At 35.2% G+C, this 137,158-nt stretch overlaps 13 protein-coding genes and 2 long non-coding RNA genes across 38 annotated transcripts; 8 read left to right on the top strand and 7 right to left on the bottom strand.

Annotated features, from left to right (window-relative positions):
• Nucleotides 1-5,695: 5,695 nt before the first annotated feature.
• On the top strand, nucleotides 5,696-10,846 carry LOC109008967 (adenosine kinase 2-like). The gene is made up of 12 exons (XM_018989282.2): nucleotides 5,696-5,899; nucleotides 6,976-7,029; nucleotides 7,432-7,478; nucleotides 7,629-7,660; nucleotides 7,758-7,859; nucleotides 7,944-8,011; nucleotides 9,257-9,333; nucleotides 9,424-9,521; nucleotides 9,600-9,670; nucleotides 9,744-9,810; nucleotides 9,904-10,087; nucleotides 10,424-10,846. Exons 1-12 carry the CDS (start codon nucleotides 5,817-5,819, stop codon nucleotides 10,564-10,566), a joined length of 1,026 nt encoding a protein of 341 aa, XP_018844827.1. The 5' UTR covers nucleotides 5,696-5,816; the 3' UTR covers nucleotides 10,567-10,846.
• Nucleotides 10,847-12,407: 1,561 nt separating this feature from the next.
• Nucleotides 12,408-17,703, bottom strand: LOC109008966 (ATPase GET3B-like). Of its 6 annotated transcripts, none has more exons than XM_018989279.2 (12): nucleotides 17,343-17,703; nucleotides 15,716-15,927; nucleotides 15,548-15,610; nucleotides 15,301-15,411; nucleotides 14,729-14,803; nucleotides 14,568-14,636; nucleotides 14,432-14,497; nucleotides 13,847-13,921; nucleotides 13,665-13,763; nucleotides 13,346-13,480; nucleotides 12,834-12,988; nucleotides 12,408-12,717 (listed from the first exon to the last, which is right to left on the bottom strand). In XM_018989279.2, the coding sequence occupies exons 1-11, from the start codon at nucleotides 17,530-17,532 to the stop codon at nucleotides 12,851-12,853; spliced, it is 1,233 nt and encodes a 410-aa protein (XP_018844824.2). In that variant the 5' UTR covers nucleotides 17,533-17,703; the 3' UTR covers nucleotides 12,408-12,717; nucleotides 12,834-12,850. The 6 variants fall into 6 exon arrangements, with proteins under 6 accessions (XP_018844824.2, XP_035539125.1, XP_035539124.1 ...); XM_035683232.1 differs by having other exon boundaries at nucleotides 12,408-12,749; nucleotides 15,548-15,637; nucleotides 17,343-17,685; XM_035683231.1 differs by having other exon boundaries at nucleotides 15,548-15,637; nucleotides 17,343-17,685.
• Nucleotides 17,704-18,630: 927 nt separating this feature from the next.
• Nucleotides 18,631-21,829, top strand: LOC109008965 (serine/threonine-protein kinase PCRK1-like). 6 transcript variants are annotated; one of them, XM_035683130.1, is made up of 6 exons: nucleotides 18,631-18,971; nucleotides 19,151-19,284; nucleotides 19,632-20,052; nucleotides 20,402-20,662; nucleotides 20,807-20,929; nucleotides 21,056-21,829. In XM_035683130.1, exons 3-6 carry the CDS (start codon nucleotides 19,672-19,674, stop codon nucleotides 21,581-21,583), a joined length of 1,293 nt encoding a protein of 430 aa, XP_035539023.1. In that variant the 5' UTR covers nucleotides 18,631-18,971; nucleotides 19,151-19,284; nucleotides 19,632-19,671; the 3' UTR covers nucleotides 21,584-21,829. The 6 variants fall into 6 exon arrangements, with proteins under 6 accessions (XP_035539023.1, XP_018844820.1, XP_035539022.1 ...); XM_018989275.2 differs by having other exon boundaries at nucleotides 19,127-19,284; XM_035683129.1 differs by adding an exon at nucleotides 19,407-19,477 and having other exon boundaries at nucleotides 18,631-19,284.
• Nucleotides 21,830-25,258: 3,429 nt separating this feature from the next.
• On the top strand, nucleotides 25,259-32,574 carry LOC109015250 (OVARIAN TUMOR DOMAIN-containing deubiquitinating enzyme 9-like). 4 transcript variants are annotated; one of them, XM_035683835.1, is made up of 11 exons: nucleotides 25,259-25,422; nucleotides 26,068-26,412; nucleotides 26,505-26,770; nucleotides 27,646-27,719; nucleotides 28,060-28,114; nucleotides 29,124-29,198; nucleotides 29,289-29,362; nucleotides 29,464-29,512; nucleotides 30,074-30,158; nucleotides 31,176-31,232; nucleotides 32,140-32,574. In XM_035683835.1, the coding sequence occupies exons 2-11, from the start codon at nucleotides 26,091-26,093 to the stop codon at nucleotides 32,205-32,207; spliced, it is 1,125 nt and encodes a 374-aa protein (XP_035539728.1). In that variant the 5' UTR covers nucleotides 25,259-25,422; nucleotides 26,068-26,090; the 3' UTR covers nucleotides 32,208-32,574. The 4 variants fall into 4 exon arrangements, with proteins under 4 accessions (XP_035539728.1, XP_035539729.1, XP_035539731.1 ...); XM_035683836.1 differs by having other exon boundaries at nucleotides 26,064-26,412; XM_035683838.1 differs by lacking the exon at nucleotides 30,074-30,158.
• A 33,998-nt stretch (nucleotides 32,575-66,572) lies between these two features.
• Nucleotides 66,573-73,403, top strand: LOC109013846 (ras-related protein RABF1-like). The gene is made up of 8 exons (XM_018996061.2): nucleotides 66,573-66,710; nucleotides 66,985-67,061; nucleotides 67,906-67,989; nucleotides 68,138-68,232; nucleotides 68,422-68,527; nucleotides 72,443-72,532; nucleotides 72,624-72,710; nucleotides 72,985-73,403. The coding sequence occupies exons 1-8, from the start codon at nucleotides 66,686-66,688 to the stop codon at nucleotides 73,021-73,023; spliced, it is 603 nt and encodes a 200-aa protein (XP_018851606.1). The 5' UTR covers nucleotides 66,573-66,685; the 3' UTR covers nucleotides 73,024-73,403.
• A 786-nt stretch (nucleotides 73,404-74,189) lies between these two features.
• Nucleotides 74,190-78,116, top strand: LOC109013847 (U-box domain-containing protein 14-like). Its single transcript, XM_018996063.2, has 4 exons — nucleotides 74,190-75,056; nucleotides 75,292-75,408; nucleotides 76,024-76,437; nucleotides 76,541-78,116. Exons 1-4 carry the CDS (start codon nucleotides 74,736-74,738, stop codon nucleotides 77,612-77,614), a joined length of 1,926 nt encoding a protein of 641 aa, XP_018851608.2. The 5' UTR covers nucleotides 74,190-74,735; the 3' UTR covers nucleotides 77,615-78,116.
• A 4,078-nt stretch (nucleotides 78,117-82,194) lies between these two features.
• LOC118344060 lies at nucleotides 82,195-84,049 on the bottom strand. Its single transcript, XR_004797821.1, has 3 exons — nucleotides 83,965-84,049; nucleotides 83,210-83,823; nucleotides 82,195-82,917 (listed from the first exon to the last, which is right to left on the bottom strand). It is a non-coding gene; the product is annotated as an uncharacterized LOC118344060 (long non-coding RNA).
• Nucleotides 84,050-84,244: 195 nt separating this feature from the next.
• On the bottom strand, nucleotides 84,245-85,085 carry LOC118344059. Its single transcript, XR_004797820.1, has 2 exons — nucleotides 84,692-85,085; nucleotides 84,245-84,598 (listed from the first exon to the last, which is right to left on the bottom strand). It is a non-coding gene; the product is annotated as an uncharacterized LOC118344059 (long non-coding RNA).
• A 1,993-nt stretch (nucleotides 85,086-87,078) lies between these two features.
• Nucleotides 87,079-92,906, top strand: LOC109013849 (glycerol-3-phosphate dehydrogenase SDP6, mitochondrial). Of its 2 annotated transcripts, XR_001999641.2 has the most exons (8): nucleotides 87,090-87,620; nucleotides 88,360-88,833; nucleotides 89,405-89,736; nucleotides 90,169-90,329; nucleotides 90,607-90,865; nucleotides 91,373-91,671; nucleotides 91,756-91,912; nucleotides 92,612-92,906. XR_001999641.2 is itself a non-coding variant. In XM_018996069.2 (7 exons), coding segments are annotated over exons 1-7 (1,893 nt in total). In that variant the 5' UTR covers nucleotides 87,079-87,253; the 3' UTR covers nucleotides 91,757-92,060. The 2 variants fall into 2 exon arrangements, 1 of the variants encoding a protein (XP_018851614.1); XM_018996069.2 differs by lacking the exon at nucleotides 92,612-92,906 and having other exon boundaries at nucleotides 87,079-87,620; nucleotides 91,756-92,060.
• LOC109013848 (exocyst complex component SEC8-like) lies at nucleotides 92,854-108,978 on the bottom strand. 4 transcript variants are annotated; one of them, XM_018996065.2, is made up of 28 exons: nucleotides 108,844-108,978; nucleotides 108,605-108,667; nucleotides 108,090-108,279; nucleotides 107,433-107,645; nucleotides 106,606-106,779; nucleotides 106,119-106,223; nucleotides 105,472-105,581; nucleotides 102,374-102,547; nucleotides 102,011-102,179; nucleotides 101,821-101,927; nucleotides 100,494-100,801; nucleotides 100,262-100,419; nucleotides 99,990-100,105; nucleotides 99,657-99,727; nucleotides 99,396-99,505; nucleotides 99,267-99,316; nucleotides 98,762-98,862; nucleotides 97,613-97,725; nucleotides 97,321-97,428; nucleotides 96,098-96,295; nucleotides 95,811-95,896; nucleotides 95,444-95,630; nucleotides 95,236-95,313; nucleotides 94,502-94,603; nucleotides 94,293-94,367; nucleotides 93,553-93,648; nucleotides 93,416-93,465; nucleotides 92,854-93,331 (listed from the first exon to the last, which is right to left on the bottom strand). In XM_018996065.2, the coding sequence occupies exons 3-28, from the start codon at nucleotides 108,129-108,131 to the stop codon at nucleotides 93,244-93,246; spliced, it is 3,189 nt and encodes a 1,062-aa protein (XP_018851610.2). In that variant the 5' UTR covers nucleotides 108,132-108,279; nucleotides 108,605-108,667; nucleotides 108,844-108,978; the 3' UTR covers nucleotides 92,854-93,243. The 4 variants fall into 4 exon arrangements, with proteins under 4 accessions (XP_018851610.2, XP_018851609.2, XP_018851612.2 ...); XM_018996064.2 differs by having other exon boundaries at nucleotides 93,217-93,331; nucleotides 108,090-108,158; XM_018996067.2 differs by having other exon boundaries at nucleotides 93,217-93,331; nucleotides 99,396-99,502; nucleotides 108,090-108,158.
• A 177-nt stretch (nucleotides 108,979-109,155) lies between these two features.
• On the top strand, nucleotides 109,156-115,229 carry LOC109013852 (protein FLOWERING LOCUS D-like). Of its 4 annotated transcripts, XM_018996072.2 has the most exons (6): nucleotides 109,160-111,118; nucleotides 111,520-112,284; nucleotides 112,409-112,454; nucleotides 112,559-112,701; nucleotides 113,696-113,744; nucleotides 114,758-115,229. In XM_018996072.2, exons 1-5 carry the CDS (start codon nucleotides 109,336-109,338, stop codon nucleotides 113,725-113,727), a joined length of 2,769 nt encoding a protein of 922 aa, XP_018851617.1. In that variant the 5' UTR covers nucleotides 109,160-109,335; the 3' UTR covers nucleotides 113,728-113,744; nucleotides 114,758-115,229. The 4 variants fall into 4 exon arrangements, with proteins under 4 accessions (XP_035539344.1, XP_035539343.1, XP_018851617.1 ...); XM_018996071.2 differs by having other exon boundaries at nucleotides 109,161-111,118; nucleotides 113,696-115,229; XM_035683451.1 differs by lacking the exons at nucleotides 113,696-113,744; nucleotides 114,758-115,229 and having other exon boundaries at nucleotides 109,156-111,118; nucleotides 112,375-112,454.
• Nucleotides 115,230-117,088: 1,859 nt separating this feature from the next.
• Nucleotides 117,089-119,585, bottom strand: LOC109013853. 2 transcript variants are annotated; one of them, XM_018996076.2, is made up of 2 exons: nucleotides 119,291-119,585; nucleotides 117,089-118,367 (listed from the first exon to the last, which is right to left on the bottom strand). In XM_018996076.2, exon 2 carries the CDS (start codon nucleotides 118,365-118,367, stop codon nucleotides 117,555-117,557), a length of 813 nt encoding a protein of 270 aa, XP_018851621.1. In that variant the 5' UTR covers nucleotides 119,291-119,585; the 3' UTR covers nucleotides 117,089-117,554. The 2 variants fall into 2 exon arrangements, with proteins under 2 accessions (XP_018851621.1, XP_018851620.1); XM_018996075.2 differs by having other exon boundaries at nucleotides 117,303-118,395.
• A 2,196-nt stretch (nucleotides 119,586-121,781) lies between these two features.
• LOC109013854 lies at nucleotides 121,782-125,996 on the bottom strand. Its single transcript, XM_018996078.2, has 8 exons — nucleotides 125,701-125,996; nucleotides 124,849-124,922; nucleotides 124,458-124,499; nucleotides 124,158-124,199; nucleotides 123,406-123,489; nucleotides 122,764-122,851; nucleotides 122,151-122,248; nucleotides 121,782-122,069 (listed from the first exon to the last, which is right to left on the bottom strand). The coding sequence occupies exons 1-8, from the start codon at nucleotides 125,888-125,890 to the stop codon at nucleotides 122,043-122,045; spliced, it is 645 nt and encodes a 214-aa protein (XP_018851623.1). The 5' UTR covers nucleotides 125,891-125,996; the 3' UTR covers nucleotides 121,782-122,042.
• Nucleotides 125,997-126,804: 808 nt separating this feature from the next.
• Nucleotides 126,805-129,462, bottom strand: LOC109013855 (vacuolar protein sorting-associated protein 24 homolog 1-like). 2 transcript variants are annotated; one of them, XM_035683273.1, is made up of 6 exons: nucleotides 129,193-129,462; nucleotides 129,002-129,078; nucleotides 128,105-128,207; nucleotides 127,825-127,946; nucleotides 127,235-127,429; nucleotides 126,805-127,140 (listed from the first exon to the last, which is right to left on the bottom strand). In XM_035683273.1, the coding sequence occupies exons 1-6, from the start codon at nucleotides 129,302-129,304 to the stop codon at nucleotides 127,060-127,062; spliced, it is 690 nt and encodes a 229-aa protein (XP_035539166.1). In that variant the 5' UTR covers nucleotides 129,305-129,462; the 3' UTR covers nucleotides 126,805-127,059. The 2 variants fall into 2 exon arrangements, with proteins under 2 accessions (XP_035539166.1, XP_035539168.1); XM_035683275.1 differs by having other exon boundaries at nucleotides 126,814-127,140; nucleotides 129,002-129,070; nucleotides 129,193-129,295.
• Nucleotides 129,463-130,600: 1,138 nt separating this feature from the next.
• Nucleotides 130,601-136,874, top strand: LOC108984032 (glycine-rich RNA-binding protein RZ1B-like). 2 transcript variants are annotated; one of them, XM_035683394.1, is made up of 5 exons: nucleotides 130,616-130,735; nucleotides 130,874-131,006; nucleotides 132,439-134,324; nucleotides 135,559-136,040; nucleotides 136,427-136,874. In XM_035683394.1, the coding sequence occupies exons 4-5, from the start codon at nucleotides 135,562-135,564 to the stop codon at nucleotides 136,671-136,673; spliced, it is 726 nt and encodes a 241-aa protein (XP_035539287.1). In that variant the 5' UTR covers nucleotides 130,616-130,735; nucleotides 130,874-131,006; nucleotides 132,439-134,324; nucleotides 135,559-135,561; the 3' UTR covers nucleotides 136,674-136,874. The 2 variants fall into 2 exon arrangements, with proteins under 2 accessions (XP_018811403.2, XP_035539287.1); XM_018955858.2 differs by lacking the exon at nucleotides 132,439-134,324 and having other exon boundaries at nucleotides 130,601-130,735.
• Nucleotides 136,875-137,158: the final 284 nt, after the last annotated feature.

Raw genomic sequence — 137,158 nt, 5'->3', positions numbered from 1 at the left:
CCCAAATTTCATCTTGTTTCACCCCTTCCTGTTACTTATCAAAATAATAATGTGTTAGAAATTGTAAATATAAATTGAGGACACTAACTGTTTGTAAAAATGTCAGACATAATTTTTTGAAGAGTATTAATTTGGTCTAATAAATAAATTGAAAGGAATAGAAAAGCATAGCTATCGTTTACTCTATAATTAAATATTCTATGAATTCTCCGTAACTTTCTCATTACAATGTCAAGGGTATTTATACACATATTTTGTACAATATTTCAAGAATCAATTCAGTTACATTAACTTGAGACAAAAAACAGACTATACAATCCCTACAGTGCCTTTGCAATAGCTATTGTTGATGTATCAAGGTCTTCTATATTAATATGCCCCCTCGAGTCCAAAGATGTGTCAGCAACATTGAGACTCGTCTTCAACTTAGAAAATCTGTAAACTACAAAAGGTTTGGTAAATATGTCAACTAGTTGCTCTATGGAGCTAATGAAGGAGATGTTTTAGTGTTTTTGCAGCAATGCGGTCTCTAACAAAATGGAAATCAATATCTATGTGTTTTGTCTTTGAGTGATAGACAGGATTGACAGCTAAGTAAGTGGCTCTAATGTTGTCATACCATAATATTGGAGCTTGACTAAGTGGTAAACCAAGCTCATAAATAAAAGTCTGGAGCCATATGAGTTCAGCAGCTGCTGAGGCTACAGATTTGTACTCAGCTTCAGTAATTGACCTTGCAACTGTGTTTTGCTTCTTAGAGCTCCAAGAAATGAGATGTTTACCCAAGAAAGTACAAAAATCACCTATAGATTTTCTATCATCAGGACATCTAGCTCAATCCGCATCTGAATAAGCTTGTAATTTAAAGAAAGATTGAGAGGAGAAAAACATACCCTGGTTGATTGTTGCTTTCAAGTAACGCAGTATGCATTTTATTGCAACCCAATGTGGCACTTTTGGTGTATGCATAAATTGACACACCTTATTGATCGCATAAGATATATCAGGTCTGGTGAGAGACAAGTATTGTAACCCTCCAATAATACTTCTAAACAGAGTAACATTATCAAAACTAAGTGAGCCGAATTTTGACAATTTAAGGTTTACTGCCATGGGTGAGGTAACGGGCTTTGCATATAACATTTTACTCAAAACTATTTGCAAACTATTCGCAAACTTCGAAATGTGGCCATAGCTTTTATATCGTCAACTTCAAATACACCAACCTCCTTATGACACATGGTAAATAATGCCTCTCATTTATAATCACCGAAAGTCCCACGTGTTTGGAAGATTGAAACAATCGCATGATCAAAATTAATTAATACAAATCTAGAGCCTTTTGAAAACATTCAAAAATAAGAGTGGGGCTATTATGCCGCCCCACTCTTACCGCTGGCCGGATAATCATTTTTTATTTTTTATTTTATTTATTTTATATTTTTTTAATACATGTAAATAATTTTAAAAAATAAAAAAATATCAATATATTTAAAATCATTTTTTTAATTATTAAATAATAAAAAAAATTATGTAAGTGGTCAACTAGAACGGTAAGAATGGAATGAAAGTCTATCTTTACTCAAAAAATAAAGACTCGTTTGGCACGTTGAATAGAGTTTTGCCTTGACAGCCTCGCTTAGTTACTTTTAATTTTATAGCATATTTCCGTAACATTTACCACGTTGAATAAAATGTATAAAAAATTGAATAGCTCTAAACACCCATTTAGGCAGGTTTGTTTTCAGGAACAATACTTAAAATTTTGTAAAATTTTTAATTAATTTTATCTCATTACTATAATTTTATTAAAAGTAATGATACACCTACAACATATTTTACAACATATTATATAACAATGTGTTAAATGAGGAGCATTATTGTAAAAATATCTTATTTTTATAAGATAATTTATAATAATATCTTCTATTTAACACATTGTTATACAATATATTATAAAATGTGTTGTAAGTAAATCATTTTCCATAAACGAGATTTTAAAGTAGGGAAAGCGGTCATTATTGTTGATGGGAATCGTGGCAATATCAACATTTACCAACCCACCAAACTCTGCGTGTGTGGTCCCCGAGGCTCCACTGTCTCCATCGGGAGCAGAAAAAATTGAATAGTTGCACAAGTAGTTGGTGACACAGTTTCTTCACCTCAAACTGCTGCCCATAGCATCTGCTTTGAATAAAGAGAATATCTCAAACAAAATATGAATAATAATAAAATATAATAAATAATAACTATTAATAATAAAATAATTTTAAAATATATAAAAACAGTTGTATTTATAAACAAATAAATTTTAAAGGTTTTATAAATTTCAAGTATGAAAAACATACCAAGCTCCCCTATTTTTCCGGCCCTCTACATGATTGGTTACACTAGATTGGGATTTTACAGGAATTGATTGGGATTTTACAGGAATTGACGAGAATTGACTGTCAAAACTGATAAAGAACTAATCGGCTAGCTGTAGTAAATACAAAAAATCGACGTGGAACTGGTTTTATATTGAGTAAAACGACATCATTTCACTTAAGTGATTTAAACGGCATCGTTTTAGACACAAGATTTTGAAAAAAGATATATAAAACGGCATAATTTAGTTTAATACACCAAATGACGCCATTTTGGATTAGGAATGAAGCCCTAACCCCCCAAGCCCCTTTCCCCTAAGCGTGCCGTTCTCCCTTTCTTTTAGATTCTCTCTCTCTCTGTGTCTCTCTCATGTCATCGATCCATTTAATATTTGTTGATGAGATTCTTCTTCCGATGTGGCACCTCTCTCCCTTTATCCATTTGTGTTGTTTCAAACTTTCAAACTTTTGGCTCTCTCTCAAATTCTTTCATCTTCTATTCATTTGAAGTTTATTGATAGGATTCTTAGAATAATTTTATTGTGAGATTTGTTGATAGGATTCTTTTAATTTTTATTGTTTTTGTAATGATTTTGTTGTGAAAATGTTTGATGGGTTTCTAAAGTGTAAACCAACGAGATCACCGATGAACCAATGGTAACCGGCTGAAACTACGCCCGCCAATTTTATCCCTTTCATCAGTCGATTTCGGTTGATATCACCTCCTGAAAAAAAAATTAGTACGGTTTTGGTGAGGGTCGGTTTTCAACCCTAGACTAGACCATACCAAGCTTCACTTTATTTTTCAGCAAAATTTATCAAATTTTTTTCTGTACTTAAAATTTAGAGTGGCGCTATTCCGATTTAAGGTTTGGTACTGAATGTGTATCGAACAGTGATTTTTTTTTTCTTCAAATATTTTTTAAATCACTTTAAACATTTAGAATAAAATAAAATTTACAAACTTATTAAAAAAATACTTCTTTAACTATTAAGTAAAATAAACTAAAAAATTAAAAAAATTGATATAAAATATGTGTACAAAAATTCGGTAGTTCTATCAATTCTCTAAAATTTAATACGACAGAGATGGAAATATAAATTCAATTTTACGGTATTTATTGATATTCATTTAAATCCCTTGGACAGTAATTTGCTGTTATTACCGAAACTGATTTGATTGGAAGGACAAAGTTAAGACAAAATTAGTCTTGCTTTAGAAAAAAAAAAGGGCCAGGTACAATAAACCACTAATACAGTGACCCATCATCTGATTTTAATAAAGCTTAATAAATTATAAACTTTTCGAGATGATCTGCGTTCTGTAAAGACAAAATAACTAGTAAATAAAATATGTATTGAGATATGGGTCTCTTGGTTATTAAGACCTCGTTTATTTTCGTATAAGAGATGAGATACGTTGAAATTAAAATTAAAAATTAAATAAAATATTATTAAAATATATATTTTTATATTATTTTTATTTTAAAATTTAAAAAAAATTAAATTTTTTATTTTATTTTATATAAAATTTTAAAAAATTATAATAATTATATGAGATGAATTGAGAAATTTATTAAAAGCAAACGAGGCCACTATTTACCTCAGTACTACCATCACAAGTTTATTTTAGGTGAAAATTACTAATTAATTTAATATTACTTATTGTTAAATAATCATTCTATTTCATTAATTTATTTACAAAAAATACTGTTATTCATTATAAGTTTGTTATTTTAAATCATATTAATTGATGCATTAATTTTTAAATAATTAACTTGTAAAGTTATTTAAAATATGTTACATCAATTACAGTGTATAAAAATACTGTTCATTTATTTTTAAACTCTTAACAAAAGTCTAAAGATATGAAAAATCAATCTTTGGACTATCCCTCTCGAATTCTTTATTTCATATATCTATTAAAATCACACTAAATCTGTCTTTTAATTAGTAGACACGTTAGACTAAAATAAATGATGGAATTAGCAAAGATATACTCTCAATCAGTTTAATTAGTCTATAAATATAACTAATCCTCTGCTACTTTCCTAATCCCTACGCTGAAGAAGGCTTGTGTTATTTACCTATTAATAAGTTCAATGAAAGATCTCTCAAGTCCATCGCCCACTTTATGAATTATCTTATATATTTTATTTATTTATTTATTTGCTGAAGTTACATTTTCTATTATTTTTTTTCAATTATTATATATGAAGGTTATTAATTAATATCTTGTCACTACATTGACATAGGAGTGAAGAAGTGAATGAGAACATGGTATGTAATAATTTTATTGTTTTATATATATATATATTTATTTTCATATGGCAAAAGTGATAGATTCGAGTTTCGATATTAATTTCACTTGAAAAATAATCAAACGTTGAAGAAAACTTTATTAAATGATGCAGGTTTACGCGGAGATTTCCGTAATTTAATATAATACGTCTAATTTATTTTATTAAAAAAGTTATAAAATTTAATAAATACTCTAAGGCGATTTATAGACACGAGATGAGATAAAGAATTTTCAAAATTCTCTAAACTTATCATAATTTCAATTTCAAACATCACTTAAATACAAAATATATTTCAATTTTAAATCTTCAATGTTTTAATCTAATAATTACTTAATTATTATCTAAATATAAAAACCAATACAACTTTTATAAATTTAAAAATAAAACATAAAAATCAATCCAACTTTTACAAACTTTAAAATAAAAATATTTTTTAAATAATTTTTAATTTTATAATATTTTATCCAACTTTCTCTTTTTCATTTTCAAAATTTAATAAAATATTTTATCTCAAATAATTTCACAACTATTTACAAAATTTTAATATATTTTGAGTGTCTAAAGAAGGCCAATTACTTAAGTTTATAAATCACTTAAGTTTATAAATTTTTTAATAATGAAATTTTTCAAAGGCCAATTATTTTTTAAAAAAATAATTCTATTTAAATATCTTTATATCACACCCCATTTATATAGATAATGACATAATTTATAAGAAGAATTATATTAAAATTTAAATCTTTATTATGTTGATTGAATGATATGTGGTATAAACCATTTTAGTTGTCTGCTAGACTTGGGCAGAGAAGTTATCTGGATAATCTGTAAATAATAATAAAAATGATAAATAAAAATAAAATATTAAATAATATTGTATATAGTAATTAAATATAAGTAAAAAATAATAATAATAAAATATGAAGTAATAGCGGAGTGATTACCAAACACAGCCTTAATACTTGCTGCAACGTTCAGAGCGGGGGTGGGACCGTGGGGTTGGTGACAAGGTTGGTGATAATAGAGCCATCTCACCCTACGAATTCCTCAAGTAAGGTTACTATAAATACCTACTCAAAACCTAACTCAGCTCCCCTCTCTCTCTCTCGCTCTCACGCTCGCTCTCTGAAAACAATCAAAGTCTGGTTCGATGGCGCACGAGGGAATTCTACTGGGAATGGGAAATCCCCTTCTTGACATTTCAGCTGTCGTGGACGAGAGTTTCCTGGAAAAGTAAGTCCCATCTCTCTCAATTCTACCAAATCTAGTTCTCAACACTCCGTTTGGTTTCCCGTAATATGTAGGAAAAGCGAAACGCATATTTCACAACACAGAATATAAAAATATAACGTGAAATGTGAGATCCTAAGAAATGACACGTTTGTTTTAATCGAAGAAAGAGCGATTTGTATGATGCCCCCGGTTTCTTACTGATCTCATTAAAAAAGCGGTTCTTATGGTACTCTGGTCGTATATTATGTGATTCTCGTCCTAGAATGTTGAATGATACTTGCCTGAATAGGGCAGAACGGCTTAGATCTGATTGCTTTGATTCTGGATTTGGTTATAGTGACATCTGTTTCTTTGTTTCCTCTATGTTCAATGCGGTTTTGCCACGTTTGTGTGCTGAGAAAGATGGACAAAAACAATGAAATCATGGTAGTTCATTCCGGCGCTGTGATTCTCGTCCCCAAGCGTTCTTTGATATTGGCTTGAATAGGGCAGAACGGTGTAGATCTGATTGCTTTAATTATGGATTTGGTTGTAGTGGCATCTCTGTTGGTTTTTTCCCTAATATCCAATGCCGTCTCCCCACGTTTGTATGCTTAAAAAAACGAAGGAAAAACAAATAAATCATGGTATTTCATATCTCCATTTCATTTGTTTCCCGAAAATGAGAAAGCAAATAAAACATAATACGTATCAGAATTTTTTCTTCATTTATTTTCATTCCCGGAATTCGGAAACCAAGTTTGAGTTCAAACTGTTTCCCTATAATAAAGTTACCAAGCAAGGATCTGTATTGACGGAAAGTGCATTTCAAAACAATTCAAGATATTGCTCCGTATTTTGCAGGTCACTTTAGTTGAAGATTGCTTTTATGCTTGCATTTGTTTAGAGTTTAAAAATATCTACAAGAACACACACTCCCTGATATTATTTGAAGCTGCAAGAATTATGCAGTTGATATTTTGTGTTGGCATGCTTACTTTACATTTTTGTTTCTTCAATATTTTGCTCATTTATGATAGTATATTGTAGTTGTATTTTGGTATTTGTAACTAATTGGTTATTTGTTTTTTTAACAGGTATGACATCAAGTTGAACAATGCTATTCTTGCTGAGGACAAGCACTTGTCCATGTAAGTTTCTTTTGTATTCTGTTTCATTCATTGATACACACACACAAACAAGTGTGTATATACATGAAAATAAAAATGTATATGCGCTTGTGCATGCGTGTCTGTTTCTAGGTTCTTCTTTATTTTATTTTATTCATTTTATAAACACTACAATTTCCTCTGCCCTGAATGGCCCCCAATATATTCATACTAACCTTTTTTTTACCTCCCAAAAAATAATATGATAGGCTATGGATTTGTCCAATATGGGGAATGATATTTTGTTTCCTGTATTATGTGCAACATTGTCTAACATTCTTTGTGATGTCACATCCAACTGTAGGATGATTATCTGTTACTGCCTTTGCTAACAGTTGAAATGCCACATAAACTGAACCAATTTTTTTTCGTAAATATTTGAAGGTACGAAGAAATGGCTTCCAAGTATAATGTGGAGTATATTGCCGGGGGTAATTTGATTAATTTATGATTTGAATCTCTGATGGTGTCATCTTTGATATTGCTGAATGAAATTACCATATAATGATCCCTTTATCTATCTTTTTTTTCACGATTGGTTCTCTAATGAGTAATGAGCTTTACATATTGTGCCACCTTAGGTGCTACACAAAATTCAATCAGAGTTGCCCAGGTCTGTCTCCATTCTATAAGATAGGATATTTTACTTTTTTAACTAAATTTTATTATATGAAACTTCTTGCTTTTCCCCCTTTTTCTGTGTCTTCCAGTGGATGCTTCAAATTCCTGGTGCAACCAGTTACATCGGTTCCATTGGAAAGGACAAGTTCGGAGAGCAGATGAAAAGTAACTCAAAACTAGCTGGTGTTAATGTGAGTTCTCTACATCTTTGACCTCCCCCTCTCTCTGCTGGATTTTCACATTCTTGTCTCAAGGAGGCCGATTAATGTAATCAGGTAAATTATTATGAGGATGAATCAACACCAACAGGAACATGTGCTGTTTGTGTAGTCGGTGGTGAGAGGTCAGTTCTAAGTCCTGCCCACTCTTAATTCCTTTCATGCTTGATTTTGCAGGATGCTCTAATTTTCCACTTGTTTACTTTTATGCATCTTTAATTCCCTGTTCCATTTTTGCATATAAGTTGGTTCTTCTGCTCGTCAACCAATTGTACAATGATCTTTTAGGAACCATTAGCCACAGTAACAATGGACATTTGCATATTGTCTGTTTGCTTGGTTTTGGTTGTTTGTGCTGGATGCCTTGTCATGGAATCTAACAATCTTTCAAGAACCTTGTTTATAATTTTTTTTTATAAGTTAGAACCTTGTTTATAATTTTCGTTTCCCATTGAAACTTGAAATATATATTTAGCCTATGGTAAAAAATTCTTCTCAGGCTCAAGTGGTAAGAGCCTTGGTCTTGGTCGTATGCTCCTTGTAGAGGTCTAACCCTTGGGTGCAAATAATTTCTTGGGGCTAGTAGACTCGGGGAATTTCCTCTTGAATCACCCGAGGTGCACTTCCGGAAAACTCTCTGCCGAGGGCATGTGCACCCACGGGATTAGTTGGGGCTTTATTCTAGACACCTGGTGCGGATAAAAAAAAAAAATTCTTCTCAGTGATGATTGTATAGTTGTTTTTCAGCATGATTGTATTCCTTTCATTCTTCTGTTTCATTTGTAAATGACATGGATCTTTTGAATATGTTATATTATTAATATCCAGATATAGTAATGTAATTGACTGGTTATTCAAGTCCAAGCAGATGCTTCTCTGCTGCCAGATAATTCCTAAAACTTTTTAGGGATCATGCTCATCTTTTTGTAGTCGGTCTTCAGTTATCATTATGTCAGTGCTTGGCATGTCACTGCAATTCCTTGTGGGGCGGCAGCTGTTCTGGAAGAGTTTGTTAGGTCATGTTTCCGGGAGAGCCTATTGTGGTGTTTCTGCTTGCATTAATCAAATACTAGATAATTTATTGTCCTCCAAATAATCTACAATCTGCATGCAGGGCTATCCTCATTGATATTTTTGTCATCTTCTAGCCTATATGATTGGGCCATGTCCTGCATTTTCGTTCCAAACTCATGAATACCATCAAGCTTAAATTGGCTGTAGTATGTTGTAATACAGGCACCAGCTTTTCATCTGTTTGATTTCTGCTCATTTTGTTGTAGGTTGAATTTTACTGGATTGAATGTATTGTGATGCAGGTCTATTAATATTAATAAATTTTTTACGTATAAAAAAAATGTCTTGTGATCCAGGTCACTTATTGCTAACTTGTCAGCCGCAAATTGTTACAAATCTGACCACTTGAAGCAACCAGAAATTTGGTCACTTGGTACTTCTTCCCTGCTATCTCCTTCCTTCACCTCTTTGCATAGTGTCTAGCCATCTCAAACTCACCTTTTATAATCCCTCATTTGAACAGTGGAGAAAGCAAAATACATCTATATTGCTGGCTTTTTCCTTACCGTGTCCCCTGAGTCCATTCAACTAGTTGGCAAACATGCAACTGCCACCAACAAGGTACCGCTAATGTATTTAGATTTTTATTTTCTAAGTATTATTTTGCAGTTGCTCCAGTTAACCTCTTAATGTTTGCAGGTGTTCCTGATGAACCTTTCAGCCCCATTCATCTGTGAGTTTTTCAAGGATGTGCAACTGCAAGCTTTGCCGTGAGTTTCACACTGCCCTTTCCCCCATTCATGATGTTGTTATGGTTGAGACTGACATGCTTTTTGGGTACAGTTATGTAGATTATGTTTTTGGAAACGAGACAGAAGCAAGAACCTTCTCAAAGGTTCATGGCTGGGAGGTAATCATCATTGGGTGTTTGGCTGCAAAGCTGTGAACTTTTCTTATATTATCCCCCAACAAGTTACCTCATTCTTGTATTTTTTATAATCAGACTGATAATGTCGAGGAGATTGCTATAAAGATTTCCCAGTTACAAAAGGCATCAGGAACACACAAGAGGATTACTGTTATCACTCAAGGTGCTGATCCTGTTGTAGTTGCTGAGGATGGGAAGGTGAAATTATTTCCTGTGATCAGGCTACCCAAGGAGAAGCTGGTTGATACCAATGGAGCAGGTATTCGCTCTATTTGAGCTTGGTTGTTTAATCTGACAAATTGGTGATTTTTGTCCATAGAAATTCTTAATAGATGATGTTAGTTGGCATCATGCTCTTCTGCCTTATTATTTTCTTTTTTGTGAAACTCTGAAGGTGGAACTTTGAGAAGACCATAAAATAAAAAATAAAAAAAAATTAGTACTGTAGGTTTGAGTTCTTTAATTACATAGATATTATAATTTAAATTTCTGAATGTGGTAAGGGATACTGGTCTGGGACTCATATGGGGGGAAAACCTGTTGAGTTTTTAACATCTTCATGGCTTTACATACATAATTTCTCTTTCTGTGGCAGGGGATGCATTTGTTGGGGGATTTTTGTCGCAGCTGGTACTGGAGAAGCCAATTGAAGAATGTGTTAGAGCTGGTTGCTATGCAGCGAATGTTATAATCCAAAGGTCAGGCTGCACTTATCCGGAAAAGCCTGATTTCAGCTAATAAGCTCATTTATAGCAGCAGCATGCGGCACCTTATCCTTTGCATTTTGCGGTTGAGTCAAATTTCTTAAGTAATTAATTACACTTCCAAAGGTTATTATGACAGGATGCATTTATAGCCTCCTGAAGTAGTCTGGTTTTGTTTTAAACGTTAAATTTGTTTGTGGTTATTATTCACAATTAAGTACCGAGTTATTTGTGGGATTTTTCCATCACGCTACTAAATTCTGCTGAGTTTGATACTTTTCTATATAAATCTGGCCCTGTTCCGCTACTTTGCACTTATGCTGTTCTTTGGTCCTTAATACATACATACTGGGGTCAATTTCGTCGGGATATTTTACCCAGAAATTTAGGTTTGATGTTTGGAATTCTGCCCTTTTTCTTTTTTATACTAAAGGAGGATGGAAGCTGCAAATTAAATCTTGCAAAGTTAGCAGTTATGTTATGTGCTCGTCAGCGGAAGGTTCGATGTCACCAATATTCCCAAAATAATAATAAAAATAATAGGACCACAAGTACTTGATTAATGGGCAAGCTCTCCTCAGGCAAAGAGTATTATTCCCTATATCATGACACCTTTATTTAGAAAACACTCGAAACATCCATCCCTTGTCTCCACCACATGAATCCGTATTTTGCTCCAAACCATTTCTATTTTTGGCCATGGGTATTAACCGAATACTCTTCATATAGAACCCAAAAAATACTACAAATTTATTTCTACCCCTCTCCCATTCTATTTTTCTTTTGAGCGAAAAAAAGAAAGAAAGGAAGATAACAGGTAAGGTAAGATGGCCACAAAGAAAACCCTGGCCGTGCTCCTCATCTCGATGCTGGTTGTAATGGCGTGTGTAAGTGTGAGTGATGCGCTATCGGAATGCGCCAAGGAGTGCATGCCTGTATGCATGAGGGAAAAAGGCGCAACCCTTGATGCATGTGGAAAAGCCTGTGAAGATTATTGCAAACAAGTTTCAGGAACTGGTGGGGGCTTTGGTTGGCGTAGTGTAAAAACTCTTTAACCAAATTATTTCTCGCCCAACTAACAGCATGTTCTGCTGAAGCCTTGATTAATAAGAGACGTATGTCAAGAATCCTTTAGAATCCCCGCATGTAAATCAGTTTTACATTATCTAATAAATAAAATCTAAGGAATGTTGGCATGTCAAATTCTTATATTTCATCTGTTAAACATAGAAAAAATTAATCAGAACTTGATTATCATCATCATTATTGTTATTATTTTCTGGTAGCTTTATTGCGATGTACATATGTTTTTTTTTTTTTTTAAATAACAAAAAAAGTGACTATACCCCCATTGTGATGTACAAATGTTGTTTAGAAGATTGCTATATAATATACTTTTATTTCATTCCAATCTTGCTGTGATTATATGGGATTAAGCACAATCTGGGACGAAAATGTTGGATAACATCTTATTTTTGTCGAGAAAGGAAACACAATTATCTTTTAATTTGTTGTTGCTTATTAATGGGTAAGAAACAAGCTCTGCAAATTCGTTAACATGTTCCTTGATCCCCATTTCAAGTATTCCATGTTTTAGAGAGAGAAACCTAACATTCAAAAATCTGTCGTGATCTCCAATTAAGCACAAAATAACAAAAACTCCAAAGAGTTGGAAGGGACGTCAAATAGCGTTGGTAGAGAGAGCGCCAAACACGTTACCAACATGGTATAATGGGCAAGGAAGGTCCCCCCGACGGCTATGTCTGGTGGGAATTTTCACCGTATATTCAATTTCCGGCATGTTCGAGATTAATAATGCATTTCGTATAACAGATTTTAGTCCCCTTTATAGTAAGTAAATAAATCAGTTTGGTGTGTGTACGAGTTTTGAGGAGGATATGTGCAAGCATTACCAACCTCAAAAGATTTTGATTAAAATTAAAAAAACAGAGACGTGTATATCAAAGGCTATAAGAAAATAAAAATTTAACAAAGATTTGGGGCCCAAGAAGAATTGTGGGACCCACCCAAAACTATACTCGGGGCAGCGAAGCACCTATTTTCAAGCATCTCAAAATTTGGGGCATTACACTGAGCTTAGATACTTGACCCATGAACTTACCAAGTGACCGTGCTTGGCATTGCAGCTGGCCATAACTATCCCCCCAGTGGTTCAGTTTCCCTGCTGGGGGAAGAAGCATCCCAAGTTTCAGTTCACTGAAATGTGGTTCTCCCCAATCGAAAAGGATAAGTTGGTTCTCAGATATGAAAAGCTACCAAAAAGATCAGAGAAAAGGTTACCTAAATTATTTATATGGTCACTTCCAAATAATATCTCCCAAAAATCTGAGAGCTGGAACACCTCTAATCTCCATATCAACCAGAGGTGCCTGGATCAAAGTCAAGTGGGAGAGTTCTGGATCACCTTGAATTATATCAAGAGCACGCATCTGATCCTGAAATATTTGAAAAGGAACATCTATAATTTTTCTTTCCATTCCCACCTCGACTAATGCTAGATATAGTCTTAAAGTGTACAAGCCTCGCGCGCACACTTTGAAAAAAAGTAGGGTCTACCATTAAAAAAATAAATTTTTAATGTGGATTCCAGATTTACCCATTTTTTTCAAAGGGAGTGAAGGAGCTTGCACACCTAGGCCTGCAAATATTGTAATACTAATAACAAATGTTCACAGTTTGGACAGTTCTCACATTAAACAGGTTACCACACACATTATATAACAGTTACGCTCAGCTCATCCTGAACTGAAAGAATATAAGCGCAACCAATGGGACAGGGTACTGATGACTACCTTTCTTTTCATAGCACAGAATTTGCAGTCTGAGGTAGACGGAGGAAGAATCTGATTAACAATAAGCCTCTTTACAGGAACATTCTCCTTCTTCAAAGAGGCATGCAACCTAGATGACTCACTAACCGCCATCACCTATGGAAAAAAAATTAGAATAAAATAGACAGCCAACCAGCTATCAGCCTATCCTACAATTATGTAAACCAACATTACTTGAGTTTCGCTTGAGCAAAACTCAAACCAAATGGAAGTACAAATACAAAACGAAGCAAATATTCCATTTAGATGACATAACAAACTAGCATGAAAGTAATTTTACCGTGGGGATTGTTACGATGACAAACTCAGTTGAATCTGTGTCACGAAAAAGCTCCCGCACTTTTATCATCCTCTCCCGCAGATGCTCTAATTTGTCAGCCTGTATTTTAAAGTCAAATTAGAATATTTTGTAATATCTATCAAAAGAGAGAATAACACCAATTCCTAGTAAATCAGGCTTACTGCATCCTGCTGGGTTTCTTCTTGCCCAAAAACAGATTTGATGGCTGAGGTGGCTGATGCTATTTTCTGTTTAAGCTGCCAAAGCCAGTGTGAATAATTAAAAAAAAAAACAGTTAAAATGGGAAACACCTATACAAACACTGTGTAGTTCGTTTTAATTTAAAGTGATGCAAGAACATTATTGTTTAAAGTGTGGCCTGCCTACCAGTAAAAAAATGCATGTGGAAATAATACATAGCAATCGCTTTGTTTAAAAATATCTTATCAAAAGCTATAAGATCTGAAGACAAGTCGTTTAGTCGCTTTGCGTTCGCAGCAAGAGCCAGAAACCATCCTTGGTCAAGTGATACAGTTGAATTATCGAAATTTTTAAGACAGGTCAAAATTGCCACAAAAGAATACTGGAATTATGTACCAAAACATTGTGGACATCATTTGTTCTGCTAGAAGCCTAAGACACAGCAAGTTTACATTCCTTGCCCATTGTGATAATTCTGACTTTTATAGTCATGTCATGTATTAAATTTTCCATGGAAAAAAAAAAAAATTCTGTTTATTTTCCTTACACTTCATTCACGTTCCTACCTTCAATATCTTGCCTATAGATGCATCCAGGAAGTCTGGCAAGGACAAAAGTCGCAAAGTGTGACCCTGAGAAAGATATCAAGTTCAATGGATAATCTAAAAAAGTAAGTGACAAAGAATATAGCTATGTGCTCACCGTGGGTGCAGTATCAAATACTATACGAGTAAACATGCGATATTCTTGTGATTCCAGAAATTGCATCACCTGGCAGATTTGTAGTTAGCAAGTAAGCAAGGAACCAAAAAGATGTAATGAGCAAACAGCCAAGCAAAATAAGAATAGCATATAATACGCACCTTGGATATTGCAATAGCTTCATCCAAACCAGGAGGTGGTGTGTCTAGTAGCTCTCCTAGTTTTAACTCTCCTAACTTCATCAGTTAAAAAATACCTCAATCAAAGAGACTAAGGCTGGGTTAACACAGAAATAAATACACTCAGATTTACAAACTTTCCGCTTTCTTTATTTTTCTCTTTCCTTTTCCTTATATATATATATATATATATATTCATCTTAAGGATGGATACATCCAAAACTGATTGAAAGAAATTTATGAAGGAAAAAATTACTTTTCCAACTTCCTCATGGCTCTAGACCCAATCTCTTTTTGCACCATAAGTGAACATGTATATTTGTGTGCATGTGCATGCAACAGACCACTTGGTCAGTTAACCAAATAGAGAGAAATAAAACCAAGGAACAACCACTAAATTCAATTCTGGTTAAATGAAATTCTCATGTTATTTCTAGCTGTGATAAAGGCTCAACTATAGAGAACATCCATGGTGTATTGTTTTACTAGTTCTATCAGGGGAAGATAACTACTGATGTAAGTTAAAATCTCAAGAACTCTAGATAGAGCTTCACCTGTTCTGCAAGCATTCCAAGGCCCATACTATCCATGAAATCTTTTACCCCAGTTCCACCATTTCTCTGAGCTGCACTACGGAACTCTTCCCTAGCATTTTCAGGGTTTATCTGTAATTAAACCTATTAATTTAACTAAGTACACGTGACAACAAAACCATCAGCACAAATACTAGCAAAAGTCAGTTTTATAATAAACAAGGGGGGTGAGAGAGGGAAGATACACATACAGGAAGCTTCAGTATACCTCAAGAGCAAACAATGGGGCATCGGGACCTTCAACTGGTACCAATGTTCCACCAGCCAAGTCCTGGGTAAAATAATAGATGCATGCTAACTAAATGCAATTAGTTCAGTGATTACTTGGCTAGCAGATACTTAAATGCATAACAAGAAAAAAAAAAATCTTTTCAACCTGCGCAAAGGAATCACTCAAGGAATGTGCAGGATCAGTGGAAACCACAAGAGTGGGGTGCCCACTGTTAGCAAATTTTACTGCAAGTGAGGCAGCACAACTTGTCTTCCCTACACCTCCCTTGCCACCTAGCATGTAATACTTTCTCTCAGTCCCAGAAACCATGTCATCGAAGACAGCAACACCTTCTGCAGGAGTAGCCACCGATCTCACTGCCAAAAAGTGGTACACAGTAAACATTCATATCTGACACTCATATCCTCAGAAGTCGCACTAATTTTTTTGGTAAGTACTAAATAAGAGTAATTTCGAGTCTTCATACATAAGCTTGTTCATCTCGTATTTGTCGACCATTTGTCGGCATCCCCACGCCTTTTTATCAACATGTAACGACACATCAGAAGTTGCATAAATAACACCAAATTATTTTATCTTCAGATCATTATTTTTCCAAACGGCTAAGTCTCGGAAGATGAAGCAAAACTCCATCACATCTATAGCACCCTAAATAAAAATGGCATTAACATTCAGCAAGGAAAGGGAAATTTTCATTTGCTTCATTTTGTCCTTGTACAGAGGCCAAAAGTATACTTTCTTTCAGTTTTTACAGAACCATGAACTTAAATCATGGCTTAACAAATTAAAATTGGGTAATAGGCCAGTGATTAATCTAGGTAAAATAGGCAACAGCTTTCATCTTGGTTTAAGAGAAAAAGAAGAGGGGATTAAATCAAGTTTTATGTTTCTCTTATTATATCTTTCAAAATAATAATTGGGCTCCTTGAGTCCTTTCAATGAAAATTGTACCAAAAAATATTCAATTTTACTTTACTTTTCCTTTTCCCATATTTTTAATAACAGACTGAACGAACCCAAACCTGTAGAAAAAAATTGACATCCGACTCGCATTCCATAATAACGCTGTTTTAGAATAATGCATAGACCAGTGTGGTGGCACCCCAAAAAAAAGACCTCAAAGAATCTAAAAACAAAAAGAAATTCCAGTGTTGGCCCATTGGGGCTAACATATATTACGTTCTGATTGATTTCTTTCACCTAAAGCCAACGAAGCCTTACTGTTTGTGTTCCAACATTTTCTTATGCCTCGCTGAATAAAAACATCTAGAATACTTTATTTTCACCCCTTCACCTCAATAATTATCTTCGGGTATCACTCTTCAAGATCCAAGATTCAACACATGGGTGTAAACAATCATTTAGGACCACACACTCACACCTCCCGGTGAAAAGCCAGCTATTTAACCACTTCCGTATAGAAAAAATTTCGAAGGTGTTGTGCACGGGACCGGAGTTTACTGGGTGGATCCGAGCGCTGCCTTGGAGAGGTTCCGACATAAAAAAAAATTTAAAAAAAAGAAAAAATTCTATTATCCTGTATTTCAGTCTTTGTTTTTCTATCACCATTAGCTCCGGCATTCTTTTTTCTGTCTCCCATGAGCTTAGTGAATCTTAATCCCAGAAAAACTCACATGTGACTAAAATCCAGCGAAAGTTCAGTCTTGGTATTAATTTGCGTACATACATATCATTCTACAGAGATGAAAATGAAAATAAAACAAGCCCACGAAATAAGACATAATTAGAAAGTAGCATTGAAAAAGATTACCCTTTAGTGATTTTGCGAGAGGTTTTCTCGAGGCGGAAAGTGCGACGTCGCTGAAACTTCTGGTAATGGAGAGTGGCTCGGGGCGGGTCTTGGGTGAGCAAGAGAACCAACCCAGAGATGCGATGGAAATTCTGGCGGCGAAGCTGTGAAGAGGAGGTGACAAAGCGGAGGCAACACAACGACTCGCCATAGATTCTGCTACAAAACAAATCCTTCTTTTCACTTTGGGATTTGATAAATATAGGCTATAGCTGGGTGGGAGTGTACTAGTATGAACTATGAACTAAGCGAAGCTCTAAATAACTACAATTCTTTCTTTCTAACTATGAAGACCCGGCCAGTACGCCCGTTACCAAATCCTTCCTCAAGAAATGATATTTACGACCATAAGATAAAAGAAAATATATTTATAATCGTAAATTATATATAAATAAAATTTAAAATTTATATAAAAAAATTTAATTTTTTAATAATAAATATTATTATTTTTTAAATAATTACGTGATATTTATAAACTTTATAATTATATATAAAATTATTTTAAAATATAAAAACGTCGTGTATTTTATAAAATAAATAATTTTTAATAATAATTTTTTTTAAAATAAACGTCCACGCTTACATAATCGTTACTGTATGTAGATTATTCATACTAAACAGCACAACAAATGCTGTCGTTCTAGTCAAACAATTCAATGAACGTCACTGTGGATAGTTTTCTTGTACATCGGACGACAGTCGTTTAATTCATATCACAAGCTCCGAGACCTTCCACGTGCAAACAACACTTGTCATGGACCCATGTGGCAGAGTCCGTTGACAAGTGTCATCTTCACAAAGCGGCATGAAGCGCTGAAAGTTCAGCCGTCACCAACCTGCATTGAATCTAAAGTGAAATGACAAAAACAACCTTTACAATTTTTCTACGAACTTCTAACAAAATAATATTTAATTTAATTTTAAAATATTTGATGTGTTTAAAATTTTAAAAAATATTATTTTATTAATAAGTTGTAAATAAGTTGCCCTGAATCTAAACTTGAGTTCATCCTTGTGAAAAAAATAATATTTGATAAGGTCCTATTTTAAGAATAAGGTTAGGATTTTAGAGCTCGCATAATTTTTTTTATAAAAAGGTAAAGTTAATTATGAAAAAATTGGTTTTTGTACAAATGAAGCACACACGGACACATGTTTCTATGGTTCTTAAATGAAGGTAAAGATAAAGAGACGCACCTTTTAAGAAGCCCGGGGTGGGGCTTAGACTGACTACGGACGGTATATACTATATAGAGATCAGTCGCTTCTGTAAGCATCCTTGACGCCATGGTGAAATACTGAGCAAGTTCGCATATCAAGAGACGCAACATACAGTGCGTAATTAGCACTGGCTTTGTGAGTGTAGAGGAAATTACATCCTCGTTCTTCTCTAAAACATAGATTTTCGAGTTGTTATCGTCTTTTTTTATTAGTTTAGGTTGTCATCAACTACCGAGTACCAACTACCGACTACATTTCACAAATCATCCATGAAGAATTCTTAAAATATTTGAAATACTTTAGACTTGGAAGATAGACTCGTCTCCGTGACATACCTCCTCGGTGCCTTTCTCCAGAAGAAAGCGATCGGTCTTCTCTTCTCCCTCGGTTTTCGCTTTGACTAAATCTGTTTCACACACCTCTACTTTCCGAGTCCACGCCCTCTCACTTTCTTCTTTTTCTTTTTTGCTGTTTACTAATTCTTTTTATCTAATGGGCCTTTTGGTTGGTGAGCTAAATTTCAGCGGCGTAGTATTTACTTCCCGCAGGTCGTGGAGTGCTCGTTATGCCCTTGGATAAACTCATACTACGTTCTTGGTTTCTCTTGAAAGCTCTTAAATTTAAGTTTTGTGAATGTTACAGAAGTTCTTCTTCATTTCTATCGATTGGACTTATATGAGAGGTAAGTCGTCTTCTTCTGCTCATCATATCAAGTGTATCTTTTATCTTTTCTGTGTTTAAGCATGCTAAGTTTCCGAAATTGACTTTTGATATTATTGATTTTCCCGGATTATGAGTATTCAGGCGAGTCACAATGGAAATGGAATTCTAGGTTTTCAAAAACTTGATTGTCCCCAAAGACTTCCTTCTTACCTGTACGGGTTCTAGCACCTTTATCTTGCTTTGGAATATAGCAAGGGGATTAAGCATAATTGATCAATTTTGGAACATGGGTTCCGGAAAAACAATGCTGAAAGAAAGTACTAGAGTATAGGAATGAAGTTGAAGTTGTTTTCCACCATGACACAGGTGTTGGATTTGCAGTGAAGCAATTGGTTTTGAGGGGGCTATGAAGTGTTTTCTTTTCTCCAACAAAGGGAAACATGATGAACCAACGACTACAAAGTCCATTTCCATTAGGTCCACTTCCACATCCATTTTGGCCGACCAGGATAAGGGGAGATCTGGTTCCGAATTCAATTCTCAGAATGTCTCAGAATTGAGCACAGCATCCTCAGTCAAGACATTTGCAATCATGTCTCAAAGACAACGTAGTCTTAGAGAATTCACATTCTCGGAGTTGAAGACAGCCACAAAGAATTTCAGCCGCTCCGTCATGCTTGGAGAGGGTGGGTTTGGTGGTGTATATAGGGGTGTGATCAGGAGCACAGAGGATCCTCATAAAAAGATCGATGTTGCCGTTAAACAACTAAGTAGAAGAGGATTGCAGGCAAGTTTTCTTCTTCCTGCTCTTCTTCCGTATTGAGTTAAAAATATGCTTCTACTGCACCTGATTTTGCAATAATCCTTAGTATGATGTTCTATGCTGGAAATTTTGAAAATTTTCAGACATATTTGTATGTTTGTCATGTTAATGGAATAAACTTTTAATACAAACATATCAGCACCGAAGGCAATACAGATCTGCTTCTGTCATATATTGTCTCACTTGTTGGTGAAGTTTAAAATGAAAAACTTCAGGGATTTTTCTTTTTTTAAACTAATGTTTTCGTATTCCATGTCTGTGTTTGTAGCATTTCAAAATATCTACTGTTTTTAAGATGTATCTTGTTTGACAGGGCCATAAAGAGTGGGTGAATGAAGTAAACGTTTTAGGGGTTGTCCAACATCCAAACCTTGTTAAATTATTGGGTTACTGTGCTGAGGATGATGAAAGAGGGATCCAGAGGCTGCTGGTATACGAATACATGCCCAACAGAAGTGTACAGGATCATTTATCGAACCGATTTCAGTCACCTCTTTCATGGGCCACAAGAATGAGAATAGCCCAAGATGCTGCTCGTGGTTTAACATACCTCCATGAAGGAATGGATTTTCAGGTCGCCTGCATTCTTTTGAGTCGAAAATGAGATTTGCTGAACTATAGTAAAAGCTATTTCTTTTTCACTTTTAAGATGAGCTATTATTCATTAATAGCTCGTCTTTATTTTTTGCTCTTTTGTAAAATTTTGTTATGGGTGCAGATTATCTTTAGAGATTTTAAGTCTTCAAACATACTTTTGGATGAAGATTGGAATGCAAAGTTGTCAGATTTCGGATTGGCCAGGCTGGGCCCTTCAGATGGATTAAGTCATGTCTCAACTGCGGTATGTCTAAACTATTAATGCATGTTTTATTCTTGTTGTTGCAGAGACCATTATGGACTCATGCACTCTCTGTATGAAGGCTAGTTCATAGAAACAGAGGAACCAATTTTCCAAAACTTTGGTTAGGTTGTAGGAACAATTGGATATGCGGCTCCTGAATACATTCAAACCGGACATCTTACATCAAAAATTGATGTCTGGGGTTATGGTGTTTTCCTCTATGAACTCATTACCGGCAGGCGCCCTTTTGACGGAAACCGCCCCAAGAATGAGCGGAAAATGTTGGATTGGGTGAAGTCACACCTCTCTAATATAAGAAAGTTTGAGTTGATTTTGGACCCAAGACTCCAAGGAAAATACTCCCTCAAGTGCGCTCAAAAGTTGGCTACCGTAGCCAACCGGTGCTTGGTTGGGCAACCTAAATCACGCCCCAAAATGAGTGAAATCCTGAAGATGGTTAGTGGAATTATGGAGACAACAGATATTGGAAGCCCCCAACTCCCCATCAAGAGCTTGGCTGCAGAAGATGATGATTTACTTGAATCCAAAAGACAACGTTTGAAGAGGTGGTTTTTGGATCCGCTGATCAGAGGAAAAGGTATTTTGAGGCGTGGTACATCGAGGCCCAAGGTTGTCAAGACAATGGGGGGATGAAAATGAGGACCTGAGAAATACTCTTCTTCTTCTTGTTGTGGGGGAGTGGGGCTGGCCCACCCAGCTCCTTCCCCTCCTAGGGAGGTAGGCTGGATATCAAAGCCTTTTTTTCTTGTGTTAGAATGTGAAAATTACTCAGTTCTCTCTTTACTGTGCAGCACGTGTAAATCCCATCAACATAGATGAGTGGATGTATGTTGGAAATTCTTAACTCGGCATGTATGGCAACCGAGAAAGTTCTTTTTTTTTTTTTTGTTAAAAAAATAATGTGTTAAAAATACAAGTTTTTATTTTCACTTAAAACATCTTTAATCATTTGTTAGATTTCAGTGAAAGACTTATCAAAAAAAAGATTTCAGTGAAAAATAAAAAACATAAATACCAAAACAATTTTTTACAAAAAAATGTTGCTACTCATCATCCTATATATTATACACCACACTTAGAGCTCATTTGGATAATGAGATGAAATTATATGGTTTTAGATAAGTTAAATAAAATATTGTTAGAATATTATTTTTTAATATTATTATTGTTTTGAAAATTGAAAAAATTAAATTATTTATTATATTTTGTGTGATACTTTTGAAAAGTTGTAATGATGAGATGAGATAAATTGAGATTATTTTCTATCCAAATAAGCCCATAATTTTTTTTTTTATTCCTGCTAAACTAATTGAATTTTTTTACTCATCATCCATACATTACATACTTATTGAGAAAAAAAATAAGAAGATAAAAAATTATATATAATGTGTGGTGTAGGGATGATAAATAAAATTTTTCCTTACAAAAACTCCAAAAAATAATCTTTTAAATTGATATTCAAATAATTTTTTTAGATTTACTTATCAGCTTTTCATTGACTCCAATAAGAATCATATCTTAACAATTTTATGCATACAGCTCTCAAATATTTTACTAAAGTCAATAAAAAAAATACATTTCAAAACTTTTCTAATGCATTCTTTATAGATTTTCTATGTTCAAAAGAGCTTGAGAGAGATATTTATGTAAATTTTTATTTTGTAAATTATAAAATTAATAATTGCTAAACATCAACTATAGAGGCCTAATAATAGAGGTTATAGCATTACGATTAACATCTTTTTCTAATTTCTTAATTGAATTGCAAGGCCCAATTTGAAAGAGATAATAAATAATATTATTCACAAATTTTTCATCTCATCTCTACATTCAAATGTGATCTAAAATGTTTACGTAGATAACATAGTTTCAACTACCATGGGTTTTTTGTTTTCTAAAAATTTAGGAGGAGGTCCTTAGCCTCGGTGATTATATGATAGTTGATGTAAAATATGTCTACAGGGTGTGCAAACAGCTTGCAGGAGGGCTTGCAAGTACGGGGGGTTGCAAGTCAACGTTGTGAAACATACACACATCCACACACAATGAAAACGAAGCAGGTAGCGAAATAAATGCAGGAATACAAGAATCAAGCACATACATGACACATAGTATTTAACTTAGTTCGGTAATGTACCTACATCCACAAAGTTATTTTAGAGGAGATCACAATTATACAAATGAGTTACAATAATTTTATTCTACTCACACATCTCATCTCTCTCTTGCTCAAAAGTTTGTTCTCTTTCACGAGATGTTCTACACTGTTTTTTGCCTCTTTCTATTCAATATGATACACCATGAACGTAAACATAACATATATATAGTAAATGGCATTGAAAATCATAATCTAGCTAGGCAAGGTTTATCACTCGAGTGGGTATCAAGTGCATTGCAAGCGAACAACCAATCCAATATTGGCTCGAGCAGACTATGGAGCAAGCCTTGAGCGCATCTCTCTGTCCAAAATTCAGTCGGGCCAATTGTCGAGCAACAATCAAGCGAATAATTTGTCTGTGCCTTTTCCAGCTCACAAAACCAATTAGACTCCATAATCCAAGAGTTAGGATGTTTTGTTCTCTCCAACATCCATTTTGTATTCTCGCTCCTTTGATTATTCTAAATCAATTCATACAGCTTAGCTTTGTGTTGTTTGGGCTCAAAATAGTAAGTTTAGTTATTTTACCCAATTTGATTTTGGGTTTTAATATTCGTATCCTCTAATGTGTTTTGATGTAACTATGAGTTTATTCCGCCGGGTGTGAATAAAATCACAGGGCATTGTCATTGTTCTTAAAAAAATTATAAATAATTATTAAGGACATATTTCATTGTTATGCACTCTCGATCTCCTGCAACTAAAGAGTAAGATGACTGGGGGTTGAAAGGGACATCTCCGATGCCTAAGTCAGTCACGATATCAATCTTCTAAGTGCCAATTATTCCCGATGTTTCATTAGCAGACTTAGATCCTTTAAATAGAGAATTTGCCTTTTTAATATCACATGGACTAACTGCCTTGCCTATTATTTGAAACTTGAACCTCGAGACCTTCGAACTATCCACTTGTTTTGAATGAGTGAATATCCTAACGGTTCTAAGATAAGCGGGCAGGTGTTTATCTTTCTAACAAACTGATCTAAGCTCTATTGGGCCAGAGGAGTTTGAGTCTTGAGTGACTTATCAGGCCCCATGACCCAAGCTCAGGGTGGCACCCTGCGAGCCCTTATGATAGTATTAAAGCACTTCCAATAATATTATTTTAAAATATTAAATGATTTGATGTGTGTATGTATATATATCTAATTGTTTTGAATAAAGAATGAGAAATGATATTTGATTTTAGCGTATGCAAGTCACGTGCATTATATTTAAAAAAACGATTGAATCTGGGATTCACATGAAAAAATTATTTTATATTTGTAGAACACACTATTTTACAAATAGAGTGCGCATAACTTTCATACTATTAACTGTATCTAACATTACTCATAAATAATATATCTCTAATTTGTTTTTAAATAATACATATCTATAATAAAACTATGAAAAATAGTATTTGCAGTCTTTGAATGTGCAGTACGCACGTAGTCACTTCGAAAAAAGTATGAAAATTTGAGACCCATATAAAAAATAATTTTTGTAATAATGGCTTCCACCTTTTTTCAAAGGGAGTACGGGAGATTGCACACTCATTATCCTAAAACCATACAATTCATTGGTGACTACGAGATGAATGACGTAATAAATTGGTTTTAAAGAATAGCGATGCTAGATACAATTTTAAGATGTGCAAGTTAGTCTCACGCACTCTCTTTAAAAAAATAGTATCTGTCATTAAAAAATTATATTGATTTCATATTTATCAACTTAAAAAAATTATACTAATCATCTTTACACCACACATAATTTTTGAATTTTTATTTTTTTTCTTATCAAATGTGTAGTATATGGGTAATAAATAGAAGAATTCAATTAGTTTAGAAATAATAAAATAAAAAATAAAAAAATAAGTATGATGTGTGGTGTGTGGAGATGAAGAGGAATAAAATTAAAAAAAATGATATTTACAGTTGTGAAGTATGCAAGCGCCACGTCGCGTAATTTAAAAAAAATAAATAAATACAAGATATATATAAAAAAAATTAATAATAAACTTAACTTTTTTTCGAAAAAATTAGACGAGCACTTCACCAATTTATACAGCAACACTAAAAAAAATGCCAAAAACTTGCAAGAACACAAATATCATTTTATTTAATGAAAAGTAAAGTAAACAGCGCCTCTATATTGTTTCGGTTACCGGCTTTGGCCATATATTCTCTCTGTTACGATTCAGTGATACATAACTGCTCCTCGATATTTAACCCCAGGCGCGTGCATTCCACACCTCGTCTTCATTGTCCTCCTTTCTCAAGATTCTATGCATCGCTCTCTTCCACAAACAATCATTCTTTGGGTTCTCGGAGGAGGTACGTTTCCTTGCTTTTCATCTGGCAATGCATAACTCTCTCTCTCTCTCTCTCCGTGGTTCAGGTCTAGGGTTTTACGGTTCTTGGCATTATAAAGGGTGAAATTTGAGTTTTCCAAAAGTTCTACGTTGGAATGATTTTGTAATTTGTTATCCTCGTATTTTTATTTATTTGATTTGGTCTAGAGATCACAAGGCTGCTTGCAGTTTGTATGGGGTTCAGAATATATCGAACTATCCCCACCATGATTTGAGTTATTTTTCTTTTTAATTGCTGTGGGTACCGCATAAAATTGATTAAAAACTCTAGAAATAAAATGAATGGATTAGCTACATTTCTCATATCTTGGCCTTTTTCCAACCCTCGGTGGGGTCTGATTATGACTAATCTAATTAATTCTCTCACCCGGTTCTCAAAATCTTTTGGGGCATAGAGAGATGAGATGAGCAATGATACTCGAACAATACATTTCACAATACATGTTTTAAAATAAGTATATTTTGGTAAAATAAAGTTACTTTTACAAGTTAGTTTATAAAAATAACCTTTTTTAACACATTGTTCTGTAAAATGTTGTGAAAAATTATTTATCATTTTTCGAGATATGATACTCACACAATACTCACACATAATTGGAGTAGACAGCTTCTTTTGGGCGGAATGAGTAAATGGACACGTACGAGCTAGATCCTGATGTTACTCGGTGGGGCCTCCATCTGCTTGATGTTTGCACCCTTAAAAATACTGGTTGTTGTAGTACCATTACTCGGTATGACCAAGATTTAAGTCAAGTTGAGTATGTCAGAGAAGGTTTTTCTGAGAATGCTAATGTGGAGAATGATGAGGTTGTAGCACGTGCTCTTCAAGAAGAATTTTCGCGAATCTATTCTCTAGAAGCTTCTGGATTATCTAATGTTGGGGAAGCACATTTGCAAGCGTCTGTTCTGGCACAAGATTGGCTTGGTCCTTCAGAAAGACGATACAGTTCTGGTGAGGAAAGCTTAGCTGCTGCTATTCTGATTGTTGTTCATTTTTGGTATTCCGTGTTTTACTTACTGTGATGGATTTCCAACAACATGTAGGGCATGAAAATGATAAGAAAGCAGGACATAATCCTGGCAGAAAGATGGAGGATGCAGATCCCAGCAAAAGCGTAATACTGAAGGCTGATGATCACAGAAAAATCGGAAATGATCTAGTGGCTGAACTTGAAATTTTCAATTCATGTTCTTGTCCATGGGAAAGATTATCCAATGCAGAAGACTGTTTGCGTACATTGGATATTACAGACGAGTCTGCTCTTGATGATGAAGTAGGCAAAAGATTTAATCAGATGATTCCTGTTCCTGTAAGTCTTTTCTTTTAAGGGAGAAAATTATAGTATCTGAACTCCTCTTGCTGGTTCCAACACCTCATCATGTGTAGTGGTGTATGTCAAAACTGGTGACATTTGATGTAGATTCCACAAATGAAGTAGGAGAATCTTTATATTTGAACATCAGGAGATTGGCAGCACTCCTTTTAGTGGAGCAGCAGCATTTTCTACTTTTTTGGAATTCTCTACTTTTTTCAGGGGTGCTGTTTGGAATAGAATGTCATAAACTTATTAAATATCCTACGAAGCAAATGATCTCACTAGTACCATAAGTGTGAATCCATTTTCAATATATTTTGAGAGAGAGAGGATGCATTTTCTCTTTAGTTTTCAATTTTGTGTAAATGATACAGATTCTTGATTGTTAGAATGCTTGAACTTCGATTATGGTATGATGATCCAACAATTTTTAAAAACAAATACTTCCTGTATACTTGGGTTTTGCCTATTTGATCAAATAAAATCTTATCTTATCTATCAAAATGAGAGAGAGAGAGAGAGAGGAATGCATGGGATTTTGAGGGGTGTAAATTATCCTTGGCAAAGTTGAAGTTTTGATTCTTGCATTCTTTCTGACTGGACCGCGGTCACTAGTTATTAGTGGAGTTTATTTATCTTTTAATTCATAGATGTTAGTTTTTCCCTTCTGGGTGCTTCCCTTTTTCTTGATAAGTCCTTCTGGGTGCTTCTCTTGTATACTTTCTGTGGACTAAGGTTCTGTCCCTACTTGGACATTTTCCGGGAAAAAAAAAAAAATCTTAAGATGGATAGCTTACATTTGAGCAGATATATTTGCTTTTCTAATTTTGTTTTAAGGATGTGGTGGCTATTAAAATTTGGTTTTGCAGCATGTCCCCAAAACAAATGAGAAAATACCCTCTGTGGATGAAGAAATATCAGATCACCAAAGGCTGCTAGAAAGGTATTCTGTCATCTTCTCACTGTATATTGCTATCCTTAGTACATTTGATTATTGGGAGCTCTAGATTGTTATATATCTATTATGGTTTTTTCAAACATAAATTACTGAAAATATCAAATATACTGAAACAGCCATAACTTGGTAATATATATATATACATGTCTGCGTAATATATATTCCTTTCCCACATTAGTATATATAAAGTTATCAAAACTTTATATATGTAATATTTATAAAGTTTTAAAGCTTTTTTATCTTTGCTTTCTTTTGGGGTCCTTTCTGTATGTAGAAACTGTTCAAATTATTGCGTATCTGGTGTTAAGATATTTGGTCTTTTCAGACTGCAGTTATATGATCTGGTTGAGCTTAAGGTTCTAGGGGATGGTAACTGTCAGGTTTGTTATCTTTCCCGCTTACCTTTCTGCATAAGTAGTAAATCTTGGAAATGCAAGTGATAGGTTTTGTGTTATTGTTATCAGCGATTAAACAAAAAGGCTGGTTTATTGCATACTTTAGAAAAAAAAAAGAAGCAGCTTATTTGGGGATTGGAGGTTGAAGATAAAGAAGTTTAATTTATAATTATTTTTTTGTTTAATCCTTATTGAGATATTATAAGCATCACTTTACAGTGCATTTTTTCTAAAATGCTAGTGCTGATTATATCTTTATTATCCTCTTGGGTCAGAGACCTAAAAAAGCAGTATATTGCATAAGGAAAGCATCCTTATTATTACTTTTTTTTAAAAAAAGAACGTTGTTTGACTAAATTTCTTCCATTTTAAAGGGAAAAAGGGATCTCAAGTAGCTTTAAACATTTATCTGGTGAATCATGTCCATAAGATCTTGTGAGTTGTTGTTTGCGAATATTTTGCGGCTGATAAGCATATGATGAAGGCAACAAACATTTATTTGGATTTTCTTCTATAATTGGAGAAACTGTAGTACTTCTCTGTAAATGTCTATTCTGAATATATGATAGCTTCAGGACCAAGAAAGTAAAAAAGACTGTATGATAGATAGGGGTGGTTTCTTTTGCCAGCTACAGTTGGAGTCCAAATCACTTGCAAATATAAAGAATATGACTCTGATTTTTTTAACTGCTATTAACTATAGGTACTAACACTTGGTCTTTTGCTTCTTAATTTTTGTGTAAATTCCTCCTTTGAGTTGCAAATGAAGTTGTTCAGTAATGATGATTACTGTTTCTGCTATTTCTCTGACTTTAATTATTTGATAATAACCTTAGATTTAAGAGTATTTATTTCTCTTCAAGTCCTTGTGTAATACTTATAAAAAATCCTTGGGTAAATTTTATCGCTCATTGCACCGCATCATTACTTGTGATAATATATATTTTTCAATATTATGGATGTAAGAGATTCTTAATAGTCCATATTTTTCCAGTTTCGTGCTTTATCCGATCAACTGTATCATTCTCCTGGGCACCATGGTTTTATTAGAGAACAGATTATTCGACAGGTTGGTGGCATTCAAATGCATTCTTTTTTTGTGATGCCAGTACTCCAACATTATAGACATGTGACAACCATGATGTGTTGATATCATCAGCTCAAGTCTCACCCAGCAATGTACAAGGGTTACGTCCCAATGGCCTACGATGATTATCTGAAGAAAATGAGCAAGTATTGTACTATTCCTCGCTTTCACCGTACTTCATTCAAAGAAAGCTTTATTAAAATATCTATCATGCTTATATGCATCCTTTTTTGGGTTCATGAAATAGGAATGGCGAATGGGGTGATCATGTGACATTGCAAGCTGCTGCAGACTGGGTATAAGGAATTATAGGAATTTTTTTTTTAATTCCTCCCTTTAATTTCTGCTAGATTTGTCTTGGCGGTATTAAAAACAATAAGAAGAATTTAAATATTTTTTATTTTTGAAAGAGCTTGAATATGAATATCTTCTGCAAGTGAATATAAATGGAAGGTATTGTTGAATGCAGAAAGAACTTTGTGGTGCACATATGGGGAAATTATGTGTTGCATTTTTAACTTAAAAAAAGAAATACTTTTGATTAAATATCTGGTAAGACTTTCCAGAATTGAAATCTCATTGTGTAGCATACGTATTGACTGGTTTAAAGATGATCAAGTATTCCTAATCAAGGGTTTTTTTTTTTTTTAAATATGAAAATATGTTTCTTTGCAAAATTAGGCACAGGTGCTGCTCCTCCTGGTCTCCCCCTTTCCCCAGTTCATGTAATATATACTGCATGAATATTGTGGTGCTTTTTGTTTCACATATTTGTTGACATCTACATGAATCTACATATTTTCGTGTGATGACCTACTCTGTAGAAAAATTATGCATGTTTTATCATTTGTTTGCAGTATGGTGTCAAGATATTTGTTCTAACTTCATTTAAGAACACATGTTACATTGAGATCCTTCCACATATCCAGAAGTCCAACCGAGGTAAGTACTGAACTTTTCATTGTCATCATGAAACTTGATGTTTTATAACCCAAGGAGATCACGCTTGTGGTTGTTCTGACTACTAGATATTGAGATGCCAAAACTTTTCAAAAAGAAAAAGAAAAAGAAAAAGAAAAAGAAAAAGAAAAAGAAAAAGAAAGTTGAGATGCAAAAATGGAATAATCTATTTTTATTATGCCAGCCTCAAATTTACTTATAAAAAAAATTATGCCAGTCTCAAATTTAAGATGTCAGTGTGTTCATGCATGCCGGTTACATTCTCTGAAATTTTAAGGGAGCTTGGAGTATTTTTATATAAATTTATTGGACACCAAAGGCAACTTTTATTTTGCGGGCAAAACCCACTGTTTTTTAATATACAAAACATTCTGTCATAATATAAAAGGAGTATTAATAAATTTGAACCTCATCATCTGATCCACCACACTCTGGGTTGTGTAGGGTAGGTTTTTCATATATATTTAAATCCCTTCAAATCTTTACAGAGCTTGTGATGGCTTGCTTGACTTTGTATTTGTTCCATAACCGATGACTCCATTATGTTTCTTTTAGTATCTTTTTTTGGCTTGACCACTGGACCGCTTTGAACAACTTTGTGGAGTTGTAAGCTTGGTACCAAACTTGGTAAATTACACTAATTAAATTTATCGGTAAGATAGAAAACATTTTTTACTAGCCATTATCATCTGAGTGGATAAACTTTCATGCCCCTTTCATTGTCCTTTTCATATTTTGATTTGTTTGGGAAGAGTTTTAGTTCTACGGGAAGCAAGGGGTCAGGGTCGGGCTTGGTGTATTTTGGGTTGTTTTTCACGGGCTTTTTGGGTTATTAGGGGTTTTATATTATGGGCAAGTTGTTCTCTTGTATATATTTAGTGTACTTGGTTACTCCTTTTGATATATATAATTGTTTTACTTAGAAAAAAAAAATATTTTGATTTGTTTGGTAAGATGGTGAGCATAAGACACTGATTTTTTTTCTTGGGGCTTGTGTAGTTATTTTTATGAGCTTTTGGGCTGAGGTGCATTACAATTCAATTTATCCAGAGGGAGGTAAACATTTAATTCTTCACAATATACATTTTGTCCAATTTAATAAAATTAAAAATTTGACCCTTGAAGTACCTACAATGACATTGCGACTAATTTTTATTATAAACTGGAAACCTAATTTTGTTTCTTGCTTCTTACTGTTCTTTATCACGTTTCGCCATTCATTATAAAGCTTTCACCTTGTAAGGGTTAGGACAAATTTATCAAAAGAAAAAAGTGTTAGGATTCATTGTCATTTGTCCTTCACTTGCTAAGCTTTGGAAGGAAGAAATGAGCAAAGAAAAAATTACCAGAAGAACAAGTTAGGTCTCTCTACCTACCGGCGGATAAAAAAAACCCCTATTTAACTAGTCCATCTCCTGACTCCACTCACTCTCATGGCAAGACATACTGCATGTTTAGCTTTGGAATCCAAGGCATTTTGAGATACCCTTTAGTGAGGCATGTAAATGAAATATTGGAAGCATTCTTTTTGGAATGGAGTGTGAGCTCATATCAAGCCCCTTCTATACATTATGAAAACTCATTTTAAGGAGCAATGAACAGTTAATCCCACTATCTATATGTTGTCTTCATTCAGCTAGTCCTTTTGTTGTGGGTTGTATTTCTAAGTCTCAAGTATTGAAGATGTTAACAACCCATTGCCTAGTCATGTACACTCATCCTTTAAATACATTGGATAAGGCATCTTTAAATACAATTCCACCAATTGGTTATTATCCTTTGTGCTTCTTTTAAATTTCTATTTATCCAAGGAGCTATTGAAAAGGGTTGCAGATGGATGATACGACAAGCTCAGTTAAACTATTGTTGGCATAAAAAAAGAACAAAATCTAGCTATATTAATTACAAACGTTCGTTAAGTTTTTATGATTTCTCATTTAATTTACTGTTGTTTCATCTCAAGATCTGCCTGCACCCAATGTAAAGAGAAAGAAGAAGTGGTGGGATTTTGGAAGCCTGATTGGCTCATGATGGTTGCAAAACATAACAATCAACTCTTTTGCCGGTTGAGAAGCTTTAGAATTATCATCCCAGTGTAAAGCTCTTCAACCTGTTGCTCCCTGCTAAGTACAGAGGGATGTATATATTTTTTCTATTTGTCCAAAAAGAAAGGAAAAGGAGATTGTCCATGGTTTTGCGATGTGGTGGACACTGACAGAGATTCAGAATGATGCATATGGTTCCTTTTTTGGTGCTGCTGATGAGTGATGCTGCGCTGCCGATTCTTTTGTATATATTACATACATTATATTCTTTTGGTTTCAAAGTCCTCTTAGCTCCATCACTGTATATATACCCATCCTTTTTGTTTTGATAATATATACTAGGATTTTCCCTTCCTTCAGTTAATTTAATTAAGAATTTGAAGATCGTCTCTATTATTGGCGAGGAAAACCTTCCCCTTTGTTCATATGTTTGATGACGCCATTTCACCTTCTGTTCTGTGGCCCAAGTCCAATGGGGGCCCAGAATAGAAGAGTGGCGTCCCCTAAATTGAAATCCAAGCCCATATTAGAATCTAAGTACAAATGAACGAAGTCCAACATATGATCCGGTTTCTATTTAGCACCCTCGCCGGAGCCCAAGCCGTGACCCCCGGACAACGTTTTTTACCCGGTTTCCCTACTCGTTCAGGCCCATTTCAAGTCGTTTTAAAGCCGAAACGAAGGTAATTTGAGGACTCGACATACTTATCATCTTACATTTCATTCTAATATACAATACTTACTACTTTCACGAGTCATTGCAGTATATTAAATTCGACCAAAAATAAGAGCCCCTGAAGTTTAGGCCCCTTGCTGAAGCGTAGGCCCTTGAAGGAAAAATGTATCAACAATCCTACTTTTGTGGAAGAAGATTATTGAATCGAAAGGCTAAGCTCGAACTGAAGAAAAATTGGAATTTGGAAAAGATAGGCATGAATTGTTCTCAACACATGTAGAGATGATCGGTACCCCATCATCTACTGATCTTCCAACTTTATGATTTTTCTTAACTCAAATCCATCAGAACGTTTTCATAATTTCTGCAGTATTAGATTCAGCGATAAAGAAAAATAGGCAAGAATTCTGATCTCGATCGCCTTGCCTGAGCAACATGAATTGGAACAGATCACAAAAAGATCGATCTATATGATGCGTGCGGGTGGGCCATCGATCCGGCCCCTTTTCAACAAGATTATTGTGGTGTACCATGATGTTTAATTGCATATATATATATATATATATATATATATATATAAATATAATTCCCTTGTCTTGGGAACACACATTATGTGATCACTTCGTTAACAAATTGTGGGTAGAAATTAAGTGATAATGACAACTGATTTGCTTGTCCTACTGCATGCATATGTTTATTAAATTAGAAGAAGAAGAAGAAGAAGAAGAAGAAGAAGAAGAAAGCTGCAGGAAGCGTAGAAGAAGGGAATAAGGACAAAAAAGCCTTGTTGTGTGTCATGAACAAGTTCTCGGACTCCAGTACCTGTGTTTTGAAGGAAACCTAAGCATGTAGTAGTTAGTAGTACTAGTACTCGACGGAAAGAGGACTCAAATAGCAAGAGGAATCGATTAAGAAAAAAAAACTATTTCCGGTGCGGCAAGAATATATGCATGTACCATTAATGTCTTGAAAAAGGGCAGCAACAGTAGTACGGCCGAAGCTAAATCAAATACAAAAACCATAAGTACGGAAGATCATATGAGTCTATGACTCTCCAAAGACGACATATGGCTAGAAACAGAAAACTGTGCTTGGAATCTCCTCTCCCATTTGATAAATTAAACATCCTCGATCGCAGAAATATCACAAACTCTTCATGATTAACTTTTCCTTCAGACGTTACAACTAGCCATATGTTTTGGTTGGTGGACAATTAGCCATCGTGGCCAAGCAATGGGGACCATGGATTTTTTGGTTGAGCACAACCATAGCCATGGTCCAAATTGTACTAGGTACATAATTTAGTGGTCATGGAGAAAACAAGGTACTATTATATGTAAGAAATCGGTACAAGTTTACCCATGTGGCTTTTCTGTACAGCATTAACCCACAAGTTATGTTGGTACAAATATTTGCATGCATATTGGGGGACCATGATTCTGATCATCTTTCTTTATGACGAGAAAAGTTTATGAAAATGACAAGAAAAGGATAAAGCTATGAATTACAAATCGAGGAAGATTTTTCGGGATCATGTGCTGCTTGATCAATTATGTGCATCTGTGTAATAATGCCTGGCGCCTGTAGGTTGCAGTACGTCTTGTAAATGTATTTGACACGAAAATGAAGTTCGGTATGCGTTTTTACGTGGGTGTACGTTATTATTGCGTTTTTTCAAGTGTCGGCTTATATATATTTCGACAATGACAAGCTGGATCGGAGGAGATTGATCATGAAGACTAGATGAAATAACTCATCTTTTGATCTCGAAATAATACAGATTCTGATCTATATATGATATGGAAATGGAATTTGGAAGTCTACTAGCTAGGAAGTGGAGAAGCTGCAGTGGAGTAAGACACAAAGTGGGTTTAAGTTGCATTTTATTCTAGGAAGAGTTATTATTTAAATAGAGTAAGAAGAGTTATTATGACTATCAGTTATTTTATTGTTTTAATTAAACTAGTTCATGTTAGTAGTTGTATATGATTGTTATTTTTATTAGAATAGGAATAGGTTTCGTATATGGTCAGGAGTGCATGCATGGCTATAAATACAAGTGTCTATAGTTTATTTAGACTAATTAGAAAGAATATAAAACTTGTGGTTTGTTCCAGCCTTGAGTGGATCACAATTTATCACTTTTCATTGTAGTAAGATCCTGGTTCCATTAGTGATATCATAGCATGGCTACAACTAAGGAACATCTTGAAAGATTGGAATACAGTCTGGTCTGTATGAGGTACGGGAAGGTGCCAAAGACACCAGTTCAAGGCTTCAAAGTTCAAGCAATGGAAGAAAGTTTGAAGGCAATCAAAAGAATTTTTGGAGGCATCATAGGAGCAACCCTTCCGTCGTCCAGACGAAGACTTTTCAAAGTCAGAAGAAATAGGGTCACACTTGCGGATTCCATACAAAGGAAATGGAGGACACCAACAATTTCATCCATGTCAGTTTAAAATGGACTTTCCACGTTACTCTGGCGATGATCCAACGATGTGAGTAAATCAAGCGGTACAGTTCTTTGAATTTCAAGGTATTGTTGAGAATCATAAGGTGCGATTAGCCTCCTTCCAATAGAAGGTGAGGTGAATGTATGGTGGCAATTAGTTCAACGAGTCTACAAGGAGGAAGAAAAGCTCATCACTTGAGATGACTTTGTGCGGGAGATGTTTGTGCGGTTTGGACAAACTGAATACTAGGACTTTGATGAAGCACTATCTCGGATTTGTCAAACTGGGTCTCTCCGAGATTATCAGCGTGAGTTTGAACGCCTAGCAACCATAATGGTTGGTTGGCCTCAAAAGGCACTGATAGGCACATTTTTTGGAGGATTGAAGGATAAAATCGCTACAGACGTTCAGAAGTTCAAGTCAAGAATACTGCGTGAGACCATTGAATTGGCAAGAATAAGGGACGATCAGTTAAATAAACAAAGAGAAAGTACACATCCAGAATGGAGTCGAATACATGTTCAAGCAACAGAGGTCTTTCAAGCGATCACTAAACCTTTTACAACATGTAACAACAACAATCTTGAGTTTAAAAGACTAAGTTGGAAGGAGATGTAGCAGAAGCAAGAGAAAGGGAAATGTTTCAATTGTGATAAAAGGTTCACATGCCGGGACACAAGTGGCAGACGCCTCAAGTCTTCCTCTTTGAAACAATGGAAGATGCAAAGTGGGAAGAAACAAAACAGTTAAATGGACAGTTTCTATGGTTGCATCTTGAGGACAATGTTGTTGTGGAAGATGGAAGGAATGATGGAAATAGAACTTGGAAGTCTACTACAAAGTTGAGAAGCCGCAGTGGAGTAGGACACGAACTTGGAAGTCTACTACAAAGTTGATTAAATTAAGGGAAGGATCACCTAATTGAATGATTGTTAATTTCGATGTGATTCGTCTAATTAAAGGATTGAGATATCACGGTTATATTAGATAGAGATGGAATGAAGTACTTCATGTTTTCGACTAGCTCATGATGTCTAATAATTTCCTCTTCCTAGCCTCTGATAGATCATTAATATAGGAGATCAAGACATAGAAATTGCTTATCTAAAGAGAAGCAGACAAGTAATTGTAGTCTCAATTGGGGCATACCTACGCGCCCATGGTCGTACACAACCTCATCTCTGTGAGAGACAGATTAGGGCATGTTTGGTAAATAAATATGAAAATTTTCAAAATTTTATTTCTAAACATCATTAAAATACAAACCATTTTTTTAATTTTTAGTTTTTAATTTCATCTAATCATTACTCATATTATCAATAATAAATATAACTTTTAAAAATTTCAAAATAAAGCATAAAAATTAATACAATTTTTACAAACTGTAAAACAAAAATATTTTTAAAAAAAATCTATTCAAATAATTTTTTTTAACTTTATCTATTCAGTTTAATAAACTCCAACACAACACTTATTTTATAATATGTTTTTATTCAAATATTTGACTCTCATTTTTCAAAACTTAATAAAATTTTTTTATTAAAATTTTTTTATTACTATTCATATATAAAATTTAATAACACTTATTATATATGAGTAATCATGGATGGTATCACATGCACGAGCACCACCGGCCAGCTGATCATGATGGTAATTTCTGAGTACATTTGTCTGTGCCGGTATGTACTCCTTTGTCTCCTCCTTCCGGCCGGCCTGTAATCAGCCTGGCTGGCTAGCTGCCAATGCCATTCATCATCTGCGTGTCTCTGACTCAACTATCATCTCTTTTGCGCAACCTTTTTCGGCAAAAGCCTGAGGCTCTTGGTACAAGTCTTTACAACTGTCCAGAGTTTGTCTCTTTTCATTCATGGCATTGGATCCGCAACAAAAACCTGTACTACGTACGTAACTACGTATAAGTTACTAGTGCGGGATATAATTCTAACCTTTACAAGCTCTACGTTTCTTCTATTGTTTTTTTTTTTTAAGAATGAATTATCACAAAAATAGAAATAAAAAACTTTTCATTGCATAAAATATGATATATGATGCGCAGATATAATATGCAGTAAAAACTTAAATCATAATCGATTATGCTACATATAGTCAATTACGTATATTACTTTCGTACTCCATTGGATACAGTCAATCATATAGCTTGTGTGCAAAAAAGTATATAAAATTGACTGGATATACAATTTTTCTTTTTATACTTGCATGCATCCATGTTAGTGCTGTACAAAAACTGATGCAACCGGCCGCCACCAACACGAACCGACCAGCCACGTTAGGCACCGACCGGAACCGGTGGAGAACCAGCTGGGTGCGTTGAAAATTTGAAGAAATCGACGTTCAACGGTTCGGTCCCGTTTTGAAGCTGGAACGGACCGCTGAACTGACCGATATAATAAAACTTATTTTTTTAAATATACCCTAATTAAAATGACGCCAATCTGTCTGAAAGGACGCATTTCCACTTAAACTTAAGTTAAACGGCATCGTTTCCGTATGGGGTCTTTTTCTTCCCCAGCCTTCTTCCAATTCCTGATCTCCTCTGCAACTCTCTCTCTCTCTCAGTAGAATCTCGCCGCTAGAGGAACCGACGCCGACTGAGAACCGCCTGGATTGGTTTCCTCCTCTCCATCGACCGATTATAGTCAGTTGCTCCCCTAGTTTTCCAGACATCGGTCGGCGTTTGTTTTGCCCAAAAACCGCGTCGAAGAAGTCGATTTTCACCCTTAATCCATGTTAATAATTTTCACACGTACAGTTCATGAGTGCAATGTGCATGACTGTTTTGATAGGACTGATCCATCAAATATATATCAACTAAAGCTACTGTGCGTCAGGCCAGTGGTATGGTCACTAACCTATTTACCTTGTGATGATCAAGAATACAAGATTACTATCCTCACGTTTGTCATTAGTACTTACAACCCAATACCCTTTTTTTTTTCACAAGCATGCCTAATATATTATAATATTTTAAAAAATATAGAAATATATGAGTAAGGGATACGAGGATTTCAACAAATACAATTCTTAACTAATGTAACACAATATAAAAAGATAAAGAAATAGGTCCTAGAAACAAATAAATGTTTCCTGTCCTTCCCTCCAAGGAGGGAGCTGCACAAAGTGATAATTTTTATACAATCCGAGAGTGGGATTGTAGTTCCATGACCGTAGGTCATGGTGATTGTAGTGACTGCATTTTATCTTGAAATGGTTGTTGGGGAAGTCCATTGGCTCGTCTTTACAATCCTGTGGCCAAAAATGACAACTCTTATAATAAAAAACCAGTTAAAAAATCCAAACTCCTTCGCATTATACGTCATTGCAAAATTTCACACTCTCCCAAAGGAGTACATGTGAATCTCGAGCCGGAGCAAAAGTAAAAAAAGTAGGGCTCGTGGGTTGTGGTGGAGAGAGATCGCCAAGGGACCAAAGAGGAAGTGGTAATCACCGGAGTGCCAACGGTTCGAATATTTTACTAAACTCTTTACATATAAAAGTATCCTGGTAAAATTTGAGAAAAAAAAAACAAATAAAAGCAGTAAGATATAGGCAAAATTGGACGTATTATAGTTTGGACCAACTTAGGTAGACTTCAAAATCTGTGATGGCGCGTGGTGCCCACATGCCTGTCTCTTTGCAGCCACAGTAGTTCGATCTAAAGGATTTGATGGCTGCAAGTCCGTTGGTTCGGCATGTGTGGTGAGAAAAGCTCCTGGAATGAGTGGCGTGTGAAACCCACGCGCAGCGATTTTCGCTAAATTGCCACTTCTCTTTGAACGATTTGCGATTTGAGAGCCTTTTCGTGCCGCACGTGTCTCTCGGATGTTGCCCAAAAACTGTAGATCTGACTTTTTTCAGCCTTGGAGGAAACAAAACAACTAGGAAAATAAAAACTAACTTTTATAAACAAAGTGGGTAGATAGAGAAAGAATAGAAGGAGACAGAGGAGGAAGCCGAGGCCTCCCCCTCCTCTCTGGCGAAAAAACAAGATTTAGGTTTGGAGGTTTTTTTTTTTTTTGAGAGAGAGAGAGAGAGATTTTAACTCAATATATACCGTCTTATTTTTGAAGTCTTGAGTCAAAAGATATAATTTTTCACAATTTATTTGTAGGGTTTTTATGTGTGAAGTTAGATTGTGTTTGTGGCCAGCCCAATTTGATGATCTAATTCGATAAGAGTGATGCTAGTGTGTTGCTCAACTTTGAACGCTGGTCGTGCCCACTAGTATAAATTCTATATTTTATTTTTTTGTTATTTTTCTTTTCATATTTTTTAAGCATCTTTAAATATTTTTTAAAAAGTAAAAAAATATATATATACTAATACACTAAAAGTCACTTCTTTAACTACTAAGTAAAAAAAGAATTAAAAAAGAATTAAATATATGAGTAGTCAAAATAAGAAAGTAAAACTAAGCAACATATCAGCATTTTCCATTCGATAAAGTTCCATTTCAATTTAGGCTCGGGCCAATATCTATTTTGGCTCTTTATTTGTCCTCACCTATTTGATTATCAATCGCTCTATAGATTAGGCACATTGTCAAACAACCTAAATCTTGTTTTACTTTTTTCTTGTTGATCACATCATTTTGTCCTATATATATATGACCACTAAAGCGAAACGCAGTTTAAAGGATTGATCTAATAATTAATGAAATCATTCAATTCTTTGAAGATCGAGGTTTCCGGATATATTTGCCCAAAATAACTAGATATATAGGGGGGAAAAAAACTCTCAAGTTAATTAATATTACTTATTTATTGCTGTTAAAAATATTTATATATAAGGACAACAATAAAGTATACCGTCGGACCTCTTTATAATCTTTTTTTTTTTTCTCTAATTTCTTACTTAAAATTCCTAAATTCGATTAAGAATTTGAGGAGAAATGGATCCGTGAATAAATATGCTTTCACTTTCAAGAAATTCAGACAACTAATAAAAGTACGTAGAGTCAACGGATCGATGAACAAATACGGATCGATCTCTTTCCCGGCCCTAAGATTTTCGGAAATCCACCCTTTCTGATCATCAAACCCCGTCAAAATCATTATGCAGCATACGATCCAGAAGAACCTGAGACATCACGTGCACCCATATATATCACAATTAGTACTTCACGTACAAGAAAAAAAATTGTAAACTAAAGAGAGAGAAACATAGGCAGTTTACGTAATAACTAACATACTCTCGCCAACATGTTTTATACTGCCATAGATGATCTATCACAAACCCCCGTTGATCCATTAATGAAATTTAGGAATACCCGAAAAAGATTTCTCTCTTTCTATTTATCATTTGTTTCAAATTTTGCTTACATGAAGGGATTAATGTGAAAATTCAACCATGGAATTATTACCTTATAAAATCTAACTACGACTCTTTGCGTTTTTTTACCAAGCTAGGAAGATCATAACACACGATAGATCGACACAGGTCATTGCTCGCGTGTTTTATATATATAGTTGTTCGATAATATAATCTCTAAAGTCTACATTTTTGGTTTTCGAACGATCTAAATTGTAGATGGATTGGAGTACTTGAGAATATATATGCAACATTCAGAACTATATATATATATATATATATATATATGAATCTTTTCGAGTTTTGTGGCTCTGATTGCTGGTGTATATATCCATGCAAGTACCGATGAATGACTTTACATTGCCAATATATATCATCCATTAATGCAATCTACTACTCCTTGGATCATCATCACATATGTATGAACGTTTATGGAATAACTCAGTAGTACTACTCCTAGCTAGCTGGTTCTGATCCGGCCCAGAGCTAGTGGTAGTTGTGGATATGAGTAAGGACATCAATCAAGAGACCAAGACGCATGAGCGCCATCATTACATGCATTATCTCCATATGCATACAAATGTTCGTAGTATAATTGATTTGCTGTGATCTCATTGTACTCGCTACTATTGTTTTTTTCTCACTAAACGTACTGCTGGGGGACCTTCGGAGGAGAGAATGATTCATCGCTCTTTTATCTCTTGTCAAACAGCTTTTGTCACTGACTGGGAGCCCACATGGCATGGCTCAAGATTCTTCTTCAGTTCCATGGCTAATTATACAGATCAAGAGTCTTGAAATTCATATCACTGGTTCTTCAATTTCGGCAATGGCTTTATGTTAGGGTTCGTCAGATTTAGCAACCAGTTCTACCTGCTGCTGCAACTAACTAAATACAACTTCAAGGTCGAAAATCCCAAGTACTACTGTAAGTTCCTCTGGTTTCTACAAACCAATCTTTCTTACTGCAAGGATGCTGCCTGCAGGTTTCTAAATTTTTCTGCTTGGGCTTTGAAAAATCTCCCTAAACTTATAATAATACAATTCTGTCTTGAAATTACTAGCTGTCTTTAATATTATATATAGCCCATGCATCAGGTACTTCACCTTAAAACTTGAGGTTTACTTATTATAACAGAAATGTCCGGACCCCTAATATCAACACTGGAAACACTGCTTGTAGTCGCCTAGCTTCCTTAAATTTGATCTGCTAAATCTAGGTTAGTAGTTCTAATATCATGGCAAAAAAAATCTCTTTTTTCGCGCTAGTCATGTTGCTTTTCATTTTTCAAGAGACCATTTGAACAATTTCCCAAAGTACGATCTTTTATTTCTCTGAGATCATGCATGCAACTAAAACATAGTTGTTTTGTTAAACTACTCATGTACGTTTTTTCAAGTGGGACATGCAATTTTCTACAACGTATATATATAAACCAGTAAGGGACATTTAATTTATGCAATATTGTTAATGTTTCCTATCCTCGATACATATCTTAAAACACCTCAGTTCCTAATACATACCTCTACACTCAAAATAAACATGAGAAGCCTAGCTAACCTCTAATAAAAGCCACTGCAATGAAAATGACCTATGATCCGTAAATATTGATGTGTGCGCAAAGATATGCAAAGTGCATGGATCGAATATGTAAAGGAAGAAAATTACAGCTGTCTATAATGGCCCAATACCCCTCATGAAAGGTCTAGTCCACCAGCAGTCTCGTTTATTTTCATAATTTCTCACAATTTATCTCATATCATCTAATTATTACAATTTTTATAAATTTTCGTATAAAATAAAATAAACAATTTAAATTTTTCAAATTTTAAAATAAAAAAAATATTAAAAAAATACACTCTAATAATATTTTATTAAATTTTTAACTTTAATATCCATTCTTCTCGTATGCGAAAATAAACAAGCCCTGAGCAAATGTTGGAAAGTCCAATCATCTACGTTTCTTTGTCAGTTGATTGGTTCACAACAGCAATAATAAATATGGGTGATCTGGGGACAAAACCAAAGAAAGAATAACGAAAGGACAACAATGAAACAGGACATAATGAGGAGCAGCTCTCAAAGATTCGCCAACTTTTTACAGGAAAAGAGAAGAAGGCCGACATATTATCTATATTTGAATATCCCAACAGTAGCTAAGCCACACAAGCTATGTTTAATACCTTTAATAGATGGCTTGGCTTGAAAGCGCAAGATTCTTTCTAAAAACTTCTTGGATGGTATCTAGCTACCAGAGAGCTAGAGATCTGATCATGTTTGACATGATCCGCTAAAAAATATACACAAAATCTGATCTTTATGCAGGTTGTTCCGTCGAGCTTGAAAACTGCTAACAGGGTGTGTTCGTGCGTGTGTGTGCTTTGGCTCAATGAATGGTTTCAAGAGTTTTAAGAAACCCATCCGATCGATGACTGGAAGTGCTAAGTACATGTTCCAAAAAAATTATATTAATAGTCATGTTTTAAAATAAAAAAATAAAAATTATATAAAAGTTTGGCTCCTAGATTTTTATAAAAGCCAAAGCATATATTTTTATTCAAAAAAGAACTACAGCTCATAACATTATGAACATGCATGTAACATTTTACGGTTCTAACTTGAGTTATTTTTAAGTTTTGCCTTATTCTAGTGTTCTACTTCTTTTTTCTATCCATGTCTTTTTTCTCTGATCTCTTGAGTTTGATCTTATAAAATGTTTCTTTACTTTCATTTATTTTGTTTCTCCATATCCATAACGACTCAGAAGGAATATAACAAATGTAATGAGTTTTCAGTTACCTATAATTTTTTATCTTTGACGATGATAAACAATATGGATCATACATATAATATATTCTGTAACTGATATTTTCATTATCATAATATTAATTAATCCGACCCTCCATAGATAAATTCCTGATTCCACATGACTGATATATATATATATATATTTATATATATTTCCTGGAAAAAAAGAAAAGAAAAAGAGAACTATGCATGATATCAACAAAAAAAATTCTTCTTCAGGGTTAACAAAACCCTAAACCTGAATTTGTATCAACAAGCCACTATCAAACACGTGGCACACAATGGAAAATTATATGCATATTTCATATGCTATGAAAATAGCAGAGATCTCATGACAGCTTGACAGTTCCCCACTCTTTCTTAATTCTTGCACTTTAATAGTCTCTCCCTTTCAATTTCTCCCTCGATTCATTAATTAAAATGATCAACCATACATAATGAAAAAACAGTCAAGTCTTTGAGGAAAAATGGCAAGGAAAAGGGCGGGGGGATAAAGTCCAGTACAGCATGTCCAATTAATAGCCACGAAATTAAGTGGAAAAAAGAAAAACATGATATGGAAAAGAAAAGTCAGCGAGTTCAAAAGAGTTCACCTCATTCTGATGCAAGAGCTCACCACATGTCATCTGCTATTTTCGTAGTCATTCATCCGCCGATGCAGCATCATCAAGATTCTCAAATACCACAGTTGGAAGAGATTCTCCGGGCATTGATGGCATGTGAATCTTAATAATGCTGCGCCCGCAAACAACGACTGTGGAAGCGTTAACGGTGAAATAGCGGAATAATGCTCCAAAATCCAATTATAATTATATGAAAGAAATCGAATCTTAAGTCAAAGAAGAGGAAAACAGAAAGATTATTGTCAACAGAAGAAACTCGGACGAGGTTATATCACACCTGGGTTTTTCTCAAACACTCTCCATGGGTTGACACACGTGGCTGTTAAGATTTGGGTGGGAAGGTAGCAGAATGACCCGAAGGAACCCTAATAGGAAAATATGATTCTTAAAGAAACTGCGCTGAAAGGAAGAACTGAAGGTAAAGTTTTTTTAGTACTTTTTAGATTAAATAATCTAATACGCACGACAAATTAAATAGTTTGCAAAGAAAAAAAAAATCAAACTACTATTCTTTTTGCAGTAAATCATGGAGTTTTGAACTCTTGGGTCGGATTTCCCTGGGGCATCCAGAGCCAAAAACCACCACCGAAATGATATGGCCATAATAAAAGAATATATACGGGTGAATGAGACGGATCAAGAAGACCAGAAATTAACGAAACATGAGTTAGAAGAAGATCAAGAGGATCTAAAAATTCAAAAGTGCAAAACGAAAACTGCTACTCAAGTAATGGTATTATCAGGACCAGAACTAGATGAAGCCGAAGAATACAACTCAAGATCTAGTAGCGTTTGAAACGAAGAAGTGGGAATAGTAGGTGAGGAAGGACTTCATCGAGAGGTGCTCTGCATATATACACACAAAGATGTCCTTTGTGTGGGGGCGCTATGAAATATAGAAAACGACGTCATTTTGTGCCATTCTTACTTGACTGCTAGGTGTATGGAACTTATGTGCTATTTTACCGTAAAGATCATATATTAAAGGGGTCTGGTCATTCGTACGACAATTTGTTATAACATGGATTTACTAAATTATGTTGCATTGCTTTCAAATTTAATGGAATAGATTTTGTAAATCAATAATTTATAATCATGATTTTAATTTCAAATATTTATAATAAATTTGAATTTCGAAATGATAAGTACTGTTAATTTGAAAAAAAAAAAATCATACCATTGATTTCTTTTACCTATAATTAGAAGCAATACTTGGGATTTGATGAAATCCACCTATATTGATCTATTATCCCAAAGATTTTAGAAGATCTTACTATCTTATGATGGACGGGCATGCATCGTATAATAATATTGTTAAATCATTTAATTGCATGATGTGGAAACTCTTCATATTAATTACTTGATATTAATGCTTATAGGAAAAAAAAATAGGAGCATATTTGTCATGCATCCACATGAATAGTGATGATAGTAATTATAGTAATAATAATTAACAAATAATACTTATAATAAGGATTTTCTATAGGTTTTGATATTAATAATAGTAGTAATAATAATACCAATAATAACATTATGATCATGTTAATAATGCATACATCTATAAGCATAAAGGCTAAAACCGAATTGGAAAAAATGGAGTTACTTGATTATATAATTTATCCACGCAGCTCTCTTCCAATATAATTTTCTGCAGCTTGCCTAGCTCCCCTCATTATTTTCGCCTTCTCCCTCTACCAGCTTCTTCATCTTAGGATGTTTAGCTTTTGGTTTTTTAGGAGGTGGGGGATCCGGAGGGTCAATAGTATTATGTTAACGTGGAAGACCGACAGAAGTCATGAACCCTCTCCCGCCTGCCCAATGAGCTAGCTGATCGTTCGTGAACTGTGAAGCCTAGCTAGCTAAAAGATACCTATTTCTACAGAATTTGGTTGTTTAAATATAACCCATCAATTCTGCGTCACGGCCTGTCTCCCTTTTACAGCTCTGACCTAACTTGAATAATGTGAATATTAGATTAAAATTAATAGATCACTTGGTGGAAGTAGAAGTAGTAGTAGTAGTAGTAGTAGTTAAGAAATTAACAGTTCCCAAGTCGACATGAATTTACAGGTTGGGGATGAGAGCTGGCAAACTTCAGGCATCGATCACTGCAGTCTACGTACGGTTTGCATTTACAAAGAAACAATTAAGCAGTTCATGAATATATATGATATGCATATATACGACTTTGATATTCATGCAGTGGAAAGAAGCCGAGTTTTACACCAACTAGTATTACTGTACGTATTAGCTAGCTTCGTGTTGATCTAACGTCGACGTCCCTGGTAAATAATAGTCAGATGCTTATAAAAGACTAGGACATGATCGAGTACTATTGAAGCACATAAAAAACTTGAAAAAAAAAAAAAAAAACACTATGATTGGATTGCCAAACATATTTTTATTTTTCCATACTTTGAACAAATGCCATTGTCTTGTTTCTCCATTTTATACGGCCATAATGTATAGTTTCAAGACCTTTCGATACTTTGACGAAGACTTCGAAAATCACGTCCAAAAGATTAAAAGAAGCACTAGTACAGATATTTATGATCAGCGGGAAAATGAACATAGTAATTTATTGATATTGTATCAGTACTACGTACGGGATCCACCGGCCGGAGTGGGCTAATAATTGTTATTTATTCCCCATCTGTAATTAGTATTAAAATCCTCACGAAGAATATATATGATCAGTACGTAGTACTTTTGCAGAAAGCTGCATGCTAAGGTTAGCTGTGTGCTTAGTCCTCATCTACTTTAAAATTTTTTGGGCCCTAACATGATATCTATCACATAGATTGTAATGATCTTATCTTAATTAGTTATCATTCGAAATGATGCAGATCCATTAAGTACTGTTGTTTACAATATATTATATATATCTTCCTGTATGAAAGAATCCCTTTCTCGAGAATTAAAGCTGGTTATGGTTAAAATTTTCACCTGATTTTCCTGCACTGTTCATCATCATCCATCAGGTCCTCTCACAGTATTGTGGCCAAATGAAATAAAAAGGTCTGTCAGTACCTTTGCAGGTTGATGCAGCATTTTCTTGTCATTTCCCTCGCAGTTCCACTTTGTCTCTTATCTTGCTTACATGTCACATGCATGAATATTAATTTTATTACAGCAATTGATGAGATTGTGAATCGATCTAAAGCATGCACTAATAATGATCGATCGGAATGCCATTTGAGAGAAAATCAATCACCCTTCATCATTATTTTCATTATCCCTGCCGCCAAACCACTAGGCTGCATCGACATGTCATGGTCAATATCATCACCATATATAAATATATATATATACATATAAGATTTTTATCTTGTCATTATCTTCAAACATATCCTTAATTCTAATCGTACCTTTTATTGTAATTAACTGACATTAATTAATTAATCTGTAGAAATTATCATGAGTTACCTCAAACATCCTATATCTCGACGAACCTGCATGCTAGTGCATGGGCATCGGATTCACGAGCTTTGGGAGTATGCAGGCAGAGATTTCAGGACAAAAAGACACATAAATTAAAGCAACTGTTCCGGTATATATATTTTCCATTATTTTCGATGATAGATCGATCTCCCTCGTTTTGAAACTTTCTCATTGGTCCCAAACAACAGTTTGCGGTCACTGTCCAAAAACTAGTAGCAGGTTATATTACCTTCAAATTGAATATAGTCGATCCTTTCTCTTCTTTAATTTTATTGTTTGGTCGATATCCTTAGCAGCTTCGAATCTCGAATTGGGCTTTAGCTCATCTCCAGAATCGAGAACTTCTGCTTATTTGTCCTTTTGTTTGTGTTAACGACACAATGCGTCATTGTAGCAGAGAGCTGATCATGATGATCAATATATATGCGCCAAGTGACAGATTCCAGCTTACCATAAAGCAAACACCTGAAAAAATAATGCAATGCAATGATCCGCATATAAAATCTGATGTACGTGGGTGCGCTCCACACCACTCCCACCTTCTCTCTTTCTTCCTTTTGGATAAGTGAGTGAATAAATTCTATAAATTAAGAATCAATATATATATATATATATATAGTTGCACAAAGATTAAAATAATACCAAATCTAAATTAATATTAATAACTCGAATATTGTTCATGCAAATTAAAGATTGTAATATTAAAAATCTCCCCGCATCAACTACCAATTTTTATAGACAAGAAGTATTATGCTTAATTTGTTCTCGTACGTACAAGATTAAAAAAAAAAGGCAGGAACTCGATCCGAACCAGACTCTTAAAAAAATGTCAGTAACAATAATCTTAAGAGTGAAGATCAGTGATTAATTATACCTATGCTAGCATCTCTAGGGTTGTGTTTCTTTTTTTCTTCTTTTTTTTGAAGAAAAAATAAAAATGAAAAGAAAATATTGCAATAATGCTAGAGGTCAATGGTACAAGAAATGCGTGGGAGGAAGATAACTTAGACCAAGGATCTTCTCTCCTTTTGGAACCCTCTCTCTTACTCTAAAAAAAAAAAAAAGGAATAAAAAAAAACCTCTAGATTTGATTTTCACAGGAGGAGAAGGTCTCGGCTTCCCCTTCTCCTCCCTTTCCTTCCCTCATTTCTCCTTTCTCTCCGTCCTTCTCCCTTCTTTCTCTCATTTCTTAGTTTATTTTCTTTCTTCAATGCCAAAAAAGTTAGATCTACAGTTTTCCGATAACTCTCGAAAAACATGCGCAACACAAGAAGACTTTCAAGCCACAAATTGTTTGGAGGATAATGGCGGTTTTGCAGAAATCACCTCGCGTGGTCCTCAAGTGCTGCTCACAACTATGCGTGCTCCTCGCGCGCCACTCCTTCCGGCAACTCTTCTAACCACACGCGCTAGATCATCGGAATCGTCATTTCCAAATCTTTTATATATGACTTTTGTGACTGAAAAGAGACAAATTTGTTGCCTTCACGCGCCGTTAAAGTCTATCGAAATTGGTCCAAACTGTAATCCATAATTTTATATTCTTGCTTTCCTTATTGTACAATAAAAATAAAAAAGGAGTTCGTCTCTTGGACGATTGTGTCCGTAGAGGTTGAATCCTCCATTTTTATAAAGGGTTTGGTTGAGTCTCTGTTTAGACAGATTGCTATCTTTTGGACGTTTGTCTGTAAAGAGTATTAATGACAGTGAAATCTAGATCAGTCCAGTATTGTACTGGTGGAGTTCCAAATGGTTGATATGGAGATATCTCCACATATACCAGGTCATGGATGTAAGTTTCTCTTGATGAATGAATAAATAATAAGATTTTCCTTAAAAAAAATGTGTGGGAGGGTAGAGATCGAGTAGATGCAAAAAAAGATAAATATTCCTAATGATGGAGTCAGGTCATCATCTATATATATATATATATATATAAGACTGAATCTAACTGATTGACCATATATATATGCATGAGGGCAGCAAAATGAGTTTTTCCTAAACTCCTTTACAATTTTGAAATTAATTAGTTCTCTTCAATAAAAATAAAAATAAAATTGGCATTTAATTTTTGTAATTTTTTTTGTCAAAGAAACGGTGAAGATAATTCCAAAGATAGTGTGAGAGCTGAGAGATCAGCATGAGATGATCAGATGGTGACATCCAATATGGTACGCCGACGTTACAAACTAATTATTTAATTAAGTGCCATTCTAATTAAGGCCATAAATATTGAGACCTAATTAACTGTCTTGTTTGTTTTTATAGATCAGATGAATTGAGATAAAAGTTGAAAGTTGAATAAATAAAATATTTTTAGAATAATTTTTTTAATATTATTTTTATTTTAAGATTTGAAAAAATTAAATTATTTATTTTATTTTATATAGAAATTTGATAAAATTATAATAATTAAATGAAATAAAATAAATTGAATTTTTTTTTAAAAACAAACGAGAAAACCAAAGGCTCGAGGATCTGAGATATTTTTTAGCCAGATGAATATATAATCACGCGGTTTAAAATATTCTCGTAATTAATCAAGTTTCAGCCTGCAGACAAATCCAACGCCGTTGATGTTTATCAATTATTTGGTAATTTTATTTGGTAAAAGAATATAGATCAATATGTAGTAGTACTTCTAATGAAAAGACGATATTGACACGACATATATATATAATATATTAATTAGTTGAGTCTCATCTATTTTCATATATACGTGAAGCATTCGTACATTATATGCAGTTCGAAACTATTAATTTTCAGTTAGTTATAGTTCGAATCAATCATGTACTCATGATCATCATTAATATCATGACTGTATAAGATTTTTTTTCTCTCTTAACTCTTTCATGACAAAGAACTCCTCAGTAATGACGTCTCAACCTCTTAACTAGTACAAGCTGCATGGGTCATTGGCAAACCAACCCCCAACCGATCGATCGAGGTATATAATATCAATTTTCTTTTGTGGAGAGTCCAACGTACGACGTACGTACGCAGTACCAAGATCTCCCAATGGAAAGTCCGGTGTTGCTCCTAGCCAGCCGCTATACACGTCTGATCTTTTGTGACAAGTTATTACAAGTCATGAACAAAATAATTAATTAGTGCGGACTCATAAATAAATTTATCCACGGATATATGAAGGGAGCTAGCTAGCTAGCTAGCTTAACATTAATAGGAGTTAGCTAGAGCTAGCATGCAATATTGATTATGAGTTTGTAATTTACCCATATTAATCTTTATTTTTTCTTTTTAGACTTCTTTAATTAATTAGCGCCTTGTTTTAATTATCATATGGCACCCATGCATTAATTATTCTATATATGTATAAATAATGGGCATGCAATGCATGTTATAAATTCCATACAAACTCTTTAAAAAGAAATGAAACCTATTACACAAGTAAGATTTCTTAGACGAGTGCTATTTTGTTTTTTGTTTTCAAAAAAAAAAATCAAGACAGAAATAAAAGCTCAGGCGATGGAGTTGATGATCACGTACGTACGTTCATCTTGGCAACGCGCGCCGGACATGAATTATTATGAAGTGGTATCAGTTTTCCTAGACTGACTCCTAGTCCAACGCCGGAAATGAAGACTTTTGGCGGGGGTTGAGGGGCCCATCCTCTGAGGCTGAGATGGCTATAATTAATAATTAATAACCTCGTGTGGCCAGCTAACATCGGTATCTTAAATTTTGGCAGGTCATCTTTTTAAAACAAACAATACTTCATGTCCAACTTATGGCCAACAACCTAGTACTACTTTAGATTTCTTCATCCATTGCCTCCATAATTTTAACCCCTATCTTTCTCTAAAGCATTAATTTGTCAGATCCCATCGTAAATGCGAAGATCGGTGGGTTTAAATAAATAAAAAAGCAATAGCTTATAGCATGCAATACTATTAATCATTTTAAATTTTGTTTCTATTCAATAAAATAATTGATAATTGTGCATTTTAAACTATTGTAAGTTTCAATTACTTAAATGATAATCATTTAAAATATATCGTACAATATTTTTTTGTAATAAAATATAACATAAAAATAGCAAATAGATTTCAAACTAAATTAAAAAAAAAATTACTTACTTTTTTTTTTTTTCATTTTTACTATGATCGCGACAACAAAATCGGATGGTGATGATTTTATCATGTGATCGCCGATTCTTTGTCGGTCATGATTTAACCCATCGTTACTAATTTATCGTTTTGTTAATCTGATTAATTTTTTGATTAGATCGCTCTACTTTAAAATACGTTTGTGTTTTTCGTAACAATCCAAAAAGGATTGATTAACTTTTGAATATGCTTGCTATTGAATAAACGGTGATAATTAATTTGATGGACATCGACAATACATATGGGATTTGGATGCTAATGCAATAGGGATCGATCCATTTTATTTATCCCTAGGAAAGTATGTTGATGCGTACTAAATTTCAAAGTAATTATAAGTTTGTAAGAGAAAACACTTTTGTTGGTTAATTAATGCAAACTAAAACCATTTCGAAATTAGTGACTTAATGATCGACCCTATTGATAAGGTGGTATGTTTTGTGTTATTGTGGTTTTGCTTCAAAACAGTGGGCTGTTTCATACTTTACATATATATATATATATATTTTCTCTAATCAGTGCTTAAAAATCTATTTTCGAGCCCACGTGCATGTTATATTTATATATATTGTTGGGGTGCCTCGTTGGATTGTCTAAAATTGCCACTCTGGCACCTCGATGGAAAACATGATCACTGAGCCTTACTTTTAAAAAAAATTTACATGGATTTTGCTTCCTATAAGAAGATCAAAGCAGTCACTCAAGTTATAGATTTTAATGATACGTAATAAATGTTCAATTTGACCTAACCCTTTTTTTAAACTGTTTTGGGACAGGTGAAGTTTGATGCTTTACTTATTTACTTATTTATTGAGAATTTTTATTTATAGTGCATAGGGGTCATGTGCAAGGCACACCTATTTCTTTTAAAAAAATTATAAATAAATTTGAGATCTGTAGAAAAAAAAAAAAAAAAATTTAACGGCAAATTCTATTTTTCTCAAACAGAGCACGTTGGATTTACACACAGAGCGTTAGCATTGGTTTCCCTATTATATGTATATGTAAAATTATATTTTTTGAAGATTAATTTTGTATATCAAGAAAAACTCTTACATTGTATTATGCATCTTTGAGTCAAATAATAATAATTTTTTTTTTATAAAATTGTTTTTTTTCGGATTTCTTTCTATTGGTATTGAGAGAGAGAGCAAGGAGAAAGAAATATTTTGAGAGAATGTTTGTTTTTGTTGGTGGAGACTGAGAGAGAGAGAGAGGAAAAAAATAGTAAAATAAGATTTGGGGTGTGAATATTGTATCTTCAAATTTGTAAATATACTATTCATAACTATGTAAATTTTTAGATATGCATAATCTAATACAGTCTAATTTAAGATCATATTATACAAATATGTAGATACATGATATACAGATGCATAATTCAATACTAATACTCATGACTATATATAACATTATTTTTATTTATTTTATTTATTTATTTTTCATGGTCATTGACATGTGAACTGCTAACTTGATTCCCACCAACCTTTTTTTCAAGCATAATATATACAAAGCATACTAAAAGAGAACAAAACAATTCCATTCATTCCATTTTTTTTTATAAAACTAATTATGTGAAATATAACATATCTCTCACTTATATAAATAGTCAGAACCCAATCCCATTCCTCCTCCTTAATGATTAAACGTGGCTTGTCTCTTCCAAAGTTGTTAACTTTAGCATGGTATGGGGCTGTTTAATTAAAAAACTCAATGATTGTACTTGGTCGTTCGTAGCTAATTAATATATATCTAATATTTATTCTCATGCATGCATTTGTTCGGTGTAAGACGAAAGAGTCTAGCTAGCTAGCTAGCTAGCTACTACCCATATATATATATATAAACGGGAGTTATAATACACGTCGGGGTTTTGTAATTGGTGCGTGCGTGTGAATGCAGGGTTAATTAAGTACCAGACTAATTAATATTAATATTTTAGATTCTGATTAATCTAATTGCTTAGCGTAAAATAAATGGATAATATTTCTTAATTCTTTAGGGATGTTGTGATAACATAAACAATTTGTGGATATTCGACAATGGATGCCGAATGGCCGTACAACTATAGTGGATCCATGTTCTTCGATCGTCTTGTGTTCATCGTTAGTTTATATCTTTTTTTAAAAAAATAAATAAATAAATAAAAGGATTTATTTGGCTTAGGTACAACGTACATGATCTGTAATGACACATTTGTTTGGCTTCATTAGATCTTTTTCAACTTTATGTTATTTGACTTTTATCGACGACAAACCCGATGTCGTTGGAATTCGCTACGTCCGTTGCAATATTTATTTCTCTTTATCTTTTTTTTTTAAAAATTAATTATATTCTAAATCTTAAGTTTGTTATCTAAAATTATATTGATTGACGTGTCATATTTTAAATGATTATGATGGGAAATTATCAAATTGAATCTAAAGGATAACATTTTTGTTTTTCTTCCTGCTATTTTTACATACTTCATATTGAATTGTAAAATCACGCACATTGCACGCAGAGCAAAGTAGTAAGAAAAATAGTATTTGCAGTTATAAAGTATCATAAATCAATAATTCTATAGACAACCGGGGTGCGTCCCCGCTGCGGCCCCGCGTCTGACATGGCATGGGCCACGTCAGATGCCTTATTTTAATAAAATAAAATCAAAAATCAAACACGAAAACGACGAAATCAGAGCGGGAAATCAAAACGCAAAACCTCAGCTTCGACCGTCTCTCTCCTCTGGGTTTCGTTTTCGAGTTGCAGACTCCCGATTCTCTCCCTCGTCTTCTCGCCCCACGTTTTCGCACGCAGATCGTCTTGAGTTTGGTTCATCGATAACGAAAACCAATTTCTGTCTAGTACGAAAATATAGTTAAAACTCTGCTGCTATGGTGATTAGATATATGGTCGTGCTAAGAGTTGTTAACAGCTGATGGTACTTGGTTACAAGGATTATTACTTGACTGAGATTTTTTTCAGCAGGGCATGCTAAAAGTGGTGGGATAATGTACTTATAACTTGTATATGGAGTGTTAAGTTTCTGGGGACATTCACTGCACGCTGGAGAGGAAGTTAGCGAAGTCTTATTTCATTGCATCAATGGTGTTCCATTCTTTTGATTCTGCTCAGGCAAACCAACCTGAGCATGCAGAGATCCTTTTATGTCTGTTTGTTCATGTCCTTTGAATTTCATCAGCCATTTTCATGTTTTCTACAGTCTTTTATTTTGTGTTTCTGACATATGTTGTTAGTGGAAAGAATAAAGATTAGCCATGTTCTGGTCACTTGCATCTTTCTCATAATTCGTTGTTGTTTGCCATGTTAGACAGTATTGCAACAGCTTGGTAGCTGCTACGCATTATAAAGATCATCAATGCTTATATTCTTAAAACTTCGGGGGATTTTGGATTGTTAATATTTAACAGTGTTGTAACTTGTCAAAAAAAAAACCTTGTAATATTTTATTTTAGAATTTTTTTTAACTGTTTCTATTTGGCATCACGTCCATGAATCATTTTAATATTGCAAATATAGCATCACAAAGAGGAAAGCACTCGTGTAGCTTTGTAAACTCTTCAGGGTTTCTCTGGTTGGGTCTTTTAGGTGAATAGGTCTACATGAATAAAGTTTGTGTAAGAGAACTCTTACATGTAAAAATCATTGCCCTTAAGAGTTTTGTCTACTACTTTTCTGTGTTTTTGTATAGGAGTAGGTTGATTTAACTGAACAATATTTAGATTAATGCTAACATGGAAATATGCAGTGGAAGAATCATTGACATTTTCCTTTTACAGCTTTTTTCGAATTGGTTCAGTTATTCTTGCCCTGCATGATGCTAGTGATATATTCATGGAAGCTGCTAAAGTTTTTAAATATTCTGAGAAGGAACTTGCTGCAAGTGTCTTTTTTGGATTCTTTGCCGTTTCATGGCTCCTTCTACGGCTAGTATTCTTTCCTCTTTGGGCTATAAAAGCATCAAGGTTTGCCCTCGGGAGGGGTGACAAAAACTCAACGATGAAGCTCAAGAGGGGTGGAGAAAACTCGAAGATGAAGCTCGGGAGGAAGAAGAAAATGGGCTTTGATCTCTGAAACCCAGAGGAGAGAGACAGACGAAGCAATCTTTGAAACTCAAAGGAGAGAGACGGTTGAAGTTGCGTTTTGCGTTTTGATTTCATCATTTTCGTGTTTGATTTTTTTTTAATTAAAATAAGGCATTTGACGTGGCATGGGTCACGTCAGACGTGGGGCCGCGGCGGGGACGCACCCCGGTTGTCTATAGAATTATTGATCATAAATATGGCCTATTAATTTTAAAAAAAAATATTTAACTTACATAAAAAAATTAATAATTTAATAATAAATCTTTTTTTTTTTTTTTTTTAAAAAGTGTGCAACCTATAATTTTATATAACGTTACTCAATTCGTAATACTTCGCGGTTGGCAAACTGTCAAAATAATAGGCCCGGCCAGGAAAAGAGGGGTAACGAGCTGGACTATGGAACATCAATGTCCAAGTGGGCCAGACAAGATCGGACCATTGTTGGTTTTGGTATCTAGAATAGAATCAAGGCCCAATAATTCCATCAAAACGGCCCCGTTCAACAAACAATAAAAAAAGCTAGGTTCAAGTGCCCATTGGGCCCTGCATTTTAGATAGAACGTTTGGTTCAGATCTGTCAAGGTCATTTTTTTTTTTTTTTTTGGTGAATTTCTTTAAATCTCAATGCCACTTATTATCTATTTAATCATTTTTAATTACATGATTTCGCGTGTCAACGATTTAAATAAAAAATTATTTAAAATGGGAATAAATAACAACATTTCTGATAATAAAGTATGCGATAAAGATCATGTCGCATAGGTATTTATCAATTTCACATTTAAATATCTATAACGATTCTATAAAATCATTAATTTTCATGTTTAAGACTATCAAACTGAGCTTGAATCATTAAGGTGTTAGCCTAGTTGGTACGAGTTGATATTTCATGGCTCAAGGTCAAAAGTTCGAGTCATGACATAAGTTGAAACCATTTGTGATAATAAAGTTTGACCTTTGAATCATGTGGATGAGTTTTGGACCAGTTGGATACTTTGAGAGTGTTGTGGTGACAAGCTTGCCCTTGAGACAATAGTTATAACTCAAACCGAACATTCCACAACGAGAAATAACTCTTATGATTACGCCCAAAGAAGATTGCTACGCTAATTGTCCCCGTCTCTCCTTTTGTTGAGAGAAAAATCAAATCAAATTTGAAAGTATAAAATGTTGGTGTGGTTATATCTTTATTATTGAATATAAAATTTTTGACCGAATTAAAAATATCCAGCTATAATAATATCTCAAGAAACTCAAGATTGACAATCTGGTTGTTACAACAAATTGTAAAATGAAAATAATTTCTAATAAAAGTTGAAGAGAATTATTGTATTATTTTTTTAAAAAAATAAGAATTATTATATTATTATACGTTGTAAATATACCATGAATTAATATGACGGTACTATCAATAATCAATATTAATCGTCGACAGATCAAAATTGATGTGACATGCCATGTCAATAAAAAAAAAAGCCCTTCTAATTGATACTTATATATTTTATTTGACCAAAGGCAACAAGAACTCACATTAGAGTTACTGTTCAGTGTACAATATATAATAGAATGAAGAGTATTTTTTTTTATATATATATTTTTCATGTGCATTCATCAGTTTCCATAGCATTTTCAAAGATGAAAACCTTTCTCAGGCTAATCATAAGATTAAGATCCGTTTGGATTGAAAGTTGAGATGAAATAAAATAAAATATTATTTTTTAATATTTGTTTTAAAATTTAAAAAAGTTAAATTATTTATTATATTTTATATCAAAATTTAAAATAATTATATTGATAAGATGAAATAAAATGAATTGAAATCATTTTTCAATCAAAGTTCGTTGACCAAAGATATGATTGAATTAAGAAAGAAGGACACGTGTTGCTTTATCGTGCTTTTCATCACAGATCAACTGCGGTCGTTGAGATCCGCTGGCTTGGCCTGTAAAGTTTTTCGTAGATCTTGTTGTTGAAAATCACACGTGGCAGTTTTTAAGCCAACACTAACAGGTGATGAAGATGATCCGAAAAGAGTCGCGATAAGTTGAATAAACAGTTAAGCTACTACTTCCACTTGGCCAAATCAAACATTTGCACGTGTAACAGTAAAGTTGAAGGGGATTGAGTTGACTTTGCCAGATAAGAAGTACCATTTTCCATTGGCTTTAGAATGGCAAACTCACGATGCCAAAAAATTATTCACCATAATAAGAGTATTAATTTAAGGAAAATTGATCTTCTTATAAGTAATTTTGCACATCAAATCGTACATTAATATTGACATATAAGATATCAATTTAATAAAATAGTGTGAATTGAAAATAGAAATTATTTTTACGAGACATATAACATTTTATTTTCTCAAATTTTTAATTTTTTTTAATAAAAAAATCATGTCAATATCGATACGCAATTTAATACATCAAACCGCTTGTACCTATCAAGACTCTTAATTTAATCATACAAGAATAATATATTTTTTAAAATTATTTTTATAACTCTATTTTAAATAGAGAGTATATACGTGAAAATAAAATTTTTTATTCATGACCTTGAACTTGTTATCTGTTTTAAAAATATATCCCATATATTTACACAAAATTCTTTCACATAAATTAAAGGAACAAAAAACGCTGATTATGATAAAGCAAAAAATCTCCTTAATAACCTCTATTGGGTACTTGAGGTTATTTTTCGTAAATATTCATTGAAAATAGGGAATAATATTTTACGTAATTACATCATAATGGAAGAAGAAAAAAAAACTGATGATGGTGTTATATATATATATATATGAAAAATTATTCTCATCAATTACTATTTATTATCTACACCTCATATTCTATAAAAAATATCAAACACTTTATAAAAAAAAAATGTTAAGTGTAGAGGGTGTGAAGGTGAATAGTGACTTGTGTATAACATTTATATATATATATATATATATATATATATATTAAATTGCAAAAACACCGAGGAATTGGCAAAGTAATTTATAAACTTTGGCGATAGATTGAGTAATGACATGCACGAGCATCCTGATCACTTGCATCGTCAAAAAAGTGAAGTACCCAGCTCACCGCACAAGTGCTAACTTGGACCAGCTGCAAGAATGCTTTACTTTGCTAGCTATGGAGCAGTAGTAGTACTGTTGGTCATGATATCTAACATCCTCAACTCCCCATGAGCCTATTTAAAGCCTGCAATTGCATTCGCCTCTTCTTCCACCTTGAAAATAAATACCAGTACCTTTCGATTCTACGTTTTACCAGGCCAAGTACTATTATATTTCCAAAATGTATACCACTCTCTTAATGACTCTGCTCCACCTCCTCCTCCTCCTCCTCCTGAATCCTCCACTATTGTTGATCCTCGTGATTGGGTCAGACTCCACTAATTGTGTTGCTGCTGCGACGAGGCCATTGGAATATTCATATGATCCTCCAAACTATGTGTCGTTGAAGCCCAAAAGAATTCGTGAGGGTGGATTTCGAAACCCCGATACTGTTAGCAGTTGCTTGCCGAAAGGATTTCGACGTTCATCTGCACCTAGCCGATACGTGAATTATCACACTCTTGGCTCCACAATGTGTTCTCCGGGCAAGCGCATGGCTGGACGACCATGAAGCCGACATGATAAAACTTATGATCAATCACTGCTAATTATTTTGTTATTATTCGTAGGTATTAAGTTGTTTGGTCGGTATGTAAGTACGTATTCTGTTTTACAACGTCTATATGTTCTGGAATGATAAGAATGGCCGGACATGTAAGTCTTCCGTCATGATCCATATATAGATAATGTTCAATTTGTAAGCACATGTAGTACTTCAATTATATATAGTTGGACACTAGCTTGAAATATTTAATATTTAGATACTCCATCTGAACATTTTTCTTTTATTTCTTACAGTTTTTTTAATTTGTTTGAAAACTCAGTACTTGGGATTGAAACTGAAATGAAGCAAGTAAAAACCAAGAAAGAGACGACCCCTAAGGAATTCCGAAGGGATTTCCTGATCTGCAATCAGGTCAATGATCAGAGACTGAGATCGAGGAGTCCCCTAACTTGATTGAGAGAGCTCAAGGAGTTTTCAATATTATGAGTACCGACGTCCTTATATATATGCAGGGGGTGCTGCAAAGTGCAATGTCATCAACATCTAATTAATGATCCAAATTTTATGAATGGTTGATTTCATTTGCCCCCAAAATTCAAAAGCTGTAGGTTCTGCATGTAGAAATTATGCCAGTACTTGTACACTTGTACAGGCGCACGAGACTAGCACCCGCGATCGCACATATATATATATATATATATATATCCTTATATTTAAAAGTATTTATCGCTCAATAAACAGTATTCTTATTTTATATTTTTCTTCTTGGTCTCTCTCTACATCCTCAAACCAATATTATTCACAAAATATCAGAAAATTATCACAACAAAACACAAAATCACAACAGATCACACAATCACCACAAAAATTATTACAAAATCACCACAACATATTACAAAATCACCACACAAAATATCACAAAATCACAGCAAACACAAATCAAACTCACCGAAATAATCTTAAAATCACTGTAGGACTCATCGTAAATCATCTTAATTCTACAAAATCACAAAATGTACAAATTTACAAAATCACAAAATGAGAGAGGTAGAGGGCTAGCATGGAGGAGTAGAGGAGGTGCCGTGGAAGGCTGGTGGTGGCGTGGGCTTGGCTAACGGCAGTGCTACAGGGAGAAACTCGTGAGTGTAAAGGCGCTGCGTGGTGGGGCTAAGGAGGAGCTACGGGTGATGAGTTCCATGGAAGTGATCCACAGTGCGAGGGGAACTCGGTGGTGGTGCTTGGTGGAGTAGAGAATGAACCGTGGTGGCGCAAGGGTGGAGAATCGGTGTGTTGAGACCCATTTCGGGTTGCTCGCATGCGGCTAATGGAGGAACTGCCAAGGGGATTCGACGGTGGTTTGGTCGTCGGTGTGAGGGGAAGCCGGTGACACTGCACGGTGGTGCACGGCTGCTTGAGGGAGGAGATCGGGTGAGAGAGAGGGAAGACGTGGCTAAGAGAGAGAGAGAGAGAGAGAGAGTAAGGGAAAGTGAGGGGAAAATGAAAGTTTTTTAGATTTAAATCCAACTCTTCATCATAAGTTTCCAAATTTTATCTAATGGTGAAAATTTAAATACTAATTTAAATTAATTTAAAATAGATAATCAACATATAAATATCATATCATAAATAAATTTTCAAATTTAATTTATAAAATACTAATCTTTATTATTAAATAAATGATGAAATTTTGTTAAATATTTTTAAAAAAGTAAAATTATATAAATAATTAGAGTTTTAACATAATTTAAATATGATAATATTCTTAATTAACTAAATTAGGCAAACGTCCCTTGGACGTTACCTACTACTAGTATATATATATATATGGAGTCTAATTTTGTTACCTTAATTTGTCTAATTAATATCTATATCATAGGTGCATATATGTTTGTTAATATTGGCACATGTTTTACTTCCTTTCTTTTTTTAACCACTTGTTATTTGCTTGGTAATATATATATATATATATATATATAACTATTATAGATACAAAAAAATTATATAAAATAAACTTATAAATTGATGTGCATAGTTTTATGGAATCTATTAGATCTATTTTACAATAAAAATAATTTTACAATTTGACGTATAACATCAAACCATATCAGTATGTAAATTTACTTTTATATAATCTCTTTGTGTCTAAAATATTTTCCATATATACACACATATATCCTCAGATCACCTACTCGATCAGTCCTAATTAAATTTTATAGGAAGCGGGATCATTAATGCTAGCTTGTAGTTAAGGCAAGATTAAGAGAAAAGATATTTGCAACCGTGAATTGTGCAATCGTGGTGTAATCGTTTTGAAAAAAGTGAATAAAATATGAGATCCACATGAAAAAAATAATTTTTTAATAGTGAACCCCACTCTTTTTCAAAGTGATTATGCGGCGTTTACGTACTTCACGATTGTATGTATAATTACTCCAAGATTAATTACTTACAGATTAACAAGTCGTAACGGTCTCATATATGTCTTAGACGATGATGTAAGATTTTTTCATTGGTTAACGCGTGGTCTTGATCTGCCATCCACCCAAATTATACAAGTTGGCTGTATTATATAAATTAAGAAAAATGATAGTTACAGTTATGAGTGTGTAAATACTGCACAATCATTTTAAAAAAAATGAATAAATATGGAACCCATATGAAAGAGAAATTAATTTTGTAATAGTTGATCTCACTTTTTTTAAAAATGACTGTACGATATTTACGTACTCTACAATTATATATACCATTACTCATAAATTAAACTAGTGATAACAAAATGATGATGTATTTTTAGAAAGTTATAATTTTGGGTATGAAAAAAATTATAAACTTCTTGTTGGGGCATTTTGTACGTACGGGCTGATCATCTGGTTAATGGTCAAATGTAACTATTTATCATCATTACTTAAGTGGCAAATACTTGTTAGAAATATGTTGATATAGCATGCATATGTCACGCCAAAATTGATCGGGTGATGTGGCACTCCCACACTTGCCCGATGTATGGCCCCCGTGTCCCTAACAGGGCTCTTGTAAATGTGGAAATGGAACTAATTAATTACTTGGTGGATAATAAAGAAGGGCTAGCTTTCTTGGATGAGTTGGGTATGTAATTTGCACGCTCGGCGGGCTTGGATTGGCCTAGTTCTCTACACGCTGGCCGCTAGAAAATCCAAGTAATGGAGCCACCATGTTTCCTCGAACTTCTTTTACAGGACACAAGTTGAATTGAATTATGGCGTAGTGCATGCATAGCACATCACTCCACTCCACGAGTTTTGAGATATTTCTGCCAAAACAAAAGGCCTGCACTACCGATCGCGACAATGGTCAAAAGTTTATGTCGACCACTACTACATGTGTGAGGTGAGGATTCGTCTTTGTAAAAAAATATTTTTTTAAGAGTGAACCACATTTTTTTAAAAAAGAAATGCATATATAAAATTTATGCATTTTAAAATTGCATCTAGTATTATTATTTATTTATTTTATTCTGACTTCATAAAACTTTGTTCTGATTCGAATGCTGAGGTAAACTCAATATATATTTCGGTTTTCAATTTCAAACTCCAGATAAAGTGGCGGATATAAGGGGGCGTCGGGGCTACCGTCCCCAAAATTTTGGCAATACACACACATATATATCCAAGGGTTCCTTCCTGACTTGCCTTTGTCGGCAATTGAGACAAAATTGGGAAATATTAATATACGAGATAATGATAGGTTTATTATTTTTTATCATTTATTTATTATTTTATTTTATTTTTTACTTAATATTTAAGAAAGTAATTATTAGTAAAGTTGTATATTTTTTTAATAATAAAAGCTGATATTAAAAAAATACTTAAAATAAAATAATAAAAAATTCAAATACAATATAAATTAGTAAAAGGTAGTTATAAGTATATTATTATCCTATTATACGACTTTGCCCCTGAAAAATTCAATTTTCACAATAATTTTTAGTGATCATAGAAGCAACAATTTTTTTTTATAATTTCCATCACCCACGTTTCTAAATTTATAGTGCAGGCCAGGGCAGCATGACTTACCAAATTACCTTATGCTCTTATAAAAAACGCTAACATTACGATATATTAAAAGGGATAAAATCGTATTTTCAAGATACATCGGGCATATAAATTATTATCACGTACTATGCCCTTGACCATTAATTAACCCAACTTATATAAAAGCCACATATTTATATATATATATATATATATATATAAATATTCCCCAGTACTCCCAAGTCCCATCCAGTACCAAAACTATATACCAGTACCATATATACCTCTCCATCTCCATGTTCTTCATCAATTTTCCTGTTTGAAGTAAAGAACTCATTCAAGCTGCTTGGTAGCGTCTTCAACACAAAAAACAAGATCAAAGTGCGCGATCGATCGAGGTAGCTAGCAGACCATATTAGTGATGAATCGAGAAGACGCAGGCTTCTGTAGCAAGCACCTGCGAAACCCATGTCGGGCGTTTGGCCGGAGATGCAGTATGCTGGTAAAGGAGCAAAGAGCAAGATTCTACATACTACGGAGATGCATCACCATGCTTGTTTGCTGGCAGGAGTGTGGCGACCCTTGATATATTTTTAAATGTATATATTTTTTAGGATACATATCGAATATATTATATCCAAGGAAACTTTAAAAATCCTCATGATCTCAGAGAAACTTTTTGTATCCCATTTTCACACAGTTCCATATATTATAAACCATGAGTTTTGTTTCCTATGTCTTAGTTAGTTCTTCCTTTAGAGAATTTTTCTTCCTAATATATAATATATATTGTAATGTACATATAATATAGTTGAAAATTCAATTAAACAGCTCGAGTTTTCATTGGTTTTTTCCCTTATTTTTTTCCCATTTTTGTTAATTTGTTTTTATGGTGGATCATGTTTGGTGACCATGTCTGAATGTCAAAATAATAGAAGTATGGGCGAATTAATTGGTTTGTTTTATTTTATCCAGAAACATGACGTGTTTAATTAATTTGATATTTATTTATGCTATTTCCCAGCTATTATATGGTTTGTGGCAATAAATATTTTATGATCGGATGGCTAGCTGGATATATATGTTACATAGACCATGCATTAATATATAGTATGGAGAGGAAGATTCAAAAATTCAAATCAGTGAATATATATTCCGCTAATGCAATATATATCCATGCATGAAATATTTATATTGATCTCCAATTGAATACTTATATTCTAATTTTATCACGGCCTAATAATTAATAAAATCAATAAATTTGAACTTGAAGTTATTCCTGTTGGAATTAAATAAAAAAAATAAGTCTTAATCATTTTACAGAAGGATTTAATAGGTAGAAGTCCAACAAATAATTTTTCATGCACCGAATTTCAGCAATATATGGTCGAATTAAAGTTTAAAAGGCCGCTTAATAGATCATTTGCCCTTAGACATGACATCTTTCTACCTACTTGATATGATCTGCATCCTCTCTCTCTCTCTCTCTCTCTCTCTCTCTCTCTCTCTCTCTCTCACACACACACACACACATATATATAATTAAAGTGCGTAATAGCTGGTCATGAAATCATAACCAAAAACTCCAGCACATCGAGTTAGGTAAAATTCCCATTCGATCCAGATCGATCATGGCAAGGCATCGGAACAAATGATTGTACGTACTCATCTAATTTGTGACAACGTTTGACCATCCATATTAATTTATCATCATTAGAAAATCTTAGATTTTGTGGGAGTTTTAATTAGTAATTTCCGCTTAAAAATATCACTAAAGGAGGTTAATTTGAAACAAACCATCATGGTGAAAGGCTTATATATATATATTTCTCAATATACCTGTTACGTTTCTCATAGATCATGGGCGGAAGATCATAATTAAATTAGTGACAAATACTTCTAATATTGCAAAGCTAGTAGTTATATATATATATATCCACAAATTTTTTCAGCTTTTTAATTGGTCTTTGTTTGTTGAGAAGTAGAGCAATACTCATTACTACAAAAAGAAATTAATTAAGGAAACCATTTATTGGAGGAAAAGGGATTTAAGTCAAACATACATACATGCAAGAGGGAATTGAAAAGATTGGGATATCATGTCATCAAGTTTACAAAAAGTGAGAGACAAAGTTCCAGAAAATTGGTTTGAATTACTTAATGGCAGTGCACAAACTGGACCCCAATCACCTGCAAACTTCAGATGGGGATGTTCCCTGCAGGTAAGTTGGTCAGTCTAATCAAGAGCTCCAAAGTATCACCCAAACATGGGGTACATTCACTTCACCTTCTATTTTGTGTAGATTTTTTTTATATTAATTTGTGATTTATGTTTTTTATTATCTTATTTAAATATATATTATATATTAATATTTAAATTACATATTAATATGTAGTGTAGAGATAATAAATATCATTTTATTATATATTTACACAGCTCAAATTTCAATGCTCATGATAAGTTATTTTCTGTATATATATGACGTCACGGTCTAGTCATCATATATTATTGAGAAAATAAAAGTAAAAAATGAAGTTCATAGGATTATAGAAAATGAAAATATTAGTATGCCTATGAGTTTATCCTCTTATTTTGATCGTTTATATATTTAATTTTTTTTTAAATATATTTTTTATTTAGTAATTAAGGAATTGATTTTTAATATATTGATGTATTTTTTTATTTTTTAAAAATATTTAAAAAATATATTAAAAATAAAATAAAATGTAAAATTTGTACTATTATGCACAGTGGACAAGGTTGGCCGGCACACTAACACCACTCTTATAGAAAGTATCACTTTATACAAAATAATTTTCGAATAAAACGAAATATATAAAAATATGTACCAAAAGGCTCAGCATTTACCTAACTTTCCTACATTTTACTTTGTTTTCCCCATGGGCTCAGCTTGAGGCCCCAACGAGTTCTGATATTCACACAAGGCTCGGGCTTTCTGTCATAATATGTTTGAATGGGCCTCTTAGATGATTGTAACTTTTGGTCCCTTGAAAGGCTGGGCCAGTCTGGTAAACGTGGCATATAAGAGGTATAAGAAAATATGGGCTCGATATATTATATATAAATATATATATATTTTTTAAAATTTTTTTCAAGTAATAGTTTTCTATTTTTTTTTTGAGTAAACGTAGTCGGTAGTAGCATAAAGAGGTAGATGGGCTCCACAGAGTGTCAAGTTCACCGGCCATTAACGACCTTGATTCCACCCATAAGCCATTTTTGCTTTCTTTCGCTCTCTCCTCTGAACCATACTTACTGTCTCTGCTCGCCATGGGTTGCTCTTCCTCTATCCCAGGTAAACCTCGCAGGCATTTGATTGATTTTGTTGTCCTTCGTTCTAGGGTTTGCAGCGGTTCAGATTGATTGAGCCGGAATTTCTCTTCTAATTTTAATTTTGTTTAACCCAAGGCTAAATACAGATACCCTTATATGGGTTTCCGGAGTTTTTTAAATCAAGGTGCTGGAAATGGGTTTTCAGTAGGGCGATTGTCATTACGTGGTTCTGGTTGTGTGCAACTCTATGGGGGATTTTGGTTGAATTGATTGATTGGAGGTTTTTATGTTTGCAGATAGGAATTCTGGGCGGTTGTCCGGCCCGAATTTGGAGAATGGCGGACTGGCCGACCCAAAAAATCTTCGCGTAAAGGTACCTTTTTTCTAGAGGCAAAATATTCGAATGGCTGTTTCGCTCACCTCCTAGGTTGAGATGATAGAAAGTTGGATATATGCTTTTTGTTTTGTTTTTTCTCGAAAATTTGCACTTGTTGTGGTTGAGGAAGTAAACGAAATGGGAGACATCTTGTAAGATTTTATTTTGGTTCTTTTGTAACTTTATTTGACAATTCATTGTGGACATAAATCTATGCCTTATATTGTGGACAGTAGCTGATGCTAATTTCTTGTTAATGATAGTGGATTAATTTACTTGACAACTCATTGGAGCCATTCAAGTTATATTGGCTATGCCTAGGCTCCAATTAGCTGAAAAGTTATACATGGCATTGATCCCAATTAGTGGGGATGAATGATTTGAGCTGAGTATAAAAAGGGATCTTAATAAAATAGTGTTGCATAAATTCTATAAAACTTCGGCTACGGGCCTATTGGCTTTATATTTCAGCTTCATATTTTCTACCTTCTAGTGGATTTACTAGACAAAAGGATAATTGCGAAGGAAGAGGCTTTTTCTTTAATCTTCAACGGTTCATTGCTGGGATAAAGGGAGACTGGGTTAGATGGAATCTTCAAGCCTTGGTGAAATTATTGGTTTGGGGAGTGAGATGAGAATTTTTAGTTTTAGATGAAAGTTTAAAATATTATTTTTTAATATTATTATTGTTTTGAGATTTTAAAAAGTTGAATTGTTTATTATATTTTATGCAAGAATTTAAAAAATTTGTAATGAGGAGATGAGATGAGAATTTTGTGTTTTGTCTTTGCCCCCAAACCTGCGATGAAAGAATGGAACTGGCTGATTTGGTTTTGTGCAGCTGGTGTTGTTAGGTGACTCTGGAGTTGGCAAAAGCTGTATTGTTCTTCGCTTTGTTCGTGGTCAGTTTGACCCAACATCCAAGGTAAGGAATATGTTACTGTTACACACAACACATTGTTTTACGTTATTTTGGTCATTGATGTTCTTTAGTGAATATGGGCACCTACTCTTCCTCTTAGCCTACATTTAGGTTATAATAAACTTACATTTGTTGGTTTAAATAATTTCAGGTTACTGTTGGAGCTTCATTCTTATCACAGACAATAGCATTGCAAGATTCCACAACAGTTAAGTTTGAAATATGGGACACTGCAGGACAGGAGAGGTATTTTTCGTCAACATGCTTCAATGTATGAAGTATTTTGCTTAAATGTATGAACTAACTTACGTTCTGAATAGCAAAATCTCATGCTATAATGTCCTTGTTTCTATTGATATTCTACTCCATCTCTCCCTTGCCCATGCATACTACTTTCTGCAGGATAACATTAATGATCAATTGTGTCGTGTTCAGATATGCAGCATTGGCACCACTTTACTATCGAGGTGCTGCAGTTGCAGTTGTTGTGTATGATATAACAAGCCCAGAATCATTTGCCAAAGCACAATATTGGGTTAAGGTAAGACATTTCAGGGATTGCTTATTATTCATTATGATGTTTTGTTTTGTTTATCTCATTGTAAGATATCCTTGTTTTACTAATAAAAATAAAATAAAATTTCAGTTCAAAGTATTAGGGGATGCTTAAGGAATGAGATGGGATGAAAATTTTGTAAATAGTAGTAAGATGGTTTGTGAATAGTAGTGAGATAGTTTGGCCCAATTTGGATGGTGAAAATGTTTTATCTCATCTCATTTCATCATTACAACTTTCCTAAATTCCCACACAAAATATAATTTTTTTTTATAAGTATAAAACGAGGGGTGCAACACGAGCCAGACAAAATATAATAAATAATTCAATTTTTTCAAATCCCAAAACAATAATAATATTAAAAAATAATATTTTAACAATATTTTATTCAATTTTCAACTTTCATCTAAAACTATCTCATTTCATCTCACTATCCAAACAGCACCTTAATATTTTATGGGGTTTTGAAAAAGGATAGAGAAAAAATTGAATAAAAAATATTATAAAGTTAAAAAACTGTTAGAATATAATTTATTAATATAATTTTTATTTTAGGATTTGAAGAAGTTTGAATTGTTTTTTGTTTAAAAGTTTGGGAAAGTTGTAATGATTAGTTTGAAAGTGTTTGTGTTTGAGTGATATTTGGGAAAGAAATGAGATGGGATGAGATGAGATGAGTTGTGATGATACCAAAACTATTTCCAAACATCTCCTTATAGTGCAAAGGGTTTGGGGGAAAGGACCAAACTTTATGATAACCTTTTCACTAGTGTGGGCAAGTGACCTTCATGATGGGGCTTTACATTAAGGTTAAGCACCTATTCTAGAATTGAACTCAGTCATAATTTATTCACATTGAAGGTAAAAACTTTTTAAAAATTTGATACTAAAATTTAAAAGTTATAAAAAATTGATCTTAATAGTTTAAGGTGGCTAAATATCAGAAAAAAAAATTCCAAGTTTATTCATCTCCCTCCCCAGCCTTCTCTAGGAAACATTAAAGGCACCAAGGAGTCAAGGAAGATTGTAAGTGTTTTGTTGCAACACACTTTGTTTACAATCTAATATTCTTTATTGCCCATATTGTAGAACAAAATGATCTGGTTGATGTAATCATACCTAGTGACCTCTTGTGAGATTACATGTTATTAAGACTGTTCATCCGGGTTCCAGACCGAGTACTCAGGAATACCCGGTCCAGGCCGGGTTCTCGCCCCGGTTAGCTTGGGTTATGACCTAGTCCAAAACCCAGATGAATCCAGGTTCCGGTCTGAACTCGGTGCTTTTTTTTTCTTTTTACAAAATCTTTATGTTATCAATTTTTTGTCAAAAAAAAAAAGTAATGTTGAAAGCAATAAAGCATTTGTTTTTTAATCTAAAAGCCTATATTTCAAGAAATCATGTTAAAAAGAATAATACTAATACATTGAAGATGGTCCATAATAATAAAAATATATTAAAATAGAAAACGAAATTTTATGTAAAAAATAACTAAAGTTAGAAACTAATTACCATTTTAACTAAATGCATGCAAAAGAAAATTTTATACAATATTCATCATGTAAAATGCATGCAACTCAAAATCCAATTCACTACATGTTACATTATTTTGTATTTATACATTACATTATAAAACACAAAAATGACAAAATGACAATATATGAATTATGCAATCAGTAGCATGGTCTTTATACGCCATGTGAGCCAATTATATCCCAGCTGTGCCAACATTCCTCTTTCCTGGCCAAAATTAAGCAAAAAGTACAAGAAAAAGATAAAGAAGAAAAATGAACCTTCACAGATTTAACCAAAAGACTGGTCATTACAATACGGAAAAAATCTGACATTAGTAAAACAAGAATAAAAAATGCTCCTTAACATCCTGCAACATTGAAGAACATCATCTAAGCAAAAATGCTATAACTTTGTATTACTGCAGTTCTTAAAATTTTATGGTATAAGATGACTTACAATCTATTCATGTTTGTCATGCTTCAGCCAAAATATTTTGAGATAGATGGATTCCTCTCTTTGGAAATGCATTTGCGGATACTTGAAGGATTATGGTAGCTGGAGATAGGAAGAATTCGAGTTGTTTAGCTGTGTATCTCTCTTTACTGATGTGCCTTTTGCGATTTGTTGTTAGAGGACTAGCTGAGTTTTGAGATTAGCTAGCATGATGACTTAAATCATGTAAAATGAGTCAACCCACACCTGCTCAGCTGCCTCACTCTGTCTCTGATCTGGTCCCTCTAACCTCAACAACCAAAGTCTCCATGTGAGATTGGAAGGTCAAGTAGGTGAAACTTGGTTTTGCTTTTTGGTTTTGTCTTTCTATTTTAGAAGGGGGAGTAGACATATCACACATGGGACTTTGTGGTTTTGACGACGTTAACAGAGATGGTTTGAATTAGAGCACAAAAAAGGACAGGCAAGCCCCACATTGGGGTTAGGATTACTTGAAAACAGAACCCCATTCCACCTTTTTTATATATTCATTTGTTTTATGTATTTATAACTATAAGGCATTTTGTCTTTGCATTTATTTGTCTATTTTTCATGCTTAGAAAAATGTTTATATATTTTTCCTTTGTTCAACTAAATAGATCTAACCCATAAAAATACTCCTCAAACGTTCAAACATTCTTATCAAAACAAATCCAAAATCAACAAAGAGAGAACAAAACAAACAGAGAGAAGAAAACATACTCAAAAGCTAGCGGCAGCCTAAGCTAAACAACATACCCTTACTCCTTGATCACCAATCACAACTAACACAATAATAACAACAAAGAATCTAATCTAAACAAAAATCTAACAAATACCACCACATACCAATGTCACAAAGAATCCATGAGTTATAAAAGCTCAGCATAGAGAGAGAGAGAGAGAGAGAGAGAGGGTTTCGAGTAACTGACCCTTTTTGAGAATCATGTTCCTTATGGTCTAAGTGGCTATCGCGTCGAAGACATCTTCAACCCCGTTGACAAAAGTGACGGTGATTTAGGGTGGGTGGTCAGCATTTGGTGCCTCGCCCAGATCCTCAAAAAAACAAAACAACCTTGGTAGATCTGGCCAACCAAAACAGTACTCACACACTACCACAACATAACAGGTTATAGATCTGGGTGACAAAATAGAACCCAAAAAGAAAAGTGTAGATCTAGCCAAACGGCAGCCTCTGCTAGTCACTGGCGGTGATGGCTAGGGTTTTGGCGCTCGAGAAGGCTTTTGTGTATAGCGGCCTCTGATAGCACCGGTGGTGATGGTTGTGGTTTTGGAGAGAGAGAAGGCTTCTTCCTTTGATGCCCAGGGTGGGGGTAACTAGGGATTTAAAAAAGAAAATTATATAAAAACCAGGTACCGGGTTTTAAACTCGGTACCCGGGTGTCATACCCGTACCCGGACCGTGTATGTCCGGGTTGGGTAATGTGGCTTCCAGACTGGGTACAACCCGGGCGTGAACCCACAACCGGTTATTGGACCAGGCCGGGATGAAACCCGGCCCGCTTGAATAGGCCTACATGTTGTGCTTTACTGATAATTGTGCCAACAAAATTAGCCTAATGTTACTGGTGTATAGCAGTGCATGACTTTTGACAGAAGTTCCTTAGTTGGAACTTTGAAACACACCATTGATGCTTCACATAGGGCCTGAGTATGCTCTTGAAATTTTTTAGTTATGGATTAATTTTGTTAATTGCTTCATGATAGGGTTGCATGATATCGGTTGGTAATACTTAAAAGTTGGGAATCAGACTGAGAAGTAATTGGGCCGGTAATTAGGTGTTGGTAGTGGTTGGGTGATTGTCGGTTGCCTAGATTTAGTTGGTAATTAGTTCCTATGGTTGATATGCAAATTTGCATTTTCAAACAATTGATGAATATGTCATTATACAGGAGCTACAAAAACATGGAAGTCCTGATATAGTCATGGCCTTAGTTGGTAACAAAGCTGATCTTCATGAGATGCGGGAAGTGCCGGTTCAGGTAAGTGCAGTACTCAGTTTGATACATTCTGTATACCTACAAAGTAACATTCATTTTTCATGATATGACATATCCAGTTTTTGTCTTGCAGGATGGCATTGACTATGCGGAGAAGAATGGAATGTTTTTTATCGAGACATCTGCAAAGACTGCAGATAATATAAATCAGCTGTTTGAGGTAGTTTTGAAATCGACTTTATAGAAATATCCATTTTCTGTTAGCAGCTATTATCGACCATAACAACTTCGTATGATTGCAATTGTAGGGGGTTTTTCTTCTTTTTGTTGGTCGTGTTAACAGAGACCAAAAAAAAAAAAAAAGTATTTTTTTTTGGTTAGTTTATGGGACCATTACAAAAATAAAAGGCCTAAAGATAGGTTATCTGTAGAATACATGGTCTTTGAAATTATATGCAATTAGAAGAGTAACCATTGTTCCTTTCTTCTGGCAGGAAATTGCCAAGCGGCTACCCCGCCCGCCCTCTTCATGAATGCAGGACCATGAAAGTTAGAACCGAATCAACTAAAGATTGGGTCAAGTTGTTGGGAGCCCTTTATCTGCCTGTAATATTACCCAGCTTGTGTATATTGTGATCTTTATATGTCATACTTCGGTATTTTATATGATGTGGTTCGAACTCAGTCCTTTCAATTGGAGCTGTAAGATTCAGCATCACACTTATCAAAACGGCTTGAATTCAAAATTGAACTGAACAAGGCCATTGGAAGGAATCCCACAATTATTGCATTATTTCATAGCTACTTTAGTACAATCTAGAGAAATAATGCTCCAAAATGTTTATAATACTTTATATATATACGTTGGAACTATTGAGAGATGTTTGATAAAATAACATACTTGTTAAGTTAATTGATCTACTCAATATTGAACATCTTAATCCATTCATTTTGTTAGTATGGCCCATCATGCATACTTGACGTATAGTTGTAGTGAATGCTCAATGAGCGGTGGTATTCTGCTGCCAAAGTAGTATTGTCTATTGTTGCTGCTAGTTACTTTTGTAATTTTTTTTTTGCTATTCACATTTTTTACATATTTTTAAATATTTTTAAAAATAAAAAAATATACCAATATTTTTAAAATTACTTCTTTAATTATTAAATAAAAATATTTTTTTTTTCCTAACAGCCAAATAGAACGGGAAGAATTAGTGGGTTATTATTGATTTAAACAATCCTGAGGGGTCGGTTTAAATTTAGTAGCCCTGAACCCCACCCCCCCTAAAAAAAAAAAATCACTTTTTCATCTCATGAATTATCTCCGTTGACTTTTTGACAATATAATTGACCTCTGAATTATTTATTTATATATATATATATTTTTTTTAAAAAAATAGACCTTAAAGTCAGGCTTAGGACAGATTTGAAACAAGATAAAACATAAAATTTTTATCTCATCTTATATCATCATTATACATTTTTTAAATTCTCATACAAAATATAATAAATAATTTAAATTTTTTAAATTCTAATATATTTTTTTTTAATTTTAAAATAATAATAATATTAAAATATATTATTTTAAACTTTAAAATAAAATATAAAATTCTTATCTCATCTCCAAACTTACACTTAGGCTTACGGCTTAAATGCAAGCCGGTCGAGTTAGAGTGTGGCCAGGCCAAGGGGCTTTCGAGTTGGTGGTTTCTCGGAAATATCCCCGACCGCCCAGTTGACAATTCTTCGCGGGAAGGAAAAACGACTGCGTTGATGTTGATGATAACAACGGCAATGGTGCCCGGTCCACATTCCTCGCAATGTCGGATCAAGATTTTCGTTTCTACGGGTCGATGGAAACTAAGGACATTGTTGTGACAAAGGATTTAATATTTGTCACAAATGAGATGATCTCTTCTTCTTCCCTGTCCCTGTCCCTGTTCCTGTTCCAACAACTACCCGACCCCAAGCATTCAACTACCAAACACTGAAATCAATTCAAGACTTAGTGATCAATTCTCTTCCTCATTATTATATACAATATTATTTTATTTAAACTACATAAATTCTATAATTCTTTTTTTTTTTTTTTTTATTTTGTCCTAAACCTCATCAGTCATCCTCAACCTCTTACAGAATCCCATCTTCCTCTGCAAATCTATTATGCGTTTCTGGCTTTCCAATTTTACCCCCCCCCATCCCAATCCCACGCGTGATTTCAATCCGATTCTAGGTGTTTTTTTTTATGGATTGTTTCCTTCTGCCCAATTCCTCGGATTTTGAGCGCATGGGTCCGACTGACGATCCGGAGGACTCGGTGCTGAGTCGCCTCGTCGAGTCCGTGAAGACGATCTCCGAGTTTCCCGACTGCCGAAATGTCTACAAGAAGATGTACGGGAACCTGGTTCGGAGAGTCAAGCTCCTCAGCCCTCTCTTCGAGGAATTGAGGGACAGCGACGAAGAGCTCGGCGAAGATGATCTGAAGGCCCTGGAATCGCTGGCAGTGGCTCTGGATTCCGCTAAAGATGTTCTCCGGTCGGTCAACGGAGGGAGCAAACTCAATCAGGTACCGTTCTAACTGAATTGCTTTCCGTTCGGTTTGCCAAGAACGGGAAAGTTTTAACTTTCGAGTGTGTCTCATCTTTCATACATTTTGTCAGTAACCAAACGGGAATCTTATTCGAGGTTATGCGATTGAATAAAATTTCTCCATTTTCTATTATTTTTCCCTCTTAGCAAACGCAGAATTATTCTCATTTAAATCATTGGTTTTGAGTTAAGCAACGTCTAACTTGTCACAGGCTCTGCAAAGGGCAAAGACTGCACAGAGGTTCCAACAGGTGACGGAACAAATTGAAGCTGCGCTGAGTGAGATTCATTATGATAATCTTGATATATCTGAGGAGGTCCGCGAACAGGTGCTTTTACTAATTACTACCCAGCTTATAGCCTTATTTTGAAGAGAGTGAACTGCATTCAATTTTTATGCTAACTTACAGCATGTAGTTCAGCATTATCCTACTCTATTAGTTCCATTTTGGAGGAGAGAGAGAGAGAGAGAGAGTACTAGCCATAAGTGTTATCCAAAAGAGAAATACTTTAGACACAAAAAATTGCACAAAGATAAATCTACAAACTGACGTGGTTTGATGTGGTACGTCAGATTGTAAAGTTATTTTTATTGTAAAATAGATTTAACGGATCCTATGAAACCACATCAGTTTGTGGGTTCACTTTTGTATAATCTCTATGTATATATCGGTTCTTTTTTATGTGTTTTTTTTTTTCAACCATTTTTTAAATCACTTTAAACATTTAAAAAAAATTCACAAACTCATTTAAAAACACTTTCCTAATAATTAAGTAAAAAAAAAAAAAAAAAAGAATCGATAGCTTTTATTAGGACCCAGATATAATTTCCCTATCCAAAATATTGATCATTGATGGCTTTTCACAAAAAGTAATATTCTCAGGTCATGGAATAGCAGATTTGAGAGTTTGACAGTAGGTGGGACATGTTTGATTTCTTTCAGATTGAACTAGTACATGCTCAATTCAGAAGAGCCAAAGGAAGATTGGACTCCTTTGATTTTCAACTGGACCTTGATTTAGCCATAGTACAGAAAGAAAAGGACCCCGAGCATGCAGTACTTAAAAGACTTTCAGAAAAGCTGCATCTCAAGACTATCAATGATGTAAAGAAAGAATCACTCGCATTCCATGAATTGGTTATCTCGAGTGGTGGCGCTCCAGGGGACAGCTTTGAAGTAATGTCATCCTTGCTCAAGAAGATTAAAGACTGGGTACTGATGGCAAATCCACAATTTGACACCTCTGAGGGTGAAAGGGGCTTGATTAAGCACAGATCTCCAGTTATCCCAGATGATTTCAGATGTCCAATATCTCTTGAATTGATGAGAGATCCTGTGATTGTCTCTACTGGACAGGTAAATAACCTGGCAGCAGCCTTCCCAGTTTAAGCTTACAACTGTATACTGTAACTATAGCCATTACTGGTGACCTACTTTACCTTTTCCTTCCTTTTTACAGACATATGAAAGGTCCTGCATTCAAAAATGGCTTGATGCAGGACATAAAACCTGTCCCAAGACACAGCAGACATTGTTGCACGCGGCCCTAACACCTAACTATGTTTTGAAGAGTCTGATTGCTTTATGGTGTGAGAACAATGGTGTTGAGCTGTCAAAAAAGCAAGCAAATTGCAGGAGCAGGAAATCAGGATGCAAAGTTTCAGACTGTGATCGTGCTGCTGTTGATGCCTTATTGGAAAAATTAGCAAGTGGGATTCCGGAACAGCAAAGAGCAGCTGCTGGTGAGCTAAGGTTGCTTGCAAAGAGGAATGCAGATAATAGAGTATGTATTGCTGAAGCAGGAACCATACCACTTCTTGCAGAACTATTATCCTCTCCGGATCCCCGAACACAGGAGCACGCTGTTACAGCACTTCTCAACCTTTCCATCAATGAGAGTAACAAGGGAACTATTGTAAATGCGGGCGCCATTCCTGATATAGTGGATGTGTTGAAAAATGGCAGCATGGAAGCAAGAGAAAATGCAGCTGCAACTCTTTTCAGTTTGTCTGTAATAGATGAATATAAGATGAAAATAGGAGCAGCAGGAGCTATCCCAGCTCTTATAACGTTGCTTTGTGATGGGACTCCAAGAGGGAAGAAGGATGCTGCCACCGCTATTTTCAATCTTTCAATCTATCAGGGTAACAAGGCAAGGGCTGTGAAGGCTGGTATCGTGGGCCCACTGATGAGATTGCTGAAGGATGCTGGAAGTGGGATGGTGGATGAAGCACTAGCAATTCTAGCGATTCTCGCAAGCCATCTTGAAGGGAAGGCAGCAATTGGTCAAGTTGAGCCAATTCCTGTTTTGGTGGAGATTATAAGAACTGGCTCCCCACGCAATCGGGAGAATGCCGCTGCAATATTGTGGTCTCTATGCACAGGTGGTTTGGAGCAGTTGAAATTAGCGAGAGAGCTTGGTACAGAAGAGGCATTGAAAGAACTGTCAGAGAATGGCACCGACAGGGCCAAGAGAAAAGCTGGAAATATTTTAGAGCTCCTTCAACGAATTGAAGTGGATGCTGAAACGTAGAATTCCAACCGTGTTTTAGGAGTCTTTTGGTGCCATTGTTGACCTGAAGAGAGTACAGTTGCTACATATGTTTCAGAAGATTGTGAAGGATAAGATGGGTTGAAGTTGTTTATCAGACAGCTCTCACCCGTGAAAAGGTAGAAACCTTATCAACTGTTCCACTTTTAATCAGACCAGTATTTTCAGCCATAACACGGGGAAGCATACATCAACATTTGGAAAGATTTTCATACCTTTCTCGGATTTTGCAAGAGAAGCAAGAAACTGAAGAATAGGGTACATCGCTAACTCTTATCTTTTTTGCTTCATCCATTTAGTTATTTGTATATGGTAAAGCAAGAAAGTATTAAGTTTATTTGAACTATAGCAAATGTTACAGTATCTTGGCAGTGTATAATGCTTGTTACAGTGGTAAAATCTATAAAGGTGAATGTTTTTGCAAGGATCACTTAAGGGTGATGGCAAGGCACTTCCAAGAATTAAATGGATTTTTTTATTTTAATTTAAGTTCAAGTCACTATTTGACGGGACTTTCCCAAAGTATAAAGAGTCCATTTTCCTTTTTCTGGTAATAGCGCCAGACACCGAGGCACGCGGTCATGAGTTATAGGAAATGCCGATTCTTTGACCACAGGAAAATTTCCAGAATGACTGGAAATACTTTTTTTTTTTTTTTCAATTCAAATCAAAGAAGAGAGGAATGCCATTTGATTCCTCGCACTTTGCAAAGTCATGGCAGGAAAAGATGAAGGGAAAAGCAGTAAATGTTAATCTCAATAAGCTAAGAAAAATATCATCAGTTCAATGTAGCCGACAAGATAGGCGTGCTGCTCTTGTATATGTCCCGTATTCTTGTGCTATTGCCTACTCTTTTGATCAATAAAAATATGTTTACTGATAAAAACAAAAGATACCGTGATAATTTAAATTTCAAGGATAAAGCAGTGTGCGTGTTTGTGAGAGAGAGAGAGAGAGAGAGAGAATTGCCTGAAGGGTCAAATAGTCGTTCAAGAACGATAAATTGCCTAGATGATGCAATTTCATAATAAAAATGAAACATAAGTCAGATCAATTGAGTCTTTGTTGCAATGGCTTCTTGACTTATCACATGGATGGACTCGATGTGATTCTATGGACACAAAAATAAGTGGTGTTGCAGAGGATTGAGACCATCTTATGGTCATGTTCCCGTTCCATAAGATCTAGATGTCAGCATGTTAGATGCCTACCTAATAAGTTTTGTTTTCCATTATTTGTGTTCATCCCAGTTTTAAAAGCTATATCCTCCCAACGCAGCATTTCAACTTATGGCAGGATTGAGCAGTGGAGCTAAAGGTGTTCTAATACGTGGTCGTTTTATTGGACATTCTAGAATAGCAGTCTGTTATGAGTTTCCTCACGGCATTGGACAGACATTCTGACACTACTCGAATTATTCCTTTATTTTCCACTTTAATGCTTTCTGTTTTTTTAATTTTTGAAGGGAATTGTTATCCCATATACAAGAAGTAGAACTTAGATGGGAGAGGTATTTTATTATGCAGAATTTTCAACTCGAATGAACCCTAAACTTGGAGGTTGGATTGACCTCGAATCAATCCCAAGCTTATGAGATCATCCCTTTCTTTCAATCTATTCTTGCAGTTTTCATTCATTAGTCTGATTGCTAGCAGGTTGCTAACAAGTGATATCTCGAGCCCAACGATCCTTCATGGGGGACAGCGTATGCTCCAACAAACAGAAAGCAAATTTGTAGTTGATGGAAAAGATTCTTGACAAAATGTTCCATCTCACAGATTTAGTCAACCGATACCATGAAAACTACAAGGTTTTCAAGCAATCCTTCATGGACTGGCAAGACAAGGTTGCATAGGAGGAAGAAGAAAAGGCAGTAGAGGTGGAGGAGATGGTGGCAGTGCCCACAGTAGCTGTTCCCAAAGAAATTGCTCTTTCGTTTGTTCTCAAATATTCTTTTGATAATCCCATCTTATTGTCTCAACCTCCAGACTCCCCTCTCTGGATTTCGTTTCTCTCTTCCATTAACATGCTGTCATATATTTCGACGATCCCATTTTATTTTAATAAAAGATGCAAGGATGCTTCTATACGCCTCGTTTGGCATCCTCCATGGAAGACATACATTACAAAAGACTTAACCATCCTCCAAGACCATCTCAAAACCCTGAAATTGTCGGTCTCAAAACCCATTTTTTCCCTCGTTGAGCTCAAACGCCAAGACTGGGGTTGTAATGTAGATATCAGAGATGGTGACTCAGATGAGAAACTCCTTGCTCTTGACCCCAGTGAGCCTCCTCATGCGGCGGTCCTCCACAAACGCCATGACCTCGGTGTCGTACGAAATCGAGCGCCCAATCGAGAGGAAGAGGTGCTCCTTGCACTTTTGTTTCACCCAGACAAAACTCGTGGTGTGGTTGTAGCTCACCTCAGTGACGCCGTCCAGAGGGGGAAGCCCTTTGGGAAAAGCGATCCCTCCAAGGAGCTCGTGAGATTTCTGCTTGCATAGTGCTTCACCATGGTAGATCTCCATGTCATCTCTGTGGTTTGGCACATGATCAATAAGGGAATGATGGGGTTGCCCGTGGCCACCATCAGTTCAGGGCCATTTTCCTCTCCACTCTCATCCTCGATTATTATTGTTGCGGAGTTCAGTTCCGCAGCCATGGAAGAAGACCGGGTGAAGGAGCCACCTCGCCAAAAAGGACCTTTGTTCCACTCTGAAAATGCAGCAATCAAAAGCTGTAACAACAACAATTTCTCAGTATCTGTTGTGGTCTTTTCGGTGTTCTTTTTCGAGGTCTTCATGTACAATGAAGACTGGAAGTCCATTGCTGATTTTCCATCCTCAGAGTCAACGCAACGAGAAATCCAAGAATTCCAAGAAGAGAATTCTGAGGAAAAACAAGAATTCCAAGGAAAAACAAGAACCAGTGGATTTGAAACCAATTCTAGCAAAGGAAGTCGATGAGCATAGCGAATCCCTTTGCGGAAGTCGTGGTGGAGATTATAGTGCAGGGGACTTTTGGATTGACTACGGGATTGTCTACTGTGGGGTCTTGCCTGATAGCACTAAAGTCGCCGTCAACAACTTCCTGAATAGCAAGGGTCAAGCTGCAGAAGCGGATTTACGGCTAGGCCGAATGGTTATGGTTGCAGAACTTGTTGATTTCGTGCTCGATAGATTCCTTAAGGAGATTAGGAACATGATTACTGGAACCTCTCAGGCTGAGTGTGATGTTCTTGTTATTGGCTCCACCACTGATTTTTTTAAGCTGGTATTTCCAAGCATGCAAATTCGTGCATGCTCTCCTTGCTTTCACACTTGGTGTCGAGCAACCACAACTCCAAAACACTCAAAAGCAAGGTACGAGGAAATTGTGACAGAAGTCTCCTTCAAAATACTCAAAGGTAAGCGAACTCTCCAATCTCTCATTTACACACAGTCTAATGATGGCTCTACTAAGAGAATGGCAATCCATAAATCATCCACTCTCCAACTTGGCGTTAGTAGTTCAAAAAGGGATGTCCATTTGTCCCTGCAACCTTGCTTAATCCAAAATTTAAAGAGTTGTGAGCCTAAGTTCCTTGCATCAACACTTGAGAGGTTGGTGGAACTGGTTAAGTATAAGACCTTAATAAAGCTAGTGTTTGTTTGCTGGTTGTTGAGTGGTAGAAGTCTCTTTCAAAGGTTGGTGATCAATTGGATGAAGGGGTGAATAGTGCACCTCAACTGCTATTGCCATTTAGGGGTGTATGGTGGTATGGAACATTTCTCAGAGTTGGACCCGTGAACTGTGCTCACATTGTCTTTGAACATATTTACTTTAAGGATTATGTTGCGGTACTTTTGTCTCTCCAGCTCCTTCAATTACCATTTCATTGGCCTTTTGACAGAGGAAAACAATTTCATTAAGTTGTCAAAGATATGTTTCAGTGGCCACTTGTAATTGTTGTTCTATAGGTTGGTTGACAATGATTTCCAACTTTGCAAATAATGGGCTCTATGAAGAGTGCTTGAATATTTTTCTAAAGATGCATTGTGGTGTGGGAGATGGGAAGTCTATTGTAGTCTTGCACTTTGTTGAAGGGCAAATTATGGAGTTTCAGGAACCAACAATAGGTGTTGCCTTTTTCTCACAAACTTTGGATGTAAAATTTGACGTGTGGGATGCAGTTGGTCGAGAGGGATACCATAGTTTGACTCCTAGGTACTACAGAGGAGCTGCTGCTGCAATTATTGTGTATGATATTACAAACCAAGCCTCATTTGAGCGGGCAAAAAAATGGGTCCAAGAGCTTCAAGCACAAGGTAATCCAAATATGGTCATGGCATTGGCTGGCAACAACTTGGAGTTGCTAGATACGAGAAAGGTGGATAACTCCCAGTTCAATGAAGAAGCCGTGAAGTTGGAATTTGATGGGTTTGTTGATTTTGGTGGAGATAACTCCAACACTAATGCCCACCTCCTTACTAGAAATTGTAGGTGTAAGAAATCTTTTGCACCTTATATATTTGATGTATTGCCTGTTAAAGGGTTCTTGTGGCCCTTTGATAGAGGAAAATGAAAAGAAATTGTGGGAAGGTTCACCTGCCAGCTTATTTCCAAAACTATCAATGCTCTAAACCTTGAGGACAAGGTTCTTTAAGGGGAGGAATTTGTTATGATCCTATCGTAATAAGGCGTCGTTTGCTGGAAAGTACCTTGGCTTGCAACGCATCATTTCAACTTATGGAAGGACTGAGCAGCGGAGCTAAAGGCATCCTAATATGTGGTTGTTTTATTGGACATTCTAGAATAGCAGTCGGTTACGAGTTTTCTCACAGCATTGGATAGACATTCTGACACTACCTGAATTATTCCTTTATTTTCCATTTTAATGCTTTCTGTTATTTTAATTTTCGAAGGGAATTGGTATCCCATATATAAGAAGTAGAACTCAGATGGGAGAGGTATTTTATTATGCAGAATTTCTGGCTTGTATGAACCCTAAACTTGGAGGTTGGATTGACCTCAAATCAATCCCAATCTTATGAGATTATCCCTTTCTTTCAATCTATTCTTGCAATTTTCATTCATTAATCTCAGATAGCTAGCAGGTTGCTAAAAGATTCATTCTAAATAGAACCGATTAGTTAAAAACAATAAATTATCTTGCTTAAAACTAGAGTTTCTAAGAAATTTAGCAAATAAAGATTCATCCTCACCATCCAGATTGAACGGCATGTTGAACAAGACGAATACTAAGGTGCATATCCTGAGAATACATAGGCAATACCATTGGGACTGTCACCGTGTCACGTAAGAAACACCCAAGTTAGCAAGAATGACAAAACTGTAATAAGAAAAATATAAAAAATTAAATAAACCTATTATGTGGCTAGAGAGAGAGAGAGAGTTAATGGATATGTCATATGCATATGCATTGTAAAACAGGCTAAAGAAAGATCAGTCATAGCTACATTTCATCATCACACACAGCTGAGAGAAACAAACATCTTCAAAATGAATGTGAAATTCAACATGGAAGTATTTAAAAGAAATAAAGGAACAAGTACTGAGCCAAATTTTGACTGACCATATTTCCATCAGAACATGCTTCTGCCCACCGAGTAAGTATGTTCTCAACTGCTGAAGTAGCTAATTCTTATAAAATGTCGATGATGCCGTCCAGTGCACATCATTCCCCCAATATTTGGTTTGCACATTGAGAAATTCGAGGCTATATAGTTCCACATGGCACATAATGAATATCTCTGAATGTTGAATAAATAATGGGGTGCTGCTACTCCCACTGAGGGGAGCCACCGAATGTCCATTTTTTTTTAAAACTCAAAACTTTTTTTTTTTTTTAAAAAGGAACTCATTAAAAAATACTTCATTAACCATTAAGTACAAAAAAAAAACTCAATCGGTGGATTTTGTTGGTGGGAGTAATGTTTTCCTAAATAATGTGAGTGACTCAATATTTGTGTCATGCATTGAAATCTGGGACTATATACCAAAGGTCCAAAAGGCACAAGTCCGGTGATAAATGTAACACATGCAGGCTATGAAACCAACCCCTCGATTAGGGAGCAGAGCCAAAAGCTATCAGCTATGATCAAAAGGAAAAATACTTGGCCGTGTTATAGTCTCATCAACCACAAGTTGCAGAGCACGTTTGATTGTCAGCCAGTTGCTTTTTGTCTCCTGCAAGGTTCAGATGCTGTTAACAATAATTTGCCGTTAACAATCCAGTTAACATGGTTAATAGACCATGTCAATCAACTAGGAAATGCTAGCTATTTTTTAATGCTAAGTTAGATTATGAAGGTAAAAGTGATAGCGAACCTTTTTTTAAGCAATCCAGCTTATTCAAGATTATTCAGCGTGCCCATGTGCTCAAATCCATAGCTTTGGAGTAGCTCTGTCCTAGACAGAGTAGAAAAAAAATAGAAATTAAACATCGCTATATGGTTGATCCCAAGGAATTAAAAGGATGACAATGCATTCTGTCCTTGCCTCAAATAGTCAAAATGCTTCTTAGGCAACCCAGAATTTGTAATGGAAAATAAGATGAGAAGAGGCTGGACGTTGACAAGAGGCTCCTGCTTATGTATAATTTATTCAATGTACTCAAAGCATCTGAATCAGCTTCATGCGATTGAAAATTAGTATCTAGGAGGGGACAATCCATAAACCGTACATATGACAAATTGGAAAGAATTAACCTTGGAGAAATAGCTTCAAGAATTAACCGAAGAGAGACATAATTACGTCAAATTATTCTTGGTACAATATCAATCATAGTAACCGAGTGTAAATTATCTCATAACTAGATTCCATGAAATCCAACGGAGCTTAATGGCCACATAAAGACTTGTGTGTAGTTGAAGAGAAATGCCTTCAGAAGTGACGCCTGGATGATCGATGAGAGAGAGCTCCTGAGCTGGGGATCGATTATCAAGCATTTCTTCCCTCGAATCTGTAAACCCCCACGAAACTAAATAAATAAGTATAAATCATATTTAAGATCATTCTAACAAATTCAAGCCCTGTAAATCTGATATATCTCAACCGTTGAGGGCCGGTATAACATGAATTCTACTGAACAGAAAATAGCCACGAGAAGAAAACAGCCACGGCTTCTCATGGCTATTTTCTTTTCTACGTTTTTCTCGGGAACCAAACAGGGAAACCATGGAGTGAGTAGACTCGCATTCTTGAGGATGTTTATGAGCTCCTTCTGGCACTGCTCCCGGTAGATGATCCAAAGAAAATTATAGCGGACGATAATCGATCTTTTCAAAAACAAAAAACAGCTGTGAGCAAAATAAAATAGTTAAATTTGGTTTTTAGAACCTCAGGGATGTGATAGTGAGAGAAGCATTGTCTAGGCTCGGAATCTGAACCTCAGGGACGATAATCGATCTCCAACTGTATGAACCGAGAATCTCTCTCTCCTGGACTGGGACGTGGTAGCCTAGTTGAGGCTTGGAATGGGCCAGGAGAAATTGCGTTTTCAGCATATAGGCTCGGCATCCCTCTTTGTCATCGGCTTGGGATGGGCCCGGGCCTGTTTATCTTATCAATAGTAGAGGTGTTGATAGGTGGGCTTAGACTCGCCTCCACCAACCCAATACTCCGGCCGAAGAACTGTTCGTCTCCCTCTCTATTTCATGAAGCCTTTTTAATAGAAAAAATCGACAAAATATGCTTTTAAAATTGGAAAATTCTATACATCACACTATCATATCATTCTCATCCTATCTTATTAAGTATTATGTAATTCTTAGCACATTTATCACCATTAAATGATCTTTTATTGTATTATTCTTTATCATCTAATGATAATAAATATGACACATCTTAATAGTGAGATAAAAATAAGATGAGAGTATGGAGTATAATATTACTCTTCAAAATTATATTTAAAAAAAAAACCAACATTTTTATTGATAAGATACACCAAAAACTGCAAAATGTGTTAAAGTTTATATATTTTTATTTTAAAAAATAATATTTACAATTCTAAAGTATGAAGCCTTCGTGTACTCTTTTTAAAAAAGTGGTAAATCTGAACACATGAAAATTTTAGTTTTTTATGGTAGCCCCTACTTTTTTCAAAATGAGTATGCGAAACTGTACACTCCAAAACTATATATTTTGTATTATCCTTTTATTTCTCATATATTATCAACTACAAAATCTTATTACTTTTAAAGGGAAATTCATATTGAAATATTCGGAATATACCCTTGGCTATTTAATATAAATAAATAACATTATTTCAAGCTTTCCAATCTTGATTACTTTGGGTTAATTTATGGCAACAGACAAATATTTTAAAAATTGGCATATATGTGTGCATATGGTTTGTATTTATTCATATTATTTTATCTTCAATAATTTATAATCTTTTGGAAATTCAGAAATTCACATATAGTTTTCGCTCTCTCGTTGGCAAGTTTGTAAATTTCAAATAAAAAGATTAAAAGGAAAAAGAAATTACTTCGCGCGTTCACAATAGTTCATTTATTTTAGAGAAAATATACTTACAACCGTGAATTGCGTAATCGCTTTGAAAAAAATGAATAAAACATGGGACCTACATGAAAAAAATTAATTTTTTAATAGTGGATCCCACTCTTTTTCAAAGCGATTACGCGGCGGTTACGCACTTCACAGTTGTATGTAGAATTAATTTTTATTTTATCCTTTAAAATACATCATCAAATTTCATTTTTTCTATTTTACATATTGATTTTTATAATATATCATATATTAGTTTATCTATTTTTTCTTCGTATCATTTAAATAATATTTTTATTCTTTTTAAACATTTCCTTTTATACCAATAAATTTGTAATATCCAATATATTTTTATATTTGCTATGTATTATTATATACAATGTAATATAATTCATTCCTATACACAAAAAAAAAATATATAGGCCAAATAAAAATTAAAAATAAAACCAAAATATGAAAAAAGTAGATAAATAATCCAAGATAGTTTTTAGAAAAAATAAAATATAGGTGTTTTAAATGATGAACAATAAAAAGAATTTGTATTGAAATATAAAAGTAAAAATACACGAGGGAGTAAATGAAGTATAAATAATTAAAAAAAATGTTTGAAGGATGAACAATACTTCTATATATAGTGAGTTACTGTAGCAATTTGTATTTTACATGTTATAATATCTTTTACATAATCAAATGGAACTCATTTTATAAACAAATTTTCAAATAATTTATATTTTTTGTATTATACATAAGTCATTGAAAATGCTCTTATGCTAGACATAATAAGTTAACAAAGTATTTATGGTAAACTTTATTATAATTAAAAAAAAATGCTATGATTTTTAATATAGTTGATGTAAAACACATGTACTAAATGTATACAAAAATAAAACTTATAAATTAATTATATCTTTTAAATGTTATTCTGGCTCGCTCATTTTTTTTGTTTGATTGGTATTCTGGCCGTCTCATTCAGTATTGAGTTCCATGCTTTTCCCACTATTTCCCAAAAATTCAATTGACCGATTCCCGAAGCAACCTCATCGTAACTGAATCAATCCTCCGATTCCCTCATCAGCATCATCATTATCTCTCTCACAGAACGCACCGGATGGCCACCGCCTTTCGCCTGAGCCGCCGCCTTGGTGCCGCGGCAATTGCTACCGCAGCCGGAGGGGCAGTCCTCCTCTACCAGCCCACGTTAGCCGCCAACGACCGCGGTGGTGGCCCCCAGCTCGCGGCTATTAGGCAGAAGATCAGCGACCCAAACGCCGTCATTCCGTCCAGAACGGTCCAGGAGTCGGCTCTAATCGGGACCAGCTCGGCTAATCCACTCGACGTCCTCGTGATCGGCGGCGGGGCCACAGGATGCGGCGTCGCCCTCGACGCGGTCACCAGGGGCCTCCGAGTCGGGCTTATCGAGCGAGAGGATTTCTCTTCTGGCACATCCTCGAGGTCCACAAAGCTCATTCATGGAGGTATGTGCGTGTATATTTATTATCGACATAAAAGTTTGTCACTTTGTGCATGTACCTTATCTATCTATATGTATTTTAGTGAATTCCGAGTGTTTGGTTTTGTTCGCTGTTTAGGATCTCGGTTCCTGCACTGATTGGAGTACTTGAAGTGATTTTTCTTGCACATTTTTAGATTTTTTATGCGATAAGCATCGAATTCCTTGTATGAAGTTATTTTCGTGATTGGAAACTTTTCCCTTTGCAATAGACTGTGGATGTTACTAGTTCTTGTAATTGATGGAAAATTTGGTGAATCAGGTTTATTATATTTACTTTAGAACAATTTTTCTCGTGTTTTATTTTCTTAGTGATTTTGAATTATGCTAATGTTCGTGGGTTTAGCATACGCATTACTAGTTGAGAAAGAAGTGAATCTCTTCTCATATGTCGCTTTCGCAATGGCTCCAGCGATTACTTTCTGAGTGATTTGATCATTATGGATTCATTTATCAGCCACCTTGTACCGTACTAAAAAATCTGATTGGTTGACTGTGGAGGGTATGTTTGCTTTCCCAGGTTGGTAATGGGAGGGAAATAATCCTACTAAGTTTGTCGGTGACTTTGATTTCCCTCGAAACCAAGGCAACAATATTTTATTGTAAAGATTTGCAGGATGTTGTTGGCTTATATTTTTGTCACGTGTAGTTGTCTTTTAGCGGATGAGCTAATTATTATTTGTATGCCTTTGTACTGCTTTCAGGAGTTCGTTACTTGGAGAAAGCTGTCTTTAATCTTGACTATGGGCAATTGAAGCTGGTATTTCATGCGCTTGAGGAACGTAAACAGCTTATTGAGAATGCACCACACCTATGCCATGCATTACCATGCATGACACCATGTTTTGACTGGTTTGAGGTAGTATACTACTGGATGGGCTTGAAAATGTACGATTTGGTCGCAGGACCACGCCTATTGCATTTGTCCAGATATTATTCTGCACAAGAGTCCAGTGAGCTCTTCCCCACACTTGCCAGGAAGGGTAAAGATAGAAATCTAAAGGGAACGGTGGTTTATTATGATGGCCAGATGAATGACTCACGACTTAATCTTGGATTGGCATGCACTGCGGCATTAGCTGGTGCAGCGGTGCTTAACCATGCAGAGGTAGTATCATTTTTGAAAGATGAAGTTGGCGAGCGCATAATTGGTGCACGGATTCGAGACAATTTATCAGGTACAGGAAGCAATTCCTTGCACACTTCGGAATCGGCTGGTGATATTTACCATGTTAATATCAATTTCTTTCCCATAAGTTAAAATTTAATAATGATAAAAAAGGTGTTTCCCCAGTGTTAAGACTATTGGAGAACTAGACTTGGTAATAGAATCCTTAAAGGCAGTTGGTGACTCTTTGACGGTTGGCTAGCAGAACAAAGAGTCCCATTTTTATTTGCACAAAAGGAAGCTTAAATGTAGGGAGGACACGACTAACTGTGCAAAAGCCTGAGCCTTCGTGGCAAAGAAAGTGGGGAAAATTTCCATGATGCAATGGCAATCGATAATAAATTTATGATCCGAAATCAAGTTCTTGGTTATCTGCGGCACCTGCAAGATATAACCAAGATGAATTTGGATGTGGGAGTACATCTCTCTCTCTCTCTCTCCCTCCCTGACAAATGCTAGTGCATAAGTGCTCTGAACCATGCATGCACACATCGCACTCAATTTGTACTGAATTTTCTTGAAGCTAGGGGTAACTAGATTTGGTTAATTTTCATGATCCTTACTATCTTAAAGTGAACCAGGCAAAGAGTTCAACTCGTATGCAAAAGTAATTGTCAATGCGGCTGGGCCATTTTGTGATTCTGTGAGGAAAATGGCCAATAAAGATGCACGATCTATGATCAGTCCTAGCAGTGGTGTGCATATTGTTCTTCCTGATTACTATTCACCTGAAGGAATGGGTTTGATTGTTCCTAAAACTAAGGATGGACGTGTTGTCTTCATGCTGCCATGGTTGGGACGAACAGTTGCTGGAACTACAGATTCCAACACTCCCATCACTTTGCTTCCAGAACCACATGAAGATGAAATTCAATTTATATTGGATGCCATCAGTGATTATCTTAATGTTAAGGTATGTTTTATTGTCAACATCATCCTCTTTCTGTGTCTGTGTTCTACACTTCTCTTACATAGAATAAAAATTTGATCCTTTTCTTTCATTCTTGGACTTTGTTCTGTGAAGTTGTGCTCCCAATGGGATTCTTTAAGTTCAAAGAATCATGGTGGTTTGGATATATTGCTACCATTGTTGTACGAACAAGCTAGCTGTATTAATTTATTCTCTTACTTGTTAATAGACACCTGAAAGTTCAGAGGTTAAAGCGGTAATAATAGTTCCTTGTTTACTCCTTTTCTGTAAGGATTTATCCTTCTAGTGAAGTTTCATCCATGTTGATGCTTCGATAAATCTACAGCAGTCAAAGGCATTAGTGCTGGTGACTCCTTTTCAGACTCTCTCTTTCCTATTGCTTGCGGTGACAAGATTAATGCTGTGGAAGTGCAGGTAAGGCGAATGGATGTTCTTTCAGCATGGAGTGGTATACGCCCATTGGCAATGGACCCATCCGCCAAAAACACAGAGAGTATCTCCAGGGATCACGTTGTCTGCGAAGATTATCCTGGCTTGGTCACAATTACAGGTGGGAAGTGGACTACGTACCGTAGGTAAGATTGCTAAGGTTGAGCTGGAATCCTTACTAATAACTTATTGGAGAGTGGCATACTGGGAAGAGTTACTCTATCATGTTCTTTCAACTTTCTATTGATTAACAACAATAATTTTGATGTGTGTAAATGTCCGTGCAAGATGTTTAAGCTACTTGAAATAATACCAATAGACTTAATTTTGTTGTAAATGAAAGTGATCTAGGCCATTTGAGTCAGTGCCTGTGTGTCATCTTCCATCTTTTTTGCATAATGTGCTTACTAGAAATACTCTCAGCATGGCAGAAGATGCAGTTAATGCAGCCATAAAGTCTGGAAAGCTGAGCCCAACCAGTAATTGTTTAACTCACAACCTGCAGCTTGTTGGTGGAGATGGATGGGATCCTGCATCATTTACAGTTCTTGCACAACAGTATGTACGCATGAAGAAGACTCACGGTGGAAAAGTCGTTCCCGGTGTAATGGACACTGCAGCAGCAAAGCATTTGTCTCATGCATATGGAACTTTGGCTGAACAAGTGGCTGCCATAGCTCAGGTTGGTTTGTCTTGCTCTAGTCTTCATTTTATAGCTTTAAGACTTGAGATGTTTCTTTCCATCTTCCTATTATAATTGTTTTCCTGTGAGTTTAAATTTGTATTAGTTGTCGTGCAGTTTGGCTATTGGCACTTCCTGAAGTATACTATTTATGCTAAAAAAAAAAAGAATTAAAGAACAGCGTGTGAAATGGGTTCTAGGATTGCTCTTCATAACATTCAAGAGCTACTTTTGCCATTCTCTTAAAGTTTTGACCGGGCAACGTTTGATTGTTAGCATAGGGATGCTTGTATTCCGATAAAGCAATTGCATTCTGAAAACTATCTAGTTTTTTTTAAAGTATTTTTATTGAAGGAATTGTTTAAGCAACACTTTGAGCCCTTGCGAGTTGACAAACAAACTTGGAGCATTTCATGATTTTAGTGTGACAGACATTTCTTTGAACCTGATTCATCTTTGATTTGTTGGCTAACCTTTTGTGGCATGCTTTCTCCTTTTGGTCTTTAGAATGAAAACCTGGGGAAGAGGCTTGCCCATGGATATCCTTTTCTCGAGGCTGAGGTTGCGTACTGTGCTCGGAATGAATACTGTGAATCTGCTGTTGATTTCATTGCGAGGAGATCCCGGCTTGCTTTCCTTGACACCGATGCAGCAGGTCGGGCATTGCCGCGCATAATTGAGATATTGGCTACTGAGCACAAGTGGGACAAGTCAAGGCGGAAGGGAGAGTTTCAGAAGGCTACAGAATTTTTGTCTACTTTCAAGTCAGCGAAGAATGCTCAATTCCATGATGGAAAACACATATAGTAAGTCGTAATACTAGTTTATTTATTTATTCCATACTTTCAAACGTGTTGTATAATTATTGGATATTATTTGTTGTGAGACAGGATCGATAATGAGCTGAGGAGTCCGTTTCTTTCATTTCAAATTGTTGACCACAGATTTTCCAATCATATTGTTGTGCGAGGAAGTTTGAATGGCTCGCTGTTTTTTCCCCTCCTCTTTTACATTGTGAGGCTGAGTAAAAGTTTATACAACAGATGGGTATGCCACCCTCCCAGGTCACAGATTACATATTTGAAAAGGAGATTGATTCTCTCGAGTTTGTGATACTATCTGCCCAAAATAATGTCATTCATATTGAAACTGGTTGATTCCATTTACTTCAGTCATTTTGCTATACGCCTTTAAATCGGTTGATATTTTAGTTTTCCGTTGACTTAACTTGATGAATATTTCGTAGTTACCTTACTATTTTGTATAATGAGAAATTATATTTACAGTTTTAAATATCCAATCTTTTAAAAAAAATAAATAAATTCGAGATTCATATGAAAAAAATTAATTTTTTAATGATAAATTTTACTATTTTTCAAAATAAATGTGTGTAATTTGTCCAATCCATGACTATATCTAATATTACTGTGATCATGACTTTAGAGTGATTTGAATTCAGATATGAGTTGAGATGAATTGAGATGGTTCGTGAATAGTAGAATAAAAGTTGAATTATTTATTATATTTTATGTGAAAAATTTTAAAAAGTTGTTTTGAGATTTGAAAAAATTGAATTGTTTATTATATTTTATGTGTGAATTTAGAAAAGTTATAATGATGAAATAAGATGAATTGAAGTGAATTTTAAATACAAACGATGCCTAATCTCTCCCTCCTTCCCTTTGGCTGAAACTCATTCATGTGATTGTGGATATTATTATCTGCGTTTCTTGTGGACATGTGCAGACCTTGCAAGAGATTGTCAATGGGGACCGAACTGTCTTCCTAAGAAGCGTCCCTCCAAAGGTGTATTTTGCCCTAAACAAACCGAAAGGGTTTTGTTACTGTTCGTTTTGAATCGTGGAGGTCATTTTACAGCTTGAGCTCTTTATGTGATCTGCATATGTGAGATTAATGTTGGATGTACAATGTATCTATCTCTAACGCATGACTAGATAATAAATTTGCGGTCACGTTTGTCCATACATTGGATCTGGAAAATCTGAAAATTATTTCAAATGATTTATAATCGGCATTGGAAACATACATTGGATTTTATGTGTTTTCAGGATTGCAAAATTGAAGCTACATAAAGCCCCAAGGAAAACATAAAACACCCAAAATTGATACTAAACACGAACAAATTGCCCAAAAATGAAAAAAGAAAAAAAGTAGTAGTATCTCTCACCAGACTTGCATCCTGGTTTAAGGAAGTGGTGAATTCTATGGAAGTGGCATCTACATCCGTTTGCAGCGTCAGGCCTGCCTTGAAGAAATAACAATCTAACCTGCATGCCGGAAAAATGCCATTCTAGGACGAAGAACCCAAGAACTTTGACACGTTGACAGTTGGATCTACTTCCAGAACTGGTAAAAAGCTAATGAGAGAAAATCTCTGATACGCGATCTTGAGCATCAGCAGGAATCGCTCTTCCTGGGACCTGGACCTTTAGAAGATTAGCGTACCTGTCAAAGATGTGTTATGTTATTCACGAACCACAAAATGTACACCAACCAAGAGAAAAGGGTAAGACGGTCATATCAACTCACTCTGCAGTTGTAAAAACGTGCTCATGCTCCACAATGAAGGCTAGCAAGGCCTGTAAACAAGAATAGGAACACTTATCACTGGTGGCGTGGCAACACAATAAGTCAGAAACAATAAGCTATTAAGTTCATGACTTTGCCTCAAATGGCATGCTTAGAAGTTCGTAGTAAGTACGAACACGATCCAATCTCTGTTGCACAGCTTCACTGTTAATCGATGGGATAGCTGCCAGCGCCTGCAGTGCCAATCAAAACAATGTAAAACAAGGTAGCATTTTATATCATAAAATCAAAATAAAAACCAGAAAACCTTGCTCCCACAATTTTGGGTTGGCCTTAATGTACTACATGACCACCCTTGTTCGAAAGATATTTTGCATTGGCTCTCACCCTGATGACAACCTTTTAAAAAATGACACCCAAATGTTGGAGGGCCATTGGCAGGTAAGAAACCTGGCCCAATTGTTATGCAGTTCAAACTCATACAACAGTTTTGACACAAGGACTTGCATTGCCCAGACTTTTGTCAACCCAAGAGGACCAAATCTTATTCCATCATGCTGCTAAATGTAAACATGAATTAAAACTTGGATAAACTTGAAAGGAGAATAGTTAAGGGTTTAACCCTTCGAATTTGCTAGAGGTATCTTGTTCACATTCCCTTTAGTGAAATTGCATCGGCAGTTGATTTTAAAGAAGGATTGACAGATTGAAGGCTCAAGTAAGAGCTAGCTTAAGATAACAGGCGCACTGATAAGTATTCATTGCATCAAAGTATTTTTACCTTATTCATGGGAACAAATCAAATCTGATATCTGCTTGCTTTCATCATTCAACTCAGTTTTAAGGAACAGAGACAATTTGCAGGAACAAAACGTACCTGTTCTAATGCTATCGAATTCCGGCATATCTGCTGAACCCCAAAAAGGTTAACGGATCTCATATCAGCCAAAGCCTGATTAAACATTGCAATTACTCATTAGCAGTCAATCAGAGATGTGAAAATTGCTTGGGACTACAACTTGAAACATAAACATGTTGAAGTAGGAAAAAAACATTAAAATATAACAAACCACAGTATGGGCAAACCTTGATAGATGCATTCGCAGCAATGCTACAAATTCCACCAAATATGTAATTTCGCTTTGGACATGCAACAAAAGGTCCCATTGCCTCATCCCTTCGCATTATCTACAGGTACAATACAGAAAAGACGTAAGATTTGACTCCAAGAAGATATGCTGCAGTGTGAATGTTTTTAGTGCGATTCAATTATGTGCACATCCTTTATAATCATCAATACTTAAAACTTGCTTCTATTCTCTCTCCTTGTCAAAAGATGAACCCTGTATCAAACTCCATGCAATTTAAAGATGGAAAGAGTTGTCAGCACAATTAGCTTGGATTAAGGTTTAGTTGAGTCTATGCATTAAAGGGTAATCGACTTAGGAAGAGAAAATGGTAAAACTAAACGTGTTTTTCTTTATTAGTACTAAAACTTGGATATCTTGACCATGCTTTCTTTTCTATATTACAAACAAAAAAAAGTTAAAAATCTCATTCAAGATTATACTAAGTTTCTTTCGGTGCCTGAAAAAAACCCAGAAATATTACTGTTTTTTTCCTACTAAAAAGTTATAAATACTTCCAAGATTAAAGTAGTATAACGTACAACTAGAGAGAGAAAAAACATAATCTTGCGTAAGATCCAGAAATAATAATCCACAATGCATCTCTTTTGGAAGTCCTTTTTTCAAAAGAATGTCTTCCAAGTAGGCCAATATTTCCTATTGTACACGTCCATATAAGCTGAAAATACTGACCTGAGCAGTGAGTGAAATAATGAAGTCATCTGGCTCTTCAGCATCTAAGTCCTCCAAATATTCCCTAGTTGCCATTTCCTGTTTAAGTCATAATGCTCAATGAGCTCAAGTTATATTCCCTTGTTAAATGTTTCACTTTTTTACACCTTTATCTTCTCTCTATCCCAATTAAGACATAGCATATATAAATTACAGAAGTTTTACAAACCTGCATATGGAAAATTGTCTCCAACTGCATCTCTACACGTAAAACCTTAAGGCAATCTATTGCTAATTTTCTGTACTCATCAGAAAATGATGCCAGATCTCTAGTAGGTGCACTGCTTGTTCGAGTATGATGGTCCTTGGGAGTCTCCTCTATTTGAATTGATGCTCTTGAGTTTATTTGTCCAAGCCTACATATAGCAGGAGAATTGTGCTTCAATCAATTTAAGTAGCTACTAGGAACTTTCAGAAAGCAACAAGATGGAGGAAGATAATTCCCTATTTGCCAATATATAATCATTTTCATCTCAGCGAGGCTTTATAAAGATCTCCGGCATAACTTATGACTGTGACCAGATGAGAAAACTTACCTCTCAATTAAGTCTGCAACATACTCCAATGAATCACTAAGGGATGCTAGCAAAATGAGTTTGTTATCATCACGGATTAGATTCTCCTGAACAAGAAAAAATCAAAGGAACGTCAACACAATCCTCATATCTATGGTTCTTAACACTTAATGCAGTGAGAGTCAATTAATCACCAAGATTTCGCAAACTAAAATATATTCAGAGAAGTAATCTAACAACCCTTTAATGGAGAGATATGAATAGCTCCAAAAGTAAGAACACAAATTTGTTGTTGCAAGGGAGAAGACCTGCTTAATTGGCCTCAAAGCCAACAATAAATTGCTCAGTTCCAGTTCAACCTCTACACTTTCAGCATCAGGGGCGTTGCTATCCATGTTTGACTGACCAAGTGAATTTGGTAAACAAGAACTTGCCGGATCAAGTCGCATCAATTTCTCAATATCATACCTCCCAATGAGCATATAACTCTGCTTCTCAAGCACCGCCTGAAATGTTATGAAAAAGATTTTGAGAAGCAATAAAGGTTTACTTATCAAAAAAGGTTTCTTTAAACATTCACAAAATTGAGTGCATGGTGTCTGTACTAAGGGTCCTCCTTTGCGCCTCCAAGACACGTAATCACCGACAAATATGAATTGCAGCAGTTATGAGCCACCTCTTTAAAAGGTTTGATTACAGATACGAAATCGAGACCAAGTATTTATTTGAATTTTCTAGCATTACATAGCATAAGGATTGAATTTAGGCGTGTGTATGATTACTTATCTCCGTAATAGGTGATCTAAAATGTGTATAATTTCCTAATGGGTACCGTACTTGCATTAATCGCAAGTTGTACAGCTATATCATTACATAAACCAATTTACTAATGCAATTATAACCACCAACTTAAATCTGCACCAATATCAAAACATTAATTTAGGAGTGAATTTATACAGCAAAAACAATATGCAATGTCAACACTTCAATGTTGTTTTGATCAATCTATCCAAATGCCAATTTATGATCAATATCCTCAATTATCAAATGATGATAACACATCACTGGTACATCTTATAATGTTAACATAGGAAAGTTCTAAAAAATATAGGGGAGATAAAAATACAACATGTGAATATTCAAACAGTGGAACTTACGACAAAAAATGATAAAAATTTAATTCAAAATTATTAAATGGAACCAATGGTCTGCTCACTAACACTAGATGGAATATGAAGGAGAACAGGCAGTGAACTAAATATCTAGTGGCGGAACAGAAAAGGAGATAAAAAAAAATTATGAATAATAAGCATTATTTCAATTAGGAGTTTTTATTCCTGTTTAAATCATGGCATAAAGCACCACAAATCCAACTAATTATGAGCAGGCAAAAGCAAATCCCATTATGCAAGGAAATAGAAAATAAAGGATAAACTTATCACAAAAAAAATGGAGGAAGAAAAATATAACCAAAAATAATGATTGCAAATATGTAACAAGTCAAAAGGAGTGAAAATAGAGAAACCCATGCCTCCATGTATGATGTACGACATCTCTCATATGTACGCTCAAGGAAAGTCTGCACATACTTCACAAGATCACCAGCAAATTTAGGCATTGCTTGAGCCCAACCAAGCACCTGGAATAATTAAATAAGTTTAAGTTACATGGCCGAAATACCCAAATATATGCATAAAAGATAATTTCTAGAAACTGTTAAACATATATTCAGAATAGAGCCAGAAATAGATCTTGTGAATCCAATTGACTTGTGCAGAATATTTTGGGGGGGATTCTACTAAGATGTGAAACACAAGACTTGCCTCTTTAGCTAAGAAATCAATAGCCAAAAGCCCTTGTAAGACTGGTCTACCCTTCTCGACCAATGGAGTATAAGCGGAAGCAGCATGCGCCTTTGGCCGAAATGCAGCCGGACCTATAAGATCACTCATACATAAGATCCTATTGTAGATGCAGCTGGAAAGAAAAGAAGAAGAAGAAGAAGAAGAAGAGGCAAAAGACTAAGATCAACATGTGTCCAGGGACATAGGCATCATCAAATAACCACTCAACGAGTCATCGAACTACCATACCTATTGTAGATGCAGCACGGATTTAAAATATAAAGGAATAGAAAAGACTTCTCTATATGGTTAAATAGTGTAAAGGTATTTCATTCTTTCTGAAACTTCAGTAGCTTTAAATGCCAAAAGCAACATGAAAATGCTGTGTTGCACTATAGCCTTTTCCAATCACAGACTGTATCCTCTGGGAGCATATTAACATCGGAAATTTTACAAAATAGACATTTTACAACAGTGGAAGCTCAATTTGCAAGGCAGGCAAAGATTCTATTGTCCAGCTACTTCTTAATGTTATATGGCCAGCAGATTGTGGTCTCCTGTACAAATTCGGTTAAGTCTACATCTGTGCTTGAGTTTTTAGTCTGGAAAGCAGTGGCAGGGATAGGCCAGAGTGATTTATGTAAAGAGTTCTAAGAAAACACAATGGTAGAGCTTATGAGGGTGTTAAGATTACTCTACATAAGCACCCGAGCTTATTAAAAAAAAATTACATTGGTTCCACCTAGATATTTAGCTCCACTGGTTTGTTTTGTTTTGGTTTTCCAAATGTAACTGATTCCTTCAAAGGGGGTTGCAGATTTTGTGTTCTATTTGTTAAAAAATGTGTACTTGAGCTTTGCCCCTTTCAAAAAATAAAATAAATTACTTCTCAAAGTGCCAGACTTATGGCTCCATGAGGCTCTTGCATACAAGTGCAAGTATGACAAGAGATAACAGCAATTAGATGGGCCTCGGGAATTGATATTATAACTTCTTAAAGCATTTGAATAGATAAAGTTAGCACCTTGAGATACAACGAGAGAGAGAGAGTGAGAGACCAATTCAAGTTATCAGTTCTAAACAATATTGTTAAATAAGGACCATGGGAAAATAGATTAAAGAACTTGCTTGATATAGCTTGCTGTACGCTTTTCCGGTAGTCTACAAACATGGTTGGTAAAAAGTGGTCCTTCACGAAGTTTTCCACAAATGAAAGCAATCCATCATTCCTGCAGTTTAAGAATTGGAGAGTTCAAATGCACAAACCAAGTGATATAAAGAGGATTTGTGGCACTGAATTTACAACGTTTCCCCACTGTCGACCAATCGTAAAAAAATAATTAGTAGAATAAAATGATTTTTTTTTTTTTATAAGTAGTAGAATAAAATGATATAGGTTGAAACTTAGCAGAATTATAAGAACACAAAAATTAAAGCAAAATGTCAAGATGCATTCCTCCACATCCAAATCTCCCTACTCATGCAGAGCCATATTCCAATTTCAGTTAAGCAAGAAATGAGAAAACTGTATGTAAGACAGAGAGTACGAAAAAAGTTATTTCATGCAAAGTGGTGATCCTTTGTATGAGCAATAACACTGAACAAGTAGAGACTACAAGAGTTTTGAGCTTACCCAAGCTGGGCATACTTTTTCGGCAGCATTGAAGCAACCTTATCTGTAAACTGCAGAGAATATGTGGTCAGAAAAGGTCAACAACAAACCCACTAAGCGAACATACATATTTCAATGACAGTCCAAAACCTGAAGCACAGGTCGATATATAGATGCAGCTAGATATATGCCTTGCTCAGGTAAGACTGTTGCAGATCCATAACCTTCTTGCAATACATTGGGACCCCTCCTACTCCCTCCTTGTCGAATAAGGATTTGAGAGTACAATAAATAAGATAATTTTATGGTCATTAAAGGATCCCATACAAATTGATTCAATCACCTAATAAAAAATCTAACTATGTATGGAGAAATAATCCAGGAAATGTGAGTAATGCATCTTCAGCATACCCTGGTTATGAATAGATATTGTTGTTTCTGTAAAACGAAAAGCAAAGGTAAGACTATCCTCTGACCGGTCCCTGAAACCCATAAACATGACATATTACATGATTGTTTGACAAAAAAGGTGAGAATTCAATCTCTTATGATAGGAAATGACACCAGGATATGGCCTCTCTAGGTGTACTTTTAAAGCTAAATTATCATAATTAGAAGGAAAGGAAGAAATATGAACAATTAGCCCCCAAGCAGTAACTTAAAAAAAGAACCTGAATTTGAAAAGATAGAAAACGTGATCCAAGGAATATCACATAATAGAGATTTGCATTTAAAGGTTCTTGCCTCTTTTCTTTGGAAGGGGCCTTGCTTGCAAGTCTAGCTGTTTGTACAGCAGCATCTGCCGACGTAGCTTTGGGCGTTGCCCGCAGAATCTCACAAATGAATTGTTGACACTCACTCTTTGGCACATTAAAGAAGCATTAGTTAAAAGAATAAGTTGGAGAGGGATCATGCCCGCTCATTCCCAGGTTAATTAATAGTTGTTTTTGTTTTTGTTGAATGGTCTTCAAATTCATTATCAGGCATTAAGCAACAATTTAAAGCTGCTAGGTTACCTGCAAAACAGTCAAGGAGAAGCCAATGCTGTAGCCCCCAGTGACTTGAGATGCTTCAGAATCAGGGTTCCAATCTGTTGGCCTTGATCTTGGTGTGTTCACTTCAATTTGATGAGTGGATTTTGATTCCAAAATCTCTCCAATGACGACATGATTCTCTGAACGAGTAATATTGAGAAAGTTAGGTTCAACATTAAAAGTAGAGTAAAAGATAAGAAAGTAGTTATCTCACCAAATATTCGAACAACTGTGTCCAAAATTGAATCCAGAAGCTCCCTTGTGGCAGCCTGTGCTCTTCCTGTGGGAGCCATCACAGGTGAGACAGGACTAACCGCCGAAAGAGTCCCAGCCAGAGATATCCCATTCTGATGCTTTTGTTTGGGGAACTGGAAGCTTTCTAGCTTTTCTTTCATAAAATGAAGACCTGGAGTAGCATTTTGCTCACCCTGACCGATGCCAGACCTTGAAGAATTAACAAGTTCTGCATGAGCTTTAATCTTGGATGTGATTATCTCATGAATTGCCGGTCGCAATCTTTGGCTGTTGCAAAACAAAATGAATAACATTTATGTCATCATAATGTACATATTGGAATGAAATTCCCATAACTTAAAAAATACAAATACACCTGTTCAATGTAACTCAGTCTTGATCACAAATTATATTCAAAACGTATGTGTTCAATAAAATTTCCAAAATCATGGAACACTGGATCTAAAAGAGTTGAGACTACAGTCTCTACAGTTTGCAACATCTTTGGCTTTAGAACATTCAGGATTAGCAGATAACAACCTCTAAACCTCCACAGAGCAAAGGAGACTGAATTTCATGCCAATCAACTAGGTGGTGCTAGAATTCCTTGCCCACACATCCCAATTAAACATTCAAAACTCTTTCTGCATCTACTCTAAAAATTGTGCCACTAAAGTCTAAAACCGAATGTAAATAAAGGCATAAAATTAGTCAGAAAGCTAAATAGACACTCTTCATTGACATCATCCCACCACTCTTCTGAAGGTATTCAGTAATTCCAATTATCCAGGACAAATAGAATCTGATAATTTTAATTAGTAAATGAATTTGGCCGTATATTCTACGGATATTCAATCCAGAGGTTCCATTTAAGAAACCATATTGGCACTGTTAAAATCTCAAGCACTCTACTAATAATAAAAAAAATCTCACTATTTATGAGATAACATTGATGGTATTTGATGGTGATTTAGTTGCATATACGAAGTTAATGTTTTGTAGGATAGAACAGTCAATACAAATAAAACATAAACATTGACAAAACAGTTAGTAAAATTGTCTGGAATGAGAAACACAATCCAAAAAAAGACAGACCAGATCCATTAAGACAGACCAGATCCATTAAGGAAAGGATAAAGGGGAGAAAGAAACACAATCCAAAAAAATCTATCTTCTAGAGTGAGAAAATGAAATACAACAAATATAATTATGGAGATCTGTCCAACACATCTCTAGAGGAAATTTAATTCTTTCTAAACAATGCTTCAAACAGAATCTAAGAGAAATATGTTGGAAAGATAACAAACCATATTATAGCACCAGCAGCTGCAACTTTGCCAAGCATGCAGAGGCACTCAACCATGGTTTGCAAATACCTCACATGAAGCGGAGCATCACTCTTCTCTATTGTCTCCTACATATAATATAACAACCCAAGCTTCATATGAGAATAGCAAAACAAAACATAAAATGAGATTGAATTATGAGAAACCTTACAAGAAATTCATCTGGAGTGGAATTCAAAAGCCATATTGGTGTCTGGCGAGGAAGAGTTTTGGCATCCTTTAGATTACCATTTCCACCATTGATCCCAACTGACGACATATGCCCATCTGAGGCAGCATCTTCCAGAGCACCCTCCTCGTCATGGTCATCAAAAGAGGAACTGAAAGCATGTTCTGATGTATATTTAGAGGGGGGAATTTGCACATGCTTATCGATAAAAGTGTTGCAAAACTCAAAAGTATAGATTAAGAAAAAGGAGTAGGTCAAATATGGGTTAAAAGAAAGGTCGTTCGGGAAACAGATAATAAAAGAAACAGCACAGAGAGAAAGTTAAATAGTACGGTGCAATCTTACCCTCCATCAACAGAACTCGGCTTATATGATCCATCTGTTTGGAAACCAAACTGGTTGTCACCTTTCAGTAGCCTGGTTCTTCGAGATAGAGATTGTGAATTATCCACAGATAACACAACAGCCGTGGTAGTTGGTACTTCGTCATCTCTTTCATATATGCTTGAGGAAGCTGAGCTGCAGGATATAGCTTACAGGCAATAAAGTTCATGAAAGCAATGGCTGTTAAGAAACAGCAGACGTTGTAGGTACATGCTACACAGAAGCTCCACACTTTGCATAAAAAATATGAAATATGAAATATAGAGATAAAAAAATAAAATCACATATTTTTAAGTAATGTACAAAAATATGGAGCTTATATTTAGAATTTTTCTAAATCTAAAACTCCTTCCAAAGAACAAGCCCCGCACTCCTACCACTAACTTTTTGTTAAAACAATAAAAGAAGACTAAGGGCTTGTTTGGGAAGTAAGATGATCTCATCTCATCTCCTCTTCTCAAAAGTTCTCATAATTTCCTTCTCAAACATCACTTAAACATTTTTTCATTTCAAATCTTCAAGATTTTCATTTAATCATTACTAATCATTACAAATTTCAAAACTTCTAAATAAAACATGAAAAACAATACAACTTTTTTAAATTTCAAAACAAAAATTATATTAAAAAATAAAAAAATCTATTTGGAGGCTGGTTTTCCACAGCACACCCGTAGACCGGGTTTTCCACATCATGGTTCGAAACCAACTTATTTCTCGCCCCCGTTGCTTCTCTTTCTCCCCTCATGCTTCTCTCTTCTCTTCAGAAGCCAATTTCCCTTTGCTGAGCCGTTGCTTCTCTTTCTCCTCCCATGCTTTTCTCTTCTCTTCAGAAAACAACTTCCCTTTGCTGAGTAAATAAGATCTTTATTTATTTCTGTGTTTTTATTTTGCCTTGAGAGAAAAATCCATTTGGTGAAACGTTTATGAGAAAATCCCTTCTTGAAGTTTTGTTCACCGGTTGTTAAAATTTTCTGTAAATCTCGCCTGGATCTCTGTCTTCAGAGTCTCGGACTATCTCCATGTCAGTTTTTGAAGCTTGGTCCAACAAATTGTGGAACGAAGAAATTTGATCCGGTCTCGAGGTTGATAAATTTTGAACCAGATCGAACTATATATATATTTAAAATATTTTTAATAATTTGATATATTATTTTTATATATTAATTATATAAGTTAATAATGTAATTTTCATTTAATTTATTATCATTGACCGTATAAAATATAAAATAATTTATGCTATCATATAATAAATCATAAATCATGTGATAATTTATGTCATTATATATAAATAATTAATACATCATACATTCATACATAATCTACTATTTACACTTAATTAAAGTAACTAGGTAATTTTTTTTAAATACCTAAATTGCAAGCAAGCATGAATAATCTATATGCAATGAAGTTATTTGATATTCATTAACCATATATAAAATGTATGGCATTATTAATAATTATGCATACTAAAAAGTAAGGTCTAAATTAGTAAGTAGTAAATATCAACATCATAAATATAATTATAGTTAAATATTTTTTCAAAAAATTAGTTACATAATCCACATTAATAATTCACTTAATTTTTATTTTAGTAATTTAAATAATTTACTTAATTTCAATTTTAGTAATTTAAATAATTTTTTTATTAATTTATTTGCAAAAAAAAGATGAAAAAAAAATAATAAAATAATTGGGCCGGACCGAACGGACTGGACTGGATTGATAGCTACCGGTCAGGTCCGATCCCTATGAGTGTTCGGTTTGGTCCATGAAAATCGGTTCATCACCCCCCACCAGACCGATTTACACCTCTAGTCGCATCTCCATACTTCTCTCTTTCACTTCAACTATTGTGCTGCACAATAGTTGAAGTGAAAGAGAGAAGTATGGAGATGCGACTGCCAAGAGAGAAGTAGGAATGATGACTAATGTTGGACCCCATTGTGCAGGCTTTTTCAAGTTAATAACTAACTGCGAATTTCAAATTTGGGAGAAAAAAAAAAGATGTGCCAGACACAGTGTGCAGTGTACAAGACTTCTGTATAGAACCACTCTTAAAAAAATTATATTCTAACTAGGGCTATACAGGAACCGAGAAAACCGGCCGGCTTCGACTCAGACCAGCCATCGAAACCAGCAGGGAACTGGTCGGCATGCGGCAAGAATATATGAAAACTGATGTCGGCCAGTTCGGCGCTGGTTTGAACCAGGAAAAAAATGCTGAACTGGCCGACTGTTTATATATATTCGAAATATATGTAAATGAAACGGCATCGTTTCACTTAAATGAGTGAAATTGTGTCGTTTTAGGCCTGGAAGTTAAAAAAAAAAAAAAAACATAATAGAACGGCATCATTTGGCTTTTAAGCCAAACGGTGCCGTTTCAAAATGGATTAATAACCCCCCTTCTCCTTCTTCCTCGCGTCTTCTTCTTCCTCAATTCACGTTATTTCCTCGTCTGCAACTTTCTTATAAACTCTCATGGCAGACAATGTGGCATCCCTCCTTCGTCACAGAGACGCTGACAGTAGACAGAAGAACCAAACCGCGCCGCATTGAGACCGATAATATCGGTTCTCTCCCCCAATTGACCGGTTTTGGCCGATTCTAAGCTCTCATGGCAGATGTCGGTAGGGTCTTGGTTTTGCCCAAAAACCACGCTGAAGGCGTCGGTTTTCACCCCTAATTCTAACAATATTTTAACTTGACAATATTTTTGTTCAATTTTTTCTCTCTCCTTTTCCAAAATCCAGTAGAACATCTTAACCCAAACCATTGAAGTACTATTTACAAAATTCTCATATCATCTCATTACCCAAACAAGCCCAAAATCAATTATTGCAATCCGAACAAAGTAGCATGCCAAGTCACAAGAAAAACTATAGAGCTGGATCAGTTTCTAAAATTGTGTGCACTTAGGACGTTTCTCTTTCAATCAAAATCTCTAATTGGTTATTAAAAACAAAAACTAATCAGAATGGATTTGAGTAACTGTCACGAGCATATGCAAACAAGCCCAAACAACAAAAACCCCTAATAGGGTAGAGAAAATTGAATACCTGTATTCACCTTTGTTGTACAGGTGTACATGCAAATCCTCCAAAACCTTGTAAAAAAGAACTCCTCGCAACTTTGTCAACTCTGACCGGACATCTTGAAGAGCACCAACCTGGGCCACGTAAAACAGAATTAATAAAATGCAGATTTTTCACTTGGTACTAGAACATCAAATGTGAATAAACAAAGAAAAATATTTGCAAGCATTATTATTTGCAGATACCGTATATAGTTTTTCTGAGTGGTTGTCTTTAAAGCCACGGGACTAAGGTGGGACTTTTTGAAGGCTGTGTGAACCGATGAAAGAGAATGAAATCTTTGTGGTCAAGATATGGTTTTCAGATCTTTTTCAGATCTTGCAAACATCAAAGCATCCTACAGTATAGACATTTAAAAAACTCCTAAACGTAGTGTAAAATGACAGATGGCTGGATTACTGCATGATAAAAACAGTATTCTCCTGAAGTGAACTGCTGACTTGAGGCTTTATTGAATACAACTAGGTTATTATGATATAGGCCACCGGCCATGATATCAGGTATCTGGATGTAACTTCTATTTTTGGGATATAAGTTCCAAAAATAAAGCAATACAAAACTTTTCACGTGACATTACAGGAATGGCCATAGCAAAAGGTTAGAAAACCTACAGTTTGAAGCCCCTCTCGCTCAAGCATCAATGTTGATTGAACATGCAACTGAACTGCAGCATAAAACTGCTTGTCAGCAATTAGCTTTTCAATACGAGCCGGAACCTGAGCCAATTTCGAGTGCACAACATGGACATTTTTCAGAATCACCAGAACTGTGAAGAGCAGATAATTCAAGCAGAATAACTGTAGTGGTAGTTTATAAGTGGCAAGGTCAGAATGCATGTACATTGATAGCTAACAAGTTCTTCTGTTTTTTTTCCAAGTAGAGGTTTGAAAAAACTTAGTAAAGGCGCAGTGATATGCATGCATTTATATGTGAATAAGACAGGCAACTGAAGAGCAAAAAGATTCAAGCACAGTTGCACAGGCATTGCATTTTTAATGTAGGATGGGAATTAGGTGATTGAAATTTTAAATTGAACAAAGTTCCCCAATCACTGTTGAATCTGGTATTATCTGGAAGCTGTAAAGAGTATAGACAAACCTTGGCTATGCCCTCAATTTGATCTAAGAGGGAAATTATGTGACGCAATGTTACCGATCGATACCACAATTGATGCAATTGCTTATTGCGGGTGCTAAGACGCTTCTTTGCCTCAGCCAAATCAACCTTTAAGACAGCTGTACTTTCAGTGGATTCGCCAAACAACCTCAAGATCTGAAGCAATATATACATAAATAAATAAACTAACAACACAAAATATAGCTGCAGATCTAACTGTTATTATTCCCCAAGGTGCCTGAGGGGGACTGAGGGATAAAAAAAATCAATGTTGAAGATCACCATCACAAAAATACAAAAAGATGAATTGAGATAAATATATATTTTTTTATAAGATAGGCTTTATTAATGATCAAAAAGACTATCCAAGGAAACATGGTGTATAAATTAGATATGCCTAATTAGTCAAAGTAAAAATATCACGAAATCATGAAAGCTAAAACTAGAAAAGCATAGGTGAGCTGCTGAGAAAGACGGATCGTTTAAAACAGGACGAACTCAAGTCCAGCCACACAACAACAATGGTAAAGGGAAAAGAAAGCCTTGAGGCCAACAGCAGTCCTTGTGCAATCCAGTAACCTCCAGGCATTTCTCTCCGTATGCACCACATCAAACAAATTGAGAACATTATCCATAGCATCTCACTGTGGTGACCATCAAACCACCCTTTCCAGCATGCTAACAAGTCTACCGCCCCCATCTAGGCATCACCAAGTGTAACCCAAAGAAACTGAAATCAATATATTATAAACTGAAACTACCCTTTCTATCTACCTCACCGTGGAGTGAAAAAGAAAAGTTTTTGAAACCTGGGAATAATTTTGAATTGCTTTGTTGAAGCCACTATGATAAGCATGCACCACTTCATTCACAAACTCCTCAACAACATCACTTTGCTCCTTCAAAGATTCAACTTCGCCTTCACGATCTTTTGATGTCAAAATATGGACAACATGAGGTAATGAATCAAAGCGCCCTGCGGCCCAACTCTCATCTATTCTTGTAAGTTCTTCCCTAAGATACTGCATTATACCATAAGATCACAGGAACATTGAGAAGAAGAAAAATACAGAAGATTATACACATAGCAGCTTATATAAATACGGTTCAAACAGAGTCTCCAGGATTAATAAATATGTTGCATTTGCAGAGTCTTTGGAATTCCTTGTCATAAAAAATAGGTATGGTTGAAACACAACACAGTCAGACAGAGTCTAGACTCCAGCACATGCCCACATTTCAAAAGAGGACTACCATTCTAGTTGCTACAGCTGTTAAAACATGATTAAAATTATGTTGGCAAAACATTTCGCATTCTATATTAGTGCTCTCAACATCGGTGCTCCCAACCAAACAGGGCAAGGAAACACTTGTTTGCTAAGTACAAACAAATTTTACTGTGGTACTCTAATTTTGAAGTAGGCCTTATGCATCCAATAAAGTTATACAAAGCAAGCTGAACTTACTGCTTTGTCGGAAGACACGGGCAAACCATCAAAGATCCCCATCTTGAGCCTTGCGCCTCAGCAGATGCCCTGGAAACGAACCACAATTCAACTCATCCGGACAAAGTTTTAATCCCAGGGAAAGAACGTTAGACTTGCAGACCCCTTTTATGAGTAATAATTTGATCAAAAATACGCAAAGCGTGTTGACCTGGCAGACACGAACCATTCAAGAGATAGAACTGAAAGCTGGGGTATTACACAGAGCCACAAAGTAACACAAACCCAAAGCATTCGACAAGGCTAAGTTTGCTAGAAAATATAAATGGCGTATGTGTTCGTGTTCGTGTGCAAGTTATATGTGGTCGAAATTGAACAAATCCCGGTCAATTGAGCTCAATGCGGCCGTTTGGAAAATTGGAGTTGAATTTTCTCCCATTCTAGAGACAAAAGGCTACAGAGAGAATAATGCGTTTTTCTTGTCGTCCACTTTTTTCAAACGAAACCGAGCTGAGGATAAAATTTGCGAAAAGTACCTCCAGATCCAGTACGGGAAGCACCGAAAACGTATCAATTCCGCGCAATCTTGACGCCTAGAACTTCAAACAATATAATAATGGAACCAGCATAAGAATAGTATACAAGTCGTATAGAATAATGAAAATCTCAAAGGTACTAGAATTCATATTTGCAATAAGCGAGATTAATGAGCTACGTTTCACATTCTCGGTTGGCAGATAAATGAGATTGAATTGAATCATGAGTTTCAGAGTACCTATGAGTGGGAAATACGGATAGGGAGGTGCAATGCGGCTGACATAGAGCTCCGGAAGAGACGGATCGCTTTGATGATCGAGTACAGAAGAACATGAAAATCTTTAAATACGTGAAAGAAAGAAAATATGGAAAACTGTAGCAGGAGACCACGGCTCACATAAATTATAATGTACCTTTTTTTTTTTTTTGACATCTAAATTATAATGTACTTAGCGATGTATAAAACTCGTATTATTATTATTATTATTATTATTTGTTCTAAGTCAGGCCGAGGAAGTAATAATTTATTTCCTTAAAAGAATCTTAATCTATAGTCTATACTGATGATCCGGCGATATAATAGCCGTCAGCAAAACTACCGTTATTATGTGCGAACTATGACCGACGTAGCAAGTCCTTAAAGCGTTGCCGTTCAAATTTTTCTCGGGAATCAAGCAGTCACTTTTCTTTTTCTCTATCCCCCGTCTTACATGTCTCCAAAAATCTAAAGATGAATCCACTAGATCAAGCCGCAGACCAGTTCTCTTCCTTCCCTCCTCTCCAGTTCATTCCATATCCACCTCCACTAAACCCTAACCCCAATCCCAATCCTAATCCGAGTCCAAATAATGCAAGTAACACCGCAATCCAAAACCCTAACCTTGCCTCAACGAACCTTCTATCATTCACAGTCCCCAAGAAGCGAAGGCGAGGCCGGCCTCAACGCAAAGCGACGTCGTTTCTTCTTCCTCCCATCCCCAACATTACGCTCAACGGTAATAACGGTCCCATCCCCTCTTCTATTTCTTCGTCTACTACTTCAGTTTCAGCTCCTTTCGGACCCAACGAACAAAACACCAATTTTTTAACACAAAGGGTATCCGATACCACGGACGAGATCATTGTGATTAATAAAGAATCCACGGCTGAGGCCTTGATTGCGCTCTCGGCTGGGTTTCCCGCCGATTCTCTCACCGAGGAGGAGATTGATGCCAGGGTTGTCCCCGTTATCGGGGGGATTGAACAGGTCAATTACATTCTTATTCGGAACCACATTATTGCGAAATGGCGCGAGAATGTGTCAAATTGGGTCACCAAAGAGATGTTTGTCGATACTATACCTAAACATTTCCATGTTCTTTTGGATTCTACTTATAATTATCTAGTTTCACATGGCTACATTAATTTTGGTGTTGCCCCGGCGATCAAGGAGAAGGTCCCGGCTGAACCCACTAAGCCGAGTGTGATAGTGATTGGTGCTGGGCTTGCGGGCCTGGCTGCTGCTCGGCAATTGATGAGATTCGGATTCAAGGTGACTGTTTTGGAGGGTAGGAAGCGAGCGGGTGGGCGGGTTTACACAAAGAAAATGGAGGGAGGGAACAGGGTGTGCGCAGCGGCAGATTTAGGGGGTAGTGTTTTGACTGGTACTTTAGGGAACCCACTCGGGATCGTGGCTCGACAATTGGGTTCTTCGCTTCATAAGGTGAGAGATAAGTGCCCACTTTATAGTTTGGATGGAAAGCCAGTTGACCCCGATATGGATATGAAGGTGGAAACAGCTTTTAACCGTCTTTTGGACAAGGCAAGTAGGCTTAGGCAGTTAATGGGGGAGGTCTCGGTGGATGTATCTCTTGGTGCAGCATTGGAAACCTTCCGTCAGGTTTATGGGGATGCAGTGAATGATGAGGAGATGAACTTGTTTAATTGGCATCTTGCAAATTTGGAATATGCCAATGCCGGTTTGCTTTCAAAACTTTCCCTTGCATTTTGGGACCAAGATGACCCATATGATATGGGAGGGGACCATTGCTTCTTGCCTGGAGGGAATGGAAGACTGGTTCAGGCTTTGGCTGAGAATGTGACGATTCTATATGAGAAAACAATACACACAATTAGATATGGTAGTGATGGTGTGCAGGTCATTGCAGGGAGTCAGGTCTTTGAAGGTGATATGGCGCTTTGTACAGTTCCACTAGGGGTTCTAAAATGTGGTTCCATAAAGTTTATTCCAGAGTTGCCTCAGAGAAAGCTCGATGGAATAAAGAGATTGGGATTTGGGTTGTTGAATAAGGTGGCAATGCTGTTTCCTCATGTATTTTGGGGCACAGATCTTGATACTTTTGGGCATCTTTCCGATGATCCAAGCCGTCGAGGGGAGTTCTTTCTCTTTTACAGCTATGCAACAGTTGCCGGTGGTCCTCTCTTGATTGCTTTGGTAGCAGGAGAAGCAGCTCACAAGTTTGAGAGCATGCCCCCCACAGATGCTGTGACCCGTGTTCTTCAAATTCTTAAAGGTAGCCTATTCTTTTTTTTATTCTTTAAAAGTATCTTGTTTTCAATTACTTATAAAAATCGAAATATCTTATTTTCTGATAAGAAACAAAAAAGGCAACTATGCATTTTTCAGTTATCTTCTATATCCTGTATGCCTAATATTTAATTCGCTCAGAGTTAGTTGTGTACTTTCTTAAATTTTTATGTTATTCTGAAAAAACTTCTCGGTAATGATATTTACTTTTCCATATTCAGAAAGACCTCTACTAAAACACTATTATTTTTCCTGTAAAAATAGAAAAAGAAATGTACTAAAGCAAGAGGGATGAGTGTTTCCTATCCTAATCATGGAAGTTTCAGCAAAATTTTCTGAATATCACTGGTGAGGAAAATTTTTAAAATTGGGCATGAATACATGCAGGTATCTATGAACCACAAGGAATCAATGTCCCAGAGCCTATCCAAACAGTTTGTACCAGATGGGGTGGTGATCCCTTCAGTCTAGGTTCTTACTCTAATGTCGCAGTTGGGGCATCAGGAGATGATTATGATATTTTAGCTGAAAGTGTGGGAGATGGAAGGCTTTTCTTTGCTGGGGAAGCCACCACTAGGCGATACCCTGCATCTATGCATGGAGCTTTTCTCAGTGGGTTAAGAGAAGCTGCAAATATGGCTCACTATGTTAATGCACGGACCTTGAGGAAAAAGGTTGATAGGAGCCCATCAAAAAATGCCCATTCTTGTGCTTCCGTCCTTGCAGATTTATTTAGAGAACCTGATCTAGAATTTGGTAGCTTTTCTGTTATTTTTGATCGGAAAAATGCTGATCCCAAGTCAACAGCAATTTTGAAGGTGACATTTAGTGAGCCTCGAAAGAAGAGTCATCATGATGGGTCAAAACCAGATCAACAGCATTCAAAGAAGTTACTTTTTCAGCAGCTTCAGTCACATTTTAATCATCAACAACAGCTTCATGTTTACACTTTGTTATCAAGGCAACAGGTGCTTGAGCTGAGAGAGGTGAGAGGGGGTGATGAAATGAGGTTGAATTACCTCTGTGAAAGGTGGGGAGTGAAGCTTGTGGGAAGAAAAGGTCTGGGGCCTACTGCAGATTCTGTTATTGCTTCCATTAAGGCTGAGAGGGGCAATCGAAAACCTGCTTCAACTGCTTTGGCTCTTAAATCAGGTGCATGGTTGGAGCTTTGCTATTGTATACTACTATATTTAGTTGTTGTAGAACTTATAAAAAAAATATATATATATTTAGTTGTTGTAGAACCTAAAGCATTTATTTCATGGCTGTGGAAAAGGGACATCAAAGCTGAAAACAGGCATTTTGAAGCGAAAAATGGTGAGGTATGAGTTAAAGATCTTGAAAACGTTCAATTGCTTGAATATATCAAATATCTGTTCTACTAATTGATCTTAAAGAAATCTTTCGTCTTCCATAATTTTTCCAGAAAGGCCAAAATAGTGCGCAGCAGCAATGGGTCAACAGCCCCTGCTAATTCAAATGTGGTAAATGGTAAAGTGCCAGGGGAAACTAGGACAGCAGAGGAAACTAGAACCGCAGATCAAATGCTTCTTGACACTCTTGGTTCAGGTAAAATATTGAGGGTTGCCTTTTTGTTTTCATTTTAAAAGTTCTTATTTAAAACTTTCATTGCTCTTATGCATCTTGCTGCATTTTGATATCCAGAGGAAAGGAATTTTTTCCATTGCATTTTTATATGTGAAACAAGTCTTAACGTTTTCCATGTTCCCCCATTTCTAAAGTATTTAGTAATCTCACGCCCTTTTTGTGTGGGTGTAATCTACTATTTCCTAATATAATGGGGTTACAAGCTTATATTATCTGCAGTAGTATTTAGGTGTTTCCGCTTGTATACTTCATGTGTACTTAGGCTATGCCTATTTACTTGCATTAACAAAATCCCTTATTACTTATAAAAAAAAAATATTATCTGCAGTAGTAGGGCTTTATTTTCATTTCGTTTTATAGGGGATGCCAGTTGATCTGAGTCTTTACTCTTTCTTTTCCCTTTTTTAAAGCATTTAGGTTACGTTTGATTACGCAGTTCAGATGAGATGTTTTGTTGAGAGTTGAATAAAATATTATTATAATATAATTTTTTAATAATATTTCTAGTTTGGAATTTGAAAAAGTTGAATTATTTATTATATTTTGTGTGGGAGTTTGGGAAAGTTGTAATGATGAGATGAGATGATATGAGAGGTTTTGTGTATCCAAACCGAGCCTTAGTCTTTCTCCCTCTATTTTATGATCATATAATGTAATGGGGGGACAAGCTTATATTTTCTACTGTGGTTGCGGCTTCATGGATCTCCTTTTTCCAAGGGATGGTGGTGGCAGTCAAAACCCACAAAAACCAATGTTATAAGGCCCCTATTGCGTTGTGGTTATTTTTGGCTTTTTTCCCCTTCAATTTAGAGGAGATGTTAGTCATGCAAAACCACTGAAGAATGGTGTCTTTTCTTGCAATGATTGAATATGCCTGTTTAGTAGCATTGCTCTTTGGGTTTGATATCAACTTTTTCCCACTGAAAATCTTATATCAATTTTCATATTTTATTAGGGCAAAATCAAGGTGACATGCTGAAGAAGTGAGTTGAAAACCTTGAGAGGTGAGATGCCATAAACCCTTATTGACTCTTCATGAACATTGGAATGTATGTTTTTGTGGTTCAACCGTTTTCCCCTGTAACCTTTCCGGCAGAAACAATTATTGTATCCTAACCTGCTTTTCTTCTCTAGATCATAGTCATCTTTGGTGGGGCAAGTAGTTAAATATGCATTCTTGCAAAGGTTATTTTGCAATTTTAATTTAACCTGACAAGGCATTGTCTTCTGTTTGAAGATCTGACTAAAAAGAATGTTATTCCATACTTATTTTGTGAAGTTCAAATGTGATTTTTTTTTTATCACTAAACAAGAATTTTATTGATTATAGATAGGCATAGCCCAAGTAGTGAGGTTCAAATGTGATTAGTGGCTAGCATGTTAATAAGTCTCTTATTTTGGTTTGAAAAATGAGCGAGGGACACATGTTTCAAGAATCGACGTGGTTGAGCGTTCTCGGGAAAAATGGATTGTCAATGTTTACTTTTGAGCACTAGCAGACTAGTAGATAGTATGAAAAGAATCTACTAGAATTTTTGCCGAGGGCCTATGTACCCCCGGGATTAGTCGGGATGTTGTTCCTGGACACCTGTTGTCAATCAAAAAAAAGAATCTACTAGAATTTTAATAAATCTAGTCAGTTAAAATCTTGGTCCATATGAACCATAAAACATCAACTCTGGATCCTCCTCCTCACCCCCGATCTGCTGCGAGGGAATTACTTGCTTGGTTCTTTGTATATTTGAACTCTGTCCGTTTTGTCGAGCACTAACCTCTTTGTCTGTGAATGCTTGCCAAAAAAACTAGTGAAGGATTTGCCCCTCTCCACCTATGGATCTAATAAGTGCTAATGTGCAATCTGTGTTCAAGTTTTTTGCCAACCTCTAGCTGTAGAAAAATTATATTTGCAAGGGGAGAGACGGTTTGTATGTTGGACTCAGCTATATTTATTTAGTATCTTTAGCTGGATGATTGCCAGTGCTATTGTGAGCTGGGCGAAAATGTCTGCCATTTGCAGGAGGACAATGCTGTTGCCGGTTGGCTTCTCTGGTAATAAGTCACAAATGCAATATCAAAGAGAGCATGAGCAATCTGCAAGCCAACTTCTGTAGATGCCCTTGAATTGCTTGGAGTTTTGTGATCAGACCAGTGTTTGCCTATGCCTCCAGTGAAATTCATGAAAACGATGATGCCCCAGAAATACCGATCGGCCACAAAGTTCGTTGCTGAGGTGTAGATATACCATGAGGAGTGGTCGTATGAAGTATATACAATGGGGGGCAACTGCCTCGATGTTGAGATGCATCGTGTGTTCGAGATATTTGAATTTCTATCTTGTCGTGACTCGTGTATCGGAAACCAAATCTTATTTCTATGTCATTTCCTAAGAAAAAACTCATCTAGAGCAACAGTGAACACGCTATTGTTTTTATGAACTTTTTCACTGTGGACCATAATGTAACTTGAATAGAATTTGTTTGTCTTCTGAATAAGAGTCCTTCTATGTAGAACCGGCGGTGGGGAACCGTTGGTTGGTCGCTGACGTGGCATAAGTTAATATATTAAAAAAAAAAAAAAAAACTAGAAACTAGATTTCAAAATCTTACTCTAACTTTCACACTTGCTTTTGTTTTTGCAGATTTCAGATTTCACACTTGCTTTTGTTTTTACTTGCTTCTGCAAAAGCAGGTTAAGCAAAAGCATAATCGCTTCTAAAATCTGGGTTGCCGAGTAAAAGCAAACTATTGGGCACTGAACCAATCGATTTTGTTGTTGACAAAATACATCATATTATGACTTTTTTATGCCTTTTTGAGTAAGCAATTGGTATCTGTACATCACAGTTAAAGAAAAAAAGAAAGATAAATTTTGATTAAAAACATAATCAAGTTAATTGTCATTGTGTTCATCATTTTCTTGCATATTTGAGAGAGAGAGACAACTATTTGACTTGAAATTCAAGATCCTTCTATCAATAAAAGTTTTGGATACTCTCTCTTGCTGTCTTAAATGATGTTTTTGTTAGGGGTAGACAGTGGGGCCCTGCTGCCCCGTCCCGTTTCCGCCCCGCCTCCATATGGGCGGGCGGGCTACCCCGCTCCGCCCATGCGGGGGCGTCCCCCGCCCTGCATAGAGAGGGCCTAGTGGGGGCGGGGGGCAGGATGACCCCAGCGGGGCCCCGCCCCCACCCCCGCTTCACATATAAATTTTTTTTTATTTATATATATAAATAAATATATTGTATATAGATATATACAATTTATTAAAAACTTAAAATTATATTCAAGTCATTGGATTGATTTAGCCTCGTAGGCCAACTTTTATATAAAAGGCCAAGGCAATACAATAGTCATCCTTAAGCAATGTGGGACTTACTACAAATCTAACTCTAATGAGTTTAAGTTTTTTTTTTATATTTATAAATTTTAATTTAGACCAAAATTTTTTTTTTTAAACACAATGTGGTCAAAAGGCTGGGGGCAGGGGGAAAACCTCCAAACCCCGCATGGTGCGGGGCTGGGTGCGGGGGAGGGTACCCCCGCCCCGCACCATGCGGGTATCACCCCTAGTTTTTGTTCTTTTTTCTCTGATGATGACAATGACCATGATGATGAAGGCAAGGACGACGATGATGGGGATTCGATTTCGTGGGGCAACTAAAGACGAAGGGAGGGAGGGGAGACGGTTGAAAGCTAGGAGGGAGATATATTTGGGGTTATGATATGGAGAGTAAGAGGGAGGAGAAAATAAAATGGAGAGGGAGAGGTATGACGTTGATGGAGGGAGGGAGAAATGAAATTTGTAGGGAGAGAGAGAAGGAACGAAATAGGGAGGGAGAAGAAGTGAAAATGAAAAAAACAAAAGACATTGTAGATTACATGGACACGCTAATTGGACCAAGTGATTGTATCCATCATTTTCCTATCAATAAAGACCCAGGATAAAAGTTTGAGACTTCAAATCAACCATTGAACGGCTCCTACTATCTACCATTATTGGCAAATTGGCATAAGAAATTCAAAAAATTATGAAAAAATGATGTCTCTGTGCCGTGTATATCAACTCAGGCAAATCATATGGAAAAAATTATCGGCATGATAAAATTCTCATGAGAGGATTTGTGGAGGGGGTAGAAGGAAAAAGAAGTTCAGTGACATATTGGCAATGGCTATTTAAAACTTCAAAGGAGCGTGCTAAGCATCTACTTGAGAGTCCCATCTTCAATATGTCATATCACATATAGTAGCCATCTTTCTTGCCCAAACTCAATAATCTATGAATATTGCTAGTGCAGAATGCAGACCACCTGCTCATCATCCAGCATTAATCTACAACCAATTGGAAGAAGTAATGGAAACTTATGTTAAGTGCAGAAGCATCAAATACATTACAGGTTCACAGATGGTGAATTATGTCTTTTGCTTAGTTTGAATTGAGAAACACTCTCAACCCATCTCATTTCATCATTACAATTTTCACAAATTTTCACATAAAATATAATAAACAATTCAATTTTTTCAAATCTCTAAATAATAATAATATTAAAAAATAATATTATAACAATATTTTATTCAACTTTCAATTTTTATCTCAACTCATCTCATCTCATCTCAACTCACTATCCAAACCTAACCTACTCTTTAGCTTCCAGCATCATGCCTTTCAGCCGCTTCTAGAGGCGCTCTTGATCCATATAACCCAAAATGAATGCATCAGCACCATACATGTTCTATATGATCTTCGTCCAGAGGTATTTATGAAGCAACAGAGCAGTATACACATGTAAAGCTTTTTCAATAGCCGAGTGCTGCTAACTAAAGCCCTTTTGCATTACTGGCGTCTCTATATTGATTCAGGTTGTCAGTTCCTTCCAACCACTCCTTCAGTTTGGCTTCTTTATCAGCCTTGAAGTCATCGAATTTTCCAGGCACTGACAATAGATTACGACTAGTTACACTGACATTTGTCTCTTCTTCCTCTTTGAGTGGTTCATCTTCAACCTGACTTGACAATGGCAGACTATCTACTTCCGCATCCAGCAAAGATGAGCTAGTAGTAGCAGATGTCACTGACAGTGTTGAAGTAGGATATGGCAGCAGCATCTCACCCTCAGTCTGTATTGATTCCTTGGGATCAAGTTGTGGCCACTTGAAATGGCTGGCCTTTTGTTTTGCTGACTTAAATACAGATGAAAAATAACTACCTCTTCTTTCGTTATCCTCTTGGGCATAAACTGCACTACGGCCCCATGTGGTTGGTCCCCAAGAGTTGGTTCTTCCCATCTGAAAACCTGAAACTTTATGGATTAACCCTCTTTTTGGTTGTGTAGATATGATCACTAGAGATTTCTTGATGTCTCTAATCATCTCATCGGCAATGGGGAATCCACATTTTTTCATTGAACTCACCATGGTGATAGAATCCTCTAGATCTTCAGTGTGCAAAGTTGTTTCTCGAGACTTCTCCACAACATTATTCTTGAGAGTAATGAGGTTGGGCACTGCATTTTGAGTATGCTGCTGAACATAGAAAAGCCCTACTGAGGGTTCATTTGCAATGTATTTAATCATCTCTGCCAAGCATTCCGTTATCTCCACAAAGCCATCAACAGTGGAGAACCCATGCATCTTTTCCAAGGCAAAGGGCAGTTCATCACTGGTTTTTTCGAAAAGTTACAAAAACAAATGCATTTCAAGGAGGGACAAACAAGAGAGTGAAAGGAAAATAACAAGAACAGATACTAATCTGTCCTCCATGATTAATCTGGATCTAGTAGCTTTATAAATAAACAATTTGGATCTAGTTCTGAGACCTAAAAGGATTAATCTGTCCTCCATGATTTCCATTACAGGATAATAAAATACTGATATATCTAAATCTCATATGTGGCTCGATTTGGATTGAGAGGGGCTCTCAACCCATCTTATCATTACAACTTTCACAAATTCTCACACAAAATATAATAAACAATTTAACATTTTCAAATTTCAAAACAATAATAATATTAAAAAATAATATTCTAATAATATTTTATTCAATTTTCAATTTTCATTATAAACTCATCTCATTTTAACTCAGTGTCAAGACCTAACCTACGTCTATGTTGGGTTTGTTTCTTCCGTTCGAATAAATAGTTTGTATGTGTTCCAGACAACAATACAAACAGATCCAAGACCCCAAGTGATCATCACATGCCAATATTCTGACACTTCCCACATCAATCACTTCGATTTGATCTCTTTCCCACAAAGACCACTCATCTCAGCATATATTTATAAAAAAGATGCAAGGAAAAATATTTATCTTTATAATTTTAAAGTCAGCACTAAATAAAATTTTGCTTCGAAATCTCCCCTTGGAAAAGGGCCAAACCGCTAACATTATGCATTTAAATCGATACCCACCTGGAAATCTTACAGAAAGCTATTTACACAGTTTTGAAAAAACTGGTTTTTACCATTCATTGAATTGATGGAGCATAAAAGCAGACAAATTATAAAGCAAATCTTACAAATTTAGCAAAGGAAAAGAAGGGCCAATAATGACTTACAGGAAACCCTAGAAGTCCAGGTGTTGCCGCGGAAGTATCGTCAAGATTTTTTCAATCATCTAGGGTACTTTCTAAAGCTTTCCTGAAGACAAGCAGGCAGATTCAGGCTTGCAACACGTAGAAGATCCTCTGTTCTTTCTCATCCAGATCCATCGCCCATGGCCAATTCACTCTACGTTGTGAGAGTTACTAACGGCATATAAGAACAATTACAAGTTTCTCTTTCGTACTAGGTAAAGGTAAACAGAAAAAAATTATTAACAAAATCACAATTATGACCTATTATTTAAGCCTCGATTTGTTACGCAAACCATTTTATTTCGGATCTGTTTAGATAACGAGATAAGTTAAATAAATTGAAATGATTTAAGAATAATAATAAAATTATTAAAATAAATTTAAATTTAAAAATAAGATAATATGATTTTAAATAAAAGATAAGATAATTTTAACTGAAAATTTAAAAAAATATTATTAAAATATTATCTTTTAATATTATTAATATTTAAAAATTTAAATTGAGATTTTAGTTCTTGCTAATGCATGCAAAAGTAATTATCTGCCTTTGTAAGAGCATTGGCAATGGCTAGCCATTGCCAAAGCCAAGTGCAAATTTTACCTTTTTTTATCACAAAATTTCTACATTGAACTAGCTATAGCCATATATTTTAGTTTTGAGCTACAGTAATTTTTCCCATCTAGCTATATTTGGCTATACACTATTGAAGGACCAAATGAGTTTTTTATTATTTTTTCTCAATTTTCCTCCCTTTCCCTCCCTTTTTAGTAATTTTTCTTGCCAAATTACTTTTCTTTTATGATAAAGTTTCTAATTGAGGGTACATTTATTTTCTATCATTATTAGCTTAATACACAATATAAAAATATAAATAGCAAAAAAAAAAGTTAGCAAAAATTAATTTGTTGGTTTCAAGAATTGTTGTATAATTTTTTTTTATCAAATATTATTAAAATATATGAAGTATATTTACAAAATATGAAAAAAAAAATTTGTCAAATATTATTAAAATATATAATATAATAATATTATTTTGACTTTAAAATGACTAGTCCAATGTGGACTTAGATAGTCAAAAGTTAATACAATAGCCAAAATGTAAGATTTTAGCCAAATTTTAGACTTGGCAATGGCTAGTCCATTGCCAATGCTCTAAAGCTACTATACTGCCTAGCGTCAGCGGTCGATTAAGACGGTCAAACATTGCTTTTCCCTTGCAAGAACAACACGTTCGACTGAGTAGCTTGACTCTTTTTTGGGTTGAGTTCTTTATTCGTGGAACTGCGGATATACTTGTGGGGCGGTGTTGTTTCATCGCTAAATCCCTGGTTTTATTCCTTTTTATGCTCCAAAGCTGCCAGTGTTGGTCCTGCATTAGTGCAGGTAAAGGAGTTTCTTGTACTTGCATTCATGGTCCCTATCTGTTAAAAAACTTAGGAAAAAAAAGCTCGAGAGATTGATTTCAGTTTAAATCGAAAAATATTCTCAATTCATTTTATTTTATATTATTTTATTATTATAAATTTTTATATAAAATATAATAAATAATAAATTTTTTTAAAATTTTAAAATAAAAATAATATTTTATTCAATTTTTAACTTTTATTTCAATTTATTTCATTTCAGCTCATTATCAAAACCTAACTAAAAAAAAATAGAGAAGACAGCAGTGTGTACTATCTGCAAATTTTCTTAGCAAGCATACCACCTGAAACAATATAGTTTAGCTCCTTAAAATGAACATTTTTTTCCCATTAGGAATGCGATTCAAAAATATCTCCGTGTAAAGTTCGGAGTACTTTGAATGGAATCAATGATTAGTAGGCAATGTTGCCCCTTTTTTTTTTTTTTTTCCTTAAAAAAGCAATTATATTTCATTAGATAAGATGATACAAGAGGAGAGCTGAGATTCCCCAATAAAAACTCCAAAATAACATCAATACAAAATGAAGGATAAAAAAAAAAAAAAGGAATTTTTAAGACCAATTTTTTGGTCTTCACACATGTCCTAAAAGAATGTTATCTTAAAATATAGAATAGTGACAAATGCACTATTCTTCTGGCGTGGCCGCCATCTGCTGCTAAAAGCTTTTTGGTGCAGCTTTTTGGCGGTTGTAGGATGGGGTGGTGGGGTGTCTGTAGTCAGATGGCGGCCGGAGAGCAGCAGATCTAACCAAAACCGAATCGATGGAGGGAGGAGGAAAAAAACACTACCTTGAAAGTGTATGCACAGTGCGAAAATGTAAAGGAGAAGGAAATTAGGGTAAGAGGCACAACTCCACCCTCCTCTCTGGCAGTGGCTCTTATGGAAGGCAGAGATTTTCTAGAGAGAAGACAGAGAATCTCTCTCTAAGATAGGGTGGCAATATCACCTCGTTCATTATTCACGTCCAAGCAATTCTATAATGATGTGACATATTGGGCCATTGGCCATGGGATCAAGCCATAAACCATGAAAGGAGTCAAAAGACAAGATAGCCATTGCAACTGCCAACTACTGCTATTTTTTTTTTTAAACACATGCATGGTGGGTACTAACACCATGGTGAAGATTCTGATAACATTGGAAGTTTGCAGGACCTACGAGCAAGAGCATTCATACTTACATATGCCTTTGTTTCCAATACAACAGAATGTGTTATTTTGAATGGAAAACCGGATGATCCACTAACAGTTAAAAATCAATCTCATGAAGAGAAGCAATACTCTTGCAAGCATCTGATTTTCATATGACTAAGTCGACCTGGATTGATTTGCAGTCTGCATAAAATATAGGTATACCAGGGGTAAGATGGAGGTGATTACACAGAAATTCACATAGAAAGCAGGGAAAATTTTTACCATCATTTCATGGTCACCCATAATCTCTTCTATCAACTCCTGCAGTGGTTTATCAGCACTGTTGGGAACAAGAGCTGCAAATACAGCTGGCTCTAGTCCTGTGCAAACAGGCAGTTCCAAATTTGATGTATAATAATACAAATTAATCCCAAAGACAGCACAATTGTCCTTGATAGAAATAAGCAAAGGGGTCACCCGCTAGAAGGAACGAAAAGTCCACTTACGCTCAGAAAGAGGAGAGGGGTCTGTGTGGAAACCACTATCTTCAACTATATACAGCGAAAGAACTAAACCACTAGGAGTCCACCATCTGACTTAAATGCCAGTACAACGGTTATGCCAGTACAAGCATAATACCCAGGCCATAATATTGGTAACAATTTCCACAACTCAACATCTTTTTGTATTAAAGCATCTATTATTCTTTCCATGGTGAAATTTCTAACGATTTTGATTTGGTTATGTTGATAGGGAGTTCCTCTATTCAATCCTTTTCCTTCTTATTGATGTATTGAGATAAGATTTCTAGAACTTCAAAATTTCAGGTAGCCTTTCAGTTTGAGTCAAAATTCTCAAAATAACTACTAGTCAAAGTGAATGAGAAGTCCAATACCAGTTTCAGGAAAAGCATCAATAAACATCATCATCTCCTCTCCACTAAGACCAGATAAGAAGCAGATCCGTGGTAGTGACTTGGCTACCTGCAAAACAGAATACACCAGTTACACTGACTTACACATATAATTTGAATGCAAGTTAGAACTTAATTAGTGATCATGTGAGGTGATCCTTCAGTTTATTAGTCACTAGCGCACTGCCTTATCTTTCTGAGAAGTATTGCCTTCTTGTCAAATGGGTAAAATGCCTACATCAATTATTTGGTTGATTGGAAAAGAATGTTGAGAAGTTTTGGAGTTCAAGGCAGCCAAAAAAATAAGAGTGATGTAAAAAATTATCCAGCAAATTACATTTTCCAAAGTGATATATACAAATATTCAACAAATTGAACAAAGAAATAATCTACTAAGATCTTAAGATGACTCCGTCTATGTGAGAGTTCTATGAGTAAAGATGGACTCATTTATATGCTAGAAGAACATGATGTATTTCTGGCAAATGATGTTAAAACCTGATTGGAAAATTTACCTTCCTTATAGCATGTTAATGACGAGATACGATAGGTATAATATAGATGAAAGTTTGAAAGGATTCTGAATGAGAAAGAATGAGTAACTAGCAATTTAAAGAATTCAACCTTTACTGTTTCCAAATGAGTTTGCCTTGTATGCATTGCTTCCCATAAGGAACTAGTAATCATGTCTTCAGTACAGAAGATAACCTACAATAATGCACATAAGAGAGATTGGGTACATGTTCAGACGAAATGGATCTTTGTTTCCTACCCATCATGATAACTACCATGTCAAAGAGAAGTTTACTCTGATAGATGAGCATATAAAGAAATGGGAGGATTAACACCTGACATGACATGGTGCACACTAGTTTTGGCCTCAAGATACATTACACAGCAATATCTAAAAGACAACATAAAGTTAATTAATGTCCCAACCTCTGCCCATTGTGATCCTCCTTTTAGCCAATCTCTAAACAATTTATTCATCCATGCCAAACCAAAATTCACTCCCCTCAGAAAGAAAAAATAAATCACAAGAATTACCCCGAAAGTTTAGTTTGAAAACAACGAAATCACAAAAACAATGTTTAAGCATGGAATTGCGTCCTCATGGTACTCAATTATCTTCTAGAGTTTGTTATTTCAGCCAATAGACTTGGCCAAAAAAAGAAACACTTTATAGGTTTTGTTTACAGTGAAATTTCCAATATAATTTTAATTCAAGACCAAATGTCAAACAGAAACTTATAGTATAAAGGGAAAAAAATCATTTCTCTATTTTAGGTCAACGCTAGCAGCCAAAACTCCTTCATCAGTCTCTTTCCTTAGTACTTGAAAGGAAAATAAACACAATAATACATAATAGATATTACCTGCAGGAATTCGCCATCCAACTCTTTCAAAAGTTGCTGCATCTGCATATAGAATACACAAAAAGGAATTTTAATTCATGCAGAGACTGATCTCTTCAGAAACCACTATAACTACTACGACAGTCAGGAAAAGATCTCAAATATGTCAATTTTAATGGTCTTCACAAAAGGATGAATGACCTTTGTGTTGTGTTTTTGTGCATTTGGTTGCTGTAGAAATGACAGCTTATGTTGGATGGCCAGATGGAAGCAAAAGAAACATGAAAAGCAAATTTCAACAGATGAAAGACAAGAAGTTACCTTCACAGTTTCCTCCACTTCAAAGCCCAATAATAATAAAGCCTGCCAAAATTAAATTAAATTTTTGAATCATCAACCTTATTCCGCCAAAAAAAACAAAAAAGAGAATTACATCAGTTTATACAGCCTTCCAAGAATATGACCCCCTCTGTTTCTTGTTCCCATCAATTTCATCCAAACATAAATCATTGGTCTCCACTTTCAGGGCAAATCACATAGACGGAGAATCTGAATTTTAGATTTATTCAAATTAAGTTCACAAAACTTGTATCTTAATTCTTAGGATTGATACATGTGGCAAAAGGACAAGTATCTCAAATTATGTGCAATGGCTTTCATCACACCAAATAAAACATATAAAATATTGGGAACGAAACTAACCGGAACTTACAGGTGGACCATATATGGGATCATCAGCATTCAAAGGTACAAATTTCGAATCTTCAATTAACTCACTAGAGGCTCCTGTAAGATGAATATAATTATTCAGAAACAAAGCAGTTATAGAAGCATCAACAAAATAAGATAGAAACTTTGAGTATGTAAATCAAAACCATCCTCTAATGCAAATGGCTCTCCATGAAACAAGCAGAGTGACATTCAATTACTTCTAACATCCCACTATCCGTCTACAATTCTCATTAATTCAGCCGTAGTCTCTGCTCCCCAAACCGAAGCTCTTTATCTTCGAACAAAGTGCCGGCACATGACAACAAGCACAACTTCAATTTGTTCTTTTATCTGATGTCATGTGCTCTTTTATCTCGGATTTTTTTTCCAATTAAGAAACAGTAAGACACAAAATCAATTGTTCTAGGTATCTGGTATTGTTTCAAAAGCAACATCAAACAACAGCGGCAGTAAATCGCCAACAAAAACTGAATTTGCAAGCAACCAATAAATGCAAAACTTAACATCTGTATAACATTAATACTATGCTAATTAACGCATACCTATCTCCAAACTGCCCATCTTAAATGAAAACGAGAGAAGATAAAGATGAGAAAGTTAGTTCCCATCTGAATTCGTAAGTGTTTGATCTCATCTCATTATTATAATTTTCTCAAATTCTCGTATACAATTCAATTTTTTTAAAATACAATTCAAACTTTTTTAAATTACAAAATAATAATAATATTAAAAATAATATTCTAATAATATTTTTTTAACTTTCTTTTAAACAATCTCATCTCAACATCTCTGAATTCAAACCAGCCTTAGAAGCCAGAAGGGTATAGCTTACCTTCGGAAGAGGATGCTCGTGGTAGTGGAAATTGCTTGAGCTTCAGCTGGTTGATGTGGTTGGAGGATGAAGATGAAACTGTTGAGACATGCGACTTTAAGAAAGGGTGGTTTAAAAAACCTGAAGTGACCCAAAGTGTACGAGAGGGCAGAGAATGAATAAGAGAGAACCCAAGCATTGAAGATGCCATGAGAGAGCGCACTCTTCTTTATCCGTGCATGTTCACGAACTGACCCATTTTTATGTTTTATCGACGATAAGGTACACGATGATATCAGATGGCAATGGCTTTTTCTTCGTGTTAGATAAACTTTAAGGTAAAGTATAACCCGTATAACAACGCCATTTACCGCCATTACAAAATCGTCATTATGCTTTGTAGCGACGATTTTTTCTTTTAAAAAAAAAAAAAAAAAACTCTAATTTTTTTAATACAGTTATGGCTCCGATTGGTCCTGAAAAGGTGCATACATGGCATTACTATAGGAAGCTCCTGAATGAAAAATTGCAAACTCATAAATTTATAATTTTGCACTCAATTAGTTTACTTACTAAGTAAAGACAAAGTGATAAAAATGTGACCGGCTCGAATTGACCCGAGTTGAGACATACATACCATAAGGTCATAGACGCACCATAAGAAACTCTCGAGCGAAAAACTCCAACCACATAAATTTACAACTTTACACTCAATTGATTTCCTTACTAATTAAGGACGAAGTGATTACCGGCTCCTATTGGGCCGAACATGCGGCATACATACCATACCACAAATACATATCAACTAAATTAAAGAAAATCAACCAGTCACAATATATTGAGTGTTGGACCAATAATAGCAGGCCCAAAAGTTTTCCCAACTACAGCTCATAAAGAAAGGTGAAAGCCCAATTAGCTACCCAACTAGTACGGCCCATTTGGTTTATTTGTTACATGCCTTGTGGAAAGATAAAAAAGGACCCATGACCGTTAGTTGGGCGACAGAGGTACACGAACACACGACGTACTAAGGGAATGGGAAACCGTTAGACAATTTTTTTTTTATTTTTTTTATTTTAAGGTAACTGTTAGACAGGTATAAATACAAAGAAAAGAGCACAAATATTTATTTGAAGGAAATTCACTTATATTAGAACAGAAAGTAAGTTCATACTTGTTTAAGAAGTAAGGTATTACATGACAGATCAAACACAAACGGCCATTGTAAAGAAACTACTTTTGTCACAATGATGTATGCATCATGTAGTATGCTGGGTTTGGAGCCCTACACTGCCAAATAGAACGATTGGCTCCAACAATAATTTACAGACTCATATTTTCTAATACGGTGTGAATAAGCCATCCTCACAATGCAAAAAACTACGATCTCACTTTCGCAAGCCGTGCTCTCAACTCTTCCAGCTCTTCCTCATCGTCTGCACCTTCGGCAATAGCCTCTTCCTGTGTAATCACCAGATCGAAGAAATAATTAGTTCCATCATTTCTTGAAGAAAACATCATGTGAAGATATAAAAGCGAGTAAAGTTCTACTCACTTCTTGAGAAGTGCTAGCTCTCTGGGCAGGTAACACTATCCTTTCCTTCCTGGCAGCTTCTGGAAGCTGAGCAGCCGTCTCACCAGCTATTTCAGTCAGGACTTTGTCAACTTCTTCTTCAGTTTCTTCCTCCATATCTTCCGAATCCAATGCTGAGTCAACAGCATCAGTCACGAATTCTTCAATTACCCCTGCCTGAATTGAAAATTGTTACAACTAGAGAACCCAAGGAAGCAAGAACCTATAACAAAACTTATTACTTTAGAAACAAACCTAAAAATTAGTGCTTAACAGCTTATATTCTGAAACCTTAGCATGCAAGAAGAGTCTCTTTCTGCTTAGACAACTAGTTTACAAATTAGATCTCTGGGAAGAAAGATGCTAACAGTCAAATTTTTGCAGATTAAATAACATCAGTTTAACCCCAGTGGGTACTAAACAGATCAGACACACTCACAGACATGCAAACATGCCATTCAAATCTCTCCCACAGGAAAGTAGATTGGTGATATGCTGAAATAATTAATACCAAAAGAATATAACAAGATGCAAAAACTTAGTTCACTTTCTAACTATAAAGAAAATATTACCTTGATAATTTCTTTGCTAAATTCTTGCATTGTGAGTGCCATTTCCGGAGCTTTCATGAGGTTATTCACAAGTTTCATGACCTCTGCACTCTTGGACAAATGACCCACAGTACGGGCAATTGCTGCAAGTTTCAGAACATACTAGTTAAGTTGAGTTGACAGTAAAAAAAGAGGATTGTTAAGTAATAGTTAAACAAGGTAGCATGTTATTTTACTCAAGGTGATATGCATATTTTGCTTCAAGACTATAAATAATGTTCAGATATGTCAAGCATCATACCGACACTTTCTCCAAGATGCATTGAGATTGAGTTCAGTTGGGCCTTATTCTCATGAAGGCGATTCACAGTCTTTCTTGACATCACAATTTCCTTCGCAAGTGTCTGACATATGATTCGCGTAAGGAATGGAACATAGAACACGTGGAGGAGATGATAGCTTTATTATAACAACGCAACACTAGACATCTAATTCAATGTAAGAAGCAGATCCAAGTATCCTATGTGGCTAACCCTATGCTCAGATGCAGTTACACGTGTCATGGTTTACCTTAGACAAAAATGCAAGGGCGCCATGATGCTCAATGAGTCCTTTAAATCACTCTTGTAATAAACTCAGTATTTTATATTGAAGATGTTATTTGATATTACAATTCGAAAGAGGCTAGATTTCTTGATTGAACCTTAATTAGTGAAAGCCTTATTAGCACAAGGATAATCATTTCCAAACTCAAATGGGATAAGAAAAAGATTCTAAAAACTGAAAACAGAAAGACATAAATCTGGTGGCATTCTAAACCAGATAAGTGTCCTAGGCCACACAATACACTTACATTACCAAGATACACGCTCGCCCAATTAATTAAATGCATTTCTTCTCAATTGCATAACCTGTTCATGACCCACATATAGTTCAAAGAATGTGACTCTAGGAACCTTATGAACTAAGGACCAACCTTTGTTTTTTTAAATTTCTAAGGTCCTACCTAATGAGCCCCAAAATCACTAATGTAAAGGTCATCACGCATTTGAATCCAGGAATGTTCAAACAAGTTCCCAAGCTTTTCCATAAATGATGTCAAGTATAAAACAGGACATGAAAAGTTTTAACAAAGAAACACTAAATTTAACAAGTATATAAATAATCAAACCGTACAGGAAAAACAAATTGGTGATACCTTTGCTGAGCCCATGTCATTTCTCTTGGCAGCTTCTCTAATTGCTTTATGCACGCTCTTTTCCTCCCTCTGAACATCTAAAACAAACCCATGTTTTTCTTAGAGGAAATTCATCATCAAAACAATAATTAAGACAACCCATCGATTAGAATTTCCTTGAAAACCTGAAAAAATAGTATTTAAAAACATGCCTCTGATTTGGCGCTCGATATTGCGGCACTCTTGGCGTAGCTGTCGTTGCCAATCTCTCAGTTGCTCTTGCGGGCTCGGTTTGGGCTTCAACATGCCCTTAAGCTTGTCCATTTTTCTACGGACGTTCTACCAAGAAAACATAAAAAAAAAAAAAAAAAAAACTTCAGAAGATGATGATAGTCTGCTTAGGATCAAAGCATCTTCTTTATTTCAATTTTTGTCTTCCCGGATAAAGTAGCCATTTCCTTTATGCGTTTAGCCAGGGGTGGCTGTGCTAATAAGGAGCTACGCCGTTTTACCACTTTGCAAATTAGAACCGCGTCTCCTTTCTGGGTATCAATTTCTTGGATGAGCAAAAGATGAATTTTCTAAATTTTATCATTTTTAAGATATTAAATATTTTAATTAATGTATTTTTTGGAAAAATATTTTAATTAATATTATAAATTTTAATATGACTAGATATATGAAAATATGGATAATATAGCACTCCCATCATGCTATCATGGAATTCCAATTTGCAAACTAAAAACAATGAAACATCAGATATCTGTACTAAAAAAACTTTTTATTAACATTAAAATCATATATTTGGTAATGACCAATAAAAAATAATTATTAATCTTTTCGAAATTTTGAATTATTTTCAACCAAAAAGATTTTTCATTTTGGGAAAAAAAATATATTTAAGCCTATATTCATCTCATCGGCTTGATAGAGCACTAGTAATAGTGTAAGTAAACAAAAATATTATTCTCGTCAATCATTATTTACTACTTCACACCTCACATTCTATAAAAAATACTCTTACATCTTATGAAAAAAAAAAAAAACTGTAAATGTGGAGATTAGAGTATGAAAATGAATAGTAATTGATGAGTATAATTCATAAAACAAACACCAATGCAAACCAATATTTAGCTAATAAGTCCATTAAATCTATTACATTGGAAGAGCCAAATGCAAGTTTTTAACTTACAAGCTACAGTGTTTTTACAAGCTACAAGGTACTGTTCATAATATGTTGATTACTCTATTACTTATTTTTCACACCTCCAAAATTTGATTAGATTAACAAAAAAAGATAGTTGATAAATAATACTTTAATTATTAATTAACATATCATCACTATGATTATAAAATATAAAAAAAATTAAGAAAACAAATATTATTATTAAATTAATAATATTATTTTATTATTTTAATTAACAGATGAATCTAATGTGAGAATTTCTCATAGATAGAATAGATAAAAGAAAAATTACGTTATTTTAACCAAATTTTACCTTTGCCTACACAAATGTTAATGCTCTAAATTGAGGCCCAAAGTTCGGCCCGAAAGGCAGAACCCGATCCAGTTTCCCGTACCATCTAGGGTTTCGTAACTTCGTTAAAGAGCCAACAGTACAGTAGGCCGATGTAAATAATTTCTCTTCGTTAAATCCCCGAAGTTTGGAAAGCTAACAGAATCACGCTATTTAATTGGATTACTCTGCTATAGAGCTAATCTTCGATCTCTGCAGCAGCGTCTCGAAGCCTGAGGTCAGCACAATTTCCTTTCAATTTCTATTTCCCTCTCTTTTTGGGAAACGAACACTACTTAGGGTTTTTATTTGATACTATCTGTTGAATGCTCGTCGAGTTTTTATTGTTCTAATGGTTATTTGTTTTGTTACATAGACGGAGGGAGAGAGAGACAGCGATGGCTGGTAAGGAAGAAAACCGAATATTTGTTGGAGGGTTGTCGTGGAACGTCACCGAGAGACAGCTACAGCATGCCTTCGGTCGCTACGGCAAAATTCTCGAGTGTCAGGTTCGGATTTCTTGATCCATTTTTGTACCTTGTTCTTTCCTTCTGTTTGGTTCCTCAGAAAATGAAGAAAACGAAAAGATCTGATTTTGGATTTGATTCGGTGTATTCTTATATCTGAAATATGGAAAACTTCAGTTGTATTAGAAAAGTAAGAAATAGGCGAAGTTGATACTTAGACGATATCTTCGAATTGCTGTTCTTTTTAATCTCAGTATGGTGTTACGGTGTATTTATTTTTTTGATAAAGTTAGAGTGTATTTGTTTTCACTTCCTTGAATGCTTGTGAAAAATTAAACATGAAAAGGGAAGAAAAATACAAAAAGATAAGTCTCACATAAAACATGGTGATCTTTGATTTTCTATATTTCTGGATTGTAGGTTGATTGTTATTGCGTTATAGTCATGGAACCTATTCTGTTCTGTGAAAGAGTGAGACCTGCTCTCGCACGTGTGTCTTCTCATATTGGCTCAATTATGTTAGATCTTACCACTGCATGTTATTGCGTTTCCTCACTGTACAGTGAATATATATTCATGAATTTTTGCCGGAATCTTGGCTAGTGAAGGACCATGCCAATGCACTTGCACATATGTTTGATTTGCTCCTGCTTTAGATAGTTTGAGACAGTAATCTTGTTGGATAAACCATGGACATAGTTATGGATATGCGCACTCCTACTTGTTTAGAGAGAATAAAAGTAAATCTATTTACTAATTTTTAAATTTCAGTTGTTTTCATGTCTTTAGAAGCAGATGATTTTGCAAGTAATGTCTTTGTTTGAAGTTCAAGTTAAACAATTCATTGGCATTACAGATTTCTGAGAGCCTAAAACTAAGTTCCTCTGGAACTATGTGTTACTGTGCGTTTAATGTTGTAACTGAAATTGCAAAAAAGAAAATCTTAATGTGTTTTTGAAGTGATTTGTAAATATAGAATATTGAGTTCTATTTCTGTTGCTCATCCCTCCTCTCCTTTTCTTGGTCATCCATTGATCCAAGTCACAATGGTAAATCTGTTGAATTGCATGTAGATGTGTTGAATGATTCTCTTGGTGCAACTCGTGTGCTTGTGTTTTAAGTGAATGGTTTCCTTTGGGTAACCCTTTCGGTTTTAAGAATAATGATTCTATAGAATTTAGTTTGGGAAATATTTTGTTTATTGTTTGAATTATTTAATATGTTGGGTTTTTTGTTTCTTTTCAAAAAAAATTGAAACATAACTTGGCTTTGATGTTGTTGTTTTCTTCAGTGAATAAATTTTCTTGATTCTTCCTTCTCTTAGTAACAAGCTACTTGTTTAAGTTTTTTATTTTTATTTTCTGGAGATGGTGGTCACAAGCTTTTGATATCTCGTAGATGGATTTTTTAGAGATGTTTTGGTCGGAGTGATTGCATTCAAGTTGCTGAACCTGAATGTTATTCTTGTGATTAGATTAAGCAGGCTGTTGTGTTTAGAATTTTCAATTCAGGAAGTACTCAAATGACAGATGGTTTTTGGATATGTGGTTGGGATCCACAAGAGAATCTCAAATTTGGAATGGATATATATATGGATTTGAGAACTGGTGGACAAATAAAAAGACTCGCATGATGTATTAGACATTGAGAAATACTGTTGCGGAGCTTACTGAGGTCTGTCCTGGTTTTTCTGACCGAGGAACCGAAGAGTACTAAAATGATTGTTGTTTGGTCAAGTGGTATCTCCAGTCATTCACTTGAAGAATTTTATTCATTTTAGCCAAATGAAAGGATATGGGTCTTCTTTATGAATTAGTTGTATCAGTTTTACACTAGTAAGGCTAAATTTCGAATATCTAAGGCTTTGTGAGGAAAAAAAAGTTTAATGGATTCAAACTAATGATGGTTCTTGTCAGTTTGATTTTTGTATCAGAGGATCAAAGGGGTATATTTCATTCTAATCATAATCTGATTTGAGGTCGTATCTACAATGGTCTTAAGATTTTGAATCAATTTTAGTTGCCTAATAAACAATGCTGCAGTTTGTCTGAGCCTGTAACTGCTTTTGGGTGGCAATGAGATCCTCGCATCTGCTAGTGCAGCTGGCTCATGGTGTCCAAGGTTTCTGATTTTGAGCTGTGTCCAACAAAATCTCTCTGCTTTTAGTGAGTAACTTCATTATTTCTTTTTGAGCATGGATTTGGTTGCATGGATGGACCATACCTTTGTCTTTACTTGTTAAACCCGTTTATGCTATGGTCCCTGTCAACAACTCTCAAACTATCAATTTCAAGTTTTGCCATTCCATGTTACGCATTTCTACTCGGGCAACTATAGACTATCCATGCAGTTGAGCTTAATTTATTACAAATTTTCCGCATATACTCATCTCGGCTGGACTGCTCTGGTGCCTGAAACTATACGCGTCTAGATTAAATATTGATGCTTCATGACTTGGAAGTAATGACTGGATCACCGACTTCATTATCCGTAAAGAAAAGCTGCCTGAGATGCTATATCGATTCAAATCTGATGTCTGGGCATCTTCACAGATTTTGTCATCTACGTTAACTCTTTGGCAATGCTATATTCAACAGCACAGAGATCTAGTACATATAACCCGTTGTTATGCCAGTTGAAAGTTTTCCCTATTAGCGATAGCTTGGATGCCTAGTCTCTGTTTTCTAAGGTTAGATTTGTTCAGCTTCAATTTTATCAGCTGGAACAGATTCTTAGTTTCACCATCTTTCGACAGTGTAAATGACTGGTTTTTTGTAATCATTTCACATTTCTGGTTGATGAACCGTTGAGGAAAGCAGCAGCATTATCAGAAAAGTTAGGCAGTAGTCTCCAAAATGAAGATCTGATCTGATTGGTTATATTCTGACGGTATATATGTGTTTATTCTGGATTGGGGACAGGTTCATGGTTCCAAAAAAATGTCTTGTTCTGAGGTTATTGCTGCCCGATGTCCACCCTATGTTTGTTTCTGGGAGAGATTGATTTTGACTGATACATGGGTACCTCCATATTTTTCGTCTTTAGATGTTTGTTGTTGAAATTAATGACATCTTGATCAGAAGATACCGAATCTGTTTGTACACTGTCACAGTGTCACTACTGAAAAGATTAAGTGGGATTTTCTAATCATTTGTTTACATTCATTCTTGACTGTATGGTGGGTTAAGACCAGTGTTTATACTCCAACTGGTATCTCAGATTTTGTGGGAAGTTCAGTTCAGTGTCATGTTTATCGTCAGATGACAGACATTTACCATCTGGCTGATTCTTCTGGTTTGTTTAAGAATTCTTTGCAATATGAAACAAATTGCATTGCCTTATCCTTAGTGGAAAAGAAAAGTAAGTCATCTGCTTCAGTTTTGAGCTTAATATTATATTTTGTCCAAGTTGTATTCTGATCTTATACTTTTGACTGAATTTCTTTCTCTCCTATTATTTTTAGTTGATAAATATTATCTTCAAAGACAACATCTAGCATTTATTATTCTTGTGTCCTTCACAGATTTCTGAAAATATATCTGCAGTCATTTCACATTGATTCATAATATCATGAATGGCATCTTGATGGTTTACCAAAATGATTTTTCTTACCCCAATACACTTTTCACTGGGATTATCAGTATTATCAGCTCACTGGGATTGTCAGTATTATAAGCATATAAGGTCAGATAGAAAACGATTTTCTTCAGCCTATAACCATGAACCTCTAACTTGGTCACTAACATACATGATCTCCATGTCTTAACTCCCCCCCACTTTGAGCAGTGGTGCTAATAATTCTTCAAATGGCCTTTTTCTAGCCTAATATTATTAGAAGTTCGAGTTGTCTTCAAAGTTAATCTTCTCATATCCATTTACTTTATAGAATCACATATCAAAATATAAATTCCTTTATAGGAATTTATGTATATATATATTTTTTAAGTTATCAAAAAATATATATATATATAAATTCCTTTATAAAATAGTGATTCTATAAAGGAATTTATTTCCTATCAAAATAAATTCCTTTATAGAATCACTATTTTATCATATTATGATTTTTCTAAATTTTTGTAATATTGCTCAAAACTTGAGGAGTCAACTGCTGGAATACTGAAAGATGGTTGCCTGAAATGCTCATTATAGTGGATTTATGGAGCTTTCTTATGCATTGTATATTTTCCTGCTTCTCATTCATCATCTGAAAATTCTGTCATTCATTAAATTTTTCTTGCGTAGTTTGCATCAGCTTTTTGTTTGCATCAACAAATTAAGTAGTCATGTTCACGCAAAACCTTGTTTGGAAAGACATATGTTAGTACCTCTTATTTACAACCCAAACCCCCCCCCCCCCCTTCCTTCCTTTTTTTCTCCCTCCCGTGAAGTGCCAGTTCTTGGTACTTACTACTACTTCAGTTGCATTTTTTAATATACCGTTCTAGCTCAAGTCATGGTATTTATAAGGTCATGTTTGGTTTCTGTCCTGCTTATTGTTTCTTCATTAATTTCCAACCTTTTAGTGTTGCTTTATCCTATCAACTTATTTTAGTTACATATATATAACTGCTTGACATGATCTCCTTTATTCTAGATTATGTTGGAAAGAGATACAGGCCGTCCACGTGGATTTGGGTTCATTACTTATGCAGATCGTCGTGGAATGGAAGATGCAATACGGGAGATGCATGGACAGGAGTTTGGTGACCGGGAAATCTCTGTGAACAAGGCCCAACCCAAAATGGGGGGAGAAGATTTAGACCATGGCTATAGGGGAGGAGGTTACTCATCTGGTGGCAGAGGAAGCTATGGAGGAGGAGATAGGTCTGCTGGGCAAGACGACTGTTTCAAGTGTGGGCGCCCGGGTCATTGGGCCCGGGACTGCCCTTTAGCAGGTGGTGACCGAGGTGGGGGTGGAGGTTCATTTTCTTCTCGTTCTAGGTTTGGAGGGGCTGGTGGCCGTGGGGATCGCTACATGGATGATCGTTATGATGGAGGTCGCTATGGAGATAGGGACCGTTTTGACAGCAGAGACAGCAAATATGGAAGCCGTGATCATCGTCATGTTGGTGACAGGTATCCTTCTTTAATATTATTGATAAAACTGTAACAATAGTAAAAAAATCTGATCTCATCTCCTTTCCAAACATCACTCAAACACAAATACTTTTGAATTGCAAATCTTCAACTTTTTCATTTAATTATTACAATTTTTCCAAACTTTCAAACAAAACCAAAAGACAATTCAAACTTTTTTAAATCTCAAAACAAAAATAATATTAAAAAATTATATGCTAACAATATTTTAACTTTATAATATTTTTATTCAATTTTTCAAAACTCAAATAAAACATCCTAATTCAAACCATTTCGTTACAGACTATCTTAACTGCTAGTTTATATAAAAAAACAAGGTCATGGGTCTGGTTAATGGTGGTTTGACTTATTTGTAAACCATGCAGGTATCCTCCTGGTGGGGATCGCTTTGCAAGTGACAGGTATGGTGGTTCAGATCGTTATGCACAGAATGGTTATGGCAAAGACAGGGTCTATGATAGGGACGGGGGCTCACGAGGAGGCAGCGATAGGTATGGAAGTGGAGGGCCAGCAAGGACTGAGGGAAGAAGTTATAAGAACAGGTCGGGGCCCTATGATCGCCCTGATCGCCCTGACAGGGCAGGGCGCCCATCATCCTTTGATCGCTACTAGATGTTTTGTGGTTATGTCCTTTTGAAGCTTTGAGATGTACACGCTATGCTAGTAGGCTTTGGTTTTTGGTTTTTGGTTTTTTATGAAGGTAGGACAGCAGGTTTGATGGATTACTTGCCCCTTTCATCTGTTAATTTCCCTTATTGTCGTTACAAAACTGAATGAATGCTTGATGACCATTCTCCATTTGGATTAGGCAAACCCCCCCCCCCCCCTTCATACAATTATTTTATAAAAATGTGCTCAATTTAGAACATAATTGTAAAAGTTTGTCAATTTGTTTTTCATGTCAAATGTGCGTGGAAGTAAACAATAATCGGACAGCCTGAATATCAGAAAGGCAGATAACATCTGGGAGCATCTGATACCATCCCTCCATTCAGGAAACTAATATTTACGCTTTTAAGCTTTTCACCTCAAATTCTGGCGCGGCATTTCTCTGTGTTTGTTTCATTTCTCGTTCTATCAATCATCTGTGGCGGTTG

Source organism: Juglans regia, chromosome 12, assembly GCF_001411555.2.
Source record: "Juglans regia cultivar Chandler chromosome 12, Walnut 2.0, whole genome shotgun sequence".
NCBI classification, from domain to species: domain Eukaryota; kingdom Viridiplantae; phylum Streptophyta; class Magnoliopsida; order Fagales; family Juglandaceae; genus Juglans; species Juglans regia.
The sequence above is the reverse complement of the archived record's forward strand: the minus strand, read 5'-3'. Positions and strand labels throughout refer to the sequence as shown.

What these genes read in the sequence shown, in the direction of transcription:
- LOC109015250 (XM_035683835.1), top strand. Translation starts at nt 26,091, where the DNA reads ATGGACACGTACGAGCTAGATCCTGATGTTACTCGGTGGGGCCTCCAT. An exon ending in ATCAGATGATTCCTGTTCCT is followed by an intron (nt 26,771 to 27,645) that starts GTAAGTCTTTTC and finishes TTGGTTTTGCAG; the next exon opens with CATGTCCCCAAAACAAATGA. An exon ending in TGCAAGCTGCTGCAGACTGG is followed by an intron (nt 29,513 to 30,073) that starts GTATAAGGAATT and finishes ATTTGTTTGCAG; the next exon opens with TATGGTGTCAAGATATTTGT.
- LOC109013846 (XM_018996061.2), top strand. Translation starts at nt 66,686, where the DNA reads ATGGGTTGCTCTTCCTCTATCCCAG. An exon ending in TTGCTCTTCCTCTATCCCAG is followed by an intron (nt 66,711 to 66,984) that starts GTAAACCTCGCA and finishes TTATGTTTGCAG; the next exon opens with ATAGGAATTCTGGGCGGTTG. An exon ending in AGTTTGACCCAACATCCAAG is followed by an intron (nt 67,990 to 68,137) that starts GTAAGGAATATG and finishes AAATAATTTCAG; the next exon opens with GTTACTGTTGGAGCTTCATT.
- LOC109013854 (XM_018996078.2), bottom strand. Translation starts at nt 125,890, where the DNA reads ATGGCATCTTCAATGCTTGGGTTCTCTCTTATTCATTCTCTGCCCTCT. An exon ending in ATCCCATATATGGTCCACCT is followed by an intron (nt 124,500 to 124,848) that starts GTAAGTTCCGGT and finishes TAATTTTGGCAG; the next exon opens with GCTTTATTATTATTGGGCTT. An exon ending in TGGGTGACCATGAAATGATG is followed by an intron (nt 122,070 to 122,150) that starts GTAAAAATTTTC and finishes TATTTTATGCAG; the next exon opens with ACTGCAAATCAATCCAGGTC.
- LOC109013853 (XM_018996076.2), bottom strand. Translation starts at nt 118,367, where the DNA reads ATGCATGGGTTCTCCACTGTTGATGGCTTTGTGGAGATAACGGAATGC.
- LOC109013847 (XM_018996063.2), top strand. Translation starts at nt 74,736, where the DNA reads ATGGATTGTTTCCTTCTGCCCAATTCCTCGGATTTTGAGCGCATGGGT. An exon ending in CTGAGGAGGTCCGCGAACAG is followed by an intron (nt 75,409 to 76,023) that starts GTGCTTTTACTA and finishes GATTTCTTTCAG; the next exon opens with ATTGAACTAGTACATGCTCA. An exon ending in TGATTGTCTCTACTGGACAG is followed by an intron (nt 76,438 to 76,540) that starts GTAAATAACCTG and finishes TCCTTTTTACAG; the next exon opens with ACATATGAAAGGTCCTGCAT.
- LOC108984032 (XM_018955858.2), top strand. Translation starts at nt 130,896, where the DNA reads ATGGCTGGTAAGGAAGAAAACCGAATATTTGTTGGAGGGTTGTCGTGG. An exon ending in GCAAAATTCTCGAGTGTCAG is followed by an intron (nt 131,007 to 135,558) that starts GTTCGGATTTCT and finishes CCTTTATTCTAG; the next exon opens with ATTATGTTGGAAAGAGATAC. An exon ending in CATCGTCATGTTGGTGACAG is followed by an intron (nt 136,041 to 136,426) that starts GTATCCTTCTTT and finishes TAAACCATGCAG; the next exon opens with GTATCCTCCTGGTGGGGATC.
- LOC109008966 (XM_035683230.1), bottom strand. Translation starts at nt 17,532, where the DNA reads ATGGCGAGTCGTTGTGTTGCCTCCGCTTTGTCACCTCCTCTTCACAGC. An exon ending in TATTTGATACTGCACCCACG is followed by an intron (nt 14,498 to 14,567) that starts GTGAGCACATAG and finishes TATCTTTCTCAG; the next exon opens with GGTCACACTTTGCGACTTTT. An exon ending in AAGAAACCCAGCAGGATGCA is followed by an intron (nt 13,764 to 13,846) that starts GTAAGCCTGATT and finishes TTTAAAATACAG; the next exon opens with GCTGACAAATTAGAGCATCT.
- LOC109013849 (XM_018996069.2), top strand. Translation starts at nt 87,254, where the DNA reads ATGGCCACCGCCTTTCGCCTGAGCCGCCGCCTTGGTGCCGCGGCAATT. An exon ending in CACAAAGCTCATTCATGGAG is followed by an intron (nt 87,621 to 88,359) that starts GTATGTGCGTGT and finishes TACTGCTTTCAG; the next exon opens with GAGTTCGTTACTTGGAGAAA. An exon ending in GATTCGAGACAATTTATCAG is followed by an intron (nt 88,834 to 89,404) that starts GTACAGGAAGCA and finishes AAAGTGAACCAG; the next exon opens with GCAAAGAGTTCAACTCGTAT.
- LOC109008967 (XM_018989282.2), top strand. Translation starts at nt 5,817, where the DNA reads ATGGCGCACGAGGGAATTCTACTGGGAATGGGAAATCCCCTTCTTGAC. An exon ending in ATTCAATCAGAGTTGCCCAG is followed by an intron (nt 7,661 to 7,757) that starts GTCTGTCTCCAT and finishes TGTGTCTTCCAG; the next exon opens with TGGATGCTTCAAATTCCTGG. An exon ending in GGTTGATACCAATGGAGCAG is followed by an intron (nt 10,088 to 10,423) that starts GTATTCGCTCTA and finishes TTTCTGTGGCAG; the next exon opens with GGGATGCATTTGTTGGGGGA.
- LOC109013855 (XM_035683273.1), bottom strand. Translation starts at nt 129,304, where the DNA reads ATGGACAAGCTTAAGGGCATGTTGAAGCCCAAACCGAGCCCGCAAGAG. An exon ending in TATCGAGCGCCAAATCAGAG is followed by an intron (nt 129,079 to 129,192) that starts GCATGTTTTTAA and finishes GGTTTGTTTTAG; the next exon opens with ATGTTCAGAGGGAGGAAAAG. An exon ending in TTAGCAAAGAAATTATCAAG is followed by an intron (nt 127,430 to 127,824) that starts GTAATATTTTCT and finishes TTTTCAATTCAG; the next exon opens with GCAGGGGTAATTGAAGAATT.
- LOC109008965 (XM_035683130.1), top strand. Translation starts at nt 19,672, where the DNA reads ATGAAGTGTTTTCTTTTCTCCAACAAAGGGAAACATGATGAACCAACG. An exon ending in TAAGTAGAAGAGGATTGCAG is followed by an intron (nt 20,053 to 20,401) that starts GCAAGTTTTCTT and finishes CTTGTTTGACAG; the next exon opens with GGCCATAAAGAGTGGGTGAA. An exon ending in ATGAAGGAATGGATTTTCAG is followed by an intron (nt 20,663 to 20,806) that starts GTCGCCTGCATT and finishes TTATGGGTGCAG; the next exon opens with ATTATCTTTAGAGATTTTAA.
- LOC109013848 (XM_018996065.2), bottom strand. Translation starts at nt 108,131, where the DNA reads ATGGGGATCTTTGATGGTTTGCCCGTGTCTTCCGACAAAGCA. An exon ending in CACAGTTGTTCGAATATTTG is followed by an intron (nt 100,420 to 100,493) that starts GTGAGATAACTA and finishes TTACTCGTTCAG; the next exon opens with AGAATCATGTCGTCATTGGA. An exon ending in TCTCCTTGACTGTTTTGCAG is followed by an intron (nt 100,106 to 100,261) that starts GTAACCTAGCAG and finishes AATGTGCCAAAG; the next exon opens with AGTGAGTGTCAACAATTCAT.
- LOC109013852 (XM_018996072.2), top strand. Translation starts at nt 109,336, where the DNA reads ATGAATCCACTAGATCAAGCCGCAGACCAGTTCTCTTCCTTCCCTCCT. An exon ending in TGTTCTTCAAATTCTTAAAG is followed by an intron (nt 111,119 to 111,519) that starts GTAGCCTATTCT and finishes GAATACATGCAG; the next exon opens with GTATCTATGAACCACAAGGA. An exon ending in TGCTTTGGCTCTTAAATCAG is followed by an intron (nt 112,285 to 112,408) that starts GTGCATGGTTGG and finishes GCTGTGGAAAAG; the next exon opens with GGACATCAAAGCTGAAAACA.